The 144,179-nt window shown below is 47.0% G+C and overlaps 2 protein-coding genes and 1 non-coding gene across 3 annotated transcripts; 2 read left to right on the forward strand and 1 right to left on the reverse strand.

Annotated features, from left to right (window-relative positions):
* Positions 1-2,294: 2,294 nt before the first annotated feature.
* Positions 2,295-2,429, forward strand: LOC131921303 (small nucleolar RNA SNORA70). Its single transcript, XR_009381933.1, has one exon. It is a non-coding gene; the product is annotated as a small nucleolar RNA SNORA70 (small nucleolar RNA).
* A 26,863-nt stretch (positions 2,430-29,292) lies between these two features.
* On the forward strand, positions 29,293-30,277 carry Sod3 (superoxide dismutase 3). The gene has a single exon (XM_059275049.1). The coding sequence runs from the start codon at positions 29,306-29,308 to the stop codon at positions 30,050-30,052; it is 747 nt and encodes a 248-aa protein (XP_059131032.1). The 5' UTR covers positions 29,293-29,305; the 3' UTR covers positions 30,053-30,277.
* Positions 30,278-36,302: 6,025 nt separating this feature from the next.
* Ccdc149 (coiled-coil domain containing 149) lies at positions 36,303-98,149 on the reverse strand. Its single transcript, XM_059275051.1, has 11 exons — positions 97,991-98,149; positions 95,113-95,151; positions 80,601-80,708; positions 66,583-66,699; positions 65,568-65,740; positions 64,828-64,900; positions 63,461-63,545; positions 60,711-60,855; positions 54,225-54,301; positions 47,302-47,433; positions 36,303-38,142 (listed from the first exon to the last, which is right to left on the reverse strand). Exons 1-11 carry the CDS (start codon positions 98,048-98,050, stop codon positions 37,709-37,711), a joined length of 1,443 nt encoding a protein of 480 aa, XP_059131034.1. The 5' UTR covers positions 98,051-98,149; the 3' UTR covers positions 36,303-37,708.
* Positions 98,150-144,179: the final 46,030 nt, after the last annotated feature.

Raw genomic sequence — 144,179 nt, forward strand, 5'->3', positions numbered from 1 at the left:
CTAAAGAAGAGGGTAAACTTCACTGGCCAATGGGAAGACTGGCAAGGGAACGCAAGGCCTTTTCAAAAATTGCTTAGGTGGGGCTAGAGAGACAGCTTAGTCCTTAAGAGTACTTCCTACTCTTCTTAACCCAGCTCTAGGAGAACTAATGCCCTCTTCTGGTCTCTGTGGGGCACCTGCATGCATGTGCCCATGCTACATATATGTGTGTGTACATATACATATATGTGTATATACACATAATTAAAGCAAAAATATTGTAGTAATACCCTTGTACTTCTTACAAGTTTTAATTGAAAACAAAAGAACTTTTCCTTTTTCCTCTTTACTTATGTATTTGCAGCTCTCTTTCCTATTTTTTCAACTTTATTAGGTTTCTATTTTGTGTGTCTGTGTGTGTGTGTACACATTGTATGTTGTGCATGTGGAGGTCAGAGGACAACTCAAAGGAGTTAGTTCTCTACTTTGACCATGTGTATCCTACGGATCAAATTTAGGCCATCAGACTTGAAGGCAAGCATGTAGGTGAAGACCCACAACCATCTTGCTGGCCCGTCCTTTCTCCTTTTACTGTTGGCATCTTCCACATGCTGCCTGGATACTTCCTTTTAGGGGACTACAGAGTTCATTTGGTGCATTTTCTACTTCCCATACTGCAGGCAATACTTTTGTTGAGCTTTCTCCCACTATATAACAAAGATCTCCTTTGCCTACAATTCAATGTTTCTCTGGCTTTCCCAGAAGCGCTCATTGATAACCACCCTGACTGCTATCAGATTTCAGCTCTCTCAGCCTTTGCCTGCAGTCTGATCTCAAAGATGACGCCATGTGCTTTAATTTTTTTATTATTATTATAGCAACCCCTCATCTGCAGATACCAAAATTCACTTTGGTTATTATCACCATGTGAAAAATTTTCTCTAAGTGTACTGGCTTAAAACAACCATTTTGTTTTGCTGGTAATTTTGAGCTTCAGAAATTTGAAAAGGGCTCAGCTGAGCCTCTCTCCACTGAGGTCATTCATGCAGTAGAGGCAAGATGTCAGCTGGGGCTGCAAATACCAACTGAGTTGACGGGACAGGCAGTGTGAGATGGCCCACTCCCACAGTCAGGATTTGACCGTAGCTGTCAGCTACGAGCCTGGCTGTCCAGCACTCTGCTGGCATGCAGACTCTGTGGCTAGGCGGTCTCAGGATAGTCAGCCTTCCTCTGCAGTGCTCATATCCCCTGAAACTAAGGGCCCAAAAGAACAGACTGAGACTTGGTGGCATTTTCTGGTCTGCACTTGAAACGTAAACAGCGTCTCTTTGCTGTGTGGTATTGCTTCCAGAGTGGTCACAAAGTCATCCCAGCTTCGTGGGTACCACTTCTCAAGAATTTGTACAACCAAGGTTAAGGAGAGTAAGCAGAACAGAATCCCCTGTATCCTATGTTGAAATGATAGATACAGATAGGAGGATGGAGAACAATGAACGGAAGTGCAAAAAAAAAGTGTAATTATTCTGTTGTAGATGATTTTCTCTGCTTGTTTTATAATTTAAAAAAAAAAAGGAAAGATGGGAAAAAATGCATGTCTTAGAGATTCTATATTTCTATCACCCAGGCTCCATTTTCTGTGTTATCTTTACTGTGAGAATCCTTTCAAGCTGGCTTTGGGGATTCAGCATTGGGGTGCCATGAAACACTGAGAATTCAACTGTTGGGACACGGGGGGGCAGCTCTGGCCCTAGTGGAGGATGGGTTGCACTTTAGACTGCGGGCTATGACCCAACGCTTCAAGGATCCTCTCCTTCAGGGTCAGGAGGAAGCCTAAAGGTGAAATCTATGTCCGCGCAGGAGCAGGACCTCCTAAGTATTGTCACACTCCGCTGCCCTCCAGTCCAGTCTGCTCTATGAAACAGTTAACAGGAGAAATAGGTCAAACAATAGAAATGGACAGGGGGATCAACCTGTCTGAACAGAATGTGCTTACATTCAGCCCCCGAGGCAAGGAGTAGTCAAAGCCAACTATGTGTGTCATTATATATGCCAACCCTCACCTACTTTGCTCTCCATACTGTGACATCCACAGTGCTTTATTGACCTGGTTTTGCTCACATAGCAGGCCTTGGGCAGCAACACAGAACAAGGGCCTATCATGGGCTGCACCGTGGCCCCATATTCACATATTGAAACCCTCATCCTAATGTGACTTATTCGAAGATAATGTGTTTTCAGAGGTCATCCAGGTTAAGTGTGCTTCTATGCCTGGGACCTTATCTAATAACCCTGACGTTGTTATGAGATGAGGAAGACAGCAGACCCTTAGACCAGCCAGGTCCCTTCCTTACAGGAGCCCGGAGTGTGACAGCTGCAAACAGCAGCCTGCTCGGCAGTGTATCCACTCTGCTGCTTGAGCAGGCTGTCTCACGTGGACCTTGGAGACAGCCTTTCCCAGCGGCTGCTTCCATGTCTGATCTCACACTGTTCCTAATCTAAGCTCTGGCAGGTATGCGGGGTGCCTCTGGGAAGCCCCAGAGTGCAGTGGCCTCTGTTCCCGTCATCACATCCACCCACAGCAAGCCATAGAAGAAGGAGCGTGTGACTGAGGCTGCACATGGGGCCTGTATGGAGTTTCCACATCTCAAAGTGAGTTCTACCAAGGATGCATATGAAGGCAGGAGGTCTAAGTGGGCACAGTGGTAAACATCTGTAACCTCAGCACTTGGGAGGACAGGTGGACACAGTCTACACACCTGTAACCTCAGCACTTGGGAGGACAGGTGGACACAGTCTACACACCTGTAACCTCAGCACTTGGGAGGACAGGTGACTTCTGAGTCAGCCTGGAATGAACGATTAGATTCTGTCTCAAAATAGGCAAACAAACAAAGGACAGGGTGGCTGAAAAGCGGCTCTGGGATTTCTGTGTTTGTAATGTCACACTTACTCCGAAGAGTGGTGCCCTGGAAAGAGGTAGCCTTGAACTCCTGAGGGTCTCCACTGTGCTTCCCATTCCTGCCCTCCCCAATAATTCCCACTCCTTATATAAACAATTATAAAAAGAGACAGTGTACACACGGAAGAAAGGCCATGTGAGGACACTAGAAGGAAGCCATCTACAAGCTGAGGAGAGGGGCTGCAGGAGAAACCAACTCTGCTGACATCTTATTTGGATTTTCAGCCTCCATGTCTGTGACTAAATAAATCTCTTGGCCTCCTCTATCCCGTCTGTGTGTTTTGTCAGGGCGGCCTGAGCAGATGCCTATACAACCCTCTAAGCCTTTCCTACCGTCCCTTAGGCATGCCTTCAGCGGCTACTTAGCATTTTCTTTGCTTTCTAGCATAAGCCATTATGTGTCATTTAATTCTTTTTTGCCCATGGTAGGCAGACTGGTGATCCTCTCCGAAAAGCTAACTGCCTTGTAAACTTCCAAACCCGTGAGTGTGTTGACGGTATTCAATTCGTCCAGGAATGCCTTCCATGAGTATCAAGAAGAAAGTTTTTGAAAAGACACTTTTATGCTCTTGCCCATTGAAAGAAGCATTGAAAAGACTCATAATTGAAATTTGAGAAAATGAAGATTTGTTTCTAGGGTGAGGACGGTTTGCTTCTCTCTGTCTCTGCACAGCACAGATAAGCGGGAGTGGTCCAGCGTTGCCATGGATGGGCTTAAAGTGGACAGGAGAGGAACTCCTGGATGTCTGCAGTGAGGTACATGCAGGAGCTGAGGGGATGACGATGCTTACGGCACATTCTCTGATCTCTAAAGTCTGCCACAGGGACAGCTTCTCACCAATATGGAGGGCCAAAGAGATAATTTCGAATATGTAAAGGCATTTTTGTGGCGCTGGCAAATAAATCAGAGGACCGATTTATTGACTCAACTGGTAGTTAGATTTGTGTTTTAATTGATTCTTACCTGGATACATAAATGGATCCCTTTATGAATTTGTGTGTGCCATCTTAGGGGGAGGCCGTGCTGATGGTCTCTGTATTATTCTAGGTTAATATATATGTGCTACCAAAGGAACGTAAATGGTTAGTTTTAAAAGGAGGAAAGAAAAATGACCCAGAAAGGATGAATCTGATTTAACAAGGTCATCGGGGAAAATAATACTTACTCTAAATGGAAGAGATAAAATCCAAAAGGAAAAAGGCAGCGGGGAAGCTGGAAGTCTTGAGAAGCACACCGAGTGGTCTAGGGCCATCACATCTGTGCTTGCTGACCTTCCTTTCCACGTGTACACAATGTCAGCAGAAAGCTATGCTGGAGAGCTTGAACACACTGGTGCTGGGCCTGAAGCTGACGTTAGACACTGTAGACCAGACAGCAAGGTAACTGGGAGAGCATTGGACCAAGAGGACCTCCTCCAGGCTTCTTGCTGACTAACTTGTTTCCTATGTGTGCTGGTTGGCCTTGGCTGTCAACTCAGGCTTGGGTTCCAAGGTGTTTAGAGTGGTTGGACCTTACATGAGTGTTTGTGGGCACTGACATGTGTGATGGACTGAGAATGGCCCCCATAGGCTCATCTGTCTGAATACATGGTTCCCGGTTGGTGAAACTGTTTGGGAAAGATTAGAAGATGTGACCTCCTTGTTGGAGGAGATACGTCACTGGGGGTTGGCTTTGAGGTTTGTTCCATTCCCACTCTCTCTCTCTCCTCCTCTCTCCCTCCCCCATGCTTGTGCATTAAGATGCGAGCTCCCAGCTACTGTTCTAGTGCCGTGCCTGCCTGACTGGTACTACGGTCCCTGACATAATGGTCATGGAGTCTAACCCTCGGAAACCGTAAGCCCTAGATAAACTCTTCCTTCTGTAAGTTGCCTTGGTCATGGTGTCTTATCACAGCAATAGAAAAGTAACTAAGATCACACGTGAGCAAGGGGAGATATCGACCCTGAGCAAGGGTGGCACCATCCAATGGGCTAGAGAAGGAGAAGGCACTATGGGCACGTGTGCCAGTCCTCTTTCCTCCTGTGCATGCCTACAGCAGCTGGCATTGCCCACAGACTTTAGACTCCAGCTCCGTTGGCTTTTCAACATGGATTCAATACCAGGACCTCTCCAGAGAGCTTCCGAGGGTTTCAGCACTGCATTAGAACTGTTGAGGCAGATGGCTTCTTAGAGTGAGTAACTGCAGTGATGTCTGTGTCTCCAGCATACACGCTGTCACTGTTGGTCTATCCATCACCCTTTCATGTGAACCAGTCCAACAAATTCCATGTACTTTATTGGTCTATTCTTCTAAAGAACCCTGTCTAAGGCAACCTGAGAGCCACCAAGGCCCTTCCAGCTTAGATTTGTGCTTAACTCACAAGTTCCACGTGCCTTTTGCTCTTTTTCAATGTTTCACGATTGGGGTTTCTCAGAACATTCCAGAACCCCTGAGAACAGTGTTTTGTGTAATGGTTAACAGCTAGGGGTTTTATTTAGTTGTTTAGCTACAAGACTTTGAAACTTTGAAGCTATGTGTGCTGAGGTAAGCTATTACCTTTCTAGGGCTCAATGGGACTAACCACACCCCCTTGTGGTAAGTGGGGCTCAGGGACCATCTCCATTAAACCTGGATGATGCCAGGTCTGGGTCTCACTGAATTGATCTCCTGATTTCTGATCCCTTGTGAAAACAGGGAACACTGATGCACCTATGTTTTCAGATTAAATGGTTATAAGGAGACCAGCACTCCTTTCTTGGAGCTCAGACAGATTTCGGGAGTCAATCCATAGAAGAACGCCACAGCTTGCAGACAGCAAGGTGAATAGGTCCGAGTGCCACAACCTGAGCCTTTGAGAGATGTCAGGCACAGGATAGAAACAGCTGGGAATGCTGGCTGTCCTGACGAAGGGCGGGAATGTCGTCCCTCTGTGACTGTTTAACTTGATGGAACACACGTGCAAGGATCACTATGTGATGGCTCAGAGCCCATCCAAAATGGTGTAGCTGGCTCTGGTGCTGAAGCCGAATCCCTTTGTGGATGACCTGGGAGATCTCCGCAGTCCTTTCATAATGGAGAGAAGCAAAAGGTGGCTGTCCATCATTTTCCCAGCACACTATGGATTCTATCAAACTCTTTTTTGCCACCAATCTTTCCGAATTCTGAGTCTTACAGCTGAGGCTTAGTCAAGGCAACAGAGAGAATCATTTTGTATGACCTACCGTGCCGGGAATTAACGTTTTAGCTTCTGGATCCTGGGAAAGTCTGTGAAGTTCCCAAGGGAGATAAAGAGCTGGGGACAGCAAGCTAGGCTTATGTCAATGAGTGTTTACCAAGCAGTATGGAAACAGGCCAATGTCTTCCCAAGCCAAGTACCTGGGTGCATGCCGGTCCTCCCTGCACATACCACACCTGCAGTCTGCACAGGTGGCCTCCCTTGTCACTCATTCAAAAAGAGATCTGTAGCTGGGATGAGGATCGAAGAGTGGCCTGTCTCCTCCATGCCGGGACAGCTTGACCGGCATCCCTCCTGCACCAACAGAGAAGCCAAGGGAAGAGACCCCCACATGCTTGGCCCTTCTCCTTGCATCTGCAAACGAGACAAGTCTCCACACCGTGCTCCCTGTCTTAACGACACCATCTGCCTTACCTAAAAATCAAAGATTAGCTGATCTTTAACTGCAGCCCTCCTGCTTCCGGGCCAGTCTGAATGTGAGTTGATTCATTAGCTGGCGAAATGAAACTATTTTCATAAACGCGGTCCCCCATTACAGTCCCCACAAACTCACCCCACAGCTCCCCATTGCAAACTGAAGCTGACTCTGCCTCCCTCTGATTCTCAGCAGCCCCAGATTCTGCCGACAGCTGCTTCCACAGCGTCAGAGTGGCTTTGACAGAACCCAAGAATGCTGAGAACCAGAATGTCACATATGGTCACAGTGAGGTTCAGTGGGACTCCTCAGACCTCCCACGCTGTCGCTAGGACCTGGGTCTGTTTACTGGGCTAAGAACTTCAAGCGCACACCTCGATGGTATCATGGTGATTCCTGCTCATCAACTTGATGTGGTTTAGAATCACCATGGAAGCAATCTTCTAGACATGTCTGTGAGGACGTTTCTGGATTGGGGTGGGGTGGAAAGACCCCGACTATCTGTGAGTGAGCTGAGCACTAGCATTCGCTTCTCTCTGCTTCCTGAATGTGGGCACAACATGACCAGCTGCCCCACTCTCCTGCACCGTGGCTCCCCTGCCATGGTGGATACCATCCTCGAAAGTCTTCCATCCCTAAGCTGTTTTGTGTCAGGCATCTTACCACAGCAATCAGAAAAGTGACTAATAGAGATGCTCTCCAATTCTTCTCCTGTGGTTTGAGATTCAGCTCTGCAGGAAATGCAGTCAATGTGATAGACCATAGCATAGAGCGGGTGGATTCTAAAGCCAACTTGCATTATCTAGTGAAGGAAGTAGATCCCATTGCTAGGAACGTGGACTTCACAGAAGTCACTGCCAGTGGAGAGAAGAGGTGAGGCTGCTCTCAGTGTTTTCAATAGTGCAGAGATGCTTTTCAAGAAAGGCCAGGAAGACGCTTACTGCCAATCTCTTTGAGGTCTGAATTTGGACCCTGGAGTTCTTCAAGAGGATGAATGGAATTAGATTTTCCTTTATTTCATTAAAAATTTATTACATTTATTCATTCATTCATTCATTCATTCATTCATCTCTTTATTTAGTATGTGTATGCCTGTGTACCATGGTTCATGTATGGTGACCAGAGGACAGTATGAGGGAGCAAACACTCTTCTTATACCTTGTGGGGATCAAACTTCTGTCTTCAGGCTTGGCGCCAGGTCCTTTTCTCTGCTAAGCCATCTTGCAGGCCCAAATTTTCTTAAAGGAATACAGTCACAATTTAAGATCAACCTTCTATTTGTCCTAGCGAATCTTCCTGTACAATCAAAGGTCTCTGCTGCTGACCGAAAAGAGTTGATAATCTTCTAATAAAAGCATCTACTTCAGGGGCGATGGAAATTAAAAGAAACGAACAAACAAAACCAACAACAACCTTATCTTCTCATAGTCCTCAGTTGTAATGAAGTCTGTGGGATACAGACACACGTCAATGGCTGCTCCTGAGGGAGCAGCTGAGACATTTTGGAGAGAGTCTGCTTGTAACCAAACAAGAAAAGCAAACCCAAGGACCATGCAACCAAACCATCTTTACTCCAGGAAGATGAAGCTGGATTCTCCCAAAGAGTTGCTAAGTTGTGATAATTGATGCCACGTGTTCAGTTGGCTGACCCACGGTACTCAGATGCTTGGCCAGACGTTACTCTGGGTGACGCTGAAAGAGAGAGAGACAGAGGCACAGGGGTATGCATGCAGAGTTTCTCATGCTTATTGTCCCAGTAATCCTCCTGTTTCCTCCCCTCCCGTAGGCCTGGAATTACAGCTGAGAGTGGCCAAGCCTGGTTTTTTATGCAGGTGCCAGAGACCTGAACTCGGGTCCCCGCGCTTGCATAGCAAGTGTTCTAACCCACCCACGGAGCCATCTCCCTAACCCTGACAGATAGATGGCTTTTTTATTTGGACTGCAGCACTGATTCTCACTAGCCCTCTAGCCTGCGGAGGCCCTACTCTGCAAAACGGATTTAGCAGTATCTAATTCCTTAAAATCAATCTCTTTTTATTTCTACGCACACATTCCCTTGGCTCTGTTGCCCCAGTTGACCCTGACAGATGCGTTTCCCACTCTGAGGCCTTCCTTGTAATCTTTTCTCAGCCTTGCCTGGACAGTGGACTCTCCACAGCTCTCTGAAACGCAGATGCCTGGGCATCTGCTTCTAGATAGCTTGGCTGGGTGAATTGTAGCTGTGGGCTAGGGAATTAAGATTTTAAAGGCTTCCTAGATCATTCTCAAGTAAAAGCACCATTGAGAAATAGTGTCTAGAATTTTCAAATCTGCACAAGAACAGAGCTAAAACACATTAGCCTATTTCCTAATTAGCCAGTCTTTCTGCGGTTGGGTCTTGCCTTGATGTGTCTCTACAGCAGGGCCACAATGTGTCAAGTATGTATTTTTTCCACTGTTGAACTAGAAAAGCTCTTTAGTTCATACTGTGTGAACGATGGTACTTTATACTGACACTAATTCTTATCTTCCAGAAGAAAAGCATGCTTTTCTATTTCGTTTCGAAGTTTGATGACAATCCTTTGATGTTGGCAAGTGGCTAGTTAATGTACATCAGCTTTACTCACAAGGAAAGTGGGACAGAAACAGTGGCTGCTCCACACAGCATTCTCTCTAAGAGCCAGAATGTCCAAGGAAGGAATAAATCGCCTTTTAAGAATGTCTTCCCCGGTGACTTTTAAGGTGTCATGAAGCCTGGTCTACCGCCGTATTTGCACATGAGCAAAATGATACACATATGAGGTGATCCATTAAAGCCTAGTTTGCGGAAGAAAAGAGTGGAAGCCAGCTAAATGTCTGCCATCAGGGACAGGTTAAAGAATTATAGTACATCCTAAAGTGGTGTGCTATGCACTCATAAAAATGAATGAGGCAGTTCCTCCTGCTCAGATATGGAAAGATCTAGCAGTTCACCACAGCCAGCTTGGATCCATTCACAAAGATATTTTACTAGTGTCTCTTCTTAATGTTGCAATCAGTGGTCTTGCATGGCTTGACGCCAGCCACACTGGGAGTTATCCCAGGGGAATTTGCACCTCACAAAAGTAGGTTGTTAAGCATTTACTAGCACACCACTGGAAAGAACTCTAAACCCCACTGTCAGGTGAGTAAAACAAAGTGTAGTGTGCCTACAGATGTGTAAGACGGAGAAATTTATGTGCTGAGGAACATGCGAGGACTTGGGATGTCACTCGGTGGTGGAGCATTCTCTTAGTGTTCATGAGGCCCTGGGTTTGACTCCTAGCACTGCAAAAACAAACACACATACACACCCAACACCGACTTCTCAATATTGAAACATAAATTAGCAAATAACCTAGAAATTCCATTCACAGATATATAATCATGAGAATCACAAGCTTGTAATCACACAGAAAATTGTACACAAGTGCTTATAGGAGCATTATCCATAACAGCAACAGGATGGAAATGTCCATCAGTGGATGAAGGAGTAAATAGATTGTGATACATACGCCTAGTAGAATATCAATCATCCCTATAAAGAAATGAAGTGTCAGATGAACAAGCCAGACATGGAAAGACAAATACTGCATGCTTTCACTTATATGTAGAAGCCAAAGTTTATCTTGAAGACACAGAGACTAGAGCAGTGTTTACCAGAGTCGTGGAAGGGTTTGGAGGAGGCAGGGATGGCGACAGGTGGGCCCAGTTTAATAGAGGAATAGCACCCAATATTCCTTTGCACAGGAGGATGGCTACGGTTGACAGCAGTCAATTAAATATTGCAAAAGAGATAATAAGGATTTTGAATGTTCTCAACACAAAGCAATGGCATGTGTCTGAGGTGATACGTATGCTAATTGTCCTCATCTGATTGTTACACATTGTAGCTATGTCTTGAAATGTCACATTGTACTGCATAAAAATGCATAATTACTACATGTTAATTAGAATATATTAATAAAAATGAGTGAGGGATTGATGAATGCTCCAACTTGAGTGACCCTCAAAAACATGTTGAGAACTGGGTTTGGTGCGTGCCCATTTATAATCCCAGGTTGAGGTCATCCAACTGCAAATTCAAAGGCTGCCTGGGCTGCATAGTGAGTCTGTATCTTGGTAGTTTTGTTTGTTTGTTTGTTTGTTTGTGTTGTTTAATTGTTGAGAAAGAATCTGGTCATGTAACTCTGGCTGGCTTGGACCTCACTATGTAGACCAAGCTTGCCTCCAAGAGATCCACCTGCCTCTGCCTCACTAGTGCTGGCCAGCATGACCAGTAAGAATTTACTTTAAACAAACTAAAATAAAACCAAAAAAATCATCAGCAACACACACACACACACACACACACACACACACACACACACACTCAAACAAACAACAACAAGTTAACCAAGAAGCATTCCACTCCAAGGAAAACATGGAATGAAGGAATTTAGACACCAAAGGCCACTCATCATAGTTCTCCTTGCATACAATGAACCCATAGTAGGCAGGCCCATGAAGAAAGCAAGCAAGGACGGGCAGAAGTGAGGAGGAGGGAGGAACAGGGAGTCGTTACTCAACGGGCAATTTTGGGTTCTGTAGTTTCATTTCCAGGATGATAAAAATGTTTTGATACTAAGAGGGGGGGTGGGGCAGTGTTATGCAAGCACCAAAGGCCACTGAACTGTATACTTTAGAATGGGGAACTGCGTGTTGCATAAACTTTATCTCAATTAACAAAGCAAACCCCCAAACCTCCGGCAGGCTGTGAATAGAAACTGATAAAGTGTCTCTGGAGAATAGTAGGTACCTAAAAGATGAGGCAAGGGCAGCTTTTTATATATAACGTTTTATTTATTCAAATCTTTAGCCATGCATATAAAAGGGGATATAAAGGTTTATTAAGACCAGACATTTCTTCTATAAAGCCCAAGACAAACGAGTAAAGAATAAGTTAATTGGGTTGGATAGATGGGTCCGTGGGTAGAGTGCTTACTGCCCAAGCATAAGGACCGGAGGCACTGAAGAGGAACTTCTGCAACCCCAGTGCTGGGGACTGGCAGATCCCAGGGGTTTGCTGGTCAGTCTGTCTAGCCTATTCATGGGATCCAGGATTAGTAAGAATCTCTGGCTCAAAATATAGTATGGAGAGGTAGTTGAGGAAGACATCTTAATATCAACCTCTGGACACCATAGGTACGCACATAGGTAAATGCATCTGTACACCACTGTGCACACACGTGGTGCACACTCAGGAATGAGTTGAAGGCAACTCGCAATTCACTCAGAATCTATAAACGGAGCCTCTGCTCCACAGACTCTCACTGGCTGGCCCACCTACTCAGTAAGGTGGGAGCATCTTTAGGAGGCTGACATGACCCTGTGAGCAGTGGATGCCACAAAATTTCAAGGATGATTTGGTGGCAGATCCAATTGGGTTGATCCAGGAGACACCCAAATGTCCTTGGGTAGGCCCGGGCCTTCTCTCTGAACCGGTTTTCCTCTGTAAGATTGGGGGATGGTCAGACCTACTTCTGAAACTCGTTTGACAACAGATGGGGATAGCATATACATGTGTCCATCACTTGGCAGCCACTTAGCAATGTGAAGATCCTATCCAGGACAGAGGTGGGGTGGGGAGCTGCGAGACTCTGCCTGAGTGGGAGGTGCTGCCCAGTGACATAGGGAGGTTCGTTTGGCTGACCGAGTGCTAACGAATGCGCTGCAGCTGGATGGTCCTTATGGTCCTTCCACTTCTTCTGCTTTTACAAACCCTGACTGTGCCATTGAAGTGGAGAGTGAATAAAAAAAGAAAAAGAATTAGACTCTTAGGGGTCACTAAAGCTGTGATTTATTGAGTGCTTATCATGGGCCTCATATTTTAAAGGCATTATTTCCAACTCTTGCAATAGCTCTGGAAGCAATATATCCCGGTGGTCATTTATGGGTGCTCAGAGAGTTGATGCCAGCTACTCAGGGTTTGGGGACTACTGGTAAGTGCTGAAGCAGGGATTTGAACCCAGTGCTGCCTAATATTCTGCTGTATCACATTCTGTCTAGTGAATCACCCAAGTCGAGACTGTTGTTTACATGGACTTAGAACATCCAGAGGATCCAGATGACAGCTGGCAAAGGCACACACATACACACAAGACTGACTCTACCCTCACCTGTAAGGATCCCCCACTTCTGTGTCCCTGCCACTATGACAGCGAGCTCACCACCTCCTGTGACAGCCCATTCCATTTTTAGATGACTCTAATTACTAAGGAGACTCATAATGTGCTGTTTGCCAATCACGTTCACCTGCTATGTTCATTACCACTTCATAGTTCCCGATGAGGCCATCATTAGGAACCCCACTACCTCCAGGACAGGCAATAAGGCCTCTAACACCATCACCAAGCCAAGTCTCAAGCACTGGCAGTGCAGACACAGCCAGGAAGGGGCTGTTCATGGCACCTTCACATGAGTCTACGGCAGGTGATTATCTCTTCTGAGGGAAGATCATTCTGGATGGGGTGTATTGTCACTCGGGGCAGAGGTATAGAATAGATAGCAGAAGTTTAAAATAATCAGAGTCATGCACGTCTGCAGCACAATTCCTTGGTTAATTGAAATGCTGAGGGAAAGCAGCGGAGGTTGATTTCAGCCTCCTTCTGGTTTTCAGCCTCTCTGGCAGTTTTCTGTGAAGGACAGTCAGTCCTAAAACGATCCAGCATGAGCTCATGTCGCCAGCTTCCTGCGCAGTGAACTTTCTGTCAGATCTAACAACTAATAACGGAGATTAAAAATGGAAAGGGCTGCGAAAGGGGGAACCCAAGGTCTCCCGAATGCTGATTCTCCTCTGGGGAATGGAACCCTGTCTCCGTGATTGCGTGAACCGCAGGGAACTGAAGGAGGCCGGGTCAGAGGAGTGACGGGGCTCTCCCGGGATTTCAGGTGGCAAATAGGATTGAGAATCTTAGCTTTAATGAAGACAACAGAAATCACATAATTAACACGCACTGTTAACACCTCATTAGTCTCCCGGGGCTTAAGTTATGCTAAAAATAATCAACACATTTTGTTTAAATAAGGCTCTGCTACAGGTGGCCATGAAGTCCTCCTTGGCCACAGCAGATCAAGAACATTCCCCTAAATTTACTTCAAAATGCTCCCAGAAGGCTTTGCCTTCAGTCCAAGGACAGGATTATTAAAAACGGATGTGGAAGCATGGAGAGGAAATGGGTGAGTTATCTTGAAGTCTTTGTGGCTCTGAGTTTGACTCTGAAGTCTTACGCAGCCAGGTTTCACACCCCACGTGTATGAAAGTGGAACTGCCTCTTCAGTGGTTCTGCTGGAGTTTTGATGCGGGTTTTGAGCGAAGCTGGAAAGAGGAGGTTTTGTCCCATGCATTCTCGTCTTTTCTGGGTGCAATTCTCAGCACTGGATCCCATAGCTTTTGTTTCTACATTCCCTTCCTCCTCATCTGAGTTTGGCCTCTGATCAAGAGGATTGTAAGGAAACGGAATGATGCTTCTAGATTTTGAGGTTTGGGTTTTAGAGGGCCTGACACCTTTGGAGAACTTGGAACCACTAAGGGAGCCATATTTCCTGTTGGCCAGACCAGTTCTCAGGAGAGGCCTTGGAGGATGAGGGGGGACATGAGAGAGAGCCATGGCCTCTATTTGTCTGAGGCCAAAGCCTCTAGCCTATAGATACAAGACCAAAGCTACATAAGACCAAGGAGATCCCTGCTAGCCAGAATCTTGAAGCATGAGAAAAAGATGGCTAAGCTTGGGGTGACTGTGGTAAAAGAAAATTAACCAAGGCACCTCTCCTCTGGCTAGTCCTTCTCTTTGCCCCTTTCACTCACACATGGCCATCTCTTAGGTGCAGAAGGCTTGGTTCACCCCTCCCGTAGCTCCTATGTTGAAGCCCTAACTCCCAACTGAAGGGATTTGCTGGTGAAGGCTGTGAAAAGTTAGCCCTCCCCACCACGGTGGGATGTACACCCTTGGAACAAAAGGAAGACAAGTCAGAACTCCCTCTGTCTGTCATTCAATGACTCAGAAAATGGTACCTGTGTGCCAGAAGGGCCTGTAGTGACACTTCCATCTTGGACGCAGGCTTCCAGAACTTTGAGAAATGAGCATCTAATGCTTACACGGTGTGGTCTGTGGCCTTGTCCTGTAATGGAGTGACCTAAGACGTCACCTCGGTGCACACTTCCAAGTCTGCCAACAGTTTTGGGAAAATTGTGTCTAGGTGTCCGCACATTATGATGGAAAGCCTCTTGCATTTCTTAGAAAAGTAAGGAAATTGCTGGGAGTGTTGAATGACAGTCCGGACTTCTGGGTCTGAGCTAAGAGAGAAATGCAATGTAGCTGTTTTGTTTTGTTTTTTTGTTTTGTTTTTTTTTTTTAATTTTTTCTTGTTCTTGCTTTTTCTCTGCATGAAAATAGAGACACCGACTACTCCCACGGGGCTCAGCTGAAAAACCCTGTGCTTCGAGGCTGACCGTGCTGGTCAAGGGAAAGATAGTCCCAGCTTAACTGTGTGTCTATGGCCATCACACGATCCTACAAAGTCACGCCTAGCTCTGAAGAGAATTTCCCAAGTAACCCTCAACCGAAAAGCATTGTGTTCATGTCCAAACCACAGCTGATACAGAATGCTTCCACTCTTGAGCTGAGAATTGCAGCTTGTTCAGAACAGAGAAACTGGCCATATGCCTCGATGGAAGAAAAGGAAAAGGGATCCTTTTGCAGGCACACTGGAGGAGGTTTACATAGACCCGAGCAATAGCCTAGCAAAGGTAAAGGTATTGTTGGTGAGACTCTTCTTGGAATTCGGAAAACAGGGACTGAGTGAATAAATGTGTGTATGTGGGGGTGGGATGGGTGAATGGATGGGTGGGCAGATAGATGGATCAATGTGATGAGCAGAGAGAATACAATGAGCCCGTGTGTTTTGTATATGGCTGAGAACAGGAGGAAGTCTGTAAATGCTGAAGAAGCAGGATGACAAGGGATGAGAAGGTCCAGACAGAAACATTTCCTCTAGCTGCGCCTTGCTAAGACTTTCCTCAATTCGTCTAGATCAGAAACACACACACAACTTGACTTCACCGTTGCTGGTGGCAGTGGTCGGAGTTTGGAACCTTTCTGTTCTTGGGTAATTGTGAGCATGTTAATTCTGTGGGATAAGCTTGCCTATCCCAACGAATCTCACTGTCTTTATACACTCCCAAATTAGAGGACTCTCAGAGTACATTGAAGTCCTACAGGTAAACCTCAGAACCAGTGTGGCAGCCCACGCTCGCCGCCTACCTGACACTCTCCCTCCTTCATTCTTAGCAAAGGAAGCTCCATTTTGTTCTGAGAGCAAAGGAGGCTTGTCCGGCCAGACTCGTGTTTGTATTGATGCCCTGTGATTAATTCCTGGCCACAAGGCATCAAACCATCTGGGGGACAGGATGTTCCCCTTCCTTTATCCTCTCAGAAATGGACCGCCACATCTGGGTGTGTAAAAGATTGTCCCCCTGAAATTACAAGGCTACCTGAGAGAGGCCAAAAGTCTATGGGCTGCCAACGTGAGCCCTGCCGGCACAACAGGGCCCTCCTACTGGCTCCAGACTTTTTTTTTTTTTAAATGTGACATTCATCAAGTGTCTCAGAAACTTCTTGTCATAGTTTCCATTATTTTCAGCCAAAAGCATTCCTGGCAGACATTCTTGGGTTGATCCTATTGTAAACTACAGTCTGGGATCTGGTGCCCAGAGTGGGTAAAAGAAAAAGCCTTCTTTATTGAATATTGCCTTTACAAAGGCCGATTCCTCCCAAGGGTAAGAAAAATTGTATTCTTTTGGGCTGCAAATCCTGGCTGGAACCAAGTTTTTTAATCAAACCACACAGTAGGAAGTCCAGAGTTTTTTGGGTTTTTTTGTTTTGTTTTGTTTTTTAAGCAAAAATATGCAGAAACATCTGGGCTTCAAATATCTTCTTCCTTCCCTTCCTCTACCCAGCCATCCTGGGCTACTGCCTTGTGCCAATTGAACTAGACTCCCCAGGAACTTTCCTTAGGGGTTTCCTCTGTCCCAAGCCCTGTTGTAAAATATGGAGGCCTGAATGAAATGTTAGGAAGGAAAGCAAAGAACTGTTCTGCACCTCGCCCATGTTATATAAATAATCTCCCAAGTGTAAAACGTCTCCAAACGCGATGATGATGATGGCCATGGTAAGAGCGGAAGCCGGGGACACTTTCTGGCTGCTGTTTGTGAGAAAACAAGGCTTCATTTCTTTTCCAGTCAGCTAGCATTTAAGTTTCCAAGTGAATGGTTGAATTTATTCATCCTCCCCCACCCGGCTCCTGGTCTCATAACAGGAAGCAATTAAAGTGCTTGGCGTGACTCAACAACCCGTGTGAAGAAATGAAACACATTAACAAATCCTTCCCCGCTGCCCTTTGAGCCCACGAAGCTACCTTCAGTGTGCCTAAGGGCAGTGCTGAGGGAATCCCAAACTTTCACCAAGCGGGAAGAAAGAGACTCGGATCCATGGACTAACAAGACTCAGTCGTGGACTGCCATCATGAACAGCTGCCTTTTCAGTGTGGGACTGATGTTCTTAGAGTTTTCAGAGCTGGTGCCTCGCTGAGAACAGACGTAAAAATGGAGGACAGGATCATGCAATCATCAGAGCCTCAGATAAACTAGTTGCAGCACATCTCAATAAGACAACGCAAGAGTCCCGCAGGCGCTTGAGGACCTGCTGATTTGGGTTCACTCTCAGGAGTGAATGCACCGGGGATGTGCATCTGCTGGCTCACAAGCCAATGTGGGATTCCATGTCGGATGCATAGAGGACTTGGTCTGCAGGTTAAAGCCACGTGTCAGTCATCTAGAAGACAGAGCAGAGCAGACTCTGCCTCTTTCTTTGTTGGGGGGCATCGCCATTCCGCTATCCCTGTGTGATGCTTGTGAAACTGGCCCCACCCACTCCTGGTCACACAGCAAGATTCCCTCCTCAACAATACAAACAGCTTCCAGGAGACTTGGCCTAGGGTTGTCAAAAATGGTGGAAGGCCTAGAGCTATTTAAATAGACGATCCTGGAGTTTTCAATTGTGTGAACCAATGACATCTCCCTTTCTGCTGAAGCTGGCGTTGAGTTTAGTGTTCTGTCCCTTACCACTTCAGCAGAGCCAGCTAACACAAGAACAAAGGTTTGGGTCCTGAAAAGGGGAAGCAGACATCTATATAGAAATTCACCTGTAGGTTGGGGATGGCTCAGCGGGTAACTGAGCTTGCCGGGTAAGTTTGAGGACCTCAGTTTGGGCTCCCCAAAACCCAAACATCTGGGCATGGCTGTGCACACTATTATCCCAGCACTGGGCTTCTCATTTGTTCAGAATTCTAGGAGGATTGTTGCGGATTGCTGGCTGCTAGCCTAGCTCCATATTCAGTGAGATAGCATGTCTCAAGGGAATAAGGAGGAGAGGGACAGAGCAGGTCCCCAGCGTCCCCCTGGCCTCCAGGTGTGGGTACTTGCATTCACCAGTTTCTACATCACAGCCTGAGAGCTCTCTTTTCACCAGCCCAATTTACAAAACGAATTATCGTAAAAGAAAACAGATACTGAAATCACACAATGTGGTGGTTGCTATGTGCTAAGTGCTTCCTTTCCTTACGTACATTAGCTCATTTAATTATGAAATTCTCTCATTATGTGGGTTAATTCGATTACAATCCAGTGGTGGGTTTTTGGTTTTTGTTTTTTCTTTTTAAATCTGTGGGAACAATGTGGCTTGGAGTACATATATGAATGCTGTGTAAGAACTGCCAAGTTGGTTCCCTGAGGTCAGGAGGAACTCACAGACTTGCTTCAATGAGATGTCCCCAATAAGTCTCTGGCATTTGAAGATTTGGTCCCCAGATGGTGGCTGTTTGGGAAGGATTAAAAGTGAGGTGTTGCCTTTTGGGAAGATACATGCCTACTGCCGTGCTCCCTAACACTATGGGGATGGACTCTTACCCCCTTACCCCGGAACAGTAAGCCCCAGTAAACCCTTCCTTCTAGAACCTGCCTTGGTCATGATGTTTTGTCAGAGAACAGAAAGGTAACTAAGACACTGTGTGTTAATGTATGTGTGTGTTCATGCATGTGTGGGTGTGCCTATGTGTTTGGTGTGTATATTATAGGTACACAGATATGGGGACCAGTGGTTAACCTTAGGTATCATTCCTTAGAATGCTCCCCGGCTTGTGTTTTTGAAACTGGAACTTTCTCTGGGACCTAGGGCTCACTGATTTTCTTAGGGCTGACTGGCCAGCAAGTGCTAGGCATCTAACTGTCCCTGCTTCCCCAAAGCAGGGATTTTAAGCAAGCACTATTCCATGTTGGCCTTTTTATGTGGGCTCTGGGAATCAAACTCAGATCCCCATGCTTATATTGCAAGCACCTGAACGACTGAGCTGTCTCCCCAGCTCCTGATCCCAGACTTTTGAGATCTCCACCAGAGACCTCTGAAGTGTGAGTCCAGCTGATGCCCTTGGGAACTGGTTAGGGACTCTGCAAGACAGCCATCCCACCAATAAATAAGAAGGCGTTGTTCAGCCTGGAAAGATGCTTCCTCATTGGAAGTCTGATCTCAAACTCTGCAAGACTGAATTTTAAGGACCAATGGCACATAAAACAGAATTCCATTTGAATAACTTGCCTGGAAAGGATTTGAACTTGAGGTCATCTTCATACCAATGAGGCCAGCCCAACCTCTGCCTATCTTCCTGTTTGGCTCATGTTTACAAGATGTCCTGCTTTTCAGATTTTTTGAGATATAATTTATAAGCAGTGACACACATGATCTTTGATGCGTAAACATTCAAAATGTGGGATGGCTCCATATTTCTCTCTCTCTCTCTCCCTCTCTCTCTCCATACCCATCCAAAGAAGCCATTACTCTGGTTTTACCAGCAGTTAGCGAGGGTCCTTATCCTCGACCATGATATAAGTGAGAAAGAACTAAGCGTTCTTAACTGCAAAGCCATCCCGCAACCCCCTACTAACCCTTTTAATAGTTTTAGTATATAAAATAATATGCTTATAATATGCCTTCGAGGATGGAGGGATGGCTCAGCAGTTAAGAGAACTGACTGCTCTTCCAGAGGACCTGGGTTCAATTCCTAGCACCCACATGGCAGCTCATAACTGTCTGTAACTCCAGTGCCAGGGCATCTGACACCTTCACACCAATGTACCTAAAATAAATTTAAATAAATTATTAAAAAAATAATAATATGCTTTCTTTCTCATCTCATATCAGCCATTTTGATTTCTTTCTCTTCCTTTAATTAGGCTTATTTGACTTTTTAGCAGTTTTATCAGCCTTTAAAAATCATCTACCGTGGGCTTTTAAAAATATCTATCATTATTTTCTGTTTGGTTTACGTTTTATGTTTCTGTTTGGCTTATTGGTTTATGTGATGTTTGCACCTATGTATATATTCATTTGCTGTTCCTTAACATCTAAGTTTTCCTACTTTTTAAATATAGGCATATGTATTAAAGTCATGTATCTCCCTTTAAGAACTGTTTTGGGTCCACCTTGCAGGTTTTGATGTGTTGCTTTCATTATTTTCATGTAGGACTACTTTCTTGTTTCCCTCTGGCTCCTTCTGTTGGAAGGACATGGTTTGGTTTCCATGTATTTGGGGATTTCTAGACAGCTCACTGATTTCTATCTCAGTCTCTTTGCAATCAGGTGACACCTCTTAGGCCTTAGTGAAGCTAATGTTTTGGCCTAGCATAGAATCTGGTGTGATGAGCACACCGTAACCTTGAGAACTCCTTATCTCATAAATATTGGGAATATACCCAGTTGTGTGGATGGATAGCTTATTCAGTTCATCTATATTCAGGTTGTTTTTTATATGAACTACTAAAAGCTTTTTCTTTCTTTAATGTTCTATTCTGATTTTGGATTTTGTCCTGTCTTTAGTTTTATGGGTTTTCACTTAATATATTCCAAGCTTTATTACTGCATATCTAAAATGTTGAGCGTTCCAATGCCTTTCTAGTGACGGTACCTTTTTATCTCTGTGCAATGTTGGGTTGTGACTACAGCAGTGTTCTGGCACTTATTTTGACTGATACTAACCTGTTAATAGACACCGCCTCCTTACACACTAAAATTTCCTTTCATTCCTTCACTGTCTTTATATTTGATGTTTCTCTCCAAAAAGCAGCCAAGAGCTGGGTCTTGCATTGTTTTCCAAACTGAGAATGGGTCACCTGACCACTGTCAGTTGAAAGGGGTTCTGGGAAAGGAAGTCTCAGCTTTTCAGTTTGAGAGAAGGAGGCAGCAAGAAGATGGATAAATATAGCTGCTGGGTCCAGCAGATGTTTATTAAATAAATATGAAACTTGTAAGCCGAAGACTGTTTCTCTTCTCCCAAGTGGAGTGTTCCGTGCAATTATTTTGAAGAAACAGGCACAGACTTAGATATGCGCACATACTTTCGCTCCCCATTCTGTTCTATTGTTTACAACTGGCAGCACACAAAGAAATAGAGCGCTCGCTCGCTCTCTCTCTCTCTCTCTCTCTCTCTCTCTCTCTCTCTCTCTCTCTCTCTCAGGCTGCTCAGAACACACCAGGAACTTAACTTGGAGGGATTTTGACCTCGTGTTCCCTGGAGGAATATTCTACACCCACTGTCCTTCTGGTCAAGAAAAGCCTTTCATTTCTGTTCTCCTATGCATGAGTGTTTCTCCTCGATGGCCACTGTTGGAGGGACAGGTAACGTTTCCTTCACAGTGTAAAGGGAACTTGCCAGGATATCACATGCACCAGAGTGCAAGCCACTCTTGACCCACAGGCAGTGCCTTTAAGGTGACCATCAAGTGTTCCTTAGCCAGCGCCCGGCACACAAAGGGTGGCTAATAAATGTTAGTCATTATTTTACCTCTAGTCGGAAGAATGGGGCTTGTTCCCTTCCTGTCGACCTTGGCAGCGAGGGGCCTCTTTCCCCTCGATGATCCAAATGTGGGTAGACCAAACGACTGATTGCAGAGTGTCTGTTCAGCGTCTGTTCCTCAGCGGGGGTCCCGGGCAAACTCCAGGCAGGCAGGGATCCCTTGGAGTTTTCTCCGGAGTGTCTCAAGTGCTCAGGTTGGGTAAACTGTCACTGCATACCACCTGCGCTTGGAGGGAGGTGATCGGAGCTCCCTGGCTTCCAAGGTTACTGAAACACCACCTGCTGATGGAACTTAGCTCCTAGAGAGGTCCTTCACAGCTGCCATTCCAGCGTCCAAGTCCTGAGCACAAAGGTCCTGAGCTGAGCCCTCTTCTCCAGGGGTGGGAAGGGCGCTTCCTGACGTTTCTAATTCTGAGCCTTACAACTTGCACGGGACCTGTCCTGTTACACATTAACAGTTTGAGGGGTCAGAAGTGGTTCGGTGTCAGCTCTGCAAAGCTTACTTACCACTTCTCTGTACCTTTTCTCCCATCTCTGCACCAGGCTGGTGGTAACCAATGTAATGATTAAGAGGCCAGGCTTAGGAACCAGGCCAGATCTTGGATTAGGGTTTTTTGTTTGTTTGTTTTATTTTTTTCTATCTACAAAATGACTATTTTTGATTTTGTAGGGCTGGGACTTGAACCCAGAGCAAGCTAGGCAAGCATGCTTTCTTTCTCTGTTCTACCTCCCAACCCTTAAGAAAATCGCTTTTTGAGATCTGTGTAACCCAGACTGGCCTAGGATTGCAATTCATCTGTCTCAGTTTCCTGAGTGACTGGGATCACAGGTGTGTGTCACCGGGCCTATTTTATAAATTTAAATCCTGACTTGGCCATTTTCTAGCCTTGTATCTTGAACCCATAGTTTTTCCTTTTCTGAACCACAAGTCCTTATCTATAGAGTAGATAGATTAATATCTACACTACAAAATGATTGCAAGCATTAGCCATGATACGTTCTCATACTATGAGAAGGTTCACGTAACGAAAGCAGAGCTTCAGGTACGGCTAGAAGCTGGGTTCCATCAAGTCCCTGTTTCACTGTACTTTCATTTTATTTCCTTATGCATGGGCCTTGGCCTCAGACAGCCCCTCCCTTGGTGGAGTACAGTGACCATGGTTTCTTTCCGGTTTCAAGTCAGGAAAGAGAAGATATATCTCTTTTAAGAGTCCCAATCAAAGCCAGAACTCTGGAGGCAGAGGCAGGCGGATCTCTGTGAGTTCTAGGCCAGCCTCATCTACAAAGACCGTTATACAGGGAAACTCTGTCTCAGGGAGGGGTTGGGGGAGTCTAAATCCCAATCAAGTATCTTGGAGTCTCATTGTCCCAGAATGCATCGTGTCTTGACCATGACAAGTGGTGCCCAAGCCAAATGCTTAGCTTTGCATCTGGGAGTAAAGTTGGCTTTTAAGAAAGAAATGAGATCATGATATCCAAGGAACGGGGATGAATGTTGCAAGGATGGAGTAAGAAAAGGCAATTTTCTCTTAGAGGGCATAAAAAAGAACGTGAATCGGGGCTTTACACTAATCCTAGAATCCCAGAATGAAGGAATGCGTCTTGAGTCTTGAAAGAAATAGAATGAGGCTCATTGAAGACAGTGCCACTTGAAACAGTAGCTGGGAGCTTATGCAAGAATTACTTCAAGGACTGAATGAAAATAAGGACTTAACAAAATGAATGAAAAAGCCATGAAAAGAAGCCAGAATCTGGAAGGGTGGCTATGTGTGGTGGGTGGTTGTGGGTGACTCTGGGTGGTGAGTGGCTGAGGGTGACTGATGGCTATGGGTGGGTGGTGGGTGGCATCTCGTACTCTGTAAGATCGTTGGTGGAGACCAGCTACTCTCAACAGCAGATGCAGAGCTCAAGACTGAGCTGCTCTTTCCAGAGGTGTCTGCCCTCAAAAGTAGACGAGGTCAGATAGGCCAGAGTCCTCAGGTCCCGAGAAGCCCCCTTCTCATCTTTTAGAGTAGCTCCCCCTGGACACAGGCCTTTCCTGTGGGTCTTTCAGCAGAGCAGTGGTCTCAAAACACAGTTGCCCAGCAGAACCATCTGTATTTAATTAAACACAGGCTTCTAGGAGCCTCCACCTGAAGTAGATTCATTAAGCTCTGGGTAGAGCCCAGAGGACAGGTTACTGAACAACTTTCTGTCTGTCAGGCCCGGCCACTGGAGGTGTCAGGCGGGATCCTGTCCCTCTGTCTATAGCTGTACCATTGGCACCTCTGTTTTCTAGGACAGGGACTTGGGCAGCTCAAGTATCCGGTGTGCGACCTGGTGCCTGGTAAGGGGCAGGCACCCACTAACCGTTTGTTGAAGGAATTCGGGGAGACAGACAGGCAGCAGCAAGCTGACTTTTCCCATGGTGGGGTTGGGGAGCTTTTCAGGGAAAGAGAAACTAGTGCTCATGGAAAGAGCATCTGTGGTGGAGAAGAGTTCCTGATAACAGAAGAAACAATGACCCTGGAGTAAAGGCTCCTGACATATCCATTCCACGTACCGTTTTTAAAGGGACTTCTTGGGCTGGGGCTCAGTTGGCAGAGTGTTTGCCTGGCATGTGTGAAGGCCTGTGTTTGGTCCCCAGCAACACATAAACATGGTGGTACAGTTCTGCAATCCCAGCATTTGGGAGCTTAAGGCAGGAAGATTAAGAGTTCAAGGTCACTCTCCATTACATAGCAAATTAAGGCTAGACTGGGACACATGCAACCCTGTTTCAAAAACAAACCGTCCTCCTCGGTCACTTTAATACAACAGTGACACCAGTCATGTCACTGTTCTGGTCATTATTGACTCACTAATGTCATTATGAGAGCTAGACACCGGGTTTACTCTTTTGATTCTCATGGGAATGGGAGCTATCCATCTCCAGGGCCTATTTCACAGATGCTGAAAGGGAGGTAAAGGGAGCACACGGGGAGCAAATGGCAAGGCTGTGAAGGCACACTCCCATGCCTGCCCCACACCCTGTGTGGTAGCACAGTTCTGGAGAGAGTGTCACACTCAGCTGCCAAGTGCCCATGTCTGTCTTAAACACATACCAGCATCCAGCAGCAGAAGTCAACAGCTGAGGGAGTCGGGGGACGAGAAAAGGCCCTTCCATAAAGAGACCATTGTACACCTCTCCAAACAAGCAATTTTCCTTCTCCTTTCTGCTCCCCTGCTGCGTTCTGAAGGTCACTGACTGCGTCTGCACAAGCCAGGGAAGTCACGAAAGGCGTACTTGGCAAGGGGAAGCAGCATTGGGAAAGGATCTGGGAGGTGGGGACAAGAAGAAGAAGTGGAGGAGGAGGGGGAAGCAGGAGGAAGAGGAACAGGAGAAGGAAGAGGAGGAGGAGGAGGAAGGAAGAAGAGGAAGAAAAGGAGAAGGAGGAGGAAAAACATGACGAGGAAGAGGAGGAGGAGGCGGCAGCAATTTTACCACAAGGGACAGCCAGGCTGGATTTTCTTGTCTCAGCCAGCCCAATGACCTTCTTCCCTTTTGCTGACCACTCCCCGGGGCTGGCCTCCCTGCTGCTCACAAACAGCCAGCCAGACAGCTCTGGGGAGGCAGCCCACAGGCTCTTCCTCAGGCCCCTAACTCGGTACTGCTCCCCACTTCGCCAGAGGGAAAGCGCTCTTGGAGAGCTTGACAGGTGCGTGCCAAACTGAGCTTAATTTCATTCTTTGAGGAGCGTGCCTCTTAAGAGCTGGAAACTGGGCTGGGGCAGCCCGCACTTGTTGGAAAAGGTTCAGTCATGTTCTTGGGAAAGAAACCCAGTTTAGTGATAGGCCTGGCTGCTCTGGGGTCATGGGAAGAGGGAGAGGAAGTGAATGGGAAGAAAGCTTTCTCCTTTGGCCTGCAGTGGCTGGTCCAAGAGGCCTTTAATGCTATAAATGTCATGTAATGAAGGCTGTCTTTGGTCACTACGTGGCTTGGGTGTTGGAGTTATGGAGGGTGGGGATGAGCAGGTACCCTCAAGAGTCACTTGCTTTGGAAAGTCCTAAGTCCCAGGGTTTTGTCGGCTCCGGCTGCCAGCAAAGGCTCCTTCTAAAGAGCAGCTGACGGGTGAAAATACTCAAGGAGAGGAGACCTCACGAACAAGGAGTCCGGGTTTACCTAGGGGTAAGGAAGCATGTTCTTTATAAAAAGAAAATGTCTTTTTAAAAAAAACGTTCACTCTGAGAAAAGCCCACAAACACACTCCGGTTGGATTTTGCTCTGGGCTTTGAAGGGAGAATTCCTGAAGCGAAGCGTAAGCACAGAACATGCCTGAGTGATAGGCTGCCTCAGAAGAGGATCCCTGTCCGGGGAGAGCTTAAGGCCAGATGCACAAGGCTGCTCCCGTACTTCTCTACCCACTCCCCAAAGCTTCCAAAGGAGGGCCACACTAGGCCACATCAAAAGGGGGAGAGTCTCTAGATGTCACTTTTTCAGGGTTCCCTGAGACCTACCTGGCTTACTCCTTCTCAAGCCTTTTCTGGTTCCCTCCTCCTTCCTTGGCCTCCACAGCATCTCTCAGCTGATGGTCCTCACAGCTCCAGCAGCAGCCTCTCCCTGGCAGCCACGTGCTGCCCTTTGCCGAGAACTTGCTCTGTACGAGAGCCCTATTTGAAAACTGGGCAGTGTGGTTCTGAAGGGGGGCCTGAGGGACAACCATTCACTTCCAGATCTTGCCCTGAGCTCTTCAGTAAATGCGTAGCCTGGGGAGATAGGGTCAACTCCGTGCCTCTGCTTTCTGCCCATTGTATCCATCTCATAGAGTGCCTGCCAGGATTCAAACCCGGGGACTGGGGAGACGGCTCAGTCAGCAAAGTATGAGGACCTGAGTTCGATCCCCAGCATGCACGAAAAAGCTGGGCACAATGGTGGTGGACTGGGGAGCTTGCTGGCCTATCAATCTAACTCAATCAATGATCTACACACACACACACACACACACACACACACACACACACACACACAGGCATGCGTGCATTGATGTGCACACATACATATATATGTCTACAAGTCACGTATGCCAAAGGCTTTTCACAGTGCCTGGCTCAAGGATTCAACTGGTGTTGGCGATTTCAGTCTTCTTTTTGAAGCCTGGTAGGCAGCGAGCTCCCCAGAGGTAGGTATGCCTACGCCTACTTGCAGATGAGAAATGGGCTCAGAGAGGAAGCAGGCCCATGGACAGTTTGCAGCTCAGCACACCGCTCCCGAGCATAGAAACAGCAGTAGCAGATAACCTCAGAGCGTAAGTGGTAGTCAAGTTTTAGATTCATGGGGCGAGTTCCCGAATCCATTCTTATAATCACCGTACTAAATTGTCCTTCCGTAACAGCTATAGAAAGAACCCACAGTCCATTCATTTTAAATGGCACCTATTCAGGGGTTGTAGAAGGGCTCGGAAAGCACAGATGACCTTCAACTAGCCCCTTGGAGGGATCATTAATCCCTTAGGGCAGGTTTTAAAATGTGCAAGTATCCCCTTTATAAATATCTGCCTTGACCCTCACCATGGCCTTCTGTAGCAGAACTGGCCTTATTTTACAGGTAAGGAGCCGAGGCTATGGACTGTAGCCCTGCAAAGTCACAGTACAGTCACCCTCCATGTCCTTGGGTTGTATACCTCAGACAACCTCGGACAGAAATTACAAAACCTAAACAGATAAAAAAAAAAAAAGCCCACCTGTACTGAACATACGCAGGCCTTTCTCCATGGAACGGCTCTTTACACAGCCTTGACCCCGGTGACTGCAGTAAAGCATCCAGGAATGTTTTAAAGTGCACAGGACCATCTGAGCTGCTTCTGTGCACACATCTTGCTCTCTTACGCAAGGGACTTGGACATCCATGGATTTTGGAATCCATGAGGCATTTTGAAATCCATCACCCACATATCGAGTGAATTGGCTGTGTTGTAACTGAGGATGAATTCTGTGCCTTTTCATTATTTGGGGGCACCAGAATATTTAAACTTAAAAAAAAAAAAGAGAGATCAGTTAAGCCCTTCTGAATTAGAATCTCTTGGGTGGGGGATGGTTGGGCTTCTTGGTTTTAGAAACCAGAATCCAGGCTGGGGATACGGCCCAGGGTAAAGCAAAGATGGGAAGTTTGGATCCCCGGAAACTACGTAAAAAGCTGGATGGGTGTGGTGGTCCACCTCCATCTCCGTGACAGGGAGGAGGAGATAGGGAATCCCCATCTGGTTAGCCAGACTAGCCAGAAGGACAACAGCAAGCCTCGGGCTCAGTGAGAGACTCTGTCTCAAGATATAAGGTGGAGAGAAATTGAGAAAGATGCCTGATGTCAACCTTGGGCCCCTGCACACACACACACACACACACACACACACACACACACACACACACACACGCTCACACACACTCACACTCACACACACTCACACACACACTCACACACACAGACACACACACAGAGAACCTGATGTGCGCTCAACACTAACCCAATCTCCTGGCCTTTTCCAAGTACCAGACCTGAGCTCGCAAACATCTGTCCAGCCCCTGGATGGGGATGTTCCCACCACTGCACACACCCTAGCCCACTTCCTCTTGGGCCTGTTACCCACATGCACCCACAGGTTCTCCTCTTGGGGACACCTCAGCCTCTGGAAACTACTATTCCTCTTCCTCCCTCTTGCCATGGCTACCACACCTATGCATTCTCTGTTTGCCAATTCCACTTAGTAACAGCTTCCATCGTTTCTGCCTTGGCTTCCTCCAATGGCCACCTAACTAGTCCTAAGGCTGTGTCTCTCTGGGCCTGGGTCCATCTCTGTCCCTAGACTGTCCCCATTGCCTTTCCCCAGTCCTCAGTGTCCAAAGCCCAGCCCTCATCCTTCCTTATGTTAGATTAGAACTTTAACTTTTTGAAACATACGTACATATTTATGGGATGGATGTGATGTTTTAGATCTGTACACTGCCCCCACCCAAACCCCCACTGGGAGTGGACATGGCTTCTTCAGTGTCCCCAGCACGAGGCTCCAACTTCCACCTTAGCATTGTGCTGGAACAGCTTGAGGACACGCCTGTCTTTACCCTCGTCTTCATTTAACAACTAGGCATCCTGCTGCCTGGTATGGACCTAGGAGATGGACAGGACTAGAAAGGCTGTGGGCACAGTCCAGGGGCAGACAGAAACGCACAGACTCAGAGACAGACACAGGCCGAGGACCACCAGTTAGGAGACTACGGCAGGAACTTCAGGGAAAAACTGTGAAGAAAACGGAATTGCCACCACCCTAGGCTCTAAGTCAGCGGAGTGGTGGGGATCAGGGTGCAAACACTTCAGAGAGAGGGTTCAGTACCAGCAAGAACCAAGATGGCAGGGGCAGTCTCACGCCTGCCTGCCGGAAGAACCCGGGAAGAGCCTGCCAGGAGATCAGGCAGGGAGGTGAGAAGAGCTAGATCTGGAAGGGCAGACAAGGTCCCTAAGACTCCTAACAGCTATTGGCTGTGGAGACAGGACTTGGGAGGATTGTCAATTTTGTGTGACTCAGATCTCTGTGAGTTTCTGAACGTAGGGGTTGGGTACATCTGCAAATATAGCCCATAACCTTGTGCCTGGCACCTAGCAAGCCCTGGAGACACGTTTGTAAAAATAAATAAATAATCATGGGAGAAGGCCCAGGCAGTCCCTTGTGGGGTCTGTGGGCTTAGGATGTGAGAATGGGGTCCGTGAGACTGGACATTTCAAGTGACTAAGGCTTGCTTTCCCCTTACGTGTATGGGGATGTCTGAACCGCAGGTGCAGAACCTCAGCCATGCTGGCCTTCCTGTTCTGTGGCTTGCTTCTGGCGGCCTGTGGCTCTGTCACCTGGACCTTGCCGGATCCTGAGGAGTCCAGCTTCGACTTAGCAGAGATCAAGCCAGACCTGGCTGAGAAGATAAGCGACACCCATGCCAAAGTGCAGGAGATCTGGTTGGAGCTGGGACGACGGCGGGAGGTGGATGCCGCAGAGATGTACGCAGTCTGCCAGGTGCAGCCGTCAGCCTCGCTGGCGACCGATCAGCCGCGGGTCACCGGCCTGGTCCTCTTCCGGCAGCTGTCGCCCGGCGCCAGGCTCGAGGCCTTCTTCGATCTGGAGGGCTTCCCTGCCGAGCCGAACGTCTCCAGCCGCGCCATCCACGTGCATCAGTTCGGGGACCTGAGCCAGGGCTGCGAGTCCACCGGGCCGCACTACAACCCGATGGCCGTGCAGCACCCACAGCACCCGGGCGACTTCGGCAACTTCGTGGTGCGCGACGGCCGCCTCTGGAAGTACCGCACCGGCCTGGCCGCGTCGCTGGCCGGCCCGCACTCGATCTTGGGCCGCGCGGTGGTGGTCCACGCGGGCGAGGATGACCTGGGCCGCGGCAGCAACCAGGCCAGCGTGGAGAACGGCAATGCCGGTCGCCGGCTCGCCTGCTGCGTGGTGGGCGTCAGTACCTCCGCGGCCTGGGCTCGCCAGACACAGGAGCACGCGGAGCGCAAGAAGCGGCGGCGGGAGAGCGAGTGCAAGGCCGCTTAAGGGTCACCCCGGTCGCCCAGCCCAGCCGCCGCGCATAGATGCCTCCGCGCGCTTCAGTCGCCTTGATGCATCCCAGACAGATGCCTTCCAGACATCTCAGGCGCCTCTGAGAGTCTCACACGCTTCCACGCACCCCAGACACCTCTGCATGGCCCCAGATGCCTTCACGAGCCACCCCCCCAGTCACCTCTACGCTCCCCAGATGCCCGCCCCACCCCAACCCAACCCAACCCAACCCACCCCCGCGGCCCAGACACCTAATCCAGGAATCCTTTCATGCCCTAGACACTTCCACAGACCCGGAACTCCTTTGTGCTCCCAGATACCTCCATATGATGGAGGTTCCCCTCCATGCTGGACACTCCACCTTAAGGGCCCCTATGTGTCCAGACAATCACAGATGTTCCTAGAATCCCCTTTGAAACAGTCTTTGATTCTGTTTGCTCCCAGAGAATCCCCCCTCCCACCCCCTCCGAGATCTCACGAGCTCACTCTCTTTCTGCTCTGGGGACCTCCCAGTCAGCACCTTTGAGAACACTACCCCAGGTGCACCGAAATACCCCCACCCCCACCCCACTTCCTCTCGTCCGTCTTTTCTTTCCTATCCTCTAGCACAAGAGACTCCTCTCTTCCCTAGGGACCTCCTCTTTCCTCCTTTTGTTCCTCCTAGGTGCTCTGAGACCACCCTGCCTCACACACACCTAGGGTTCCACGTCTCAGCTCACCTCCTGGGGTGCCCCTGGTTCTGTTTTCAGCTAGTCCCCATATGGTGCCTGCACCCCATGGAGAGCAGTTCCTACGAGGGTATTTGGCAACCTGTGTGTTGCACATTAAAGCACAGCAATTCAGTCCTGCATTGGCCTTGGGTACTTTTTTTTTGAGACTTCTTGGCTCAGTTCTCCTTCCCCAAAAATATCCCTGAGTCTTTGCAGGTCTTCTCCCGTCTTCCCAGTCCTGTAGGGAGAAGGTTCTATCATCAATTGCTATGCCTTTTGGAGGACTGAGGCTTAACAGCCGTTCAAGGACATTTAAATGTGCATGTGTGCGGCTTCTTTACAAAAAAGATATCGACACAACCCAGAGCCAGAGAATAGAGAGGGAAGGGAGAAAAAAGAAAAACCAACAAAACAAAACAAAACAAAAAACCTCCTGTGCTGTGAAATGAGTCCCAGGCTGGAGCCCCTAGCCCGATGAGAGTCGGGTAAGTATTGAGGTGCCCAGGTATGCAGCTCCCCAGGTGTTAGAGAACTGCCTGTGTATGTCTTCTTCCTCTACAAACCCGATCTGAGTACCTGTGTTAGCCCATCTCCCAGCAGAGGCTTCCCAACCTGGTGCTGCAAAGCAGCCTCATCTCCCAGACCTCGGCTGTGAGACAAACTGAACCACAGCCAGAAGCCCTTCTCCTGTGCGGAGCTTTACCCCGTCGTCTCCACAGTGGGAAGTTGTGCAAGTGAGATGCCAGGGACCTGGGAAGCCATGCTGGAGAGGCATGAAGTCCATCTCCAACCACAGCCTCTCCTTTGCTGCCATGTGATGGCCAACTCAGAACCCTGGGGGAAGCTAGGCTTGGGATCAGCCGGTGCTTCTCACGGCTCGTCTTCTCTTCTTCTTGGGTCCCCGAACACCCTAGCAGACCCAGCCTGTATTTGTTCTGTCCCTTCATGGAGTTAGCAACTCTCCCGAGAGCTAAGAAACACCACGAAAATACCAAAAGAGCAAACTGCAGGCCACCGAAAGAGCCAAGCATGGCAGCTGGCAGTTTGGGCTCACATAGAAAGACCCCATTGAACCCCAGCTCTGCCACATGCTTCCAAGCTGTATGACCTGAACGAATCACTGAAACCACGTGAAAACCTGGTCATCGTGCAGGGTTGTTTTGAAGCCTAAATCGGGTGTTGTTCATGAGAGGTGCTTAGCAGAACGTGCATAATTAATACAGATCCAGTTAGTCTATTAACAGCTGCCGATAAAGCCAGACAAAGCTATACCTAACAGTGGATCCAGACACCTTGTGAGGTAGCGAGTGTCATGCAGCTAGAAGGATTTTCAGGATTTTTAGTAAATGAGAGGTAGCCACCTGAGGTTTCTAAGAAGCGTTTCTACAGCCAACCAACCAGAGGCCATGGGAGTGAGCTCTGCCTTTTCAGCTTTGGCGAGGAGGGGACTGAAGAAGAGAAGATTGGGAGCCATGAGGCGGACATCTGGTTCTTGGCACAAAACCCTGTGTGCCACCAAGACCGCCCACTGGACTCTACTTGATCCCTGGCTTCTATTTTTACTCCCCTCATCTTACAGATCTGGCTTATGGATCTCTTTATGTTTGCTGTTTTGACTTCCTGGCCGGCTTGCTAATCAGTTTGCCGGTTTGACTCACAGGGTTTGCGTTCATTGCTGGGACTTAAACCCACACTTGTTTTGATTTCTTTCTGTAAAATTAGAAGCATTTGATGTAATGGCTGCACCTACCCACAGCTGGTAAAGCAAGAATAATGCTCGATCCCGCATAGCTTACACACAATGTAGACAATAATTAGGGATGCTATCTTTAGATGTTAGGATAAGCTGTTTTTCAGAATGGCAGGGATGTTTTTAATTTTTTTCCCCCCGAGTGGGGCTTATTAGTGCATATACACAAAAATATTAAAAAACTTAAGAAAATAGAGCAAATCAGTGAGTGCTTTAGCCAACTTAAAAGCCTGCAGGAAATAAACCAACTGAGTTTAGATCTGCTGTTTGGACAAAATGCATAAAATCTTTACATCCTTGGTAGTTTTCACTACTGCCATATGATCAAAGAATTTGAGGTGACAGATTGCAAGGGGTAAGTTGCTACAGAATGCTGGAAGCAAAGCCCAGCCTGGGCTTGGCCTCGGGGAGGGTTGGGGGAAGGTTGGGGGAGGGTTGGGGGAAGGGTGGTACAGATAACCGCAGACCATTAATCCCCCAGTCAGCAAGGATAACCCTGAAAAAGCATTCATTGTGTGTATGTGCACGATATGGGGATGAGGGTATGCACTTGCCATTGATGCAGGTGATGTGTGGAGCTCAGAGAACAACTCTGAGGAATCCATTACCCAGGTTCTGGGCATTGAAGTCTGGTTGCCAGGCTTGCACAGCAGGCACCTTTGCCCACTGAGCCATAGAGCCCACCCTCCACTTCTTCCTTTTACGCACATGGTGTGTGTGTGTGTGTGTGTGTGTGTGTGTGTGTGTGTGTGTGTGTGTTCCAGACTCTCAAATGTACTGACTCTGGAGCTCACTGTTTTGGCTAATATAGCAATCTGGCTCCTCGAGTCTGTCTGTCCCTCCCAAAGGCTTGTACGGCAGGAGACTGCCACACCCATGCAGACTTTACATGGATACTGGGCATCCAAACTCCAATCACTACAGCTACACAGCCAGCTCACAACCAGCACCGAACCATCTCCCCAGCCTCCAGGCTTCTTTATTTCAGGTAACCGTGGCACAAGTTCTAGTTAAATATGGTACATGATGATGGAGGAACCCAGTTCGCTGTGCAAACAAGTTACTCTTTCATTAAACGAAACTACAAAATAGCAAGTAATTTTAAAAAACAGTACCACGTACTTAAGGTGATTTAATGTTGTATGTGCATGTCCATGCAAATGTGTGGAGGTCAGAAGACAATCCAAGATGTTACTCCTTGGGCACAGTCCATTATTTTTATTGTTTTGAGACAGGGCTTTGAAACCCTGGAATCCACCAAACAACTAATTGGGTTGCCCAGTGAGCTCCAGGGACCCACCCATGTCCATCTTGTCTCAATACACTGGGCTTACAAGTGTGGGCCAAAACACCTGGATTCTTGTGTTTTTGTTTTGTTTTGTTTTTCTCACTTCCCTGCTGGGGCTCAAACTCAACTCCTGCCTAACAGGCAAGCCCTGTTCTAAAGGAGTGGTCCTGGCCTCAGCTCAGATTCCCTCCCCACACATTCCCAAACTCACACAAGACTGGCCAAAGTGAAACTTCTCAGTATTGTATGCACCTGCCCTCCACACAGCCAAAAGAAAACATTGTCATTTAGTGAGAGGTGTAAATTGCCCCCGTGCTGTGTCTTGGTGTTTTGTTTTTGTGCAACCGTACTCTAGAGAGCCTAGCTCTTCTTGCTTTTCTTGCTTTTCCCTCTAATTAGACCCTCTCCTGCCCCCCTGTTGGCTCTCTCTGATCTTACACTGCTCTATGTTCAGTTGCCTAGGGGAAAGACTGCATTCAAGTGTGATTTTGTGGCCACCCTTTGACTTTCGGACAGCCTACCTGCTGCCTCCGGAGGGAGTGCTCAGAATCAGGAAGGAAGGATGCTTCCAAACACACCTTCCAGAACAGTCCAGCAGAGACCTCCAAAGAGGAGGGTGGTACCCAGGCATTCACAGGGCTACACAATGAAGCCAGGAAAGCACCTGGATTTGAGCGGCGGTGGCGGGGGGTTGGGAGAGGGTATAAAAAAAAAACCAAGAAGGACAAAAACAAGTTAACATTGTAAAGTGACAGACTTATATTAATGCGCAAGTAAAAATGACCTTTTCCTGCCAGAAAGTGAAGCTGGTGCAGGTCTTCTCAGGCAGGACTGTAGTGAGAAGCCACTGTGTGGAATGCCACCAAGAGGGCCCTCACTAAAACCTGGCATTGTGATGGATGATGGGAGGGTGTTAGGAAGCCAAGAAGGAACCTTAAACTAAATTAGTTGGCTTAGGTTAACTGTGGGGAGGAGGCTCTAGCTGGGACCTCCTGGCTAGCGGGGCTCAGAGGGATGCTTAAGATGGTGACATGGAGGGGCAGCCAAAGAGGGACAGGCAGGGCTTGGGAAGGGAGGAAGTAAGGATGAGAATGTCTGGTTTCTCAAACACCAATTCGTCTAGACAAACACCCTGAGGACTATCCACACCTGAGGGCTCACAGCACAAAACACACAGAGTGCACACACGCTCTCTTTAAGGACTATCAACTCGGCCTCACCTCTCTAGACTGCTCTCTGCACCTCAACTAATGAAGGTGGAAAACTAACAGGACAGAGACACCTATGGAGGAAAAAAGGCTAGGAAACACAGCAGACCGTAATCAGGGAGGAGATGAGAGGACATGGTCTTTCCCTAACAAATAACAGTTGCTCTCTAGCTCCATGAAAAAGATATGCAGGAGTCAAGTCTACTTAATTGCTCAGGGCTGCCTAAGACTGTGATTTTGTTTTGTCAATTTCTCTCTTAGTGTCTTCCTACTTAGGGAGAACCCAGAGGGTATGCCTCGATGAGTCTTTACCCATCACAACAATAATAATACGTCCCAGCTAGGTGTTTAGATATAGGCATGGGATATTGTGTGACTGGTAAAGTATGACGGAAACCCGTTTTCCTTCTCCTTTGCCACTTAAAACATGTTTATACATATGTGGGAGAAATATCCTTGTGCCTGAACACAATGTGGTACTAAGTGGTGTCTGGAGCTGTCGCAACCGTGAATGTAAAACAAAACAAGAAAAAAAATGAGAGATGGATACCCAGATCCCTGGAAAATTCTTGAATGAAGTAGTTCCAAGATGCTCGGCATCCGAAGTCTTGGCCACACAATAGAGTTCATTACCCTATAGTTTAAGTTCGTCTGAGTATGAGCTGTTGCTGGGAATATCATGATGGACGCAGGATGGTGGGGTTGGGGAGAGAATGCCACAGCTAACTCTTTTAAAAAGACCAAAGGAAACCATAATTAGTGGCTAGAACTTTCTTTATTGTCTAGAGGAGAAGAATCCTGTTGGGTGGGCACAGCAGAGGTGGCGATGTGCGTTGTCGTGGTTGCACATGTAACAACATCAGCTTATTCGCTCTGATTCCATCTAATAACAGGGGTCCCTCCCAAGCGGCCTGCATACAATGGGCTCAAGTTATGGACCCCTATCATCCTGGCTCCCTAAAGCAGAGACCCTGGGGCTCACTGCAGTTTCTTGCCCTACTAGACTGTGTCAGAGTTTAACCCCTCTCTCCTGAAAGTGATGAATGGCCCCGATGATGTGTACCTGTTGGATGTGCGTCCAAGCCAGAGCTTCTGGGAGGTGCGAGTGTTTATTTTCTTTTACTGAGTCACATCTGGCTGCGTTTCCCCTGGCAGCCCTGGTGTGCTATGCAGCAATACTGACCATGTATAGCCAAACACATACCGTCACCCAAGGCCCCTATCCAGCAAAAAAAAAAAAAAAAGGCACCTTCAGGACTGTGTTCTGTGTTGAACTTACAGCCCCAGGGCTTCCTCCTCCACGTGGCTGGCCTTCATGGGGAAGGGACAAACTGAAATACAGAGGGATAAATAGAACATTGGAACCCTGTCTGAAGGTGTCTCCTTGTCCCTGGGAGTCCCAGGGCACAGACGGGTTTTAGGATGAATGGGAACATGCGCCATCTCTGAGCTTCCCTTTCTAGCTGGAGTTTCCGAGATCCGGCTCTCAGAGGTGGTGTGAGCTTGGGGATCTCAGCCACCTCACATACCCAGGGAGAGGAACTGAGCCCAGCTCAAAGGGCAGTCTGGGCTTAATGGCCCTGCAAATTTCTGTAGCTCCTCTGCACTCTGTGAGGAAGCAGCGGCCAGAGTGGGCTACTTCCTCCTCCCCCGTTGGACATTATGCTTGGTGTACAGTGGTCAAGGCTGTAGTAAACTCATCTTTGCTCCTTCCCTATTAGGCTACAAGTTCAGAGTCCTGTGTTTAAAATCCGAGTACCTGGAGGCCCAGATGCAACCTTCTGTTGATGGAGTGAGTGGTTCAGGGTTTCAAGTGGTACGGGGAAATGGGATGAAGCTAAGCAGTGAGCTTCTCCCAGAACCCAAATATCCACATCATCCTGTGCAGCTTGGGCTGGATAAAGACAGCTAGTGTTTCTAATATCGTGTAAGTAACAATAATAACAACAACAGCAAATCAGAATGCCACTAGGAAGTCCCCTACCCCTGGCAGCTCCTTGTTAACCCATCCCTTCTGGCCATCGAAAGCTCCAGACCTAGGCTAGAACCCTTAGATCTGTACTAGTCAACAAACAGCCTCTCCAACCTGTAGCCTGACTTTCCCAGCCTGCTCTGGTCCCTCCCACCTCCCACTGTAAAACATTGGGTGCCAAGAACATCTACTTCTGGGGGATCCTCAGAGACCCCATCCATGACAAAGTGCAGCCATGGCCCCATGAACACATTTCATTCAATTACATCTTTCTTCCAGCCACCCAGTTATTCCCAAGACCGAGACCCAGGGAAAAAAAAAAACAAAAAAACCTTTCTTTCCCAGCTTGTCCCATCACTTTGATGGACAACATTAAATGCTAATAGAAAAACATCTTCTCTCTAATAAAACAAATGCTGACAGGAAGGGATGTGGAAAGGCAGCCATATGGCAACTACGATTCTTGTGCCCGGCCGTGTTCACAGCGGCACGTCTTCGGCAGACAGAGGTGACACCAAGTAGCTCACAGACCAGCATTTAATAAATCAGACAGAGCTGGCACCATCGGGTGCTTCCAGCTTGTAGCCGGATCAGAGCGCTTTCTCGTTTGCAGACAGGAAGGTGTTTTAGGCGAGAGTGGTTGGACGTCTGTTCCGGGCCTTCAGCCTTTCCTCGCTGTCCCTGGGGCCATCCATGTGTCACCCCGTCAGTCTCTGTTTCCCTCATGTTTGCACAGTGCTTCTTGTGTCTCTGCCCTCTGAGAGCCCTCCATCACCGTCCACACTAGACGCTTTGGCCTCCGGCTGCGTGGAAGGCAAGGGGTCCTGCTGGAGAGCTGTGGTGCACTTTCCCTGGGAGGCCAGGCTGGGTGGGGACAGGCCGGGCTCACTCCTCTGTTCTTCCGTGGGAGCCTCCCTTGTGACCTCCTCCAGGTCTGCAGCCTCCGGTCCATCAGTCAGTTGAATGGCCTCCTTTCCCACCATGTTTACGTCCTCTGAAGGTGTCTGGGGTAACGGGGGATGAGGAGAGCATGAGCTCTGGTTCCTGTTGCTCGGCTGTGTTGGGGAGCTGACAGCAGACTTCCCAGCATCCTCAGGCACTGCCAATGCCTCAGCAGCTGCACAGCTTTCACCCCACTCCTGCTTCTGAACCTCCCCTGCAAACAGACAGAGGACAGCATTAACCCTCTGGCGGCAGCAGGTTAGACTCACCTTTCTCTCTGTCAGCTCCCACCCAGCCACCTGCGCGTGGCCTTTAACGACCAATAGCCTGTTACTCTTCCCTCTTCCAGGCAGGGCACTGGAGCCCAGGGGGATGAAGGACCTGTGTGTAGAAGCCAAGCAAGCACCTTCTTGAACCTCTGCCTTATTGCCAAGGGATCTCATCTGTCCATGGAGGACTAAGTCTGAGGACCAAGGCTGTCTTTTGGAAGCTGAGGGAATACCTAGGCCCTTTAGTGACAGAGATTCCAGCTGCCTTCAGGGCAGGAGGATAGCTTGGGGAGATTTGGTGTCATCCCCATCCTCATTCTCCATCAGCACCTCTCACTCTGAGGGGAATACACCATGTATGCCCGGCTTCAAAGGAAAGACTATGTGCAAACAGCTTCAGGCTCCCTCCCTCAGCACCAGACTCCTTGGCCTTAAACACCTCTACCAATCAGAAATTCTAGAGGAGCAGCAAGCAGGAGGCAGAACACAAGGGATGAGCACTGGGTGCTGTTACCTTGTCCCCGTCTCCCTACTCACTTGCTTTGTGATCACAGCTTGTCTGGCCTCAGTTTCTCAGATAAGTGAAAGGGAGGACTGCAATGTCCCTCCTTGACCTAATGAGTAATGGTGGCATTAGGTCACCATCAGGGAAGAGGAAACAGCTCTTAGTACCAGGACATGGGTATTTAATACTAGGCTGTGGGTTTTCCATAAGCTAGCGTGTGCTGGGACCTCAGGAACAGCAGTGATGAAGGACATGGAAGACGCAAAGCTGGGTGAGTCTAGCATGACTTGGTGCAAACACAAAGGCCCCGGGAATACTTCCTGGTACTCCTGACTGGAAATGTAGGGATAGTAGAACAACCAACACTATAGTTAGGCCTGCCGTTGGACACATACAGGGATGCTCTCGGGCTGACAGCCGGTTGGTGGAAGACTGGCAAGAGGCAGAACATATATTCCTTCCATCTTCCCATGTCACACCTGTTGAGGGAGCCTTGCTGATTCCAGGTTAGCTTCAACACCGTTCACTTTCTTTGCAAGGTCCTACTGGTCAGCTCCTGATGACCTGCTGCTTCAGTTTCCAAGGTTGGCTCACCCACATGTGTCCTTCCAGCCATGTAACATAACTGTAATAGGTTTATTGTCAACTTGTCTGGCTGAAGAGGTATCTAGGACTTAGGAGATACATCTGTGTGTTTGTGGGGTCTTTTTCAGAGAGCACTGATGTGTGGGATAGTGACCGGAAAGGAAAGACCTGGCCGGAATGTAAGGGGCACCTTCCAGCTGGCAGCCCAGATAATAAACAGAGTCCGAGGAAGGCAGCATAGTGGGAGTGCAGCTTAGATCAGCTGATATCAGGCTTTCCAGCATAGAATCAATACCAGCAACTCTCTAGAAGCTTCCAAGCATTATAGCTCCAGCCTGGGACTGCTGAGGCATCCTGCTTTCTGCAATGAGAACCTGGTTCTCTGCCTGTCTGCTGTTGGACGACCAGTTCCTGTAGTCTAGAGTAAAGCCTATCCAATAATCCCGTTATCATTTATATATGGACCTTTTCTTGGTTTTGCTCCTCCAGAAAGCCCTGACTAACACAATACCCCTTAGGTCTCTGCACAAACCATTCCATTTCCTCTAGCTCTAAAGTTCTGGCCAGCTAGGACCTACTGGGTGCCCCTTTCTGCTAGGAGCTGCTCAACACACATGGCATGCTTTATCTTATTGTCAAATTTTGGTCCATGGAATAGGAAGCCTCCACTGACTTGTCCACAGTGTCTGAACATCATCTGAACATTCAAGAATATTTTCAAATCAGAACTTAACTTTTAATTTTGAGTAGAAACATAACATATGTGGGGAGAACTGGAGAGGCCTGCCATTACTGTGACAAACACTAAGATAATCACCTTACAAAAAGAGAGAGGCTTTGCATGTGCTGGGGTTGGGGGTGTTAGTGGGGATTGAACCTAGGGCCTTGCACAAGCTAGGCGATCTCTCTACCACCGGGCCACATCCCTAACCCTCGGATTTGGGCTCCCAGTTTTAGGGGTGCTAGCCCATAATAAGCTGTCTGTTGCTTTGTGCCAGGCAGCTTGTTGCCATGGAAGCATAAGGTAAAGCAAACTCACCTGGGACCAGGAAGGAAAAGAGGAAACAGTGGGGGGATTGGGTCCCACTAGCCTCTTCAGGGGTGTGCCCAAACTCCTGACGGCCTTGCTCTAGGCCCCACTTCATAATCATTCCACTGCTTTCCATTCCCAATTTTGATTAATGTCTTGGGTCTGTCTCCAACCCCTCCCTTGTGAGGTCTGTAGCGCTCAGGTCCTAACTTCTCCGTTCAGTCCCCCTCTGTCTCCTCTGTGGCATGTGTTTCCACCAGCCACAGCCTCTTCCCCGGCTGGCTCTGCCTGCGGTTTCTGCAATAGCAGTTTTCTTCTGGTTCCAGTCCACTTCTGGGTGCACACAGATTACTGTCTTGTTTTGTGGTTTGTAACAAATGCACCAACTTCGTGGCTTTAAAACACACATCTATTTCCTTACAGCTCTGGGGGTCAGAAGTCCTCTGTTGATCCCCTGGATCTGACCCCCAGAGCTGTAAGGAAATCGATCAGGAGCACAGACCCTGGGTGACTCTAGGGCACAATGCATTCGCCACTTTCCCCAGAGTTTGGTGGTTTCTTGGTTTGCGGCAGAATTCTTCCAATGGCCATCTCCACAGCCACATCATCTGGCTTATCTATGTGGGCCATGCCTTTCTCTTGCCTCTGACTTGTAAGATGATCCATTTAGGACTCAGCTGTACAATCCAGGATCATCTTCTCACCTCACTACCCACAGATGAATTCCGTCTGCCAAGTGCTTTCATCATGGGGGATAACGCTAATTGGTTCCATTGGAAACCCCAGAGAACATCCTTCAGCCCTCAACATACATATCCCCTCCTCCTCGTTTCCTTTGTTGACCTGCTGTCTGCTTTAGTTCTCTGAGTATACCTTTCTATGTATCTGTCCTGGTTCCTCTTCCTTCATTCCATCCAGTTATTGGCAATCTAACTCCTACCCATGAGGACATCCCTCGTGCCTGCTCATTACATTTCCCATAGTTGGATCCACCCCCACTCCACCCCTACCACCTCCTAGAGAATCTGCTGATACATCCTAGAAATGGCTTCCCCACCACCACCACCCCACACACACACACACACATCTCCCCACATTGGCTGTCTCAGCACTGCCTTGTGATCACATGGACTTCAGGACTTCAGACTTCAAAGCCACATAAGTAAGTGTCCTTCCTTATCTTTTCCACCATTTGTGAAATGTAAAGTCCCAGCTCCGTCCTTCTGCACTGCAGATGGAACACTGTGTCTCTCCAGATTCGTGGGTGGAAGCCCCCTTCCACATCCCCAGTTCAAAAGGGGGCGTTTGGAGGTGAGACTTCGGGAGAGGTTTAGATGCATCATGAATACGGGTCATTCACCATGGCTGCAGTACCCTCATAAGAAGAGGAGGCCAGAGCCTTCTCTTTCTCCAGCATGTGAGCCCACAGCCTAGAGGGAAGAGTGCCCTCACCAGACAGAGTGAACTGACACCTTGGCCCTCCAAGCCTTCAAAACTATACGCACTACAGAATGCAGCCAGACTGCTCGGCTCTGTTCTACAAACCTATGATGCTTGAGACTCAGAGAAATGCTTCTGGCAGGCAGCTCTCACTCTCACCCTTCCATGGTATTTATTACTCCGATGATCCATTTTAACACGATGCGTGAAAGTATTGATGAGTATGAGTGGTAGGGGGTAGGGGTTTTGAATATGTCTATTTAATTAAATAAATATTCACTGGGGGAGCACTTAGCTACCTAGTATGCATTTAAAGGTTTAAGAAACTTTGAAATAGCTTTAAGGTTGATGGAATCTATCTGTAGATTTCAAAACAGTTGGTAGAGAGGCTTTTGAATGGCCCTGCCACCTGCAGTATGGCAAGTATCTGAGGTGGTGAATGTACCAACTGCTCTGATTCAGTCTTCATGCATTATGTCCATGTGTGACATGTCACATGGCATCCCATAAGTCATAACTAAGTACAGTCACTATATGTCAGTTTAACATATTCTTAAAATGCCTGAACTTTGTTAAAGCAGAACTGAAGAACCCCAGAAGAAACTAAACTGAATCAGAAGCTCTACAAGGCTTAAGTGATACCGCCAAGGTGAAGAGGGTGACTCGCACAGAAGGAAGTGATGCTGTGGGTGGGAAACACTAGAGCCACTGGGAGGAGATGACGGGCTTCACCTGAACAAGGCAAGTCTTGCCTCTTGTCCCCAAACCTCTTCCATCTAGTTCTCCTGATACAAATTCGACTTCTCACATTTTAAAGGAGCCATCTCATTTTTCCACAGCCTTGTGGATAACCATAGAGGAACCCTAGGGACAGACTCTTCACCAATTTTGTTTTTTTTTCTCTCATTTTTCAAGTCTGTATTCAGTCATGGACACCTTGTGTCACTCTTTTCCACAGGTCTTATCCTGGAAAACGAACCCAGCACTTGTCTTTACAATGAAACACATGAACACATACATGAGTAAAGCAAGCCTTCAAATGGGAAAAAAAAATTTGCCTGTTGTGATCCTGTTCAGCCAAGATAACAGTGTGTGCAGTTCCCAGTAGGGTCATGCTCTAATCTACACTGCCAAGCCAGGGGCCTCCCTACGGCTTTGCCATTCTGATTGGGTCTATGGACTTGCACCTGGGAGCTTGTTAGAGCTACAGGGTCTCAGGCTCCACCCCTCATCGACTGGATTCAGAATGCACATTTTCTTAAGGTCCCAGGTGATGGAGGTTCCCATTACAGTGTGAGAAGCACTGTGACCTTGACACACAAGTCTCACTGTGTCTTCCTCCGTGTGGAAAACCTTCAAAGGCTGCAGATTCTGGGGAACAAAGGCTGAGCTTGTCACCTAGTGCTCTTGCGTTTATGATCCAACACCCACTTCTCTGTGTCTGACATCCCAACTCCTCTCCTTGTATCCATCCAGCCAGTCACATGGGTGCCTTTTGTTGCGGCATCTCTCCCATGGCCATCGTTGATTCCCTTTCTCCCTGGAGCTCTCATTCCCTTCTCCATTCCAAAGGGAGCCTTTGGGGGGCAGCCCAGCCCCCACCTCCTCCATGAAGATTAAATCTGGCCACAAGCCCTGTTCCTTGTGACAGGTGTCTCACGAGGCGGTCTGGACCTCCTGAAACTTAAGAGCTTTTTTAATTTTTTTCACCTCACTTATATTGAGCTACCTTAAGTACGAAGTCTTGCCTGATTAATTTTTTAACTTTGCCAATGTTCTATGGCAGAGACTCAATAAATATCTTACTAAGTGCTTGAATATATGGACTTATACATGTATTCATGAAAAAGTGAATCTATTAGCATACATCCTAAATACCATGCATCACTTTATGAAAGCAACTTAAATTTATAGTATTCATTTTAGGGTATATTCAGGTAACTACCCCCAAAACTTCTCAAAATGGTGCTTTCTGCAAAGAGATAGAGATGTCTAACTCCTACAAATATTTAGCTACATCCGAGGCAGCTCAGGGAAGTAATCCCATCAATTTCAAAGCAACAAATGAAAATCCTTTCAGTGGTTGTGGAGGGGCATGAGAAACACTGAGTCAAAGCCGATCGCGCTCTCAACGGAGTGGGGAAGTGTTATATTCAAAAGGAGCGAATTATGGTGTTTCCTGCAGCTACATTTTTCACCAGTGTGAGATGAATAAACTCCTTCTGGAAATTACTCTCATGAAATTACTTCTCCTGAGACAGTTAATAGTATATTCTGGTGCCCCTGAAAAATTAATTAACCTTCCTCAGAACAGTCTCACCCCTAAACCACTGGCAGTGTGTTTTTACAGTGGGTCAGCCGAGACCTTTGCCACCCTCATTTACATCTAAGGGGAGCTGGTCTAAATTATGCCAGGGCCTTTTGGTTGCTGGTGCTTCGCCGTGTGCTTTTTCCTTATGTGATATTCCAGTCCTGTCTAGATGTGTGAATCTTGTCACCATCTATCTTCCTTCCCCACCCCACCCCTTCTCCTCCTCTCCTTCCTTCTTCTTCTTCTTCTTCTCTACCCCCTCCTTTTTTAATGAAAAGCCTTTGAGGTTACCAGGGACACATTTTTAGTTTAGACTTTTGTTCAGGGGATGAGGAAGATAGTCCCTCTGTCAGCACCATAGGCTACAGTGCGGCCACAGGAAAGGGATAATGGACACCCAAAGAGGATGACAAACACCAGAAGGAGATGGTGACTCCTGAGGAGGATGACAGACACCAGCTGTGGATCTGTTGTCTGCCCCTGTTTACTTGGCTTTTCCCGAGAGACGCTAGATAGCACATCTTGGGATCAGAACAATACACATTCTGGAAATTGGGATTGTGGGTATAGCAGGGTTTACCAACCCTCTTCCTCCTTGTGTTTCTCTAGAAGGCCGCCAGACAGCGTGCTTAAGTCAATTATCAGTACACACAGAAAACTTCTTAAACATGTGACAGTCATCATGCCTTCACTAGAACCTCTGATCCTTTGCTATGGGAACCAAAGCTCTTTGAATGCTAAGATTCTGGGGCGTTGATTCAAGCCATCCATGGGAAGCTTCACTTTTACTTATAGACTCACAGCGCTGACATCTCCATAAAAGACTTATGAATTAGCTAAAAGTTGGAAAATATTATTGCAAATAATAGTAATTATTCTGGGTTGCTGTCACAAACAATTAATTATCATTAATACTTATTAGTCACAATACACACATCAATACGGATGAGGCCAATTCTTCATGACAGAGTAGAAAGAAAAATATTTTTTTTTTCTCTAAAAGATGAAGAAGAAATAGTGTCATAGAAAAGATTGTTAGTCCCCTAAAAATATGTCCCCCGCTCATAGGCCCAAAGGGGACATTTGTCATCTTTTGTTGGCTGGCTGGCTGGGCTTTGTTGTCCTCCTGAATTGTGGCAGCTTTCAGGAGGAATTAATCAGGCCACAGCAGTGATGAGGCCATTGGGACACTGACAGCCTCTCAGAGAACGTGTCCTTGTTCCCACCCAGAGCTGGCTCAGGACAGGCAGGAACAATGCACGCTGATGATGGGACTCTGGAAGCTATCATTTTGAATCAGTCCCTCTCTCAGGCTGCCCTTGTGAAGATCAAGACAGCTAGAGCTCATTTCAGTACGGCAGGCTCAGGCCACCCAGAACAGTCAGAGGCTTTGGTGCTCCACGAGGACACAAGCTGAGAGCATGCCATGACCACTAGCCACAATACGAGGCCACAGTACACTGGAGGCCAGTATTACAAGCAGCACTTGCTACAGGCTGCAGTGACCCAGTTCTGCCTCCTGGCCAGTGTGGATTCACCAGGGTAAGGGGCTGTATCCAGTGATTCTCCCATGGGTACTTGAGAATGTTACTTTTGAAAACCTAGTAATGTCTTCTACATTTACTGCTCTCACCCTGTGATGGGCGATCTTAACAGTTAGAAGATGCTGGGTGAACCTTGCTGGCCCCAGCTCTGGTGGACAGAACCACCTGTCTATACATTGAGAATTACATTGGTCCACTAATGCTCTAAGTTCTAAGCTGTGAGGTGGGTGGTTTCACAGGATGAACTAAATGATAGAGCTGGTCAGCCTGTCTTGCTAAAAGCCTGGTGACAGGGAGCCAAGACCATACTCTAAGAGTCTTCCGACTGGAGGATTCGTGTTGCCTTTTTACCCTGCAGGGCCACTCGGGGGCAATCACAACTGTGTACATTGATCAGACCATGGTACTGGCCAGCGGAGGACAAGATGGAGCCATCTGCCTGTGGGATGTACTAACAGGTAGCCGGGTCAGCCATACATTTGCTCATCGTGGAGATGTCACCTCCCTCACCTGTACCACCTCCTGGGTCATTAGTAGTGGCTTGGATGACCTTATCAATATCTGGGACCACAGCACAGGCATCAAGCTTTACTCCATTCAGCAGGACCTGGGCTGAGGTGCAAGCTTAGGTGTCATCTCAGATAACCTTCTGGTGACCGGCGGCCAGGGCTGTGTCTCCTTTTGGGACCTAAACTACGGGGACCTGTTACAGACAGTCTACTTGGGCAAGAACAGTGAGGCCCAGCCTGCCCAGCAGATTCTGGTGCTGGACAATGCTGCCATTGTCTGCAACTTTGGCAGTGAGCTCAGCCTAGTGTATGTGCCCTCTGTGCTGGAGAAACTGGACTGAGGGCAGGCGGACTACACAACTCCCTTGCCCCCACCCAAAGTGGGGCACTGGGGGCAGCAACTCTTTGGACCTAGAATGGAGGCAAGAGCTAGGCATCTTCTTTGCAGCTGACTGAACTGTTGTCTTCTGATTGTAACATTAAACGTTTTTAAAAACAAAAAAAAATTGCTAAAAGGTCATCCAATCATCAGGGGAGGAGGTTGGGTCCATCACACCGTGGAGCTGAGAGTTTGTCAAGACAGCTAAGTGTAACTTGGAAACTCTGAGCAGGGTGAAAACAGGACGGCAAGGTATCACCATGGGTTGATCCTACAGCAGACAGATGAACTCAGCAAGGACAGATTGGAAGGTGGGGAGTTCTGGAGAGGAGCTTCCAATGACACAGTGAGTGCCCAGACTGGGCCACAAGTGGGAGGCCCAAGAAACCCTGCAGAAAGACTTTGACCACAGGTTGGATGTGGATGGGGAAGAGATACTGATAGGAGTCAATGACTATATGGTTTCAAGCCTGAGTAACCAAAAAAAAAAAAGAGGAAGCAGGAAGAGTTGGTGATGTCACATCAAAGAAGCCCACAGACTGCTGGGAAAGTTCAGGCTCTGAGAAACAGGAGATTATAGGTACAGATAGAAGTGCATCTCTCTCTCTCTCTCTCTCTCTCTCTCTCTCTCTCTCTCTCTCTCTCTCTCTCTGTGTGTGTGTGTGTGTGTGTGTGTGTGTGTGTGTTTAGGTATAGGGTGAGAATGTCTTCATGGAGTCCCACAGTGGCTGTAGGAGGAGGGTGCTGCTGGGCACTGGCATGTGCTCTGTAGAGGGTACAGTCCAGGAAGAAAGAGCAAACCTGAGAGACACTTAACATCCCTGGGGCTCTCCTTGTTCTCAGTGGGCTGTTCCACAAACTTCAACAGTGGGGACCTTGACCTCTGTGTGGTGGGAAGAGTCTGGTCACTGAACAGTATAGTGTCCTTGCCCCCTGTGAGGAAGACGGGAAAGTTGACTTGTCATGTCACTGGTTTAGCTGAGTAACATTTACAACCCGTCACAGTTTTCACTGTTAACTTGAGACACTGTAGAATCGCCTGGGAAGAGAGTCTCAGTGAGGGGCTACCTTGATCAGGTTGGCCTCGGGCATTATTTTGACTACACTGATTGAAGTGGGAACACCAGCTCACTGTGGGTGGCACCATTCCCTAGTCAGGGGATTGGGGGCTGTCTAAAAGAAAATGAGCTGAGCATAAGCATGCACACAGTCTCTCTCTGCCCTAACTGGGGATGTGACTAGATGCTTCAAGTTCCTGCCATCTCGGCTTCCTACAATCTAGAATGGTATGCTGAATGCACCCTTTCTCACCTAAGTCGTTTTTGTCAGGGTGTTTTTATCATAGCCACAGAAATGAAACTAAGATGCCCCCACACAATGAGCTAGCTATTTGGCTAGGAAACTCCTTCAGCTGTGGGCAGTACAAGTAACGTAGCCAGTAGGCCGTTTCCTAGTGTGTGGATAGAGCATGGCAGTTTCCGTGATGGAAGACCTTGAATCATTCCCCAGCGGCTGCTTGGGAACAGCTGCCCACAAGTGCTCCCAGTAAAGGGAAGCTTGTATGGCTGTGAAGGAGCGAGCAGTTCGGTGGGACGTTAGCAGTAGCAGGAGCTTGGGAGGGACACTGTACTAGCTGTGCTCTGGACAGAATCACCTGCTCCCTGGGTGACAGCAAGGGCGTCAATTTCCCTCTCTAACCCTCATGTTTCTCTTGTGAAGACAAAACGAAACGGCCAGGAAAAGGCCTTGGGTATTTAGAGAGCATTTAGCAAATGTCACCTGCTGAAGTCATCAGCACAGACTCCCCGACACCTGATATCTGTCCTAATTGCATCTGGTCATGTCAACTACGGACTGTCACAAGGCAGGGGGGATCGAGTCCTCCACATCATCCTAGCTGTATTCCCGCTTGGAACGTGCGGTCAGCTTAACCTTACTGCTTGTTAGTGTGAGTTTCCCAAAGATGGTAGAGAGGTTTGGAGTGGATGAGAGGCCAAGGTGAAAGGCACCGCATTTCCATTGTAGGAGGCAGAGCAGGTCACACAGATGAGCAGCAGGGAGGAACACCTTTGAACATGAGCATGACTAACAGACACACTGGCACCAAATGCATGGATGAACCGTGGTGTCATCGGGAGGTCGAGAGAGCCGTAGGCACGCTATGATGGCAAGTCTTGGCTTGAAAGGCTTAAGGATTCTCTGGTTGGAAACTGTTGGGCCCAAAACAAGTTCCCCAGGTTGTGAGTCCAGCTTGGGCTCCAGTCTGGCCTAGAGGAAGATTTTTCACTGAAGCTCCATGATTTTACTCGTTCTCCCATTCATCAGAGCTCAGAAGGCCACTCGGGTAAAAATAGATGTCTACACGTCCTTTGGAGCATCAGATGAAGCCAAGCACATTTCCTCACTGTGCTCCTCAGTCCCTCTGCTTTTTTGAAAACTGTCTTATTAACTTGATTAACTTGTGTTAGAGAGTTCTCCATACAGTAGGCACTTAGTAAATGTCTGATAAGGTCTGTGTCACTGACTGAAGTGTCCGGTGGATGCTGGCACCCGGCATGCTTGGCACTGGCTCTTGTCTTGGCCAAATGGCAAGCGATTGGTTCAATGGCCTTTGGGTTCTCTGTCTCCTGAGTGTCAGGGCAGCTGAGAAACTGCTTGGAGCTGACCCTGAGGGGCTGCCAGGCACTTCCACTGTCTCTAGTGGAATAAATCTGGAAATTGTGGTGCTACCATCTGGAAAGGTTTCCCAAAGAGCACTGTGGATTTATGGTTCAGGGTGACGTGGGAAGCCCTCAGAATGACATCCACAGCTAGTCCCCTTCTAGAGTGCAATCTAGACATGCCTTCCTGGAGTTTTGGTTATTGACTTTAGGAACTATAACAGGCTTCATGGTAGACTTCTTTCCCTATCTCCATCACAGAAACAAAGTGTGTCCACAAGTCAAGGTCAGGACTGCATTTCATACCCATCTGTCTCTAGCAGGTAAACTGTCAGCTTGCTAGCCTTTTAGGGAGGCTCCATCCCCTCTGCATCAAATCAGTCTTCAACCCTCCACCCTGGTGGCCAGAGAATCAGAAGTAGAGATAGGAGTCAGAACCAGCAGTGATCAAGGCAGCATGGAGGTTCCTCTCAAGGGAATTCTTTAGGATGGAATGTCTCCTTGCCCCCCAAAAACCTAGGACATCTTCTATCCTACAGTGGCTCCTCACAAAAACAAGAGACGTCTGCAAAAATCTGAGTGAAGGGCATGTAGAGAAGGTGAACAAGCCAGCCTTCATCTATGCCAGTCACAGTGGGGTGAGAAGAAGACACACCTCCCCAAACTCTTGCCTGGAGATGGTACGCCCATATTATCAACATGCCAAGATCTGGTCACTCTTGCCATGCTTTAAAAAAATCCAAATCCTTCTTAGAAGGCACCTGGTTCAGTTGCTCGTTGAAGGTTTGGAGCCAACTGTGGCCACTGAACTACGCTCTGATGGATAGTCTGGTTGCCTCAGCTCTCATCCAGCTTCCACTTAGAGGAGAGGGTGTGTCAGGGAGGAAATTCTGCACACTAGGTCAAAGGACCAATAATGCAGAAGGCCACATAGGCTTCTCATTCGGCTGGCCCTTGAGTGGCTGCAAGCTCTGCTGATTCCATATGGCCCCAAAGTTCTCATTCCTGCCTCTCAAAATGAACCAAGTACTTTCAACCCCCAGATTTTCCTCCTCAGGCTGATGCCTTGGAGTGCAGACAAACTGAAAATGAAAAGCTCAAATAGCTAGATTATAGCCTCTAGCCAGATCGTTTTCTGGCTTTTAGTATTTCTGTGGATTGTGTCTGTGTGCCCTCATCTCTCTTTCTCTCTCTCTCTCTCTCTCTCTCTCTCTCTCTCTCTCTCTCTCTCTCTCTCTCTCTCTCTCTCTGTATGAGAGAGGGAGAGAGGGGTCAAAGCTCTTAGATGGGAATCAGGACAATCTTGGATGTTGGTCCTTGTCTACTACCTCACTTGAGACTGGATCACTTGGGCATTTGTTGTGTACACCAGGCTACCTGGCCCATGAGCTTCCAGAGATTCTGTCTCCCCATCTCATCTGGCCATCAGAGCACTGGGATTACAGATGTGTGCTAAAATGCCTGGCTTTATGTGGGTTCAGGGATTCAAACTCAGGTCCTCCTGCTTGCACTTTACCCAAGAGCCACCTTCCAGCACATGGTGTTTCTTTGTAGAATGTGAACACAGCGCTCCTCAGAGCTACCTATATGGACTTAAGAAGACCCGAGGGAAGGATGGCAGCCGGTAGGAGTAAAGGGATCAATCCTGGCTAGGGAGCGTGGCCTGTAACACCTACCATCTGGCTTCTTTACAGCAGTCCCTTAGCTTTGTTGCTATCAAAGGACAGCCTAAATGGCTTGGAATAGTCTCAGCTATCTAGATGACTTCTCTCTACAGCCTGACATTTGTCAAATACATTTACTCTCCAGCAAGATCAAATTGACTCCAAGTCTAGCAACCACCATCAAGATCTCTAGGATGGGGCTGGGGGATCTAACTTATTGGTAGCAAGCTTATCTAGCATGCATTTGTTCCTGGGTTCAGTCCACAGCACTAATGAACACAGCATGATAGTGAATTCCTGTGACGCTAATGCTTGGGAGGTAGGAGGAGGAGGATCTGGAGTTCAAAGTCATCCACAGCTACTGCAGCAAGTTCAAGTCCAGACTGGGCTCCATGAGACTGTCTCATAAAATAAAACTAGATGGTGTTGGTCGGGAGAGTGAAGAGGGGGGAAGAGGAGACTCACAAAGCCTCTGCCTTGTGGATTCTTTTCCACAGCCCAATAGAGTCTCAGAAGAGGTTTTTCTGCCTTCCAGATTCCTCCTCCCTGGTCCAGAAACCAGTCTCTGCTTACATCATTTGCCCATGTATCTTAGCTCAGAACCATGTTCCTTCAGCATCCATAAAAGATGGCATGAAACGTGAAACACACAAATGCCATCTGCTATGACCTATGTGTCACCTAACTTCCTTCCTGTGTCCTGTTCTAATATGAGTATAGCAGACAGCTTAGGGAAGGGGAAAGTGTTCTTCCTCACGTCAGCTCTGACCGGAAGTTGGCCAGTATGGAAGACCGCTGCTACATCAGCAGAGAAAAAACGCTGTGATAGATTAGCAATGTCTGTCACTGGTGTGAGAATGGTGTACAAAACACACACCAAGTATTCGTCACCCTGAACCTTCTTGTTCTTAACTGTTCTTCAGAGAGGGCCATCAGACGCCTCTACCCATCATCTCTCTACTGCTTCTGTGTTGGTCACTCATTCAACACTAAGCCCTTAATACTTTGTTATCTCCACCACTGCTTGATGGGGATTCATCTTACTTCCTGAGGTAGACTACAGGTTCACTGGGGGTGGGGGAAGGCTGCCTGGCATGGTTGGTGCTGTATTCATAAAGCCGAAGCTCAAAATAGGTACCAGCCCATAGATGAGCTGACTGATTGGAGGAGACTTTGCTCATCCCCTTTCAGATGCTGGTAAATAAGACAGTTCTCTGAAGCCAATGGCACTCGGCACATTCCACTGTGATGTAGCTGAAAGGATGAGAAAGAAGAGGAAATGGAGGGAAAGGATGATGTAGGGAAAGGATGAGAAAGAAGAGGAAATGGAGGAGGTAGAGGAGGTGTGAGGGGGAGAGAACACGTTGCTTCTTGCTTGGCCTACAGTAGGTTAAATGGAGACACGTAAAATGGAGACACATAGGGGAATTGATGTGATCCACACAGGAGGTCACCCCACTCCCTGATCCTTCTCTCCATGACTGCAAACACCCCCAAACAAGGCTACACCCACAGATCCTTCACTCGTGCCCCCAAGCAAGTCTGTTGCAATGACAAAGACTATATCCAAAGGGGAAAGTGCCACCCCGCCCCCGTCCTGTGCCCCCATTTGAAGCTGTGTGGTGACCAGAGACTAGAACCCCCATGCCCACAGCATAAAACCCACTGAGGCTGGTCGCTCAAGCTAACTGTGCTCACAAATGCTTGCTTTGTGCTAATTTAATTCTCTATTTCAATTAAGTTATTCTATCTAGAAAGTTCACAGAGAGGTGGACAGCAAATTTCTCCTGTTCATCCACATGGATGATAGAATGTGTCCCTGATTTAGCCCCCCTAAAAACCCAAGTATTTCAAAATGAACATACTCCCAAATCCGACTGAAACATTGTAGCTCAGGCCTTCGGCAGCAAAAAGAAGGGAAAAACAGTCATTATTGTAGAACAGCCATTTGAAGCCCCACCTGACCAAACAAACAGCAGCCACAGGAAATTCCCGGCATTGATTCACCCATTCAACTTCCATCTTTCTACATAATTCACACAAATGAAACAGTGAGAAAATTCACCAAGTCATTCTGAGAGGGGGAAAAAAAAAAACCAAAGCTTCGGTACATGCACAAAAACAGCAATTTGACTGCACAAATAAATGACAAATTTGTCTGTCTGTGTTGAAATTCAATGCAGTGAAAGAAAGGCCTTCACAGAAGATGAGGCTCCAACATCATCAAAAGCGGCTGGTACAGAAAGCGCCATTCAAATCCCCGGGACGGCACTCGCCACTAATTAGTTCTGTGAGGTCTTTTGACATCCAGTTCAAGGAATCTCTGCGAAAAATTCCAATTTATGAAACACACTCGCAGGCAACCTAAGGCGGCTATTCAGATTTCCACCAAGGAAAACGTGATGTTGTCCACCTCCTCTCCGGTGGCAATTTTCATTTCTCATCCGTACAGCAACACAGCCCACGGGAGCCGAGGGAAGAGACCGCTCTGCACTGAAAGGGTAAGGCACTAAAAATACCCGGACAATGTTCCTTCCAGGGAACCAGGAGGCGGCAGAAAATGATAAATATAAGTTTCCAAACAGCGTAAAGACAAGGCGAAGAACTGATGGGGTCTCCTGAGAGGGGTATTTTACCGGGATAAACGGGATAAGTATAGCTCATTAGAGAGAATCACCACGGCCTCTCACACGTTGGACAACTGTGGGGAGAAAAATCTCCTCGGGAAATTTTTGTTTTCGAGCTACATAAAACTGTTGGGAGGGGGAAGGCAGGAGAAGGTGGCTGTGAAGTACATCTGGGTTGGAGAAATTGTTGGCGCTTCATTTTTAGTACTGGTGATTAAACTGAACAAATCTTTGCGTGGTTTTTACATTCCATTTTAGGGCTGATGATTAAATTGCACAAATCTTTGTAAGATCTGATATTCGGTTTTTAGGACTGGTGATTACATTGAACAAATCTTTGTATATTCTCCCATTCGTTTTAAGAGGGAGGGTTACATGGAACAAATCTTGATGATTACCGATAAGAAATGAAACAACTCATGGGCTTTCACATAGGTTAGCACATGCGCGTGCGCATACACACACACACACACACACACACACACACACACACAGAGTGGACAGCTTGAGAAGTTAGGCTACGTAAACTTCAGTGCGCCACATGAGATTCCTAAAATTCATTGTATATTTTGGAGTTTGTCCCTTCCATGGACCTGCCATCCGATGGTTTCTCAATTTGAAACATTTGTGAGACGTTTCTCAATAGCCTTCACATCAAAGGGCCTCAAACAGGCAGAATCTTCTTGCAAATTGTGCCAGACATTTCTTCTTAAAAGTGAACAGAATCCTAAAGAAGGAGAAAGCCACACCACCGTTCACAAGTTCCTGCTTACCTGGAAGACTCCACAAACCAGAAACTTCCAGAGTTCTTAGTTTCTTCTCCAGCTCTGCCACGCGATTCCCTAGGATTCTAGAAACGGCAGGAAAATATTAAGAAGAGACTGAGTCACATGTCATGGCTTAGGCCTAGGTGGTAGTGAATGGGGAGGTCGACACATTTAAGAACAGTGCTAAAAACAGAACAAGTATGCACATGTGTACATGATACACAGTCTATTGAAAGTTCATGTGGAACTTGAAAATAAATAGAACATAAAGTCTCTCTCTCCCTCCCCCTCTCTCTCCCTCTTCCTCTCTCTCCCTCTTCCTATTCCTCTCTCTCTCTCTCTCTCTCTCTCTCTCACACACACACACACACACACACACACACACACACACACACACACGCTATTCTATTGAGTTCTGTTCCACAAGGCAATTCCCTGGAGGCTGAACAAATATTTCCTCACTGTCCAAAACATTGCAAGGAATTTCCATATGAGAATTGTTCATTGCTAAAGATGACAACTGATTTTTAATGCCCTTTAGTAACAGTGGACCCTCATTCTGTGAGAGTAGGTAACATAGAGGGCCACACTTGGAAATGTTTCTTCTGAGGCAATAAAGTAATAAGATCAGCTTTCAAAGACCCACACTAGGTCTTACTGATGCCCATGCCCTAGATATCAAGAACAATGTCTGATACCATGTAGGTGGCCAATAAATGTGTGTAATTAAACACAGGCTTTTTCTTTGTTCATAATCTGCAATCATCTATGGTAAAGGTGAATAACAAGAATTTCAAAAGAGTTTTCAGTGGGACTATGTGATGGCTCTGCAGGTAAAGGCATCTGTTGGCAAGCTTGACAATCCAAGTTCTATTCCCAGGACCCACACAGTGGAAGGAGAGAACCTATTCCTGCCAGTTTTTCTGTGACCTCCACACACTAGACATGGCACATGTGCACCTTGCCCCCAACATACATAAATAAATGAATCTTAAAAAGAATTTTAAAAATAATTTTCAGTGGTTTGGGTATCACTAGGATAACAAGGTTGCTTTCCAAATGGCCGTTTGGACTCACTGGGATATCTAAGTTCTGAAATGTGCACTAGAGAAGATCAGATTGTAAGCTTGGAGGGCAGGCTTTGTGTGCATAAAAGGTAAACATCTGTTCATTCGCTCCAGACATTAAACATAGCTGAGACATGACTGACAAGTCATCTAAAACCTTGCTTTCCAGTGGTCTAGAATTGGAAACCAGTCTTTATTTTTATTTGGGGGATTTTCTTGGCACTGCTGTGCTGAAATGACATGAAAATCTCCTTAATAGCAAATTCTCGATTCCTTTCAGTGGGGAAAAATTAGAGCAGCAGAATTATTCTCCTACGTCTCTTTCTATTCCAGAGATAGCTGCACACACCCACATACATTCAGCGCCATGAATATGCATTTAGCTGTACATATATACAGCTCGGTACATCCTGATTTTACCTGAATCGACCTGCGGCATCTTAATCTTCCCTTGGAGTTCACAGGGAAAGTGGCATTGCTCTACCTGGTTTCCTTCCTCTAGTGACCGCAGCCCATGTTCCTCTCTTTTCCTCAAGTCTTGCACTCTGCAGCGTGCTCATCAACTACTTCCAGTTTTGCATCATCTGTTGGGTCTGTTTTGCTTTCACACCCTTGACCCTTCCGTGGACACCGTTGTTCCTAACCTGCCTTTCAGTATTTTGCATGGAGCTTCTGATCCCACCTTCCTTCCTCACAGTTGATGGGTCTGGCATGCAATCACAACAGTGCTCCTGCTTGTTTCTTAATGAGATAAGATCGCATGTCTGCAGCTGCCTCTTAGGACAAAAGCTAAGGCTTCACTACTCCTCAGTGATGCTGAGGCGTGCCCCGAGCTGGGTGTATAGGTAGAGCACAGGCTTTGCTCATTGCTGTTTCTGGATAAGCCAGCCATTTCTCCCAGAAATAGGATGAGTGGAGTGACCGGTACCTCCCCCCCCCCCCCCACACACACACATTCTACTTCCAGGGATCCCGCTCGAGTTTGTCAGTGGTAGCACCTGGACTGTAGGGCTGGGGGTAATAAAGGATCTGGGGAGAAGTTGTGGGTATGGCAACAGCAGCCACAGAACCATCAGTAATAGTGACCGCAACTCCTTAAAAATCTGTGCTCATAGAACTATGGATATAGCCACAGGTGATGTACAAAATCCAACCCAAGATGCTTTGCGTGACTGGAAGGGATCTCCTGTCTGGCCTCACACAGCGACTCAGGCGGGGGTTATGGGAGCTGGTGTAAGAGGCTGTGAGAGCCACAGTGGCTGGCAGGTCTCAGGATGCAGAGAAGGGTAAGAACAAATGTAGCTCAGGAAGTCTGACCAATCCGAAACCAGCTCCTGGGATCCACCTTTGTGCTACAGGCTGGAGGGGAAGCTGAAAGGAGAGGTCCCTACCCCTATTCCTGGAGACCAATAGTCTGTTGGTAGATACACATGCACAACGTGTTAGGGAACCTAAGGATAGCTGATATGTATCCAGCTTTTGTTCCAAGCCAGGTGTTATGCCCTTGAACATATATACACTGCCCTGTTTGGGGTTTTTTGTTGTTGTTGTTTTCTGTTTTTTGTTTTTCTTCAACGTCTGGCTAGGTGGTCCTTGATTTACAGATGAGAAACTTGAAACTCACACAGCTGGTAATCAGAGGGACTAGATAAAAACTAAGCCTGAAAACACGCAAATCTAATAAAAGCTGAGAGCAAAATTGAGGAGCTATGAGGAAGGGAGAACCAGAGAGGCTGGTAGGGCCTCTGAGGGAGAAGGAGCCTGTAGCTGTGCTGAGAACACTCAGACTTCTAATCTCAAGTTCTGGGGAGCTACTGAGGTCTTCTAAGCAGCTGAGAGAAGTTTAGGAAGTGGTCCTCATATGATGTGGAGCACAGATAAGGATTAGGAGTAGAGGCAGAAATTCCACTTGGTCAGAAATCGTCCAGGAAGGTGAAGATGTGACCAACAACCAGTGGGGATGCAGGGAAGCCAAGGAACAGGGCCAGAGGAGGAAGGGGAGGAGCTGAGGCCACATTAAAGATGCATGACCACAGGGCAACTCATGGAATAGGCAACCGTCTGAGCCTGGGGCCAGGAAGGAGATCTACTCTTGCCAGTGGAGTGAGGCAAGAACCAGAGGCTGGCAAGAAAGGGCTGTGACAAGGAAAGGAACAGGGACAAGCCAGAGCCTGGAAGCCACTGGGAGAAAAGTGCTAATGGGAAGAGTCTGCTCCTTCCAAGAAGTGCATGAAAGATGTGACCTAACCTGCAGGGTGGGGGGCTGGGGGAGATGGTGTCAGGAGGATGAAGGGAACCCCGGTTCCCCAATGAGAAGCTAAGACAGATAAGCAGACAGGAAGGGAGATGGGTGTGCCGGAAGACAGATGCAGCCAGGGTAGGAGCTGGAGGCACACTCAGGCTTGGGAGAGGAGGGTTTTAGTATGGGTGGGATGGGAGAGTTTGTTTTGTTTTATTTTTAAGGTAGTTACAGGTCATTTTAAGATATAGTAAAGATTTTGGTATACACTCCCCCCTACTTCCTTCCCCTTAGTTTAAGAAAATCCTGTGGATGTCAGGCCCCCATACTGACTTTGCAACATGGCTTCCAATAACATTCCTGGGGGTAAGGTTAGAAATCAGCAAAGAGAACCCAGGAGCTGGCCGGTCTGGTAGAATTCCCAGGGGAGGGTCCAGACAAAGGCCCCGTCCTGAAGGGGAAGCTGTGGCTTTCTGCAGCACTACCTGGCATGACCCACCTGAGGCCCTTAGAAATTCTGCTGTGATCCAGGACCTCACTGTTACATGAGATTTAGACACCTTCCCAGCTCATTTACCATCAGCTAGGGAAGCAGGAAAGGAAGGTGTGTTACTGAATTTGCTGCTTGGCAAGGACAGGCGGTACTTTAACAACCATCTCCTCTGCTTGTGGCATCAGCCTGTTAAGGAAGGGAACCTCCTCCTGTCTTTAGTGCTAACCAGGTAACAGCTAATGCATCATCACGAAGCAGAGCCAACAAATGGCCAAGCCATTAAGCGTCGCTTGAACATAAAGTCCCCTGGTACTTAGCAGTCATCAAGATGGTTCCCACAGGGCCCTCTGCCTGAAGGGGGCCATTGTCAAAGAGTAGAAAAAAAAGCCAGTAGCCAGAGCATGAGCTTCCAGAACGGGAGGTCGTTAGTCCTGAGGTACTACCTCACCTTAATAAAGCTTTTTGGTTTTTGTTTTAGTTTTTGTTTCTGTTTTTGTTTTGTTATAAGGCTAAATCATGAGGGGTACCAGGGAGCTGAGCAAACTCTCATTCTGTTCTCAGCCCTTCATTTATAGGACAGTTTACTTCTTTATACACCTCCAGGAACTATGAAACTGAAGGCCTTCAAAGTACCAAAAATGGCAAGTGAACACTCCTTTGTGTACCAATATGATGCTACCTCCACGACCTACTGGGGGAAAGGCAAGCTAAGGAATAAAGGCACCAAGGGTGTTCCTCCCTTTTCTATGAGAAAGAATAGCTGCTTTTTTGTTTTAAAAAAATCCATAAATATATGAATACTTAGGTGCGTTTTCATATATGGTGCCTTTGTTTGCATGATTCGAAGGCCACATGGAACACAAGAAAAGGTGACTTCTCCCAAGGAGGGGGTTTGGACAGCTAAGACGTGTGGAGACCCACGGTTGTTTAACCATGGCTCAAAAAACTATTTTAAAATGAGTAAACGTGCAAAGGAGTGCTCAAAAACCAAACAAAATAACAACAACCAAAAAAAACCCATGAGGAATGGAAATGTCAGCCTCCACACAGGGAGAAAGTGGTTTGCCTCTGGGGCCTATGCTTATCACAGTGGGGTTCAAAGGAGCCCAGAGCCCCTGGATGGGTGTCTCTCAGGAGTGAGAAGCAGGCTCACTTCAGGCTTCGGGGGATCCCCGAAGACCGCCCTCCCCCATCAGATTCCCACCCGTGCTTCCTGAGAAGTAGCTGCAGTTCAGCATGGCTGTTTCATTTTGCAAGGCTGTTGCAAACATCTCCTGTCAATAAATTACCCTGTCATCCGGGGAGATTGCCGGCCTCCCTTTGATGCTCTTGCTTTCTCCCACATACATCTTCATCTCTGGTACGGTCCTCTCCGCACTCCATCATTTCCCTTTTCTCTTGTGTTTTTATAACACGTTCAATCATTTTCCCGTGCCCTCTTCCCTGCCTGTGTCCCCGCCTTGGGCGGCCCCAACTCTCAGGTCCCTCCCCTCTAACATCTGTTCTTGCTCCGTTCTTCTGCAGTGCCACTGTGGCTCTGAGTGTGAGTCTTAGCAGCAGGACCACCTACAATTTTCAGGGTTCTGTGCAAGAGAAAAGTGTGACCTCCCCCACACCACCACCCCCTCCCCATGAAAAAAATCATCATGAACTTCAGGATGGCGGTAGCAGTATCTGGCCAAATGGCAAATCCTTCTCTGTGTAGATCACAGGCCACAAAACTGGCCCTGCTGTGACTGAAATGTGCTCTCGTGTTAGGAGTTAAATTTCCAAGCTCATTAATGCTAATCGCCTTTAGGAGGTGGTTAGGATGAGATGATGTCAGGAGGCTGAGGGCCCCACCCTAGCATCAGTGGGTTTATGAGAAGGCTATCCAGGTAAGCATGCTTGCCATATCTGACCATGTGGTACCTGGGTCATGTTCAGATGTGGCATAAAGGCCATCACCAGACACAGTGGCATGCTCTTGAACTGGGCCTCCTGACATGTGAGAAGGGAACTCCTTATTTTTAAAAATATTCATAAATTACCTAGTCTTGGGTACTCAGTTACTGGAACAGAAAATGGACTGATGTGTGCAATATTTATTGCTTTGATTTACTGTTCTTACCATTCTCAGGACATTTTCAGCTTGACTCTGTTGTTTCTGACCACTGTTTTAAACCACCTCAACTTGCTCAATTTGACACAACACAATCAACACTCATTAAAATAAACAGGGTGCTCCATCTTATTGACCTTTCCTTTTCAACATCTTTCCTCCATTATCCAACAGAGTGACAGGAAGTTCCCCCACAGGGACAGCAGCCCATAGCAGCTGACAATGGTTTTCCTGGTCATCAGAGACCCTCAGAGTCAAGTTATGGAGTTGAAGGGACACTGAGGCAGTTCCCACCTCAAAAGGAGAGCTAAGGAAGAGGCAAGAGATCTGGCCTTCTCCTGTGGTGTTAATAGGGGACAGCTCAGAGGACATGCTCACCAAGAAATCAAGATTCCTGCTTCATTGACTCTGGTGGATAACCTGGATGCCAATGCAAAGTATAAGCATAGTTCTGGTTTCATGGGGTTTACCCCCCCAAACCCCAGATTTCAGGGTTCAGGGATGTTACCTTCTTCCCAGAGTGCTTGTGGTTTACCTCTGGGAGCCTCATTCCCACTCTCCTACCCCCCAAGTCTAAGGACCCACTGCATACCTGTTGGTTTGTCTCTGGTGCTGAATGACCATGTTTTTCTCATGGATTGTCTCCAGCAGGGCCGTGGCCAGAGACTTCAGGTCTGCAATGGACTGTGGAGTAGCTGGGAGGCTGCACCCATGATCTTCAGAGAGCAGATCCTGGACTAGGGAGGACACCGAGTTGACAGCTCAGTCATGGATTCTGAAACATGGGGCTGCAAACTCATGCCAGTTCTTCCCAGATAACGGGGATCCCGAGCTCGGACATGATATCGTGTTTTACCGAGAGTCTATCCGAACTACCACAAGGAGAATGACATAAAACTCAGTGTGGGGGCTAAGTGGGAAAGCCTCAAGGAAGTTCGACCCCCTTTCAAAAAGTTTCTTCTTTCCGTCAAGCCAGGATGGAACCCCAGGCTGTCCTGCTACGCAGGTGCTCGCTCACTGAACCACACTCACATCCAGCCATCTGCAGCCTGTTCAGAGATTAACAACATTTTCACTTGCCAGTGTGTGTAGACATTTTTATACTAATTCACTGAGACTCTGAACTGGGGGGGGGAGACCCCAAACCCAGCAAGTGTTATTTATTTCCATTGTGTTAACAATAAAGCAAGTCTCAGATGGGTTAAAAACACTTGTTCAAGGTCATACTGCCCTGCAAATGACAATACTTCCCTGCCCTTCAGGTGCTCTGATTATGGCAAAAGTAATATGCCACTTTAAAGGGGTAAATCAATGGGGAGAAAATACAAGTGCCCACCACCCTGGTACTCCTCCTGACCATGAAAAAAACACTGTGCTCTCTCGAATATTACTTCCTATGTAACTATATGTATGTATCCAGATTCATTCAATATTCTTCTAAAATGGGAAAAATATTACTTTTTCACCTAACAACATTCCATCCCAATAATCTCCCCTAGAACATAAATGTGAACCCCCACTTTAATACTCTATCTAGGTTTGTAAAAATTTCTTTAGCTATTGCTAGATATTTATGTCATTTCCAGTTGAATGTATGAAGAAATTTCTTAGGGCAAAAAGTTCATATGTGTCTGATTTATTTCTTGCTAGTTCTTGCTAGGGCATCTGTTTAGGTTTTTCCTAGTGGATTGCCATTCTCCTACCTTTTGATTACTAATCCCATAGATCACGTTAGTAAGCTTCTCTAGGTTTTTCTAGAAGACTTGAGTTAGTGGGTAACTCTGCCTGTGGTGTTTGAGCACAGATGGCACTTGAGACAGAAGAGGCGGGACCTGGGTCCAGACTCTAAGCTGGTTTCAAGGTATGGTATCCAGGACTAACCATGCATGGGGTTCTCTCTCTCTATTTCTCTGTCTCTCTGTCTCTGTCTCTCTCTGTCTCTCTGTCTCTGTCTCTCTGTCTTTCTCTCTCTGTGTCTCTGTCTCTCTTTGTCTCTCTCTGTCTCTCTGTCTCTCTGTCTCTGTCTCTGTCTCTCTCTCGCTCGCTCGCTGTATATATTTATGCATGTCCACATGTTCATGTGTGTGCATGCATGTGCGTGTTTATGTGGAGGCTGTATGTTGACATCAGTGTTTTCCTTAATCTCTCTCTACTTTTTATTTTTGACTCAAGGTCTCATTATGCAGCCCTAGCTAGCCTAGAACTTGATATGTAGACCAGGATGGCCTCCAGTTCCTAGAGATATCTGCCTGCCTCTGCCTCCAGAGTGCTGAGGTAAAAGACACTATGCCTGCACAACTTTATTTTTTTGAGACAAGGTCTCTCTCTGATCCTGGATCTCACCGATTAGGCTATGAGGGGGGCTGGGCAGAAAGCACCAATGATCCCCTTACCTCGTTCTCGCCAGTGCTAGGATTACTAGTGTGCACCACCACAACCAGTTTTTTACGTGGGTGCTGGGGATCTGAACTCAGGTCCTCATACTTACATGGCAGACAATTCACCTGCTGAGCCACAGAGATGGGCTTTTCCACATTTTTATAGGGTGCTATAGCTTTCCATTCAAAAACACTTCTAGGATGTTCATTTCTAGTTGAGTGGGGGCAAAGAAGTTGCTTGGGAAAGAACCTTGATTGTTGACTCCACTGCAGACGCTATGCATTTTAAAGCCAGTTCTGATTAAGACTGGGCCATGATAGCTGCTGGTCCACACTGTCAGCAGCTGAGAAGCCAGCCAGTGCAACCTAGGCTTAAGTCGAGAACTGACTGCAGAATATGAAGCACCAGACTCAAGCTTCCTGCTATTTCCTCCCCCAGACTGCTCCCGGAAGATCATTATTTTTCATTGGAATCGACAGGAAGGGGGAACAAAGCTGCAATCAATAAAAGCTTCTTTGGAAACGGCATGCGTTCCCATGATCCATCATGCAATGATCTATGCAGCAGGGGGCTTTTCCGTTCTGTCTGCAGAGGCCAGGAGAAATACACTTCAGGAGGCTGGGCATCTAGAGGCTCTCAGGTGATGATGAGGAAGGAAAAACATTTTCAAGAGGGTCCAGTCATTGAAGAAGCTCAGAGGTGATCGTTCTTAAAGTGGAGTCCCCCACTACAGCAGCATGGCCTGGGAACCCTGCAGATGTAGATCCTCAGGTCCCACCCCCAACACCTGTCAAACCAGAAACCTGGGTAGGGGTTAATCTGGTTTGGAAGGACTCAGGCAATCCTGCTGCAAGTGGCAGCTGGGTACCACTGTTTTCTGCCCCACAAACCCAGAGGCTGGCGTGGGACATGGACTACAGCTCTCCTCTCAGAAATTGGTCCAACCTGGACATTAACTCCTACCTTGCTTTGCAGACAGGACCCCAGTCAGAGCGCTACTGCTGGACTTGCCTTGGCTCTTGGAGTTTTTCCGTCTCTCGAGAGCATTCTGCAACAGCAATAGAAAAACCCAAAACCTTGTCAGGAAAGACAGCAATGGAAAAATTCTTTGTTAAGGGGATACACCCCATGTACTCACAAGATCACTGGCAGACTCCAAATGTAGCCTAAAACACAGAACTCTCAATCCTTGGGATTTTAGAAGACTCCATATAGAGAGCTTGATTGGTTTTTAAGTTACTGCAAAGGAGAAAGGCAGTAACCGTAGTTCCTTATCTAACATGTAGAGAGTTTGTTATGGAAATCATTTTAGAACAGACATGAGATGAAGACTACATTTGCTTTTATGTACCCATGGTGGTATCTGGAAAGATATGACATTTGGATTGGAAAAGGATCATGGTCAATTAGTGATGTCTGCCTTGGACACAGGATTAAGTACACATGTTGCTATGGTCATTCTTAGAATGGACTGTTGTCTTCACACTGATGTATAGTAGTCAGGCATTGTTTCGAATATGAACATGATATATGACACAGGAAAGGATGCATATGGTTGTAAATGCATATACTAAAAAGCACATACTTCCTTCTTCATGTTTATGTACAGATTGATGTAAACGAGAGTGTGGCTCCCGCCAAATGGAAAGCCATGGTGATCTCTGAGGACAAAGCCAATGTCAACAACCAAGACAATGAGCCAGCTCTCCCTATCATTCAGTTGGCTATAAAACTTCTGCACCAGGAAGAGCCATCAATCTATTTTCAAAGCAGAGAGACCCAGGAGAGTTTTCCAATTATAACACTTACAACCAACACTGCAGAAATAGATATTATCCAACCAATGGAGCTGGAATTGGACTAAACGACAGTGAGGCAAATTCAAACACTCTACCCTCTCCGTGTGCCTCGAACATTAGCATTTGGGTTGTGATGCTTCGTCCTTGCTTCTTCTCCCACAGAAACCATTTTCTTGGGGATAATTATGAGATAAACAGCATCTGACAACTATACATTTCATAGAGGAAGTAGAGAGGACCCCTGAGGTCAAAGGGCTGAGGCTCCAAGGTGGAAGCACATAGGTTTTGGAGTTCCCAGAATGCCCTGTTCAGACTGTAGACATAGAAGCAGATACTGGGGGGGGGGGATGGCGTTGGGAGTTGACTGTTTTGTGGTTGGTTTCACTGGCTATTCCGATTAGGGGTCTTATTGGACTCCATTTGGGAGGACAGGAAAGGGGTGGAATGCCTTTGAAACATAAGAGAGAGTGAAAACAGGCTGACAGGCAGATGCTGAGTGAAGAATCACAGACTTGATATTGATTGTGCTACCTTGTATTTGGCAATGTTTGACTTCAGAAGGCTGACCTCCTCATGGAGTTGTTTCAATCTCTCTTGGAGATATCTAGAAAAAAAAAAACCACAACAAAATTCACATAACCAGGATGGGCATGGGGGAGGAATGAAGCCCACTGAATGATAAGAGCAAAACATGAAGCCCAGGTGTCATTTGCATGTAACGACTTCTTTCTCATCCTGGAGGGCAGGGGCAGGGAAATGTGACCTTTTATGAAACGGATTCGATCAAGGTCAGACATGCCCGAAGCACAGACACCCCATTTTAAAAACAGCCCTCTCGGAGATCCCCTAAGGGACAACAACATCCTTTTCATATAATTCTCATTAAGATGATTCCACCAGGGAGCAAACCAGGAAGAGAAGACGCCAGCCATAACACGAGTCAGACACATCCACGCGCTGAAATGTGCCTGGGGGGAAAGACACAGCTAAGGGAATTTCTCAATTTATTTTCTTATTCTTTCTCCTCTCCTTGACAGCAATCACAAACAACTCTTCCTGGCTCTTCACCCTTGTGGCCCAATCAGAGAAGGTGTGGGAAGCAAGGGAGGCTGGATAAGTGGGCGTCTCTCCCTTCTCTTCTTACTTTTGTAGCCAGTCCAGGCCATTGCCAATATTTGGGGGCTGTGACTTGCTTTTTATTCCCAATGCAGCTGTCTCAAGTGCAGGCAGGGCTGCAGGAACCCCCGACTGCCTCCCTCAGCTGCACTCACCTGTTCTCCATGCACAGAGCATCCACATCAATGATACGGTTCTCGTGACCACCCAGGATGTGGTTGAGCTCCTGGTTCAGCCTGTCCACTTTGTCCTGGTAGGAAGCCCTTTCTTCCTTAACATCCTGGAGTTCATCCACCGAGGCCTGCAGGTCATGTTCCAAGGACTCGATCTGAAATCCAAAGAGTGTCACAGTGGTCCTCAAACGTGGGCTTTTGGGTCAGGGGTTAGCTTCCACTAGACTGGCTGACTTGGTGAGCTTATGGATACTGATCACGTGCTAGAGTTACCCACACTGCATTGCAGGCTGGGTAAGGGCTGGGGCTAGGGGACACTTTCCCCCCAGACACTTAACATGGGTGGGACAGATGAGCCTGATCTCCAACCCCTGCACATTGCTCCCATTCATAGGCATGAAAAGAGCAGGCTGACTCTAGAGTCTTACAAATTCTTGCTGTTCCAAGCCAATAAAACCTGGGTGTCCTGTGCTCAGTTAGCACGAGAAGAGAAAAGGGAGTCCTTGCTCCTGTAGCTGCTTCCCAAGCAGGACTCTGTACCTTCTGAAATCCCACCCACAAAGCATCACTCAGCATCTTAGTGGGAACTCGCAAGTTAAAGGGCAGTTTGTCACTTTTCCTGCCCACTGCCTATGTGGGTGGATGGCGGCAAGTCTCTTGGTGTGCTCAGAACCGAGGAAGTCAAGCCCTCTTGGCATCCCCTGGCCTTCTCTTGGACAGGGACACAGAAGCATATGTTCCCTGCTTCCTGTTGGGAGGGGCTGTGGGAGCATGTGTGTCCTACTTCCTGTTGGGAGGGGCCATGGGAGCATGTGTGTCCTACTTCCTGTTGTGAGGGGCCGTGGGAGCATGTGTGTCCTACTTCCTGTTGTGAGGGGCCGTGGGAGCATGTGTGTCCTACTTCCTGTTGGGAGGGGCCATGGGAGCATGTGTGTCCTGCTTCCTCTAGTGAGGCCATGTGCAGGCCTCCCCACCCACAACAGAGCTCAGCAGTCACCTGTTCCTTAGCTCGCTCCAGCTGCTCCACCAAATCCTCTCGCTCGTGGGCTGCGAAATGCCTCATGCCAATTTCTTCATCTCCTAGTCTTTGTTTAGCGATTGTCATCCTCAACAGCTGCATTTCCCATTATCAGAACAGAAAGGCAAAGGAAGAGAGGAAGAATATGAATGAGTACATCTCCCCAGACCTCAAGGACCTATATAGAAATTTCTGGAAGAATAAAACTCTTGCAGGAACTACTGGAAGAAAGTATAGGACAAACGACTTGCCAATATTATGAAGGTTTAAGAAAGAGAAATTTTCTGTAATAATTTGTGCTTGTTAATACACATGTGCACACATCCAGTGTAACGCTGGGGTGCCCAGGCTCGACCCTGGAAGGTGGATGTGCTATGGGCACTGCCACAGTGAGGAAGAACATCTTGAGCCTCATTTAGACTTAGCAAAAATCCAGAATTACTCCCTAGGACTGGTTAGGATCGGCCAAGATGGACACACCCCACATTGAACCCCTAGGCCATGCTATCAAGAACTTTAAAAATGCTATTCAATGTCTAGTAAATGCTTCTGTCAATGTGGTCTGTGAATGATCCCAGATATGGACTAGCTTCTCGAGAAGATAAGTAGAGTGCACTGAAGAACACAAGTCTTGCCCTCACTATGACCAAGTACGTGCTAAGAACTTATGTGTAAGAAAATGCATAAAGAGACCAAATACATAAAGTACTCAGATAGGTGTGTTTGGGGATACGGATACTGTGCATACTGTCTTCCTAGCTCCCACCTCCCAGGTAAGGCCACAGCAGGAATTATGGGAGAGGTCCCAGGATGAACCCAGAGTATCAGAACATCTATGCCTGCCCATCACAATGCGCTTATCCTAAAAAGGTTCATCATGCATTGACTTCTCCCTCTGGATGTATGTGGATGGGCTCACATAGGCATGAAGCCCTAGAAACATGTTGCTCCTATCATGTGGGTATGACAGCCCAGCGTAGCTCACTGTGAGCATGCTCTTTCTTGTTCCTGCTTGAGCCTTAGAATGGTGACCGGTACAAGGGCTTAAACTTCAGCATTTCTGAAGGATTTGGGTCAGGTGATCGATAGAAAGTTAATTTAAGCCAAGGCAGAATTACCTAATTGAAGTTATAATAGCAATGAACTTGAAAAGAAATGAATACTGTAGAAATGCAGACAGGATGCAATGACCATTCGCCGCTCCATTGAATCTCACAATGTCTGTTGGGTGCCATGGGCCACAGCCTGGCAGAGGGTAAAGGATACTCACACACAGAACTCCATTCTTAATGGAATCTGCTAAGTCTATCCTTGGAGTTCACAGCTCGTGGATTTGTGGATTTCCCTACTCCATACAACTTACTTGTTTTCACCCCCAAATCCATATTCAAAATTTTCCAGTATCATTGTTGAATATTCACAGAGAGAGAAAAATGTGAAGGCCAGACGTTCAGCCCACCTTCTGCCTCCCTGCCTCACACCATGGATGGCCTGTCCATGGCCTGCTTGGTGCTGAGTGCTCACATTTTTATTTTTCTTTGATGATTTTGGTGGTTTTATAAAAGTCACATACTTGTGGGACTCAGTGTGTTGCCTACATGCATGTATACGCTGTATGATGGTCATGGCAGGGTAGTTAATACAGACTTCCACATTGATCATTTATCATGGAACTCTTTGGAATCTAACTGTTCTACAATACACAGTGCATGGTGCTAATTAACCATAGTCACCTACTGTGCAATAAAGTGTGGCACTTAATCCTTCCAAAGTGTGACTGTGTCAGGATGCTGACACCTATGCTCTCCCATGCCACCAGTCTCAGAGAAACACTGTTCTCTATTCTACTCGGTCCTGTTCGCTTTTCTGTTTCTGTGATAAAACACTCTGGCCAAAAGCGACTTGGGGAGGGAAAGGTTGGTTTCGGCTTCCCCTTCTAGGCCACAGCCCATCACTGAGGGAAACTGGGTCAGAAACTCAAGCAAGAACTGCAGGAAGCAAAACCGGAGCTACTGACTGCCTTGCTCCTGGCTCATGCTGAGCTAGTTATCTTAGGCAGCCCAGATCCAACTGCCCAGGGATGGTGCTCCCTCCCACCCCCACCCCAGTGGGCTGAGCCCTCCCACATCAATCAAGATAATCTCTCACAGACATGGCCACTAGCCAATCTGATGGAGGCAATTCTTCAGGTGAGGGTCTCTCTTTCCAGGTGATTAAAGGTTGTGTCAAGTTGACAATAAAAACTAGCTAGTGCAACATCTCTGTGAAAACCCCTTTTAAGAGTCTGGATATGAATGTGATCGTGTGGTAATTGTCTTTCTATGCTTTCTTCCTTCCTTCCTTCCTTCCTTTCTTTCTTTCTTTCTTTCTTTCTTTCTTTCTTTCTTTCTTTCTTTCACTAGCACGATGTCTTCTGTATTTCATCCATTATGAAGACAGAATGGTATCCCACTGGGTACATCTACCATATCTTCTTTATCCAGTCCATTGATAGACACTTAGGTTGACATCATACTATAGTTAGCCTGAGTAGCATATCAAGGACCATGGGCATGCAGCCATCTTTTCAATATACTGATTTTATTCCTTTGAATCCATACCCAGCAGTGCAACTACTATAGTTTGATGTACATACATAACGTTTTATTTATTTGTAATTTGAAGTGCTACAGAATTTCCTCCCATGGCTCTACTAATCTACACTCCCACTGGCAGTGTGTAAAAGGTCTCCTGACAATGGATTCCTGCATGCTGCTGGGATGCTGTCTAGTGTCTCTGAGTGCAAGAAGGAAGGCTGTGATGTGCCTCATCGGGAAAATTTGTGAGTTAAGGCAGCTTCCTCTGAGTCTAAGTTAAAGAATGGGTAAGTTTTTTAGTTTAGTGCTGATAAACATCTCTGTTAAATAAGTTCACGTTAAATGGAAGCATACAGAAAACATAGTTGTGTTGAGCGATGGCACAGTAGCTGTGGCAGAGGCCGGCAGGAGCCTCCCCACTTTTCCAGGGACCAGAGGGCCAGTTCTCTCACACGCAGCGTCGAAGTGGCCTCGTGGAACACATGGACAGCAGAAGTGGTTGATTCAAGCAAGAGCTTGAATGTGAAACATCTTTCCTGTCACCTGGTCGTTGGCTCGGGACAACAGGATTCTGAAAAGCACATCCCCAAAGATACACAGCGAAGCTGAGAAGCAGCGTTTGTCAAACCCCAGAGGCTGGATCACAAGCACACAGGCTTTTGGCAGGAGACCACAGGAGACTCAGGCTGTGTCTTGAAAACTCGAGCCTTCCTCTGACATGTAACATGTTGGACAGACAGCCTGAGCTAGATGTAAAGAAACCTCAATTTCCAGTCACAACTGGCCTCACTTCACATTTCACTGAAGAGTCATATGATTATGTTTGTTCAATGCCAATTAATTACTACACATGCCTAGTGAGGCCCAGCCCCACACAACAGAGCCATCTTCACACTGGATGCTAGTTAAATGTCAATCAACACGTTAGCTATCATTTGGTGTTTAATGTGCAGATAATATTGCTCCCACACTGCAGGGCTGAGCTAGTTGAAACACTTTTAAACGGAAGCTCAAGTTGGGTCTGAAATTTAAATTCAGTCAACAGAAGGGCCCTGATGAGCCTATCACTGTAGCTACATAGAGGCCAGGGCATCAAGCCTGCCTTCTACAAGGACAGCTCATAGGCTCTGGGGTCACCTGCCTAGGGCTTCCCACACTCACTCCCCAAGAATGAGCTTGCAATTCTCCAGGCCTCTGTATCTCTCTGCTAAGAGCACAGTGTGAAATGAGAGAGAGCCTGGAGGCAAGTCGTTAGAGGTCACTTAGGTGAAAAGGAATGTGGGATGCAGAAGAAGAGAAGTCATTCTAAAAATGGAGAGCGATTGCATTTATGTGTTCAATGTACATATACTTCATTTTTCCAGCTATATATGCAAAGTCGTAGTGTTTACATTCACCAATCACACTACAGTTTGGAAGCATGCACACGACTGTTTGCCCTGGACTGCATGTGAGGTTTAAGGACCATCCAGGTAGTCTGAGCTTGCCCCATGATGATGACAACAATGGCCATGAAGAACGGAAGGTGTTCTTCTCTACGACATTAGCTTACTCCAGGAGCAGAGAAAGTATGTGACTAACTAACATCAGCTGCTTGCGGGATGGTTATCCTCATCACCATCACCTTCATTACCGTCATTGCCATTATGATCGTTGCTGTTGTCATTCACCATCACCACCGCCACCACCACCATCACATCATCATCATCATCATCATCATCATCATCATCATCATCATCATAATCATCATCCATTCAAGAGCTCCTAACAACCACCCGGTGAAATTTGCTGTCTTCAGAGATGGCTGAAGCTGAGCTCCAGACCCAGGCTTACAAGAAATCATGAGGGGGTGGCTGTCTACCATGGGAAGGGACAATAAGCATTGCTCCCCGACTCTTGCTATCCTCAAACAGGGCATCACAAAGATACAGCTAGTCTCCCAGTGCCAAGAGGACTAGTGTTCTGTCAGCAACAGACACCACCACTTGCTGATTTAGAGAGAAATAAATGTTTATGAATGAATTATGGACATGAGTCCTTGGCTGGTGTGCAAGGCCCAGCTGCAGCTCAGATGTTGCCGAGGGACGGGGAACAAAACAACGTAGTAGGAAGGGCTCCAGGTTCTTTTCCAGCTATCCAGGCCCCACCAGGTTTAACCTAGTCCTTGAGTCAGAGAGGCTGAATCCTTCTTGGACCTCTTCCCAGGTTTCCTCTGTCATGGCCTTTAACATCCTCTAACTTTCATATTGTTTCCATTTTCTGGAATCCATTTTGTCCAATGGGCATTGGGAGGCAGCCAGGGTCAGAATCACTATGATCTGAGTGTTACCTATGTTCAGATTCTTCTGTTAATCCTAGCTATGTGCCCAGACAAAGTCACCTAACCTTGCCACACCACATATGATTTGTGAATTTAAAAAACAAAGGTAAGCATGATCTTATATTTACATCAGTGTCTATGCAAAAGAGTTTGTCCGTCGGGCATGGTGGTGCATGCCTTTAATCCAAGCACTCAAGAGGCAGAAGCAAAGCAGGTGGAGTCTGAGTTTGAGGCCAGCCTGGTCTGTAGAGTATGTTCCAGGACAGCCAGAGCCGCACAGAGAAACTGTATCTCAAAAAAACTAAAAAGAAATAAAAAGTTTGTCACTTATAACAAGATAATGGCCTGTGCTCCACTCTTGGGTCTCAAGAAACTGTCATCCACATACTAGGATGTGTATCAGCTAATGAGCTCCCTACTTGGGCCAAAGAAGCAGTGTGCTCAGAGCTTCCTGCCCACAACCAACACTTGAAGTGGCTTACTTCTGCACTGAGATGAGTGCAGAGTCCTTGCTAAGACTGAGAGGCCCACATGACCCTCCTTACCTGCCCCAGTGCCATCTCCTGCTACCTTGTGTCTGCACTTCAGCCACCCTGCCTGCCTCCTGGTACCCATCCCAGCTCCCAGGCATTTGTATATCCTCTGCCCTTAGCACAGCCAGTCATAGAACTTCCCAGTCATTCCTGTCATCCTAGTCAAGGCTCAGATTAGAGACTTCCCTAGACATTTCATCTCAGCTAAAGCCATTCCCTCTCTGGTCCCCTGCTTTCCAATGCCTGCCTCTCTGCGCATCTGCGTGTGGCACCCGCCATCAGCTCCACGGTCCCTCCTGAGAACTTCAGAGTCCACAATCCAGTGTCAGGCTCCCTGTGGGGAGCTCCAAATGTTTCTCAGATCAAAGCTGTCCCTCTGCATTGCCCCACACTGCCCAGAGGCAGATCCTGATGTCTCCTCCTTACAAAGAGGCAGGATCAGTTTGGGTTCTGGTCTCCTTGACCCCTGTTCCCGCATTGGTGCTGTCCAGGGTGCTGAAACATGTTCAACCAGGAGAAGATCCACTTTGTATTCAGCCCATAATGATGGTGCCCAGTTGGGTGAGGGCACAGACCAAGAGAGGCAAGGTCACTGGTTTAAGTCACAAGTCCTAGGAATGGCTGAAGTGGGGTTGGTTCTGGCTGTCAAGGGCTTGTCCTCTGCTGTGCTACTGTTCTGCACCACCCCTGCTCAGACAAAGCACACGCACTTCCGCAGAGCCTGTGCTGAGCGCTAGCATGGGTTATTACTTCCCTGTGCAATTCCCAAAAACACCCTAGCTCAGTCCTGCCTCGGGACGTTTGTACTTCATCCTCTAGATAGCTGTCCTCCTTCTTCCAGGTCTCTGTGCCTGGGCATATGAGGGCAGTACTTCCCAAGTACCCATACCATTAGCCAGCTAGCCTCATGTTCTGCCTAGTGCCTGGCATTGCTGACATATCCAGACAGTGTCCTATCGAATACACCTTCAACTCTCTGACCCTTAGTATGGATCACAGATCATAGCCACACTATCCTACTGATATGGCAGAGGTACAATGGTGAAACTCCACTTCCCAGAATCTAGAAAGGGGACTTGTTTGTTCAGTTGTGGCTCTGCCAAAACTGAAGTCCCATGAAAGGAGGGACCTACTGTTTCTTGTGCCATCTCCAGAGCGTATGAGTTAAATGAACTGAACCCATGAGCTACGTGAGACCCTACCTCAAAACAAAACAAAATGTCTGCTACGCTCTGGAGAGAGCGTCTCATTAGGGTGCCCCCTTCTGGAGATTAGTCCAACAGAACCCCTCTGTGAAGCGCCCAGGAACAGCTTGCTCGGACACAGCTTTCCTAGCTTTCATCCAAGACCACGACAAACAACCACAGCTAAACATGCCTTCCTTTTTTTTTTTTTTAAATAAACAAAGTATACTTTAATTGGTCACCTGCTTGCTCATTGGCCTGTCTTTATTGGCTGATGGCTTAGACTTCACTGCTCTGCAGATTTATCCAACCACCCTCCACGACCGGCAGTCACAGAAGGGCTCTGTGGTTTTACGGGGCCAACACCAGACCAAACAGAGGTACTTAGGGCTGCCAGTTGGTGAAATATAAAGCTTATTATTAAAGGCAAAGCCTGCATTTCTCCAATGTCACAGAGACAGCTGAAAACGCAAGCTTTCCTGCCTCTGCCCATGCCATGCTGATTAGGCGTCTGCTACCAGCCAAGGACTATGATCTCTAACATGAAGCAAAATGAAAAGCACATAAGACCCACCACTACTGTCACTGTCCCAGAGGGTCTGGGGGTGGCTGCTGTGGGTACATCTTCCAGGTGCTCCTTTAATAGGGTACACAGCACATGAAGAGCTTCCAGAAGCCCTGTATAAAAAGGATGCTTGCTGCTAGCCACACCTGGGTGGTGATGAGGGGGCTGAGCTGGGAGGTCCAGCTGCCACATGGCAGACTTTTCACTTGGATCATGATCCCTCCTGGGGCACATATTAGGGGCCCTGGAAATAGTGGGACCACAGGCGGGAAGTTTGTGACTGCTGATGATACTCTGGTATGAGGGGATTTTCAAGCAACACTGGCCTGTGACGTGTTAAAGCTAACAGTACCCTCCCATTCAGAGAGCTTGCTGCACAGTGAGCAGGATGGAGCACATATTCCCTCATTAAATCTCGCCACCCTACTTTCTCATCTTCTCACACTAGACACTGTCTGATGACTTTATGTGTTTTGTTCTGTCTGTCTCCCCAATCAGCCTTTACGTTCCCTAGTGGGGAGCTTTGTGTTTCTCAGCCTCTTATGCAACGTTAGCTGCTAGGATACAGGAAGTCACCAGGTGTGTGGGGGTGAACACAGAAAGAAGCCTGGCCACCACTGATGGGCATTTTACAAATGAGCAGACAGAGACCCCAGAAAATGACTGAATTTCTTTGGACCACTCACACGCTGGCACACACTTGGGTCTAAGCATGCCCAAAGATGGAGACTCCTGGGTTGTCTCCACTGCTGATCTTCAGCCAGATCCTTCTGGGAAGCGAATCATTCCAAGATCATAGGCATCAGTTTGGTGGTATGCTGGTTAGCTTTATGTCAACTTGATATAAGCTACAGTCATGCAAAAGGAGGGAACTTTGATTGAGAAAATGCCTCCATAAGACCAGGCTGTAGGCAAGCCTGTAGAACATTTTCTTAACTAATGATTGATGGTGGGAGGGCCCACCACCATTGTGTGTGGTGCCACCCCCGGTCTGGTGGCCCTGGGTTCTATAGGAAAGGCTTCGCAAACCATGAGCAAGCCAGTAAGTAGCAATCCTCCATGGCCTCTGCTACAGCTCCTGCCTCCAAGTTCCTGCCCTGTTTGAGTTCTTGTCCTGACTTCCTTCAGTGATGAACTGTGATGTGATGTACAAGCTGAATAAACCCTTTCCTCCCCTAGTTGCTTTGGTCATAGTGTTCATCACAGCAATAGTAACCCTGACTAAAACAGATGCCTGATGTTTGCTGTGACGTCAGTCCTTATGCCAAGAAAGCTGGCTGTGTTCCAGAAGCTGGGCTGTCTCTGCCAGAGAGCTGGTGCCAGCTCCCCTCTTAAGACTCAGATAGCCTCTACAAGCTTGCTGTTGAACTTTTAGATCCACAGAGATTCCTGCTTTTGCCACGTTTCATCCCCTTACCCTTCTCTCTATTCCATGTCTAGAAGAAAAGGCAGGCAAAGACCAGGGGTGTTAAGGCCATTCAGAGAAGACTCAGTACAGATGGGGGGGTGTCCTTCCCACATAACTGGTTCTTTCCTCCCACAGATGAACACAAGGACCCTGCATCACCCTCAGAATTTCCCCAAAGTAATGAGTGGAGCCTGGAGACTTTCTTCCCCAGAGTGCTCATTGACTTTTAAACACTGAAATTTCTAATCCTGATGTTGAGGAGGTGGAGACAGGGGGATATCCCTGAGCCTTGCTGGCTAGCAAGTTCCACATTCAGAAAGAGACCCTGTCTCAAAAAAAATACAAGGAAAGGGATTGAGGAAAACACCTGAGATTAATCCCTAGCCTCCACATGTATGCACAAACATGTACAAGCACATACATGTGCTTGCAATCACCCACACATGTGCAAACACATCCATACCAAAACCAAACCAAAACAACAACAACAAAAACCCTGAAATTCTGAGGAAGGAGCAGCTGCAGGTGGGTTTTCAGCTGTCACATCTCTCATCTGGTTTGGATTGGGAGTTTGTATTTATCTGGGTGCATTCTTGCTCCTCTCCCCAATTCTTGGGCACCACTCAGAGGGAGGTCAGGTAGTGATGAGTTCTGAGTGCTCCTGGACATGTCACAAGACACCCGACTCTCCCCAGCTTATGCAAATACTAAGTGGTCCTAGCTGCTGTCGTTGCAAACCCTCCAGAAGCCATTTGGAAGTGCTTTATGAAGTGTAGGGCACCAAGGCTCTAGCTGAACAAATAGAAAAATCAGTCTCTCTGAAATATCCAAGGCAGGCCATTTCCTGTCACCTCGGTGCTCACGTGTGCTTAATACCTACAGCCTGCCTTCTTACAGCATGGCGAAGGGTCACTGTTAAAATGGCCATTTGGAGACACTTCCCACAGGTGCAGGTTTCCAGCAAACACTGCCCTTGGTCCCTGCTTGGTCTGCAAGCAGCAAATACCCGGGCTTTAGGTAGGCTGCGTGGAATGGGGCCGACCATGAGCAGGATTGGCATGGGTATCCTATGGTTGCCAGAATTGGTCCTCTGCCCTTGCACCTATCAGGTCTGCCCAAGGGCTCCCAGCTGGAGTTGCTGTTTGTCCCTTGCTGGGACATTTTGCGTTTCTAGAACTTGTGTTTCCGTTTCTGAGTTCCTCACACTAAGCAGTGTGGTGATGTGGAGTGGGGGATCTGTGCTCTCCTCTCGTCTTCTCTCTTCCTTGAACTCCTTTGTCCTACTCTCATCTTGGCTGGCCTTGATCCTAAGATCCTCCTGCCTCTGACTCCCAAGCACTGAGATTACTCATGAGTCGCCATGCCAGTCCTTTTGCCCTGCCTTTGGTCCCCTGTATCTCTTCACAGCACTGCTCACCCAGACAATGCATTCTGCCCCTTCCCGGGAGGTTTACTAAGAAGGGTCCTAGACTGAAGCATGGGCCCAGCACTCATCTTCAGAGCATCCCCCCCCCCGGGGGGGGGGATGGGGCTACAAGGCCACACAAGTGTCAGTTGGAGAAGCAGAGCCAAGCAGTGAGGACATGTAGGGCTGACAACTGAGAGCTGGCTAAGATGACATTTAATCCACGATCTGACTGGAAAGGGAGTGGATGGGAAGAGGAGTCGAGGAGAAGGCCCCAGAGTACATAATAGATGCAAAGATCCTACCACACAAGGCAGCATGGCAGATTGGCTGAAATCTGCATGAAGAAGATGGTATCAGCCAGATTGTGGCTGGAGAAACCCGCAGTGCACAGACCACGGATGCCTGGCACACCGTGACAAGGACGTGGTCTGCATCTGGGAGATGAAAGAAGAGTGGGAGCCCCACATGGCATCATGGATCAAAACAACACAAATAAACAACCATCAAAACCACCACCACAACAACACACACACACACACAAAGACCTCAAAGGCTTAACCAATTCTCTCCCTATCACACAGCCCCCAGCTACCTTTGAACAGGGCCTTTAGTTTCAAGAAGTCTAGTACCACTGTGGCATGAGCAATCTTATCAAGGCCTGGAGGTGGGTGGCCATGAGCCTCGAAACTGCAGATGCAAAGAACAGAGGGGTGACTCTGGGGCTTGCTGCTGTGTCCTTGTTTTTTTTGAGAGGAGGAACCAGATCCTGAGCAGGGGTTTGCTGAACAAGACAACAGCCTCCAGGTACCTTTCAGCAGACAGATTACTCCATAGGCCACAAATGAGTCACTAAATCCAAAACCTTGGATACAAGCTGACATATGTACAAATTACAGCATTCAGACAACAACTAGGGGGAAGAAGCCCAGGCTTGGGCACGCTTGCACGCTCGCTCGGTCGCTCACATGCACACACGCACGCATGCACACACCACAGCCACCTTTGCTTCCCTTGAAATATCAACTGCCATCAATACTTCCTCAAATTTCTTATGCTTAAAAGGCAAAAGAAGGCTGGGGAAATGGCTCAGTGGTTGAAGTCCTTGCTGTACAAGCAGGAGGACTCCAAAGCCACAAAAATGCCAGGAGAGTATAGTGGCTTCCCTATGATTCCAAGTTCAAAATGTGGAGACGGGCCATCCCTAGAGCAAGTGAGCTAGCGAGATCAGACACATCAGGAAACTCTGGGTTTGATTGAGAGACCCTACCTCAAAGGACAAGGTGAAGAGCTGTGGAGAAAGATTTCGGAGAGCAACCTCTGCACACGCACACACACACACACACACACACACACACAAACACACGCGGGGGATTAGGGGGGTGGGGAGGCAAAAGATCAAGATGTAACCAACTGGCAAAGCAGAAAGGTAATTAGAAAAGTTAAAATCAGGGGTAGCTCAGAATAACAAGAGGAAACAGGGAAATAATACACTAACAAATATCAGAAATAATCACACTTTCAAACTGTTTCAGTGGGTTTATGGTGCCTTCAAAATCTGCTTTGTATTTTTATGAGCTTAAAGAAAACGACTGCACATTTCATTAGGAAGACCGTGCTCTCTTGTTACTGCTACAGAAAGGAACTGCCAGAGCTGACCTTTGATCTCTGACCTATGCGATGCATCTGCCACAGAGGAACCTGCTGAGCCTCTGGGGTGCTAATGAGAACCTTTTTCTGGGCACTCTTCCTCACCCCTATTTCACAAGCAGGAATAACAGAGCCTAATTTTTCAAATTTATGTTAACTACAGAGGTTTATTTATTTATCTATTTTATAGCAGGTAGATGGGGAAGAGTGGAAGTATGCCCCTTTAATCCCAGCAGAGGCAGGTGGATCTCTGTGAGGCCAAGGTTAGTATAATCTACGTACGAATTCCAGGTCAGCCTGAACTCTAGGTGAAACCCTGTCTCAGAAATAGATAAATGAAGACTTTAGTGCATTTAAAAATATTTTTATTTATCTACTTAATTCATTTAATATAACACTATATGTCCTGGAACTGTGAGCTAAAATAAAATGTCGATGTGCACTGCTCTCAGAGAATAAAAGAGGGCCTTGGGTGTTCTCTGTCATGCTCCATGGATTCCTTTTGACATACGATCTCTCCGTGAACCTGGGGCTCTAGTTTTCTTCACTAGGCTGGAAGCCATCAAGCCCAGAGAACCTCCTGTCTCTGCCCCAACTCAGAACTGGAGTGACAGACACATTCAGGACATCTGGCTTGTCAAACAGATGCCAAAATCTAAACTCTGGTTTCCAAACGCTGGTCACAAGTACTCTTAACTGCTGAGTCGTTTCTTCAACCTCATCTTCCATTACGATAACAAAACACCGATGGCTGGGTACGTTATAAAGAAGTTTTCTTGGCTCACGTCTTTAGAGGACTCCTAGTCCTCATGGCTGCAGTATGGTGGATACAGAAGGTGTCAGCAGGACAGGGAGGAAGTGAGGGAGCAGAGAAGGGTCAGCTGCTCCCATGACACTGACTCTTGTAAGCAACTAGAAACCTGATTTGCTCCAGTAAACTGTCAGTAAGTCGTCCCCATGTGAGCGCACTCATGACCCAACCTACTAGACCCCACTTCTGAAGGTCCTAGCTCCTTTCAGAACTGTGACTAGAGACTGTGGTGGGTAGTCGTGATTGACAGCTAGACATGACTTGAATCACCACAGAAACAAATGACCGAGCACGGCTGTGAGGAACTTCCTGGGTTAGTTTAAATGAAGTGGGAAGACTCACTCTAAGCATAGGCTATGAGTGCCTACCGGCTGGAATCCGGAACTAAATAAGAGGAGAAAACTTAGCCAGTACCATCTCTTCCTGCTTCCACTTCCTGTTCCGGCTACCATACCTTCCTCCATGATGCTTCCTCAAGTTGTTTTTATCCTATGCCAAATTTCCAGTGCACATACAGGGGTGGGGTGGGGTGACACCATATCCAAACCATCCGAGCTTCCCACCTAGCAGTCAGCACTGGCCTTTCTGATCTTTTCTTGTGGTAGAGTCCCCTCTAGGCAACTGTCTCCCAAAGGGTACTAAACATGTTTTTTTGTTTGTTTGTTTTTTTTAAAAGTGAACATCTTTCAAAATGGTGCTTTCTGATAACCAACAACTCCCCACAGAAGAGAAAACTATCTTCATTTGTCAAGGAATTTGATAACATCTAGTAAATGTCTCCCCAAGAAAGCACCCCTGAACACACAGAGACACAATACAGCATTTCCGAGTCGAAATCCAACGCCCTTTCTGTTGTAAACACTGCCTCTGGCGAAGGGCTGAAAATGAATCTGTCCATGCCGGGCAAAACGGAAAATTATTTGGGGGAACAGGATTTAACTTGGATAGTTTTTCTTCTGTTTTTCAATTGTACTTTTGTTGGTAGCTTCAACTGGGAGTGAGCGAGTGCACACATTTAGTTTGGAGTTTATGAGTTCATATTTTATAATTAACGTTGCCAACAGGGGAGTTTGATTAATGCCGAGCAGTGGATTTTGAGCAATGTTCCATACAAATTGCCAAATTTAGCAATAAAGTAAATTGGTGATGTGAACATCATTAGTAGAATGACTACTTAAAATTCAAATCATCGGAGCCACAAATCCATTATTTGTATAGAAGGGAGGAAGTATCACATTTGGTTTTATTTTCGCCTTCAACCACATGTTGTCTACCACTAAGCTGAATATAATGAAAGTTCTAGAATGGGTTGGAACAATATTTTAGGGCAGCTCAGAAACACACACATGCGCACGCACGTGTGCACACACAAAGGGGCCGCGATAAAGGCAAACACTAAATTGTGAATTTTCATTATTGCAAATATAAAAATCTATAACAGTCTTTTCAACCAATGCCACAGTGCATTTCCTGATGTGCTACATACACAGAAACTTCCAGGGCACGCTCACACAGTGAGCCTTTCCCTGTCAACAGTCACGGTACCTTATTGTCACCCTGGACCTCGCCAAGCCTCTGCCGAAGTTCTTTAATTTCTTCTCCCAGATGTTTATTCCTGTCCTGAGAGTCTCTCAACAGCTGTGCAAGATTAGCCTGGAAATATGAACACAGCACAAGAGCAGTCAGGATGGAGGTATGAACAAATGTGGGTGTCTCCAGAATGGCTCACAAAAATGGACTGGTTACAGAGGAATCAGTCGTATTTGACTATTTCAAAACTTGCCTAAGAGCTTGTCACTAGGATGTCTATCTTGTGTGTGGGGGGGGCTTGCTATGCAAGCATGAGGACCTGAGTTGAAATCCCCAACCCTGACATAAAAAGTCAGGTGTGACTGTGTGCACAGATATAACCCTGGTGCTGTTGGGGAGGAGACAGGAAGACGTCTGGGGCTTGCTGGCTGCTAGCCTAGCTCAAAGCTCCGTGAGAGACCCTGTCTGGAGGAAATAGGGTGAAGAGTGATAGCGCAGGACCCCTAATGTCCTCCTCTGGCCTCTGCACCCTCACAAGCACATGCTTGTGTGTATATACCCCCTCCACATACACAGAGAGAGGTAATAAAATGTCCACTTTCAAATTGATAGCGTTCAGCCCTCTGATTAGGGCCAGGAATGTAAGAAAGCCTTCATTGTCCCATTTAGATCATTTCTTCTCCTCTTTCAAATGGGTCTTGTTAAATGAGCTCTTCTTTGCTACTTCAGTGCCCAGAATTAGTGTGTATGTTTGTATGTGCATGTGTGTACACATGTGTGTTCACACATGTGGAGGACAGAGGTTGACATCCAATGTCTTCCTCAATTGCTCACCACCTTATGTATTTGAGACAGTCTCTCACTGAACCTGGAGCCCACCAATTCCATAGGCTATCTGGCCAGTGACTCCTAAGGATCCCCCTTGTCTCTGTCTCCCCATCAGTGGGATTGCACTTGTGGGCTGCTGTGCCTACCTTTTGCATGTGTGCTGGTGATCAGACTCAGTCCCCATGCTTTTGCAGCAAGCATATTACCCATGATGCCACCTCCTCAGGCTGAATGCCCAGAACCTCGGTTGTCATTCTAAAAAGCAGCTGTTTCCAACATCGGGGTCCAGTTGTGATTCCATAGTCTCCCGGACTGTCTCCCATCTCATTGTTTCCTGATGGTGGTTCCCATGGTGCCCAAGAGCCCAGGCTACTGCTTTCCACCTCGGTCTTCAGAACACCCCTACCCCCACCCCCACCAGCTTCTCCCCTCACAAGCTTCCTCTAACTTCTACCTAGACCTGGGGTACCGACCCTGTTGGGGGGGCTCACCTAGCCAGCCAGCTCCATTCCTTCCCCCAGAGCAGCCCTGCTGGCACCGTCTGACACACACTCATTTCCTCTTGGGGCTCCCCTGAACTCTTGACACCCCCTACACAGCTTCATGCTTCCTTCCACTCAGTCTTCAGCTTGCCCTTGTTTCCCATTCTGCAGAATCCTGCCCTTATTTTACAAACCATAGCTTGTTCTGACTCTCATCCGACTGATCGTGTCCTCACCGCCTTTGGCAAAGACCACCACCGAGCAAGGCAGCCAGACACACGGGGCTTGTGTGTGTGTGTGTGCATGCGTGCGTGCGTGCGTGTGTGTCTAAAGCCTCGGGATGAAAGGATGAAGAGAGGAGAAAGCTGGTGCCTCACAGCAGTCACTCAAAGGGGTGCACACGGAGATAAGTCCCCAGATTCCGGCATGCTGAAGTTGAGGAAACCCAAATCCAGAGGCATAGATGGACAACCCACCTCTAGGGGCCACATCGCCAAGGCCTTCAATGCTACACTTCAGGGAATAATTATGATGGGTAGAAAGAGGCAGCAAGGGAAAGAATATAAAGATGAAATTTTCACCCTTCTTAACTCCCCCTCCCATCGGGCCTCCACAGCCCACTGGTTGGGACTGCCTTCTGTCCATTCCTCCTAGATACCTGACCTCCATCCATTCTCACTCCTTCTTTCTCCACACCAGGTCTGATTCCATCTTGGTGCCCAAACCCTCTGTCAACTCCTTCGGGCTTTTGCATAGAGGTCACCGGTCCCCACAGGACCCCCCCTGGACCATTGGATTTAACACGGCCACCCTCCCCTTTGCTCCTGTGCCTTTTGTCTGAGGCGCGTGCCATCCCCTAACATACCATATAATTTACTTCATGGTTTATTGCTCGCTGTTTATTTCCTGACTCCCTGTCCCTGCTAAAGCGTAAGTTCCATGAAGGGCGAGGAACTTGGTTCTCTCTCCCCCCCTCTTCCCTAACACAGCTAAAAGGGGAGATGAGACGTTGAGCTGGAGGTTCCAGCCTTGGCAACGGGAGTAAAAGCACCGAATACTGAAACCAGTGCCTAGCATGCAGCCCTGCCTGGGACAAATCCTCAGCCCCTTGGGTTCGGGGCTCCTTTCCCTAACACAATCTGCACTCCATAGTACAATCTAAATCTTCAGCCCCATATTTGCATGGCTCATAGCTTACAATATCTTGCTTCCCACTTTCCCAGAGTTCTGCTCTCATGAGGTAGAAAGTTGATGGTGGGAGGAAAGTTAGACTCCCTTTTGCAGGCAGAGAAACAAGGAACCATTGCTCCCAACTGACTGTGGGGAGTTCCCCGGTGGGGAATCAAAAACGGCTTCCCAGTTTGGCCACTAGCTGCCCCCGGGGGGGGGGGGGCGGGGGGGCATGGGATGATTTTTCTCCATCTGCAGAAGGGAACTAACACTGAACTTTCTGTGTGGTGACCTGGAAGGTACACAGTAAACACAGAATACTGAACCCGAGGCTGGGCACCCAGGGGGTGCTGCTTAAAGCCCCTCCCCCATGGCTGTAACTCAAATACCCTGAAGACAGAGTTGTGGGGATACAGCAGGTCCCTCTTTGGCCACAGCTGGTTCTTTATGATTCTGTACCTATATTGCTCATTGTTTACTCATTTATTTACACAAATGACTATTGGGCATTTGCTTTGTGCTGGGCACTGTCTTAGGTCTAGGGATGCAGCAATGACCAAAACAGACAAAACTCTCGTGAACTCACATGAGGCTGATTACATGTTGTATGATGGGGTACAGAAGGAGAGCGGCTCACTAGGTCAGGTCTTAAGCTTCTGGGGAAAATGAAGTACAGGAAACAGAGTGTGCAGAGGAGGTGGCATTGAAAAGGAGGTGGTAGGTCTTGTGGGTACCCTGGGGGCAAGGATCTGGGCAGGAAAGGAGCATTCCTCACCTCACATCTCAGAGTTCTTTTGGGGGAGGGGGAGAGGGAGCAGTTCAAAGACACAGGACAGGCTGGGTCCAGGTAGGGAAGGTAAAAGATGTTCTTGATTGGCATTTCCTGGTTCCTTCCCTGTGCCTTGCTCCCACTGAACTTCAGAAAGTTCCCTGACGTTAGCTAGTTCATGGTTCTTAGGGAGCTAGCAGCAAGCATCCTCCCAGATGGAAGGACAGGTACCAGGCAGGAAGGACGGTCCAGGGGAGGAGCCATGGCCGCCTGCACCTTTCCATGAGCAGCAATCAAAATTTACAAGAAAACCAAAGCACCAAGATGGCCACACACTCAGACTTCCCTTTTCAATCAACAATGGCTTGATCCCCGGGTGGGGAGGGGAGACCCTGAGATTCAAGGACCATTGCCACTGAATTAGCAAAGCCAGAGTAACTCATCTCATGCAGCAAGAGAGCAGCATTCCTCAGTCCATCCCTGATCAATGAGTGCTTTTGTGAGATGCAGCCAACATGAATTATTAGGAAAATAAATTTAAGAAAACCCTGTGTTTCAAAGCCATGCCCATAAGACGGCTCTAAAATACCTCTGAAAGCCTGCTCCCAATTTCCCTGTCTATCTTGTCACGAACCAGGAACAATTAGGATGCATCATGGCTCCAGACCTAGGGCCTCACTCTAATAAGTGCTGACCCTGGTGCTCCTGGACATTTGGACATAGAGCAGGACGGAAACCCAGGATAAACACCCATGACCCCCTAGAACACTGGGGTAGAGGCTTGGGCTGCAACAGGGAAGGCATTCAGAGACCCAGAGCCATGGCCATCAAACCTTATTTAGTCTGTAGCCCAGCTGAGAAGAATGCACCACAATAGCCTGGCATCCCACCATCACCCACAATGCCATGGTGGTGGTCCGTTGGAACCACAATACTTCTGGGACTGTGAGTTCGCAGTACATCTACCCCAGCCTTGAACCTGACTTCAGGGGTAGCAGTAGAAGGGAGGGGCATCCTTGCCTTAGAGCAAGTGACTATAATTTTCTTCTATACTTATCAGGTGGGGTTGTCAGCACACAATCCTTCTCTATTCAAGCCTTCCACCTTCTCAACTCTGAAACACTAACTAAAAACCCCAAAATGACTATTCTACTAGGGTGCCCAATTCCTCGAGAAACACCTTAAAGCAGAGAGGTGGGGGGAAGGGGTGGTACATTTTCAAGAGCTTGGAATAGAGGAGCAAAGTTCACACAATTCTCCTGACCAAAAATAACACCCATGACTCACTCACTCGCTCTAACAATCCATCAAGCGAGCAGGTGGTGCCTGCTTATAATTTATCCGCTATGCAGAGTGCTTTGTCTTCCTGCTATTGAGAAGGACTCCGTGACCATCAGTTTGGAATAGCACTTCGTGAAGGAAATGTCAGGGAGAATGTGGCAACGAGCTAGGGTTTCCAAAGGAAGGGAGACAGGCCCGGGAGAGAGCTTCTTTCCAGCTCCAGGGCAGGTGGTGGCCCAGCAGAAAAGCTCAAAATCAAAAGGTACACAAAGAAGCCTCTTTTTAATATTCAGATCCAGCTAGAAAAGGCTGGCATATTCTCCTTGATAACAGGAATGCATGCTGAATGCAGTGGGCAAAGTATAGACTACTACCCTTAAGTCACTCTAGCGGTCTAGGAGTTTGTCTACTAACGTTGTGAGTGCGGACCAGTGAGCTGGCTCAGCCAGTGAAAGTGCCTGCTGAGACTGACATGTGAGTTCGATCCCTGGGACCCACATGGTGGAAGGAGAGAACTAACTCGCTAAAACCATCCTTTGACCTCATGTGCACACACAGAGATAAATAAATAAGGTGTAATGAAAAATTATAATTTGGTGGAGACGGGGGAAAAAAAGAGTTGACGGAATAAAACAGGGACAGAGGGTGATGAGATGGCCTCTTGATGAAGAGCACTTGCTGCTCTTCCAGAGATCCAGAGCTTTCAACTACTCATAACACCAGCTCCAGGGGCTCAGACATACTTTTCTTATTCCACGAACACCCTTACACACCTGCCCGTTCGCACGTAGACCCAAACATACACATAACATATAACCTTAGCAACAAGTAGGGAGAGGTGAGGCTCAAAGGCTACTGGCACACTCTATTCTGGAGACCCTTTCCTTTAACAAGGGCAAGCTCAGGGACCAGCGCAGGACGGATGGACAAGGCATGGATGACGCACACTATACTGGCTAATTTTTAATGCCAACCTGACACAAGCTAGGGTCATCTGGGAAGAACGAATCTTAGTTGAGAAAAAAAAAATGCCTCTTTAGGATTGGTCTGTGGGCAAGTCTAGGGTGCATTTTCTTGAATGATGGTTGATGTAGGAGGGCCCAGTTCATTGTGGGCAGTACCATCCCTGGGCTGGTAGTCCTGGCTATAAGAAGGCAAACATGAGCTAAGCCAGCAAGGAAGTAGCTCTCCTCCATGGCCTCTGCATCAGTTACTACCTCCAGGTTCCTGCCTTGAGTCCCTACCCTGACTTCCCTTGATGATGAACTTACACGCTGTAAGGAGAAGTAAACCCTTTCCCTCAAAGTAGCTTTTGGCCATGGTGTTTTATCACAGCAATAGAAACCCCAACTAAGACAACTGTGTACCTGAGCATCTCCCCAAGCCTCATGTGAGAACAGTGTGCCCTGGGAATGTTCTGCACAGAGCAATTGTCACACTTCTTGATGGCTAATATGAACATATCAGGGAGCCAGCACCTCCCACCCAAACCTTGTGGCCACCTTTTGGTAGGAATTCTCACTGGGGAAGCTTAGTCTCCCTTCTGCAAGCCCTCTGGAATCTGTTAGATACACATCGTCTTAGTCATCAAGCCATGGAAAGGTTAGTCGACATCGTAATATAAAATGATAGGGGTTGGGCTGGAAAGATCACTCAATCTTAGCCTCAGTTTTAGCAGTTATGACTGTGTATTGTCCTTCCGGAGGACCTGAGTTTAATTCCCAGTACCTTTATCAAGGAACTCATAACTGCCTGCAACACCAGCTTCAGAAGGAATCAACACCTCTGGCCTCCTCAGGTACCCACACTCACACACGCGCGCACACAATACATAAATAACTGATGTATACTAGGAAGTCTTATAACATACCTCTCAGTTTACAGACTTATCAGAAGAGGAAGTAAAAAACAAAGCGAAAATAAGGTGGGACAGAAAGAGAAGCAAATCCTTGACTTTCTCAAAAAAGGAGAGAAAGAAATGGAGCCCAGACTCAGAGAATACTGAGTTGCACTGCACTGAGAAGTGTAAATCCTGGGCCTCTGGGATACACAGCTTCTGTGGGGCATAGTACAAGATAAAGCAAAAATACATTTAAAAATATATACCCTATACTTGATGACACATCAGTGTTCTTAAGGTCTATAATGGATGGCAAACTTAATTGCAGTGTTCACGATGCTGTCTTGGTCCAGCAGTAGCTCCTATGCTCGCAGTAATTGAGCGAAACTTGCTTAGCAAAGGACCCTACTAATAGAGACTGCCAGAGCAATAACTTCCACCACATGGGCAGCACCCTTACTTACAAACACCAGCTACAGAGAGTGTGCACGTACTGTTCAGAGTTTGGGGCAGCGCAGCAGCCTCCCCCTACCTCAGTCTCCACCACCCTCACAGATGAATTTCTTTCCAGGCAAACCTGTTGAGTGACTTCAGGGAAGGCACAGCTTAACTAAATATTTGCCTGATCCAGGACATTATGATTTTGCTTCTGCTTGCTAATGGCTCCCAGAATAACTCCCAAGTGCTTTAGAGTGAGCCTATGAATCAGGGGCACACCCACACTCCATGTCAAGTCGTTAGGAGAATTTGCAGAGTGTGATATCCAGGATGGAGCCGCGGTCCTGATGGGGACGGCTGGGAGAAGCTGGACCTGGCTGGGTTGCCTCCCAGCATCCCTAGTGCGACAGTGAAGTCACTCCTTTCAAAGTGTTCAGAAAGCACACCTCAAAGCACTTGAAGTCTTTGAAGGAAGTTTTAGGTTCCGTGCATCAAACCAGGATTCGCGTACAAAGTCATTCTGATTTGCGGGCCCTGGGGACTAAAATAAGCTTGACCAAGAAGACTTTGCTGAAATAAAAGCCCCCCTCCTTTCCTGCACAGGGCCACACTACACTCCGTTTTCTCCAGAGCTGTCATCTTGCACATGTCACTGTATAAATAAGCCATTCCTTTTTAGAGGCAAGAAAGCAAAGGCTCCCTGGTGGGCCAGGGGAGATGCCTCCCAGGGTACTTGTGCTGAAATCAAACAACCAAAGACAAAGATATTAAAGATGTGTTTGACTGCCTGTTCAAGGAGGAGTTTGGGGAGGAGGAGTGTGACCCAAAAGAAATCCCATCACCTAAGAAGATTAACCCAAGATCGTCTCAATTCCCCTTTGTCTCCTTCACGGGAAGTGCTTGTTTAGCAAAAGAAAAATATTTAAAGGGTCGTTTGAGATCTTCCCGTGATCTCTCTGCACAGTGCAAAGGGGCGCGCTGTGTACAGTTCTGCCTGGAGTAATGCAAAGACGTTTTCATTTCACTATCCCACGAGAAGCTATTAGTGCAATCGCTGTTGTCTTGGTTTCTTCACAGCTTTAACGGGTGATTTGCCACTGGAAATTGAGTTGTTTGAAAAAGAATTCCAAGGTCCAAAAGGAAGGCGTGACAACTATATTCCTAGAATTAACAAGCATGAAGTTTAAGTCTGTGTTTTAAGGAGATTAAGAAAGAAGGGGGGAAAAAGGACAGACAAAATTATGGTCAGTGGCTGGTGGCCACCAGAAAGAAGACTAGCTTATGTAACAGGTTCCCAAACCTTGGCACAACTGACGCCATGATGGAAGTACCATCAGTCCATAAAACTTAGCATGTAGGCAGTACCACTTGCCAAAACAAAAACAAAGACCTAATCCATCAAAGTCCATAGCTCTGGGAAAGTCTCTAAATGTACTAACATTGCTTTGCAGTTCTGTTTTGTCTCCTGTAGTTCTGTTTCTAGCTAACTGTTCTTACTACCTGAAGCCAGTCAACCCAGGATGTTGTTTTTGTGCTTCAAAGTTCATTGTAAAAAAGGCTTGGGACTGAGATTCCCAAACACCCAGTATCATCTCCAGTCAGATACTACAGACTTTCTATTGACTTAAACCCATGTCCGAGCATTCTCTAGCGGATTCTTCACGACAGCTTAGTGTAAAAACCCTACCTCCATTTCTGGTTCTCCACCACTGCTTGGCAGAGGGCTCTGAACAGGACTTCCAAAATGGGCCAGCCTAATGGTGCTGACTTGCTCAAGCAGTCTACAAATCAAAGGTAGAACCAAAACCCTGAACCAAATCATCACCACATACAGAGTCTTCTAGAATCTAGTCTTGCTCTGTGATTCTGCTGTATGGCCTTGGATAATCCCAAGAAAATTATACAAGACCCGGCATTCACCAAGCAATCACCAACTATTAGGCAAAGCACATCGAGTGGCTATTCTTGGTTGTCAACTTGACTGCATCTGGAACTGACTAAACCTCAAGTGGCTAGGAAAACCCATAAGGGATTTTTCTTAATTCTATCATTTGACGTAAGAAGACCCACCTTTACTGAGGATTACTTGAGATGGGAAGGTCCACCTCTTATCTGGGCCACACCCACTGCTGGCAGCCTGTATAAAAGACTTGGAAGAAGGAAGCGCTAGCTCTTTGCTTGTCTTTGCTCTTGCTGGCAAGTTATTTCCTTCACTAGCATTAGAGCCTACTTTGGGATTCCAGCATACACTGAAGACCAGCTGAGACATCCAGCCTCGTGGATTCTTGGATTTTCCGTTGGTAGACAGCCATTGTTGGACTAGCTGGACCACAGCCTGTAAGCCACTCTAATAAATCCCATATATATATTTGCCTGATCTGGGACATTGTGATTTTTGTTTCTGCTTGGTAGTGGCTCCCAGAATAACTCCCAAGTATTTTGATTATAAATTATTAATATATAGATTCATTCGATGTATTCTGTTCCTCTGGAGAACCCTGACTAATACAACACATTAGAAGCCTTCCTACAGAAGTTGCTCAAAAAACTTCATGAATGTGTCTCATTAGTATCTCCATTTTGATGAGGATGCAATGGAGGCTCAGAGAGGTTATTCAGCTTGCCTAGGGTAAGCCAACCAGTGAGCAAAAGATTATACTTGAATTCATTGGACTGGGAATATCACGACATCTCCTTTATGAAAGATGCACCCCACCAACATGACCTCAGGTCATAGCAGGACTTACACATATCGACATGAACATCTCTATGGTCTCTTAGAAAGCACACAGCACTACAACAACTAAGGATGTATTACTACTTTCTATCAAATTATGAGAAGAACCCTCAATACACTTACAACTCCTAACATGCAGCCTGTGGAATGCCAAGGACCCACAGGTAGGCTGCAGAGGATCTATGACTCTGTGAAATGGTAGGCAAGTTTTGGTGATAAGCACATGGGCTTCTTCTAGAATGAGGGCCCATGGCTTTGGACATGTTTGTAGATCTCTGACTCCCAAAAGGATGAGAAGGTATGACAAGGTATAGTCACAGCATCTCTCTTCCAAGAAATGAATAGGCAGGAGCTTAGTGAGGTCTTTCCAAGTGAGAGATGGCTGTCACAGACACAAGGACGATGGGATAGCAAGAACCAAAGTGGGCATCTTCTTTTGCAGTGTGCACATCTTGTGACCTCCATGTTGCCTGTTAACTGGGCAGTTGGGTCTGGTTCAGTGCCATCTGTTCATGCCAGGTGCTTTCACTTTGCAGCTGGAGGGGTAAACACTACATCTTCTGGCTCACATCTGGGATCAATATGCAACATAGGCTAGATGGCACCAGGTCAGGGGTGTGCCCCCCACTTCCTATTCATAAAGCAGTTAAGAAAATGAGCGTGCCTCCCCTTACAAACACATGGACTGTCTGTTTTGGGCTAAATGGAAAATCTCCTTGGAACCAGGGTCTAAAAAGCAACTGCATGTTCTTCCCCATTCTGAATAGTTTGATATAGGGCACTTAAAAAAAAAAAACCAGTCAAAACCATTCACTGGTCTAAGAATAGGAACTAAATTTTAAAATATGGGGACAGAGACTTCTTCCTAATGCCAAGACTGTTCCCCCAATTTACTCATCCAGAACACACCTTTCGGCCATAGTTTCCTCTCCTTTGCACAATTGTTGTCTACCATCCTATATTCGATGACTTTGTTTACCGGCTTATTCACAGTATCACCATTAGAATTAATAATGACTGCACTGTTGGTCATTCATACCAAGATACCTTGGGAAGTGAGGGGCTGATGCCAGGACAAGAGGTGAGATTAAGGAGTGGTGGCTTTGACAGCACCAAGTTCAACAAACTCAAGGACTTAGCTCTGGCTCTTTCACCCCAAATCCTTCCTGTCAAAAGAAGCACTGGGCACATGCAAAGTGCTCACTAAGGTCTTCCTGAGACCCAGCAGTCAGCACCGGCAGCTGGAATGCATAGTAGAGCTCAAGCTTTACTTCCTTACCAGCAAGTCACATGACTTCTTCATCCCATGTATGTGTAACTTCCTGAACCTCCATAAGCTTCCAGTTCTACCCTAATCAGACATCACTGACTATAACCATAGCCTGCCTCACTTAACTGGGCAGGAATTAAATGAGGTCACCCACAGGGCCTGAAACAACAAGAACGGGTAAACAGTAAGGTTGACTATGCTTAGTATATGTTACTCCTAGATCATTTCAATAAGGTACATAAAGCAGGTGACCATGACACTGTATACCAACACCCATCTCATGGGCTCAGTGGGAGCCACCTCACCTCTGTAGAAAGCCTAACCCAGTCTGTCTAACCCTGAAATCCTGGCCTATGCTCTTCCCTGAGACCCAGGAAACTGCCTTTTTCTCAAGGCTAAAGAGATGGGACCCATAATTCCAATGTCATTAGTGGCCACATTTCCTGCTCTGAGGAGAAAGCAGGGCCACTAAGAGAAAGGATGATAAACAAGAGAGTTGACCTGGAGGACAAACCTAGGGCCACTCAAGCTGGCCTCCCTAGTCTCCAGGCCAGCTGTATTTTTGTCTCCCATGAGGACTGGACAAACAATTCTGATGAGGATCCTGTAAGCCAGGAACTGTTTCTTCAGCCAAGCAACTTTAAACTTCAAGTGCAATCAAAAGTCTCCCAAGAAGGACATCATGTCCTATGGAGAGCTAGGAGCCATGGACAGGTAGCATCCTAGGAGAGAATGACTTTTATTTAAAGAGAGGAGGAAGAGAGAAAAACAAAAGAGGTACAGAGGAAAAAGAGGAGGAGGGAGAGGAGAAGAAAAAGCAGAAAGAGGGAGAGGAGGGGAAGGAGAAGGGGAAAGAAGAAGAGGAGGAGGAGGAAAAACAGAGGAAGGAGAAGAGACCTTCACTAAAGCTCACCTGTGCCAGGCTGAGATGAGCACTCTGCTTGCACCGTATCATCTGTCCCGCTGTGGACTCTCCACACAGTGGGCATCATATTTATCCTATCTTATGGAGGAGAATGATGAGGTACCTAGAGGTGTCTTCATGAGTCAACACATTCTGGAATACAACATTGCTGACTGCTAACGGCCCTTCCATCCCAGATGACCAACCTAAGCCAAGATCGTAATAACCCTCAGGGGTTAGACCAAGAATGGGAATATAGCCTCCATGGGCCAACCTAGAGGACAGAGCTTGACCTTTGGGCACCCTGTCCCTCCTGCTCAGGGGATACAGCCATAGACGGAAGCTGACCACAAGAGGACGTGGCCTTGACAGTTGCCACAAAAATGGAGTTCTCAGGTAAGCTGAGTTTGAACTTCAGGTAAACGATGACTTACACTTTGGTATGTGCGTCCCCAACATTGCGCGGCATGGATTTTTATCCTCAGAAAGTATTCACTGGCTGTCTGACTTCAGGTTTACCTGGGTACCCTGCATTTGTATTTGCCAAAGGTGCCTCAGAGGAGAGAAAAGGCACAACCACCTCAGGAGACTGATGACCACATCCTTGACCAGGGCACAGTTCAGAATTCTCTTACCTGCACCCCATCCTGTATCTCCTGGGGCTAGTCAGTGACTTCCAAGCCAGGCAGGAAGGATGCTCAGCCCAAGCTTCAGCATCATGTTAATTCCCAAAGGGTTGGGAACTGAGCACCGTATTAAAAGCTACCGGGCTCGCGTTTGGCACCTTGAACTTGTATTTTTAGAACGGTAAGGATGCGGCTCGACAGACTTACTGGAATTCATCGGATTCTCTTCAGTCAATGTAAATGTGTCATTATAAAGTCACAGAATTCGAACGCACTTAAAACTGGAAGCCTCCTTCATGAATACTAACAAACTCTGAAATCACAGGGAAGACGACTGCCGACAGCTACCGAAAACACCCAGCAAGCCAAGATTGAGGATTTCAGTTTTTAAACAGTAATGATAAACTCCCATGTAATTTTGTTTAGAAAAAAACACCAATTAGCCACACAGAAAAATTAGACTTTAGATCAAACACGGAGCATTATAAGCTAGTCACATAGAGCGGGAAGGAGTGTGCGAGCGAGCGAGCGCCTGGACAGGTGGATGTGGACTGCAGTGCTATTTAAAGATAAGTGTGTGTGTGTGTGTGTGTGTGTGTGTGTGTGTGTGTGTGTGCTTGACACTGTTCACCAGCATCAGATAGCTCAAGATAATGAACCTATACATTCTATATGCAATACCTTGTACATTAACAATCAACTGTGTTCACCGACACCCGTCAGCTCTGAACACGGACGTTGGGGTACCTCTTACAACTGAGGACAGATAGTTGCCCTATCTTGGTCTATACCCACCAGTCTGAAGTCCTGCTCTAGTGAAGGGGTCTGCCATAACAGAATGTACCCCCATTAACATCACCCCCATCGGGGCACATAAAACCTCTAACACACAGTATGAGGCAAATCGGAAAAATTGCAAAGTGAAGGGAAGTCTAAGAAAACTGTCATGGGAGAAAGATCACTGTTTTTCACACACGCGTAGGAGCGAGTTCAAATTAATCCATAAATTAAGAGATTTAATCAATTTACTGTTAAACAGCATTTTAAAAAGAATTTTAAAAGAAATTAAATTGAGATACCCTCTCTTGCCATCTAGCAAATTTAGACGCTCACTTTCAGCAGTTTAATGAAACAATTTTCACAAATTTCCAATAGGATCTGTGTGAGGAGAACAAGAAGACTTGATAGAACATTTCTCAGTTTTATCTAAAAAAGAAAGAAAGAAAGAAAGAAAGAAAGAAAGAAAGAAAGAAAGAAAGAAAGAAAGAAAGAAAGAAAGAAAGAAAGAAAGAAGGAAGGAAAGAAGGAAGGAAGGAAGGAAGGAAGGAAAGAAAGAAAGAAAGAAAGAAAGAAAGAAAGAAAGAAAGAAAGGAAAGAAAGAAAGAAAGAAAATGTAAAATGGGAGCAGAAGGAACTCAGGCAAAAGGATGGACCAACAGACATGAAAAACGCAGCCAAACAATTAGAATCGGGTAGGACAGCCGCAAGCCTGTACTGGAAGCAACATGGAGCAAAGCAGGATGTTTGGGAACAGTCACGTGATACACGAGGAAGTAAGAAAGGGGGCTGACCACTAAACAGGATTGGCTGCCGTACAGAGAAAACTAAGAAGACAGCTTGGGAGCTTTGATGGAAGACGTGTTTAAAACTCTGAGGGGAAGATCTCAACAGCTGAGCAGCAGCCTCCTCCACTGAGCACCCAGGTCCCAGCTTCCCAAGGGAAGTTTCCCAGAGGCCCTGGGGTTCAGTCAGCTGGTGACTCCCACACCTTGTTGGGCAGTGCTCAGTGTCCCTCTGTGCTCAGTATCCCTCTGTGCTCAGTGTCCCTCCGTGCTCAGTATCCCTCTGTGCTCAGTACCCCTCTCTGCTCAGTGTCCCTCCGTGCTCAGTATCCCTCTGTGCTCAGTACCCCTCTGTGCTCAGTATCCCTCTGTGCTCAGTATCCCTCTCTGCTCAGTACCCCTCTCTACTCAGTACCCCTCTGTGCTCAGTATCCCTCTCTGCTCAGTACCCCTCTGTGCTCAGTGTCCCTCTGCCTCTCCTGGACCCTCTTAGAGCCACATCCCCCAAGCATCTTAAAAGATTCCAGGAAGTTTTCTCTAGACAGTTGGGCATTCCCAATTCTTAGAACTGTGTCAAGGTAACAGTCACCCCGATGTGAGTTGCTGAGAAGAAACCTTACCTGCTTCCTCTTTTCAGGGGGAAGAGATGGATCTCCGTCCTGCGAGGAAACAAATATGAAATTTCACTTCCTAAGAATAAACCCAGACTCACCACAGAATCAACCCTCAGTTGGACCAAACCGTGACTCTAAATTCAGACCAATCCCCATCAGCCATGCAGCTAGTAAGGTGAGGAGGCAAGCTCGGCAACTCTTTAAAAATAACTACCACTTGATAGGGGACCCCAGAGAATCGGCTCCAATCAAGACCAAACATGTATTTTCCAAAATGATGTTTCTAAAAGAGAAATCTAGATGGGTCAAAATTACTTTTGAGCAGAACATAAACTGAAATAGTGTTTCATTTGGTTGAAGTTCTTTGAAATTGAATAAAAAGAATAGTGACTGACATGAACACAGATAAACACATGCACACTCATGCACATGCGCACACACATGTATACACACATAAACATGCATTCATAGGTACATATACAGGCATTCATACATACATATACACGCACATACATGTACAAATACACATGTACACACATGCAAATGCATACATATACACACAGGCATACACACATAAACATGTTTCATATGCACACACATGTGCACATGTACACACACACATACACACAAACACACATATACACATAAACATACACACATATACACACAGGCACACACATGACAACACACATACATACATTTACACACACATACACACTCATAAATGCACACATGCACATACATAAACACACACATATGCACATATGCACATACACCTGCATATTACTTATGGGCAGAATAATCAAGGGAGGGAAATCTGACTTGCTCAGATAAATAATACTGAGGATTTTTAGTTCTACTGGGAATTTTGACTTATAAAAGTTGAGTCCTTCTCCCATTTTTTGCCTTTGGGAACATAACTATCTCAAGAGAATGAACAAATGCTCACCAAATGAGCACCCTATTATTACTATTATTATTATTGTTATTGTTATTATTATAGTTTTAACAAGACAGCATCTCTCTGTGTAGCCCAGGTTGGCCCCAAACTTCCCATTCTCCCACTTCAGCCTTCCAAGTGCTGGGCTTACAGGTATGTACCACCACACCAGCTAAGTGAGTTCTCTTACAAAGACACCACTCACATACCTACCCAAGTTATCTGAACTTGAAGAATATTTCTGTTTCTACTCTAGGACAGTTCAACGATCCCAGGCAAATGATGAAATGTTAACAACAGAGCCTACACTTAGTAGACACTGGGCGCACACCTGTGATCCCAGCACTTGGGAAGTGAACACAAAAAGTCCACAGGTGGAAGGCCAGTGTGAACCACATGATGAGTTCTACACCAGTCTGGGACACATGCAACAGCAAGAGGGACCACATTGACAGAGGAAGGAAGCCAGGGTGTGAAGACATACTGCTCCTCTACTTCTAGTTCACATCCTTCAAAAAATCCATAAGAACCCCAAAGAAAACTGAATCACCCAGAACGAGGGGAGGGTCATCACTATAACGGATGTGTCCCTACCATGAGGACTATGCCAAGGCTCCAGAGGTGATGTGATGGCTGTTCTTGTTGTCAACCTGACTACATCTGGAAGTAACTAAAACCCATTGGCTAGGCACACAGGGGAGGGACTTTTTTTCCTTTTAAAATTATTTGACATGAGAAGAGCCACTCCTTATCCAGATCTTTGAGGAGAGAAGATCCACCTTCAATCTGGACTGCACCTTCTGCTGGCAGCCTAAATAAAGGACTTGGATGGAGGAAGCTCGCTCTCTCTTTGCCTGCTTGCTTGTGTTCTCACTCTCACTGCCAAGTCCACTCCTTCAGTGGCATTGGAGCCTGCTTCTTTGGGATTCTGAGACATCCAGCTGTGTGGACTGAACAACTACTGGATTCATGGACATTCGCTTGGTAGACAGCCATTGTTGGACTAGCTGGACCACAGCCTGTAAGCCATTCTAATGAACTCACTCTCTCTCTCTCTCTCTCTCTCTCTCTCTCTCTCTCTCTCTCTCTCTCTCTCTCTCTCTCTCTCTCTCTCAATATGTGTGTGAGTATGTGTATGTATATGTGTATTCATTCTATAAGTTCTGTTCCTCTGGAGAACCCTGACTAACATAGGTGACTTCAGCCTGGGTATAAGGTCTAGGAAGCCTTCACTGCAAAGTGCTGGATAAAGACAGCATATTTTAGACAGCATTGGCACATGCTGTCCAGCAGAACTCCATGCCGAGGCAGAAAAGAACAGCAGCCACCATGGGAGCTCTCAGCCCTCATCATACAGCGGCCATCAGCCACTTGTGGGGTTTGAGCCCATGGAATGTGACAGGGCCATGGGGAACTGAGTTTCTCATTTTCTTTAATGCCAATTAATTTAGTTAAGTTGGACAGGCATATGCAGCTGGCAGCCTCTCTGTATTAGCACAGATTTAAGATAATAACACTCTTTAAAATCTCAAGGAAAGTTCACATCAACGAACTAATAGGGAAACAGCCACAGTAAACACATGTGGACATGAGCATCTTCACATGTGTTAGATCCAGCAGCCTGGAAGTGCATACATGTGGAGTAGGTTGTAGAGGAAATTTGTGGTGTGCACATTTCTACTTATAAACTTTGGTTTGGTTTGATTTGGGTTTTTCGTTTGCTTGCTTGTGACAAGTTATCAAGCCTCTAACCCACTATATAGCCAAGGAAGGCCTCCAATTCCTGATCCCCCTGCCTCCACATCCCAAGCTAGGGTTACAGGAATATGCCTGGCTACCTGGTGAACTGTTGGGAAGGGGTCACTTTTGAAGAGAGCACATCGTCACATCCCTTTTCCCCATCTCTAGAGAGGGGACCAGCTGCCTCTCCAGTGTCAGACTTACAATCAGCTCTCGGTACTTCTTCTTCAGAGACTGGTGTCGCTCTCGCAGCTGATTGGCCATGAGTTTGTACTGGTCCCTCTCCTGCTGGCAGGTGTCCAGCTCCTTGGAGAGGATCAGCAGGGCCTCCTTCTTGCTCTCCAGCTTCCGTTTACATACCAGGTACTGTAGAACAAATGACCACTGGTCAGAAACGGCAGGTGGGCTTCTACAACCCCAGTGCACTGTGCTCCGCATTCTCTCCTTCTCCGTGGTTAGGAATCACACACTTTTAGACACTTACCAATAGCATATGGACAGAAAGGCTGCCACATTGCCTGGCATGTGGTTTTCTCAAGACAGAGCCAAACCTTAGCTGTCTGTGAACTTTCACACACTGGGGCAGATATAATAATTTATCTGCAAATAAGTTAAAAGGTAGAACTATAAGCCAGCAAGATGGCTTAGGGGGTCAAAGTACTTGCCATCAAATGCTGATGGCCTAAATCTGATCACCTGAGCCCAGAATGCAAGGAGAGAACCAATTCTCATCTTCATCCTCTGACCTCTACACGTGTGCTGTGGCACACACACACCATACACATGCATATAATAATAATAAAGTAGGACTATTTTTAAAATTACATATAAGGATAAATAGATGTCTGAATCCCAGATTTATCTAATATGGCATATATATGTATATATATACATATAATATTACATACAATTTTATTAAAATTTCACAAAGTGATATACATAAAGATATATAATGAAAAATTTATAAATATTGATAGGAATCATCTCTTGCTAGTAATTCCCCCTCCCCTCCCGCCCCGGAGCTGAGGATCGAACCCAGGGCCTTGTGCTTGCTAGGCAAGTGCTCTACCACTGAGCTAAATCCCCAACCGCTAGTAATTTCTTTTCCTCAAGTTTTAAAACTTTTCCTTATGCTCTTCTGTGTTTTCTAAATTTTTGAGGGTAAGTCCATATGCTGTTGATCATAAAAATAACCCCAAATATTGTGAGAACTGTTTCTTTGAACCTCGATCATTCCCACCCAGGAAACGAAGCAGCCATTTTCCCCTGGAGAATTTGTTCACTGATTTGGCTCTGATGGGTAAACCCTCTTCTAGGATCAAACACAGGCACCCATCCATCACCAGAGAGTAAGTATTTTGGCCACACTCTGAATTCTCCCAACCGCCAGGCCACTGGCCAGGACTCCTGCCATCAAGCAATAGCATTTTGTATCTCTGCGTCTCCCTCCTGCCCTGGCCCAGGAAGGAAGCTCAGCCAACAACAGTCCCACCACAGCGGCCCGGGGGAGCCTGGAGAAGCTTCTACTTTGACTGGATATATTACACTGCCTGGCGTTATTCACATATGTGAAATGTGGCACTAAATACCTTTTGAATTTTCCCCATAAAAGACCAAATTCAGAGCATTCATGAAAACAATTTATAGTTTCATTATACACCCTGACACGAGCGCTTTGTCATTGTGGGCGCTCGCACAAAGCAGAGCAAGAACCGGCACTCCCCTACCATTTGAGCCAATGCTCTTTACGGACAAAAAGCATTACTCATATATAGTGCTTGCTCAGAACCGACTTTGTTAAGTTCAATTTCAAATAAGTGAAAGGGGGGAAAAAAGAGAGAGTCTTGCGCATTAGCACATTTTTTTTCCCTTTTAAAAAAAAAAGTATTTGCTTAGTTTCAAAAACAAAGGGGAAAGAAAAGGCGTTCTGAGGCAGATTTGAGTTCTGAGAAAGGACACTTCACCTTGGTGGGATTTTATTCCCCACAGTAATGAGGTTGGAATCCTGCCTTAAAACGCTCTAGGTTCTGAGACTCTGACATTGTCTGCGTGACGCAAAGTGGTCCTGTTGCCACAGTGATTTCTCAAGAGTCAAGTCCCCAACAAGTAAATACCAGAGGTGAGTGGCTTGTAACCCTGAACTGCGGTGTCCTGAGGGAGGTATCGAGATTTCACAGGGGAAAGCATCATTCTGCCACTTAACCCATCCGCCCTTGTCCTTGTCTTTCCCCAGTCAGCCGCCCCAGTTGCTGGGGCTTTGGGTGTCAGTGGTACCAAGACTCCATTTACAGGATTCATACCTGAGGCCCCAAAGATGTCCAGTGTCTTTGACTTCAGGGAAGAGGATCTCAGTTGTATCAAGACATTTCAGCAGGTAAGCTTGCCTAGCACACCCATCTCATGAAGGGGACAGCAAAGGCTACCTCGTCCTGAGAGAGCAGAAATTCAGGTTCCCCACCCTTGAGTGATCCAAGAGGAAAAGCATCTCTCTCCCAAGGCACAGTCCAAGTTGGAAGCTGTAAGAGGCAGTAGAAAAACTCCAGCTTCTGGCTCTGTGGAACCTGGTAGAAGCCAGACATGGAGGCCTTGATAAACCAGGGTGGCCCAGAGCTTGAGACGCTGAGTTCTGCAGGTTCATCCCGAAGCACATGGCAGAGGTGACAGTTAAAGCTTCGTCCTGAAGCAAGGCTCAGGAAAAGTCACCGCACAGGGAGCAGAAAGAGCAGGATGATGGGGAGGAGCAGGAGCGCCAGGAAAGGCTGGCCTGACTGCTGCACTCATGAGCTCAGCATAGCTAAGGCTAGCCGCACAGGAGCTAGCCCAACAGCTCCATAAACACTCCACAAGGTAGTGCTAACTGGACACAGTGGTATACCAAAGAGAAAAAAGAGGACATGAAGGCATGAACGTGAGAAGGGGACATGTTGGGGAGGGTCTGGGGCTGACAGAAGAGTTGGGGTAGATGGGATTTTTATTACAAAAAGTGTATACATATATATAGTATACATATGCACCATACACATATCCATACATACACACATATATATTCAAAGAAAGCAGAAGCCACACTGAGAAAAGGGTGGTCCCAGAAAGTGATCGCTCAGCCGTACTTTCTTCTGCTGGCTGTAATCTAGAGAACTAGTTGTCAAAAACTTTAGCCCATCACTATCTGTTTTTATCAGCAGGATAAACCTTAGGCTGAAGCCTCACTTACAAAACGGCCCAAAGTGGATGAGTGCAGAGCTAACAGAGTGAAGATTTGTCTTAGACAGCCACCTGCTTCCACAAGCAGCATCGAGCATCCAGGAACGAAATGTCAGCGCTTCTAAGATGCCAAGGTTTAATTGGTATGGGAAGACCCAAGGGACCCTGGAGTATTTCAGTGGACAGCAGAGGCTGAACAGAAGCAGAGACACATTCATTGTCCTCTTTTTCAGACTGCAGAAGCTCCTCCTGCCTTGATTTCCCCAGCATGATGGACTATGCCTGGAACTGCAATCTAGAATTGACACTTCCTCCCCTAAGCTGCTTCTATGAGAGTATTTCATCACAGCAACGGAGAAGCTAAGCCAGTGAGTGGCCTTGTCTGACTTTCCTGTCCTTTCTGTGTTATGACTTGGTCTAGAGCTGTGCTTAGTCTTAGAGAGTGGTTACTTTCAGCATCTCCTCTGTGACAGTAGAGACTTCATCTTATTCTTTCCAGATTCCCAGTGCTGAGAAAAATACATGGTACACATCAGGTGATCAATATATGTGCATGTACATATACATGTATAAGGTATAACACTGTCAATGATATAATGTATGAATTTTCTCCTTTATCCTACTATATGCACATATAACACATATAGCATGAATAAGAGATAATAATGTATGTACATAGACGTATTCATGTTGATGGATGAGGACCCTTCACATGTTATCTAGAACTTCATCAGACCTTGTGGCATATGCAGTTATGCCCCCATTCTACAGATTTCCTGACTCTGAATCACCTAGACCAGGCTCCTTAGTGTACAGATGAGGAAACAGACTCAGCATGGTGAAGTGACTTATCCAAAGCTGGCTAGTCAAAGCTAGTCAAACTGGGTATTTGTCTCACTCCAAGTTCAAGGCTCTTTCTGGATAGCAAATGACTTCAAGTTCTTGACAAGTAAGGGGAAAAAAAGAAAGAAAGACCATGACTTCAGAATAATGCCTGAAGGTTTTGTTATGATAACAGCGGGCATGTAATGATGATGATGATGTGAGAATATATTACTAACTACTAGTTACTCACTACTGTACCCTGGACATTACTAAAGGAGATAAAAACTTCCCTCCAAGGGACCACACAGGATACAGTCATGGTAGAAGTCTCGGCAGAAGGAGCCAGCACATCTGAGCTCCAGTCTTAGCGTTACTACTTCCTAGCTCTGTGATCAGCCAGTTAACCACTCTGCGCCCCAGCCTCCCTGCTCTTCAAATAAAGACGGAGACAGCACCTTCCCGGGGTTGGCATTTTAAAAGTTAGCATTTGTGAAACATCTAACGCATTAACTGTAATCGCAATGACTTCCACTCAGATGGCTTGGGGTGAGACAAGTGGGGAAATCTTGGAAGTGAAGGTGTTCACTGGAGGAGGGGGGTGACATGTGATGTGGAGCCTGCAGGTCAGGGAGAGGGGGTCAGAGGTTTCTGCGGGGTCAGAGGTTACTGTGACAGGCAACAGGAAGCAAACAGAGCTCTAGCAGGAAAGCAAAGGTGTGGGGCCTCCTAAAGACACTGGAGTTGCACCGTGAGCGGCAAGGGTGGGATTGGCTAGGAGGCTATTTGGGGTGAAGGTAGAGAGGCAGATGAGGTCTAAGGGTGCAGATTTGGCTGAGCAGTTCAGACTCCTTTCTCCCAGGAATGAGGAACCTGGGGTCTCTAACTAGAGGAAGATCATTCAGAATCTTTTCATGGGGAAAAATTCTATCCTGTCTTCTGAGGGGGTAAATCATATTGGCCTGCACAGCATGGGCACAATTTGCCATGCAGCCCACAGTGGGAGGAAAAGACATTGGGGCTCAGGACATCAACATCGTTGCACTCTGCAGTGTGATCTGCCCCAGCAGGCCTCCAGAGAACACTCTGACTCGGCTGTTTCTTAATGTGGTCCTTCTTCGCCTTGTCTAATACAACATGGTTAGACAGGGTGTTCTCCAGACAACCAGACACACGAGGAATTGGCCTCAGCCACAGAACCTGATATAGGGATCATACTGGTGGGCCATTGAGTCACATGACTGCCACCACCACATTACAAAGGCTGTGAGCAGAACAAACCCAGGAAAATGCTCCACTCTCTAGCCCTTTGGGTGGGGCCAGGGGATTCGCCTTTATTCTCCTTATTCCTTTGCTATTGCTCTCTAGTCAAGTAATAACTCTGTTGGCCAAGTTCATAGATGGAATAGGAAGGGTGGATTTTTCACCCTCTTTCCAATTTCGAGACAGGAGACAATTTATTTTCAAGAAAGGAGCAGGAGCAAAGACATTGATTGTTGAATGTTTTCCATGTGTCCAGCATTTCTAGAAGCAATAAGGACTTTTTTTGATTGCAATAGTAACAGTAGCCACCACTATGGCAAGCTCACCGTTTTCCATTCTATGCTGAGTGCTGTATTTGTTCCTCTGTAACAGGCAGTGAGATTAACCCCTTTTTTGGAATGGAAGATTCCGAGCCCACAGAGGTCAATCATCTAATGATTGCAAAGGTAAGAGGTGGCAGGATTGCACTGTTACCTGCACTCAGAAATTAGGATGCTCTGGTGGGGGGTGACAGTGACAGACACTCTAACGTAGGAATGTACTAGAAGAATATTGGCACTTGTAGACTTGGCTAGTGAAGAGAGACTTAGATTATGGGGAGGGGAGGTGTCGAGGGAACTGTAGACACTGAGGGCAAGGCCCAGAGCACCCACCACCAGGTATCACTACAGCAGAGTTTGGGTCAGAAATTGCCAAAAGGGTGAGCTGAGCTCCAAGTATTCGAATCTCTTCTGTCTGCAGGGCTCTTGTCCACAGTCCTGTGGTAGACAGACTGGCCAATGACAATAGTCTCCCAGTAAAGGAGCTCTGAGAAAGAGACATGAATACTGGGAATTGAGAAAATGGCCAACTCAGGGAAGATCTATTTTACTGACCATTTCTGAACCTTGCTAAGGCTCTGGAACTTTCTCACGGCTCATGATTAAAGGCTGAAAAATAAATGATGGCTATTTTCCAGCAATCTCCTTTTCTTTTCATTGACCTCTGAGCTGCTATTGATCAGGTGCGGAAACATGTGTCACCCGATGACAGTTGTGGGCTGTTGGGACTCCTCCAGCTGCAGGTGGGCACATACCTACCAGCTGGAGAGAGGAAAATGCCATCCACCAAGTAGACCAGGCAATCCAGGAAAAGCGAATGGAATGAACTCTGTAAAATATGCCCCGTTTCTGGCATGTATACTAGATATCGTGAAATATTTTTATTATCCACTCAAAAATAGATTTCTTTTGAATTGCATTTCAATTACTTTTTTGAAGCTGAACTCGTAACTCATGTGTGATGTTAATTCACGCCCACAAGTGAAGGTAGTCGTACTCGTCACCTTAAGAACCCAATCCCACAGTTTGGGCTATTGAGTGGCTTTTATCTACCCATTCCCTGCTATCTGCAATAAAGCAAATCATAATTGCTACAAGGAAGACCATAATAATTAAACGACTATCTGACATACTACATTAGGATTTGGACAGCTTTATGACTGGCTAACTGCGGCCGAGAGAGGAGGTAGCTCAGTGTCAGGGAAGGATGCCTGCCAAGTGACCCTTTCCACCAAGGAGTGACTCTTGGTCCTTATGATTTTCAGTGAAGGAATCCAGCTGGTTTTCCTCCACCCTGCACGGGCATGCCTGCTACCCCAAGAAAGCCTCACAGACAGAGGATAGCACCCAGAGCTGAGGGTCAAGAGCAGGGATAGTCCCCAAATTTGTTACCTGAAAACTCACTCTGCTTGGAGGTACTTTGTCCCCTAGAGCGGAAGTTTGGATCTTAAATGTCCCCCCAAGGACCCATGTGCTTCCTTTCTGGCTTAGCAATATTAGAAGGCTGTGGATCCTCTTAGAGGCAGGGCCTCGTGGGAGGTCTTGGGTCATGGGAACATACAGTTTGAAGTGACGGTGTAGAGCAAGATGCTCTTCTGAGTCCTGGCCATGAGGTGAGCAGCTTTGTTCCAACCTCCTCCCCACTATCATCATCCTAGAGCTGAAAAGCAATGCTGGCAACTGGCCATGGATGCAGTCTTCAAAATGCCAAGACCCTTCTCTCTTGATAAGATATTTACTCTCTTGTTTATCTCTCTCTTGATAAGTATTTACCACAGTTACGGGAAGCTGACCGCACCAGGTCACCCTCCCCTTTCCATTCTGTTGTTAGTGCCCTCTTCCCCCCCCCCCCCCGGCCCCATCCCCCTTCATGCCCCTCCTTCCTACCCAACAAGAAGCACTGGGTAAACAGCACTCAACAATCAACACACCTTCTCCAACTCCAAAAGGCCGCCTCTTTGATCTGAAACTTCTGTGTGCCTCTGCCCTGTGATGTCTGGGCAGACTCTTACCACAGCCTCTTCTGCATTCCCTACCTGCCCAGTCCACGTTCTTGGAAAAGCATAAATCAGGCCCTGCCACTCTTTGTTTTTTAATTAATCATTCACTCATTCATCTATTTAGAGAGAGAGATTGCGCGCACACATCAGAGGACAATGTTCGGCTGCCTCCTTCTACCATGTAGGACCCAGGGATCGAGCTAGATCATCAGTCTTTACAGCGAGCAACTTTACCCACAAAGCCATCTTGATGGCCCTCCTACCATTCCAAAAAAAAAAAAAAAAAAGAAAAGAAAAGAAAAAGAAAAAAGAAAAGGAAAAGAAAGAAAAAAGAGAAAAGAAGAAAAAACACTAAAAAATAAAACAAAACTCTGAATGTTAAAGCGACTGTTACGCCAAAGCCCCTCAGTATTTGGCTATAGCCTGCCTCTAACGTGACTGCAGCTGCTCTTTCACGTGCTTGATTTGCTAAAGCCTCCTGCCATTCCCCACCCCACCCAACTCTCTCTGTCTCTGTCTCTCTCTTTCTCTCTCTCTCTCTCTCTCTTTCTCTCTCTCTCTCTCTCTCCCTCTCCTTCTCCCTCTCCCTCTCCCTCTCCCTCTCTCTCTCTCTCTCTCTGTCTCTCTCTGTCACTGTCTCTCTCTCTGTCTCTGTCTGTCTCTCTGTCTCTCTATGTCTCTCTGTCTCTGTCTCTCTCTGTCTCTGTCTCTCTCTCTGTCTCTCTCTCTGTCTCTGTCTCTCTCTGTCTCTGTCTCTGTCTGTCTCTCTCTCTGTGTCTCTGTGTCTCTGTCTCTGTCTCTGTCTCTGTCTCTGTCTCTGTCTCTCTCTCTCTCTCTCTCAGTTTATCCAGTGCTGGGGAAAGTGTCCTGTCCCGAGAGCCTCCAAGTACAGGAAGAGTGGCCCCTGGTGGCTGCACAGAACTCTGACTGCACCTCGATGAGAGATGAAGTGGGAACGGATGGGGCGTGTGCAAGCATGCTCACGTCACACACGCACATGCTGCAACACAGTGCCTGCCCAGTTGCCTATTCTAGGCCTCTGGCCTCTGCTACCAGGCCTTTCACATACCATATTGAATCCCTAAAGACAAGCACAGGCTCTAGCCTACAGTGAGAGCCCAAACATACTAAAAAATCGATGTGTAACTTCAGTCCCCAGTAAGTGAATACACACATACATTGATATGTAGATATATACATTTAGTGTTAATTTACATATTTTAGTGAGACAGTCATCGATTTGATATTCTGCCTAAATCTCTAGCAGCTGTGTCCAACCCATGGTCCAAACACGGCTACAAATGCTGCCCAACACAAAACACAAACTAGGGATTTTATAGGAATTATTTTATAAGAATGTTTTGTGATTTTTTTTTCTTGTAACACCATTGTTCTATTCTGGAAGGTGAACTTTGTAGATGACAGTTTCACACTACAAGGTCAAGAGACTACGTACTCGTGAAGATTTTCATGTTCCAGGGGGAAATGTACAGTTCTACAAGCAACAGTATATCCATGGAGAGAATGTGGGCGAATTCCTACAGTCATCAAAACGGGATTAGCGTTTTGACCTTTTGGCACTTAACACAGTCCCTTCCCTGCACATTTGCCAAACGGGCACCCAGGACTGCCCCTTAGAGAGACACATACATGTCCTTAACTTCTTAAAGATATGAGTTGGACATCCAGAGTAAAACACCATGCGGGGCAGTCACAGTATCCTGCCTTTTACTGAAGTCTCTGCCTGTAGAATCCCAGACTCCCACATGCCTCCCTCAAGCCTGAGGTCCAAGCCTGTCTTGCCCACCTAAGCCCATCCTCCATGGGCGCATCTCCCAGTGCGTGGGCCCTTTGCTAAGTTGGTGTTCGCCTCTGTAACTTCTAGCTAATGACCCAGCAATCCTAAGCCAGTGGCTTAAGGATTCTAATGCCATCCTGGAAGATGATTGTTTTTATGATCCATCTTCTTCAGACTCACCATCACATCCCTCCCCCCCCCCCCCCCGCCTCCCTGGGATACTTTCAACAGGCAAACTTTGATGATCTGAATGCCCCCAGGGGATGTGCTGGAATTTAAGTTAAGTGAGATTTCAGGTAATTGGAAAAGTTTATAACATGAACCGCAATAGCTGGGAGGTATGTGAAATTCTCTGACAGTCTTGGTTAACTGAAGTGGTGAATAACGAGGTGTGCCTGCAGATCTGTCTCAATCCTTCTCTCCTTACCGCTTCTCTTCCCTCCCACCATCTCACCTCCACTCCTGCCCCCTCCTCCTCCTTCCTTCGGGCCTGTAAGGGATGAGGAAGAATGCCAGGGAAGGAGACTGCCTATCCTTCTGCTGGCCACAGTGAGCCAGGGCATCCCTCTTCCTTTGCTGAAGACAGCACATTTTTGTCAAACTCACTGCCTCCCCAGAGTGATGCTGCTGTCACCAGTGTGAGGATAATCCGACCTTGCCTGGAGCCAAGATGCTGCCTGCCAGTGGAGTGTGAGACTCCAGTTGGTTAGAGAGATCAAATGTTCAGGAGGCGGCACTGCCGTCACCCAGGCAGCTGCAGAGGCTCTCCCAGTCCCATCCAGGTTGCTGAGTGAGTGGGCTCCTCCAGCACACTGGATTCAAGGACAGCCTGTGCATAGACCCTCATGGATCCATTTACATACTCTTATGCAACAGTCACACACAGACTAGAAGAGGGAATTTTCTGGCCATCTCCACACGGGAGAAAGATTCAATTCAGCTCTTCAGGGTTGAGTGGCAGAACCCTTGGCACATGTTAGTCAGGCTGACTTCAAAAGCTGGGAACCGACCGTGGCTCAGCTTCCCCTGGAATGGGAAAGAAATCATAAAAAGCCCCTAGGCCAGGGATATCGGTGCATGCCTGTAGTGAGAGCACTCAGAAAGCTGAGCAGAATAGGATTTTGAGTAAGAGGCCAACTTGGGTCACAGAGAAAGACTGTACTTTTCCAGAAAGGGTGGGAGGTCTGGGTTGTAGCTCAGCGGTAGAGTATATGCCTCGCAAGTGAATAAACAAACAAACAAACAAATACAGAAATTGTTATGAAGGCCCTACACTTCCACTGGCAGGACTAAAGTACCCCCTTTGAAAAATACCAGCTCCTAATTTCTCAGACCTTCTCCCAACAGAACAAGCCAAAGAGGACCCAGAAAGCTGGGTCCTCAGAAAGCTGAAACACGGCCTCCTCAGGACTCACTCTGCCTCCCAGGCAGCTGCTGACAAAGAGAACCCAGGAGGAACCAACATCAAGGCATCATCTGTGGCTGCCAAGTTGGATTTGGCGGTTTGGGGAACACCGTGTGGATTTCATGGCCATCACCCACCCAGGAAACACAAGGAGCTGCTCTCCAACCCAGTACTTGGAGGTTTTTCCCTCCTACACATAATACATGTGGTCGTCATCACTCGGGAGCCTGGTGCCCACATATGACACAGTTCTTTGCATCCATCATTGATCAACATCTCCATCCCAAAGGAGATTGGACTACTATCCCCTCTACAGAGGAAGGGGCGGGGGGAAGGTCTGCAAGGGGTTTGTTTGCTCTTAAGGAACCCAAAACACCAGCAAATCATTACAGCTTGTCCAAAGCAAAAGTGGGATTTGAATGCAGGCCTGGCCCGTGGCTCTTGGGCCACACTACCCAACCTCGCTCACAGGAGGGTGGCAAGGATTCTATATAACAGTTCACCTACACGGAAACTCTAACGCCACCAACCACTTTCCTTTGATAGTGCTGGGGATCCAGCTGCCGACTTCCACGTGCTAACCAGGCAAAGGGTACTTCAGCACCTGAGTCACATCCACGACTCGCAATGATACATATTCTATCATCACAGTAACCAAGAGAATTGTGTCTGGACCACCAAAAGAAAGAAAACAGCAGGGCTTCACCTTTCTGCATCTCCTGCTGGGCTGATCAGTCCCACAAGTGGACCAGAGAGCTGGAGACAGAGCCTGCGTGGGAACAGCCTCTGCCCCCATCCGCTCATACTGGCACCAGGTGCATATCCTCTAAAGCAAGGAGGTGCTCCATCCCAGTCCGCCCCACACACGGGCATCCGCAGCCTCAAGATCCTTCAAATCAACCATGCAAATCCTTACCGCTTTAATTACCCAAGTAAGTAGAGCTCTTTCCACCATCTGCCAGGATTCCAACCAATCGTGATCATTACAGTCGTTTTCTCTGGATGAGAACCTCATAGACATCCCTAAAGGGCCACTTGGGCCCTGAATTTCCGCCTGCAGGATGAAGGTGTCCCCAGCCGCAGCCTGAGGCGGGGAGCTGTTTGTTCCCTCACTCTGCTCCCCGCTCATCTCTTCCAGAGCATTGCTAATTTGCTCTCCCGCTTCATCTTCGCCGTGCTTATTTTCCTTCCACCATCTCCAGGCATGACTGATTAGGGAGAAATTTTCCTCAACAAGAGCTGTCAGTTCAGAACCAGCCCACAGCAAAAATTCAGGTGGAGACTCATTCCGGGATGCCGGGAGGGGGGTTCAAACCACTGGAGTTTTCTGAGAGCAAGCTGAAGTGTAAAGACTTGTTAAGGAGGGTTCTTCACCACCCAGATCTATTTCTCTGCCTGCCGACCATGCACATGGGTTGGTAATATGAACAAAGGGTCCCCGTCGGTGGCCTGAGACTATGACTTTTCAGAGAGATGGAAAATCTTCACTGGCTACAGATCTCCACTGGCTACAACAGTGGAACTCAAACCAACACTGGGCACAGTTTTGTTTCCCTCCACAGTCTGTTTGTCCCCCCCCCCCACCATCACCTCCTCGGTCACTGCCATTAATCAAAATAGCATGTAAATGTCAATAAGATGCGCTGTTTTTAACTGCAAGGATAGTCTGGAGGCCTGACGCTTACCAAAAGCATTCCTGACGTCACCCTCAGATGGCACAGAGGCAGGTAACATCAACGTTTACATATTTCTCTATCAATAAAGGAATTCAACGTCATCAGGATCAGCACACGTAGAAATACCAAATGGACTGCTGATTCAATGGCCAGCCTGACCATTTATTTCTAAAGGAGATTAAATGCAGAGATGGGGAGACCCCAGTGGACGCAGCTGTGGTAAATGTAACAAGCAAGGCCCTGGGTTTGGTGGTCAGACACCCCTGGATACCAACCCCTACCCCTCCACCCTAGCTGAGGGATCTCAGCAAGATCTGTCTCTTGCTGATCCTAAGGCCTTCCATCTATAAAATCGGGGCCATGATTGCAGCAGCTTCATACAGCTGTGAGAGGTTAGAGACCATGGAAGCGGCTGTTCAGCCTGGTACTCTCACATCTGGCCACTCACTAAGAGGCGGTCTTCTCCTTCCCTCCTCCTGTCTCTCTGCTGTCCTCCTCTTTCTATTCCAAAGGACGTATTTCATTTTTATTTGTGTTTATATGTATTGTGTCTGCCTGTTTCTATGTGTATGCAGGCGCCCTCAGAGACCAGAAGAGGGTGGGTCCTCCGGAGCTGGAGTTACAGGCGGTTTGTGAGCCACCAGTGTGGGTGCTGAGAACTGAACCCCAGTCCTCAGGAAGAGCAGCAAGTGCTCTTAACCTTTGCAAGCCCAACAGTGGCTCATTATCAGTCCTGGTCTCTGTCCGCATTGTGGCAAGGTACAAAGACTAAATTATTTCAAACGAGTGCTTGGCCTCAAACTGTTGCGGCCCTAGCAGACAGGACTCCGGGAGCCGTACTCACCCGCACTCATGTGGCCCTCACAATGAGGCCCTATGAAGTAGATACTGTTACGGCCCTGGCAGACAGGACTCCGGGACTTGTACTCACAGGCACTCATGTGGCCCTCACAATGAGGCCCTATGAAGTAGATACTGTGATTGGCTCTTAAACGTGCAAAGTAGCAGATTAACGAGATGGAAGCAGAACTGTTCTCTAGAATTTCCTGGACAATTCTTAAAGGGAGTGGAACTCCTCTTCATCTCCTCCTCCTCCCTGCAGCACACTGGCCCACCGAATGGACAGCCTGCGAGCCATCACACTACTGCTAACCTGTCCTTAAGGGACAAAGGCAGTATTCCTTACTTACGCAGCGCCACAGCATGCCCAGGTGACTGACATCGAAGAGATCTGGCACCCTGGGTGGGAGCATACATAATGTGTGTAATCTAGTTCCTGCTAAGACTCTGTGTCACCACTGACAGCTGACACTCACAAAAGCGTGTGAGTCCTCTAGTGAAGTGTTCAAAGGGTTTAGATGCAAGATCATTCCCCTCCCAGTGTCATAATGCAAAAGGCGAAGGGCTTGCTGCTCTTCCAGAAGACTCAGGTTTAGTTCCCAGCACCCACACTGGACAGCTCACAACCATCTGCAACTCCAGCTCCAGAGGATTTGACACCCTCTTCTGGCCTCTGCAAACGCAAGAGACATACACAGAGAGACACTCAAACGTACCCATAAAGAAAAATAAAATAAATTAAAAGCATCCTTTCTAAACTCAAGAACTCAGCACAGTCGGGTGGCTGGCTCACTGGCTCATTTTCATTGGTGTATTTATTCACACGTTTCCTGAGGCTCTGGCAGAGTGGGAAACACAAGCTTCAGAATCAAAAAGCCTGGGGGGTTCAAATCCCGGCTCCTGCATTGATGCACACATTCTCTTCTGTCCACTCACCTCTCAGTTATTGACAATGTTGATGACAGTCACATGCAGACGGTCACTGCAGCTATCTTGAATGACAACCATGAGGAATGAGTGACAGTCCGTAGGAGATGCACATGTCATCACGGATGCCTCTTCTCTTTCAGAAATGTGTTTCACGTTTTAAAAGAACTTGTATCTGCTTGTTCATTTTAAAATTATTTTATGTGTAAAAATGTTTAGCCTACTTTTATGTCTGTGCACTTGTATGCCTGGTGCTCATGGGGGCCAGAAAAAGCCACTGGATCCCCCAGAACTAGAGTTAAAGATGGTTGTGAATCACCATACATGCCTTGAAAATTGAGCCCAGATCCTCTGGAAAAGCAGCAAGTACTCTTAACTCCTGAGCTATCTTTTCAGCTCCTTCTGGAAATTTCTAAGAAAAAAGTTATAAATTGGATGAGCAAGCATCCTAGACTTTGCTGTGTCCTGTCAACACCAACATGTGATCACTGTGCTAGGGTATCAGATGCCCTTTCACACATAGGCAAGGACTGGCACCAGAATGTTCCACAGAACCCAGGGGTGCTTAAGGAATGATCCATGGAAGCCAAAGGCCAATGCCCTGCTTCTCCCCAAACCCCTAAAAAAAAAAATCACACAGAGAGATCGCACCTCACTGCCCCTGAAGCCTGTTCCAGAGCTCCTGATGACAAATGCCTGACCTCTCTGACAGTGAGAAACAATGCAATATTTCTAAAACATATGCCTAACATCTAACAAGTGTATGGTTTTATCAATACCATAGAATCCTGTCCTACCATTGTGAGTGCTGGGGCTGATGAGTGATGGGTGAGTGACATGGAATGATCTGATAGTTAGCACTGAGTAGGAAAAAGGAGAAATAAAAATACCATATGGTAACAAAAAGCAGAACAATAGTGAGCTCGGGGAGGTGTGGAGGAGAAGAATATGTTGAGTAAGAAGCGCATACAGAACCTGTTGGAGAGCTTGGAATATTCTGGATTTTTATCTAAGCATGGCTGCTGGAACACAGTCCAAGAATGGAGTCAGTGAGCATTCTGAGTGCTTGTGAGACAACTCCAAGAAAACAAGACAAGAGTCCCATGATCTCAGTTTCCTCAAAACACAAAACTGTCCTTGGAATGTGTTTTCATGCTCCTCCCAGGTGGAGTCAATAGGAGTGAGTTTACTTCAGGTGTTGTTATTCATATGCCTTATGGGAAAACATATTTATGCCAATGTGGCTTGTCTTTGTGACTGTATAATTTACTCAGGTGACTCTTCTTAGCCCTCAGAGTATAAATTGTCTGATGCTCTGAATGAAGTTGGATGATGCATGAATCTTTAGTCTGCCTCATTTTTAGGCCCCGCTCTCCCAGGTTCACATTGCCAACTAGAACAGTAAACATGTGGCCACGTGGATGCATACTTATGTAAAAAAAATTCATTGATCTTTCCACATACAATGTGTGCTTTCACTCCCTGCATGTTAGTCTCTATATAGATACAAAGATAAAACAGCATGTACTACAAGCTCATTTTGTAGAAATAATAACATGAAAAATGAGAGATCACACTTATATGTTAACAGCAGTTAGGCCTGGGTAGATTATAGATATTTTTCTCTCCTTAAACACATCCATATTTTTGTAAATTTGAAGCTTACAGAGAATTTATATTACTCAATATTAAAGTCAAAACCCATCATTACCTAAGATATTTATCATGCCTATATAATAGCTTTAGCCATTTACTTTTCTTCCCAAATCCTTCCTGATTGGAAAATCTAGGCCACCATGGCCAAGCCTTCTCTGTTGCCTGAGGACACTCTACATGGCCAAGGAGAGGCAAGCCCAGGGTAGGGAAGTAAACCCTGAGAATTATTAGGTCATCTGGTATACCTGCTTCCAGCCCGCACCAGTAGAGAAGGTGTTCTGATACCCCCTTTAGGATGCAGTCACAACTACAGGGCTCTGAGCCCATTGTTGCTGTTGCTGGCCTGTGTGGAGCCCAGGTTTGAGTCAAACCCCAGAGTCTTGCTTTTTAATTCAATGTTTGGGATGTTGGCTAAGTGAGATGGGAGCCAACATGAGGAAAGATATTTTCCAGAGGTCTGAAAGTAAGGATAGAGGAGCCTTCCAGCTTCCAGCACAAAACCCCTTGTTTCATGGGAAAACATGTGATTTGAAATGAATATAAAGCTCCCTACTCTTCGTTCTTGCTGAGTAACCACAAATAGGGGCTCTGAACTTCTAGGTACTTCATAAACACTTGGAATTCCCATTTCTTTCTCTGTAAAGCACTACCTGCCCAGTCTAACCATCAATGTGGTGGTGGGGAGAATGTTTTTTTGGATTGTGCACTCCAATTTTTGGCAAAGTACCTAGGACACCATTAACACCTTGAGGCGTGAAGAATTATTTTATTACCATTTTTCATTATGAGAAGATGACTACAGTGACCAAAGACATTGTGTGACTGGGGCTAAAGAGACATCTCAAGAGTTAGGAGCACTTGCTGTTCTTCTAGAGGATCCGAGTTCAATCCCCAGCATTCATATCAGGTGACTCATAACCATCTGCAACTCCAGCTCCAGGGAGGGGATCTGACACCCTCTTCTAGCCACCACAGGCTTGTGTGTTGTGTGTATGTGTGTGTGTGTGTGTGTGTGTGTGTGTGCGCGCGTGCGTGCGTGTGCGTGCGTGCATGCGTGCGAGCACTCAAATGGAAGACAAAAATAAAATAAATCTTTTTTAAAAAAGAAATTGTGGAACTTCATTGCAGAAGAAGAAGAAGAAGAACTTCATTCAAGCCTAGGTGGCAAGTGATCTTTGGAGCAAGCTAATTCCAGGCAAGAGCAGAAGAAAAGCCTGGTGAGCACACAGGGGCAGCTCAGATCCCATTATAGAAATAGCTCTTTATAACCAAATGATTTCCCACCCACAGCCTCTGCCTGCCTTTTCCTAGCAATATCTCCGATACAGGAAAATTCCAGCATGGAAAGAATGAGGGGAAAGAAATGGGGAGGAGGCAAGTGAGTTACAGTAAACTCATAAATCCTGGGAGCTTATCAAAAGGTGCCTTGACTTGCCACCTCTGAGAGATCACGATCTGTACTTTGAAAGTCAGAAGCTCTGTGGGATGAAAATTGATAGAAAGAGACTTTGAGGGAAAAAACAGATGATCATGTTGTTCTCATAAAAAAAATATATGATACCCTTATTTTGATTCAGTAGTCTTTCAATTCAAATGTTAACGACAAACCATTGAGATTGCCATCTCTTCTGAACTTGCTCACTGCTGGGGGTGGGGAGGAGTGCACTTCGGGAGGCCCAGTAGAGATTCGATGATGAATCAGCCTTGTCTTGCCTGCAGCAACTCCAGAATGAAGACAAGGCAAGAACAACCCCAGCCCAGGCCGCCACAGGGATATTTGACCAGAGTGAGTTTGGCTATACGGATGCTGTGAGATGTCAGGCAGGAAGACAGCGTTAGCGGTGGCCAAAGGCACTGGTGGCTGAGCCCTGAAATGCGAGTAAGGGAAAGGAGGTGTGCAAGAGTTCTGGGCAGAAGGCAGAGCCTATGGAAAGGTCGGGTGTGCGGAACCAGTCTTCACATAGAACCGTTGTGCTTGCCAGGAGTGCTAGACGTATGGAAAGAGAAACACAATATAGAGTTGGTCCATTTGGTCGAGATGAAAGTAGAAATGTCTTAACTGACAGCAAAGTCTGGGCCCAAGTGAGAGCCAATAGGCGCTGCGGAGGCCCTTCGAGCAAGGAAAAGTTATGCTCAGACTCCTAATTCTGGCACTTGAGCTGGCAGTCAGGGCTGGGATAGAAAGGTGGCAGATACTGGGGTGCAGGAAGGGTGATAGCATGTCTAACACAATCCTGGAAGAGGTTATGGTTAGTCCTCTGTGAGCACGTGCTGTGTCTTTTTCCTAAGCACTAAACTTGACTTTACTCAGCAAAGCCGGAAATCAGAGCGGTCGGCAGATGTTCTCAAGACCAGATGGGGTTTGGAGTGGAGAGGGGCAGAACAGTGTGGGCTTGAGATGAGATGATGCTCAGGGACAATGAAGGGGGTGCAGAGCTGGAAGTTGGGGGGGTTATCAGACAAGGTTATAAGCTAGAAGTTGCCTAGAATATCCAGAGTAGCCAGCAAGCACATCTGCAAGGTCTAGAAAAGCTGTGAAGGGAAAGGTGACAGGCTGACCCCAGCATACACATCAGGCTAGAACCAATTAGAAAGCAAATTGGAACAAGCTACAGAAAGGGAGTCCCCCACCCCACCCAACCGCCTCCAATATTGCCTTCACCGTGGATTTACAGATGGCAGAGCAAGCAGGCCAGTCAATCTGTGCCCCATCAGCATGAATTTTCAATGGCACCGTGTTGACAGCTGCAGCTGACACATCACCTCCATTTGCAGAGACATCTCTAATGCCCCGGGGAAGGGTTTTCCTACAGCCTGACAAAGATGAGCACTCTCTACGGGAGTGGGGCCTGGAAGCATACTTCTATACATCTTTTCACTTCCTCTTCTTTTCTGAGAGACACCAGGCAGGTACTGTTCCTCTTTATAAAAATCCAGAGGAAATAAGGTGTCCACGACACGAGGAGATTTACCCAAGTCCAGGTAGCACCACGCAGCAGCCCTTGATGACTTAGATGGGCTTGGCAATCTGAGCTAGGAAATGGGCCAGGACCAGCGGGTGTGCACTAGGACCGTTTGGACCGAGAAGGAGTGGAAGACAAACTCAAGTGGACTGAAAGTACGTGTGAGCAAGGCTCGGGCACAGGAACAGATGGGCTCCTGCGTCTGCCTAGCCCTTGTCCCTGTCAGCCTTTGACCCCACCAGCCATGCCTGACAGACCAGTCATCCCCTAAAGCAGCTTCTTCTGCCCAAATGACAGATCACACCATCATTCACCTCCAGAGTGAAAGCCACACTCATGACCCTGCTACCTTCTCTACTACTGCGAGGGCACTCAAAGTCGGAGTGTCCCCACCTGAAGCCAGATGAGCTGAGATCTTGCCAAGGGAGCCTGTATTCTGCTAACTCTACACTTTCTCTGTGTCCGTTTCCCTCTGCCCAAAACACCCTTCCTCTTCCTCACGTGATGGTTAGTACTATCAACTTGACAGGGTCTAGAATCACCTAAATGACAAACAGGAAGGGTTGTTTAGCATAGGTTAGCCTCTGGGCGTGCCTTTGAGGGATGATCTAGACTGTTAATTGAGGTACGAAGACCCACCCACAAGGAAGACAGCACCATTCCTAGACTGCATTAGGAGGGGAAGCTAGTGGCTGAGGATGATTCATCTGCTTCTGTGGGTGCAGTGTGAGCAGCTGCTTTAAGCTCCTGGTACCTTGACATCCCCACATGATGGACTATATCCTGGAACTGTGAGCCAAAAGAGACCTATCCCTTTCTTCTTTCCTTCCTCCCTCTCTTCCTTCCTTTCTTCCTTCTCTCCCTTCCTTCCTTTCTTCCTTCCCTCCCTCCCTCTCTTCCTTCCTTTCTTCCCTCCCTCCCTCCCTCCCTCCCTCCTTCCCTCCCTCTCTCCCTTCCTTCCCTCCTTCCTTCCCTCCTTCCCTCCCTTCTTTCCTTCCTTCCTTCCTTCCTTCCTTCTTTCCTTCCTTTTTTAAGTTCCTTCTGTCAGGGTATTCTATACAGCAACAGAAAAACAACCGAAAACCCCACATGCTGAAATTCTGCCCATCCTTCCTGCCCCAGGAGCCACCTCCACCCAGAACTTTGCTCCTTCCCCTCCTTAACTGCCCCACTACCGCCAAAGCACTTGTCCTAATGCATCTAATGGTCAGAACCTCATGCTTGGTCACCGTGGACACCCAACAGCAGCTATGCCACAGAAGAAGCTTTGCACCAGAGTATGACCTGAAGGATGACCTTTCCCTGTGACCCAGCCTGTCCCACAAACACTGTGTGGGTGGACCTCCATTCTTTTGCACCAACCATTCCTACCAGGATCAACTGGGAGATGAATCCCAACATTGCTGAGCCCTATCTGTGTAGATCCAACTAATCAAACTATGGGTCGACGGGCAGGGGCATCCATGTTTCATTTTCCATATATGAGGATGTGAAACAAATGGTTCAAAATGGGTCAGTCCTGTCAGAGTCCTGCCTCAGCCTGTGCTCCCAAGCAGTCACCTCAAGAAAAGCTTCAGCATTTTGAAACTATTTCCTGGCTCTCCATAAGCAGTCGTGTCCCATCTCTGAAGAGCTCACTAACCTCACAAAAGCTCACTCATGTATACACAGAAGTTCCATTCTCTCTCAGGCTGCAGGCGAGTGCTGACGGAATAGTCTTTTCAGATAAGACTCATGAAGAAGGAGAAGTGCCAGCTTCCAGCTCAATGATCATGATGATCTCAGGAAGCATCTTAGTCAGTGTTCTACTGCTGTGAAGAGACACCATGACCATGGCAACTCTTATAAAAGAAAGCATTTAATTGGGGGCTTGCCTACAGTTTCAGAGGCTTAGTCCGTTATTATCATGGCAGGGAGCATGGCAGCCTGCAGGCTGGAGCAGTAACTGAGAGCTACATCCTGGTGCATAGGCAGAGAGAGAGAGACTGACTCTGGGTTTGGCTTAGGCTTTTGAAACCTCAGAGCCCACCCCCAGAGACACACTTCCTCCCACAAAATGCCTGATATAAACAACTTGAAAGGAAGAACGGTTCTTGGTTTCAAGGTAAGGTTGGCTGGGTCCCCCTGCGTTCAGGCCTGTGTCAAGGCAGAAGCATCATGCAGGAACAGCATGGGAGAGTGCAACAGCTCACCTCATAGCATCCAGGAAGTAGAAGAGGAAGAGGAAGACTCTGGGGCCATTCATATCCTTTCTCAAGTGGCCTACTTCCTCCAAGAGAGCCCCTCCTCCTAGTTCTCTTCACTTCTGAATAGCACCATTAAAGTACGAATCTATCCACAGATTCATTCATGGATGGGGTCAGAGCCTTCATGATCCGCCTCCTCTCAATGATGAATTAAACGTTTGATACATGAACTTTGTGTGAGGAATACTTCTTATCCAAACCATAATAATTTGTGTTCCCTAGGAACCAGTTAATCCCAGCATGTGGTGCCATTTTGTCTGAAGCCCCCAGGATAGGAGCAGACCCTTCGCTAAGCCCAGTTCTTGCAATGAGACAGCCAAAGCCAGCATCGCGTAGCAATATCTTCTGATTGGAAACGTTCCTTCCTGGAGGGTAGCAGGAAGCCGAGGAAAAGTCACAAGGCTGGGGGAAGCTCAGAAAGTCACCAAGGCCTAAGATCTCAGAAAATCACAAGACCCAAGAGGCCCCTCTCTGCAGTGATGTAAGCAGTGAGCTATCGCCAGGGAAGGGGACACTCTTCAGGGGAGCTATCTGCAAGAGGGACAGAGAGCTCCATGGATACGGTTTTCATGAATTGTCATCATTCTGGGGCAGGTTTTGGGGGTGAAACAGCTGCTTCTGAGTCACCCATGCTCCTGTAAATGACTCCCAGGAAACTTGCTGTATCACCAAGCTAGAATGGAATCTTTTCTTTGGTCTGTCAACCGTGCCCGATGTGGGTAAACAGACAACGGCTCAAGCCTCCCCAGAAAAAAGTCAGGCAACAGCCCCAGTTTAGGGTGATTGATGGGAAAGAGGCTCTGTGTGTGTGTGTGTGTGTGTGTGTGTGTAAGAAATATCATTTACTCTGGTCATTTTCATTGAGAGACTAGCCACAACCCTCTTCCAGTCTTCAGCCAATGTGTTTTATTCAATGTAAAACTCAGTTAATTTTTCAACATAAGAGTAGAAATTGTCAAATTTAGAAGTACATATGTGAATTTCTCTGCATAGGAGAGAACATGAATCCTATTAGTTAAAAATAGCACTTGTGCTCAATCCCCCCCCACATGCTAATTTTAATAAACTTACTCTGAAATTAGCCTGCCACTACAAAGATAGCTACTCATCAGAAGCATTCCCAGTGAGCACTCAGCTCTCCTCACAAGAGTTCAAGGACTCCCAGCAAGCTGAACAATGCAGAGTTCAAAATAGAACATGTACCCTCCTTACCAAGCTCCGTGGCCCCCCACCTCCTGTCATTCCCAGTACCCTGATGCTCGATACCCATCGATTCAATGTGAAACTCAGTTCATTTTGGCCATCACTGCACCCCATCTGCCCCATCCAGCTTGCTGTGAATCCTGCATGGGTCTCCTTTCGAAATGTTTCCCATTGTCATTGTGTTCAATGTCCACTAATTCTGCATTTCCTTATCTCTCATTCTTTCAAACATTGACCCTGTATTATAGTCTACACCTATGACTAGGCTCCTCTGCAATGGACAAGTCTGGTTCTAAGTGCTAGGGTTACAAATTGAAAGCTTAGAGTTCCTTATTCTCAAGACGTTCAATGCTTTGGGGTCCAGTAGAGAGAGAGAGACAACCACAGAATAACTAGGATTCATTGATGTCATGTACATTCTATTGGTCAATTGTTGTTTGCTGTTCAAGCTTACTGAGAAGCTGAGTCTAGAAAGGGAGTACACACACACACACACACACACTTTAGACCCAAGCACATTTATGTCAAGTGTCTTCTGGAACCCTCTGTCCTGGGTCAGACTTGCCCAGACCTCTCTATCGTAGAGAAGGGGAAACAGCAAGAAGCTAAGACATCATGTGCTTGAGAACAGCTAGAAAGTAAACTGCTTTCAACTGCGGTTACTCCTGTTTATCCCATGGAACAAAACAGCCTGCTCTTCAGCTGTGGAAAGCTCATGTACGGGGAGGCCAGATCTGATGGGATCTCCTTCATTTGTTCTCTCAATTGTGCTCCTCCAGTCCAGTCTGCTAAATGTTGTAAACCCCAGGCTTAATATTTTATTCTATCTGCACTTCTCTCTATCTGCTAATTTTTATTTGTTCTTTTTTACTGACTGTATACTTAATAAACTCATTTATTGAAAATCCGAAGTCTGGCTATCATAGACCTTTCTCCAGACCACACAAAACAGCTGAGAATGTTGATGTTGGCAGAAAAGATGAGATCAGTGGTAGCTCACCCTCACCTGTCCCTCTCCAATTCCATTCTCACTGCCTGGCACCATGCCCTGCAGATGATTGAAGTTCTGTGACAAGTGAGTTCAATGGAAACAAACCGACCCCAAGCACTTTCATCCACTTGGACTTTAGCTGAACAAGCATTCGGTGCCTTTCTGTTCTAGCTACATCAGAGCACACTCTGCTGTCTGGACTCTGAATCCCTTTGTTACCTGATCTACCCTGGCGATCTCACCGCGATGCATTCTATTCCCCCAACCAAGTAGTTCTGCCCCTTCTTGGAATGTTTCCTCTCAGAGCAAACACCAGCTCAGGCTCACGCCCATCTCTGCTCATGATATTCTTTGCCCTGTTTAACTAAAGGGAAGAGACTGTTCACATTCTACTTCCTCTAAGTCTGCTCCTCTGGCCAGCTCAAATACTATTGCACATAGTCCTTTTATTAAATAAAAATATTATCGAATGGGAGTGAATGCTTCAGAACATTAACAGGATAGGCCTGTCTTCCCACCTCACCTCCATTTCCTACGGTCACTGCCATTTCTCTCTGTGTGTGCCTGTCTTTTTTTTTTTTTTTGGTTTTTCGAGACAGGGTTTCACTGTGTAGCTTTGCGCCTTTCTTGGATCTTGCTCTGTAGACCAGGCTGGCCTCGAACTCATAGAGATCTGCCTGCCTCTGCCTCCCTAGTGCTGGGATTAAAGGCGTGCGCCACCACCACCCGGTGCCTGTCTCTTTTCGAGAGGCCGGACATTCTGCCTTTCCGTCCCAGTGAAGGAGAATCCAGCAAAAACCCAGCAAAACCCAGGTAACAAAATGATGGTCTTTTCCATTTTAAATGCTTTGCCCTTGTCATGTCAAGGCATAAATGGCTCCCCAGTAGCTCCCTCCACCAAGATCTCCCAAAGATAAGAAGGCATATTCTACATCAAGGGCAGAGCAGAGTCAGAGTGTGAAGGAGGACTTGTTCTTTGGTGTCTCAGAAGGAAAGCTGAGCCTTACCTGATGAGTGTTGGAGGAGAGAGAGGGCTGGGGCTGGAATGTGCATGGCTAATTTAGATACAAACTGGTCAGGTTGAAGAATTACAGAGACACAGAGTAAGGCTGTCAATAGCAATGGCTGTCTTCAGTATCCACTGCCTCCTCTTCAAAAGAAAATATATTTACCGTCGTATTTATATGTCATTTACAAAAGGAAAATCACCTTTGTAAAGTTTGAAGTTCTATAAACTTTAATAAACTTATAGTTATCCCCATAATCAGGACATAGGATAGGTCCATCAAACATGTTCCTCTTTCACATCATTACAAGGCTCTGGCAAACCACAAGGGTTTTCTATCCCTTTACTTTTGACTTTTCAAAGATTTCTTTATTCTTTGGTCTCAGCATTAACCATCATCAGGTGGACACTATGGCCCAACCATCAACTGCACACACTGAAGAAGTGTGGTGTTTTAGGTGTGTAAAGGTGTGTTTAGAAGACATACAATGGGCTGGAGATATGGCTCAGTGGATGAGAGCACTTGCTGTGCATGCATGAGGACCCAGTTCAAATCCTCAGTACCCACATAAATAGGCAGCTGTTGCCATGGCACATGCCTGTAACCCCAGCACTAACCCCAGCAAATGCGGAGAGGGAGGAGCCAGGAAGATCTCTGGGGCTCACTGGCTGCCAGTCTAGCTCTAGGGTCAATAAGAGACGCTGTCTCAGGGGAATGTGGCAGAGAGTGATAGAGAAGAACATAGGATATCCTCCACTGGCCTCTGTGCACACACACACACACACACACACACACACACACACACACTGACACACACACATAGACACACACACACAGACACAGGCATACACACACACACACTGACACACACACACATACACATAGACACACAGACACGCAGACACAGGCATATACACACACACACACACACACACACACACACACACACTAACACACAGACACACCATAGACACACAGACAAACAGACACAGATACACAGACACACAGACACGCACACACACACACACACACACACACACACACACACACTTTCAGAAGTGACTACCACGGTCTGTTCCTTCCGGCACTGGAGACTTCAGTGGCTCTGCACCCTGTCAGTTCTTTATTAGTTTGTTTGCTGATTTTCCATTCTAATAGGAGTGTTGTGGTTTCTCCCTGTGGTTCCAATTTCCATTTCCCTAGTGACTGATGATGCTGAACATCTGTGCAGGTGCTTACTCGCCATCCTTATCTCGTCTGCAGAACAGCGTGTATTTAACTTTGCCCGTTTGGAAAATTAGATTGCTTATTTTCTTATTTAGTTATAAGAATTGTTTATATAATCTAGATATGAGATGTATATTCTGCACATACCTTCTCCCAACCTATGGCTTGTTTTGCATTTATCATGCAAGTTTCTCAGAGGCAAATAACTTTTAATTTTGATAAAATTCAATTTATCTACCACTTTTGTTGATGGCTTTCCTTACCATGTCTGTAGACACTCTCTTCCTTTTACTCCAGTCTTCCCAAATACAAGTTGGGTATATCTAGATAAAGATTATATTTTCTTTCTATCCTTTCAGTCAATAGTGGCCATGTAACAATGCTCAAACCAACGGTTTATGACCAGAAGTAATGCAAAAAGCTCTCCATCCATCCCTCAATAAAGAAAAGCCCCATGCTCTGGACTCCCCCTGCCCTCTCCCTCTCTCCCCTTCCCATGGGCTGGGATATGAAGGTAGCAGCATCTGGGTTCAACTACCCACTGATGACCATGCCTCAAATCATGGTAGAGCAACAAGATGGAAGGAGCCTGGGTTCCAAACTGACTCACAGAGCAGAGTGTAGGCCCACCTGGGCTGAGGCCCTATAACATGGGAGACACATTGATGTCTATCTTATTTAAAATACCACACTTAGAGAGTAGGTATCTTGAATTTTTAACAGATATATCCATTTTTCTGAGAATGTGCAGTTACTTAGACCCAAGTTTTGTGTTCACCAAAATTGGAGTCCTAGAGTTTATGCTCATTTTTCTAAATTTACTTGCCAAGAACAAGGTCAGCACAAGTAGGCATTAGTAGGTTTTATCTTCACAACACTTAAGGGAGTCAAGCATGGTGGTGCATGCTTTAATCTCAGCACTCAGGAGGCAAAGGCAAGTGGATCTCTGTGAGTTTAAGGTCAACCTTGTGTAAATAGAGAGTTCCAGGATAGCCTCAAAAAAATGAGTATTTTATTGTCATCTTAAGGGTGAGAGAAAGAAAACAAGGAGTTCACAGGAGTTGCATGGTAACTCTTCCCTTCTTTGGACAGTTCCCCAGTTCCACTTGGGGATCTTTTTGGCCCCTATTCTCAGTCTACGGAGCCTTAATACACCTAAGTGCACAAATGCAGGCCTAAAACCATCAGATCACTACATTGCTGAGCAATCCCTACATGACAAGAGGGTGACCTGTAGAGGGGTTTGAAGGCCAGGCATGATGGCTCATGTCTATAATCCCAACATGGAGAGGGGGGTGTGAGGCAAGACGATTACCATGAGGTCAAGGCCAGCCTGAGCCACATAGTGACCCCCAAGGACAACCTATGCTGCAGACTAGGATGTTGTCTAAAAAATAAAATGAAATGAAATGAAATGAAATGAAATGAAATAAAATAGAATAAAGGAGTTTGGAGTGTCCTGGGGTTTTATGGGACATTAGATTACTGCTTTGACATCCTCTCTAGACTTGAACTTGAGAGGATGGGAGGCTGACTAAATCTAGGAAACAAGTAGGCCTAAATATGGAGGGGAAAAAAATCCTTTGTGTGCCAAATCAGCAACACAAAAAATCCTACCCTATCACAGTTACTAGACACATTAGGTAGAGCTTACTATAACACTGCCACATATCAAGTAGGGCACACCAACAGAAATCAACGTTCTCAATGTCCTAGATGATAGAAATCCACATCAAGGTGTCATCAGGTCTGTGTTTCTGAATATATCTCTAAGGGAAGGTTTATTGTTGTCTTGACTAGCTTTCAGTGGCAGTGGCAAGAATTAGTGTTCCTTCACTTGACACTAACTTCAAATTCTGCTTAGGTCACCAGCTAGCCATCTTTCTCCTGTGTCTTCACTATGTCCTACTTCTAGGTACCTCTGTGTCCAAATGTCCCTCTTCTTATAAGGACACTACTCATGGATTAGTGTCCAAGTAGCAGGACCACATCCTGACTTTGTTGCATCTGTATAGACCCTACTTCAGAATAAAGTCACGTTCATAGGCATAGAGAGGCTCAGTTGGACATATATTTTGGGAGACACAATTTAATCCACAGCATTGGCCAAGAAAATTCATTCTGAGTTTAGCCATTTTAGCTCAAGATTTTGATCATTTGTACCAAGCAAGAGGCAGAGCCAAGACTTGTCCCTAAGTATCTTAATTTCTTCAGAGTCTAAGTCAACACTAAAACTAAAAGCTGGGTCTTCTGCTTCATTGGCCATAGGCCTGAACTTTAGTGGCTTGGAGCTGAGATGGAGAGCTCACTGTCTTTTGTCTGCCTCACAGCCACTGGATACCACATGCCCAAATTAACCAACAAAATTTCGAGCAGTGATTAGGCTAAGAGATGATGGTCAACTTGACTGTCTTTAGAATCGCTGAGAAGTGGTGGGGAGGGCACTGCTGCAGACACATTTCCAGGAAAGAAAGATGGAAGGGAGAAGACCCACCCTGAATCTGGGCAGAACCATCCCATACCAGGGGCCGGGACTGATAAAAGGGAAAGTGATGGAGAAAGCCAACAGGGGCTTGAATTCTCTTCCCTCTGTTTCTTAACCACCAGCATGCTCTGATTCGCCGATATTGCATCATTTACTGGAGGAACCTGCTTCTACCTGTGGTATGGCTTAGTCCTAGCACACACCTTTAATCCAAGGCTTTCTGCTTGAATAATGCAAACAGGATGAAATAAAATCAACTGCAGGTCGAGAGCAGAGCAAGCAACCAGTTGATAAGAGAAAGCATAAAGAGTTGGAGGAAGTAGGAGGATGGATAGAGAGACACACAAGAAGTAGAAGGAAGGGACATCTGGTTGGCTGAGTTTTTGTTTCAGACAATGTAGGAAAAAGCTCTCTTTCTGGGACAACAGCAAAGGAGGAAGCAGCTGGGTGACTTCTCTGCCTTTCTGAGCTGGCAGGTTTTCACCCCAGCATCTGGCTCTCAAGTCTTTACTGATAAAATAGATCCATAGAGATTTAGGTTAAAAACAATAGTCCAGGGCTCCAGGCAAGAAGGTAAATGGTATAGGGACCCAGATGGGACAGAAATTAGGACTTCTGCAGAAAGAGATGGTATCCCCTTACAAAGTCCATTTGGCCCTGGTCCCTAAATCTCTTGGTAATGCCACTAGCCATACTTTCTTGAATTCTAAATGACTAGGTACCGGGCCCAATCTAAAGGGAATCCTGCTGGTTAAATAAGTGGGCAGGTAGTTTCCTGGGCAGCTGAGATTTCAAGAAAGGCAGACTTGGGGCCACATCTCTCAACACACATTGCTCAGCACTTTGAAGCAGGAAGTGGATTTGTTTCCTGTGGCCAATGTGACAAATTGACACCAACTGGGAAATAAAACAACAAAACTTACTGTCCCAGTCAGGGAGGTCAGATGTCCAGAATCAGTGTGCCAGTGGGCATTCCTTGGCTTGTGGCTGCACCCACTCTGATCTCTGGAAGTTTTCATATGCTTTTTGTCTCTATGTCTGTCTTCCTAGAGCCTTCTCACCATGTCTCTGTGTCTTGTGAACCTCCTCTCTCACTCCTTTCTGAAAGTCATTAGACACTAGTCATTAGATTGAGTGCTCACCCTAAATGTAAGATGAGCTCATTGCAAGGTTCTCAACTTCACAATATCCACAAAGACTTGTTGTGGGATAATCTTTTTGTATGCTGTGAAGATGTGTCTCTGCTTAAGGCACCTTCTGATTGGTTTAATAAAGAGGTGAATGGCCAATAGCTAGGCAGGAGAGAACAGGCAGGACTTCCAGAAAGAGAGAGGAACTTGTGAAGAATCTGAGGCAGCAAGATGTGGAGGGAGTCAGATAATATAGCATGGAAGAGAGGTAATGATCCATGTAGATTAATATAAATGGGTTAATTTAAGTTCTAAGAGCTAGTTGGGAACAAGCCTAAGTTTTGGCCAAGCACTCATAATTAATAAGAAGTCTCCTTGTCATTATTTGGGAGCTGGCAGTACAAAGAGAGACTGACTACAGAGACTCTACTTCCAAATACAAACAGATGAGCAGCTACAGCTCAGACATACCTATGGTGTTTAGGAAGCACAACTCCATCCACTGAGGTAGATTGGAGACCCAGAAATTTGCACTTTCATGGGCATCCAAAAGGACTCTAATCTGTAGGCCTTACTTTGAGAAAGCTAGTCCATTTGTTGCAGATTTCAAAGATGGATTAGTTATGGTCCCCTGTCTTGGGAGACATACCATTTCATGAGAGATTACATAAAGCACTGCTTCATAATGCCAAGCAAGAACCCCAAGGCAAGCATACCAGAGTTTAAATTATGTTCCCTCTTGTTACAAGCAGTAAGACTTAGAGCATGTTCCTTGGCTTGCATGAGCCCTGATTTCCATTCTGTTTAAGAAGCGATTCCTACATATGTTGTTGTCAAATGAGGCTCAGACCGTGAAGGGAAATATGGCTTCCTGTACAATGACTGATGTGAAGGGCAGAGTCAAGAGACAGACATTAGTTCCTACCAAGGCAGAAGGCAAAGTCTGCTTACACTCACACTGCAGGTTTTTTAATATACATCTGTGCAAAGGAAATTCCATTATTCTACAGCATGTTGCTCGTGATATAAATATAGCCACAAAATTATGAACTTACTTAAAACATGAAAAGTTTTCACTTTTTTTTTTTTTTTGTAACTCACTTGCGTCTTTCTTGTATGCTATACTATCAACGAGGTGAAACTCATTTGGGATGGATGAGACAACTTTTTGAAGACTCATTCCAGAATCTGTGGGCTTATTCAGCAAGCATTTATCAATCACCTTCTGTATATGGAGCTCAAAATGTAGGCATTGGAGAGCCAATTAAAAAACACAGACCAGCCAGGTTACCACTGCCATGCAATGTGGTCAGCACAAAATAAGCAGCTGCCATTGGGAGGCACCCTCAAGGGACACCTGGTACAATTTAGCATTTGATTACACTTCCTTTCTTTGTTTATTGAGTGACTTTCTCCCCAGACTACACCAGTAAACCTCACATGTTCTTTGAAGGCAGGAGGTTCTGAGGTGTCTTCTGAATGGGTGGCCACTGAATTCTAAGCAGCGAATAGTGAATCTAACTTCTTGTTTGTTGTTTGTTTGGGGGAGGATAGGGTCTCGTGTAGAGCTTTGAACTCGCTATGTAGCAGAGGATGGCATTGGATGCCTGATCCTACTGCCTCTACCTCTACCAAGTATTAGGATCACAGGTGTGCACCCCCATTGCCAGCTAAGGTGTTTGACTTCTAATAAGCACTCTCAACACACATCTACTAGAACAGGGAATATTGTACTTTGAGTCAGAGCCCAGCACTGGATTTCCATGGAGAAGCCCCTCTAGCCTTCTTTACTGGTATGGATGATTCTTGGTGGGCCCAGGGACAGATTCCCAGTAGATCTATCCCTTGATGTAAAGCCTGACAGATGGAGAAGATAGAGATGGGCTGAGATATAACGAACGTATCATCCTACTGGAGGTTCGTCTTTTCCAATGCTAGACCAACACTAAATGAACTAAACTACGGCAGAGGCCCTAAGTGGTAGAGCTCGTTCTACACACACTGGGCGTTGAATGGCTAGATAACTGGAGGACGCATCCACACAGATGGTAGAAGTGAATGGTAGCTTGCTTGGAACAGGGAGACGTTACTATCCCTCTCACCTGAAGAAGCCAGGAGCCTGAGCCAGGCAAACAAACAACTCTGGGTGAATTAAAGAGGAGGCTGCCTAAGAGTCTGGAAGCTCACTCCTGGGACTGTTTCTGGCACACTCGCTGGGGAGGGTGTGGTGTTGTCTATTTCCACGGGTTAAATCACCTCTGAGCCGGGCCCCAACCATTCATTCCTTGGAGAAATGAATGACTCCACCACTTCACACACAGTAGGCGCAGGAAACAGGAGTTGAATGAATGGAGTAAGAATGCATGAACCAACCGTTGCAAGGACTCCAAACTCATCTACCCAAACCACAGTTCCAAGCCATGCCGCCTGGCCCAGTTGTTACCCAAGGGCCCGGATTGTCCCCCAGGCGTCACCTTTCCAGCACCAGGAATCATCCAATCGCTTGCCTTCAAAACAGTGGTGACTAGGCAGGCAGGTGGGGCTTGTCTTTCCCCTCCCGGATCCCAGGGCTGTTGAATCTCTCCAATCCTAGGCCAAACCCTGGCGGGCTAAAGGCCCCTCCCCAGAGCCTGGCACCAGATGGCGCGGGAGACCTCGGCGCCCCCGCAGGCCTGAAAGTGTGGGATGGACCGCGCACCTGCAGGTCTTGCGGGGGCCACCTGGTACCCGGCCTCTCGGGGGTTGCGGACCCGCTGCAGCCGCTCCGGAGGCCAGCCCGGAGCCCCGGCCTCACCTCGCTCACCAGCCCCTGCCAGTCGCTCTCGGTCCGATCGCCGTCCATGTCCCCTCCTGCGTGCGCCGGCCGGCTGCGCAGACGCCTCCCTTCTCCTCCTCCGGCTCCTGTCGCCGCCTCCACCCCGGCCCCGCGCGGCCGGGAGAGGGCCGGGCACCACCGAGCCTCCGCGCCGCCGCCGCCCGCGCGGCTGCCTCCACGTCAGCCTCCGCGGAGGAAGGGGAGGAGGAGCCGGGCCCCAACCACTGCCCTGCAGCAGCCCCGGGCCGGCGCCCGCCGCGGCGCCCCGAGGACCCCAGGCCACCAGCCGCTTCTCCTAGGGAAGGGAGCCGGCCTGGGAACCTGCACACAATCCCAGACCCCATCATTCCCAGGCCTGCGGTGAGGGAGGGAGGCTGGGGAACAGGTGGGTGTCACCCCAACTCTGAGAAGCCTAACTCCCCCATCCAGCCATCCGCTGCCAGGCCAGGCCTCCACCATTGGAATCGAAGCTCCTTCAAGGAAGAGCCTTCCTTTTCACAGAGGAAGGTTTGGAACAGTGTTTGCATGCAGCAGGTGCTCTCTATATTTTTTGTTAAGCACACAAATAAGCCCCCTCCATACTGTACACTATACTGATTTTTAAAGCGACCAACATTCGCCCTTTTTTTTTTTTAAGTATCAGATGCCATGTTTAGAACACAAATGCAAAAACTGAAAATAAAACTTCAAATTCTGAATAGGGCCAAAAAGCTCAGTGGTGGGACTTGGCACGAGTTCAAGACTGTGCCATCCAGGGTTCTATGTAGAAGAGATGGCAGAACAAGTCCAAGAGTCAGAGATGGTGGACAGCTTCAAGGAAACATCATTTTGTAAGCACAACAGGGCGGATGTACATATGATCTCTCAAAATCTACACAAGCTCAAGCCAGATAAGAAGAACAGTAGCCACAGAGTCCCACCCCTAACCAGGAAGCTATTTGCAATTGATAGCTGCTGGGAGAAGGGAAAATCGGTTTTCTTAAACAGAGTCACATTGCAACCACACTCCAGGGCAGGCCCCACGTACAGGAGTAGTTGGCCAATGCAAATAGAATGCCATGATTTTCCCCCATGCTTTTGTTTGTTTGTTTGTTTTTAAGAGTGAAAGAGAGCATGAAGTTGGGTGGAGGAAAGAAGGGATCTGGGAGGACTTGGGGAAGAGGAAGGAATATAATAATATTTTGTATGAAATTCTAAAAAAAATAAATAAAAACATCTTTATAAAGATAGTTCCATTGGACTTTCGTTAGAGGGCAGACTAGAAGAGAATTGCAGACAGAAGGGAACCTCAGGTGGGTGCTATGTGACCTCCTCATATTTGCCAACCAAACGCTTTCCATACTTGGGGAAACACACAATTTGTGCAAATGAGTAGGTGGTCTCAGAAGCTGTCAATCCATTTGACAACTGCTGAAGCCTCACATCCAAACACGTATTTACATGTTCAGTTCCTACTGATAGTGGACCTGTGATGTTACATCCCTTTTACCAGTTAAGAAAACTGAGTGCTGAAATGTGGAGAAAGGGCTTTGGGCCCCAGCCTGCTGATAACCTAAAGATGAAAAGTCATGCCTGAGAATGGGAGACACTGAGCTCTAGTCTTGGCTTTTTTCCTGGCATTGTAGACTGTTTCCAAGATGGCAGCCTTTCTGTTTCCAAGATGGCAGCCTTTCTGTCTCTTCCATTAGCTCTCATTCTGGGCTCAGTCATTTGACTGGCTTTACCCAAGCAATGTTTGCAAACGAATTATAATAATCAAGTCACTAAGCACCTTTGGGATGGGGCTTGGTTTTGCATAGTACTCCTGGGAGCCTAGGAGCACCTCCGTGAAAACAAGTCCAGAATGGCTTAGTGGTTATCACATGACTCTCTGGAATGGCCAACCACCAACCAACCAGTGCATGTGTGAGGTCTCCATCTGACACAGGTGCATGGGTGAGCCCTGCTACAGTGGCAGAGGAACCACCCATCTGAGCCTTGCCCAAGCTGACGACCCGCAGACTCATGCAGCAAATAAGCAGAGCTTAAGCCACGGTGTTTGGGGCTGATTTGCGGTGTATCTGCAGATAACTGGTATGGATGATGGTAGCACAATGGATGAAGCAGCCTGAATGGCTGAGCTCTCCCTATCAGACCTTAAAGGCCTATCTGTGCCTGACATCACAGCCTATTGAGTTCTCATCCACAAAAGCTTTTTACAACACACGGACAGGGAAGGGGCTATGAGAAGAAGCCTGCCTACCTGTGAGTTCTTTGGGTTTGTGCCTGAACTCATCCTGGAAAGGGTGAAAAGCCCTGAGTCCATGATCTCTGTCCTGGAGGTATGCAAATTAATGCTCTAGAGAACAAGACAAAAGAAAAGAAAAATAGAAAGAAAAAAAAAGGAAATGAACTAGTATACTGCTAAATCGTCTTGTCTTCTCTCCATTCCACGCCACCTAGCTCATTCCGTTTGCAATCCAAGCAGGTGGAAAGAGGTCATCCCTCAATAGAACCACTAGGGTTAATTAACTGGATGCCAAGCACTTACTCCTAACAGCCTGTCTCTTACCTGGAAAGCAAGGTACTGTCTGCCAATATATTGCCCTCTGGCAAACCATCTGCTTCTCTTCTGACCTGTCGATGAAATGGACTGTAGGGAGAGTGGGCAGATCTGGGGCCATCTGCCTTGCTCTCTGCTGGCCTTCAGGTGGGAAAGCCCCTTCTGGATCCCTGGTCTAGCCGAGTCTTCAAGCTCAGCTGCTGCATGGAGCCATCATGGATATTTTAGGCAGCAGGATGGGTGATCAATGAACTGCTATGAGCCAAGGAGCCTTCGTTTGGAAAGCATGGACCTTTAAGACGACTTCCTGTGATTTGCTTTTTTTTTTCCCCCATGCAATAATAGACATCGATCAAAGTATTTAAAGGGAAAATTGGGGAGGAAATCAAAATGTGTCAGGCCTCTCCCACACCCCCTGCCCCGGCAGGCTGAGAAACCTTCCACAAAGTTGAAAAACACCATCCCGAGCTGCTGGGGGTTTCCTGGAGATTTCATGTGCCAGCTCCCACCGGCTCAGCTGGTAAGATATGAAGGAATCACGGAGAGAGACAGCGGAGCTGCAAGCCATTCTTTTTTATCTCTTTTCATTTATGTAGCCTGACATTGAGTAATAATAATAATTAAATCCAGTTTAAGCTTTTAAGGCACCTAGACCAGAAGGCCTCTAGACACCTCATCAGCAGCAGCCCTGGCCAGTGAAAACAAAGCTAATTATATTGTGGTTAACTGTTCTCAAAGAAAAAATAAAAATAAAAATAAAACCACTTCCAAGTGTCTTCACCTCCGACAAAAGCAATCCATTAAATGTCCTACCCAGTGCCGGTGCACACAGGGCCAGTTTAAAACAGGTGACCTTCTGTTCAACTTACCACCCTGGCACAAAAGACAGAAAGACTGGCTTTAGTTCTTGTTTCACATCCCCTCAGCTTTCTGAAAAATCATCTCTCGAGACCCAATTTCTTCATAGGTATTCATAGCCCCAAGACCAATTTTATTGATTTATTTCTACACACCTAAGGTAGCTGGAGTGCTTAGATGCCTTTGAAGGATGCTTCTCACTTTTCAGAGTCTGAGAGGGGCTTAGATGCGGAAACTCCAAAATAGTTCAAGCTAAGAAATTAAACCAGTAAATACTAATGAAAACAAAAACAACCCCCCCCAAAAAAAAAAAATCCTGGGGGAGCCTGGGGAAGAAAAGACACGCGGAGCTGACTGTCAGAATGAGTTCTCTGCCGAGCAAGATCACCTGGCCCTGTCCCAACAGCTTCAGACATGTGGGCAAAACCCCAGAGCTTTGGATACTTCCACAGTATTGTCGGTATGGATTCTAGCTGCCCATGCGAAAAAATGTCAGAGTTCTCATCGAATGAAAGGAGGTTGTTCTCCTGGAGAGATGTTTGGGCTCTCCTCTTCTGAGCTGTCCAGGCACTAGTCAGGGCTAGTTCTCTCCCTTACCATTACCTTTCTTTTGCCTGAATTAAGAAAACCTGGGGGGGGGGGGATGATTCTTAATGATTGTGTTTTATGAGGGGTGGGGAATGCACGCGCCCATATGTTTAATTGGCTCTGCGGAACTTAAAGATTGCGGATCTCTCTTGTTCATAAAGAAAAGCTCATTTTGACCCGCCCTACCAGGAGCCTTCACGGGCTGGCTGCTCCTGATTTTAGCTTGAGACAGAGAACTAATAGGTCTTTATGTTCCTTGCAAGAGCTTCCTGAAGAGCCTTGAGACCTGAGGTCCCCTGGGCCACTGGCCTCAGTTCTGTAGAAAAACAAGGCTCTGTCTCTTCCACGGCTTAGGGACACGCTGTGAGGGACCTCATTCATCATTTCCCTGCAGAGGGCCAGGCAGCAGAGGGCTAGATGAGGGGATTCAGGCCGCTTCCTCATTCTCAGCATGCTGTGTGTGTTAGCCGGTGGAGTTCCTGGGGCCTCCCTGCCACCTCCTCTAAACCCTCCCTGCCCAGCGGCAATCATGCGCGCTCATGATCCGCCTCCAGCCCGGCTGGCTGCCAATCAGCCCGGCTACAGGGGGTGGAAGGAAGTTCCACTTCCCGCTGAACCGCGCAGAGGTGCTCCGAGCCACTGAGTGGGACTGATGACCGCCTGGCAGGCTCCAGGACGCAACTGTCACCCGGAGCAGTCGCATGCCTAGGCTGATTGGCTAGGGCGTTGCGGGAGGCAGTGGCAGGGAGAAGGGGAGGCAGAAGAAGGGAGGTTGAGAGAAGGGGGTTGAGATGCCAGGGTGAAAGGGGAAGAGCTGGGAAATGAGCTGGAGGGGGCGAGGGACCCAGGAAAAGGCAGGACCTGCGCGCCTGATGAGAGGCCAGGTAGGAAAGAACCTCAGGAGGAGAGCCGAAAACCTCGGGCGCCGGGGAAAACTCAACCTCAAGCCCTGTGGGAAATGGAGAGAGGCCCAGGCACAGAAGGAGTTAAACAGAAAAGTCAGACAAAGTCACTTGGCGCTCAGATCACTCAAATATGTTGTACTTATTGATAATGTGTTTCATCCATTCTGCGGGGGCTGGGGGCCGTGATTCAGCACAAATTTGATGTAAATTTATGGAAATAGAAATGCAGAGAAGCCGCAAGCTCCAAGCTGCTGGCGGGTTGGCTGCATGGCCCTCAGCGAGGGGAGGTGACTGCTCTCTGTACTTGGGGAGCTGAAAATAGAAACGTCTGACTTGGGGGCCACTGGCCTTTCCTGCAGGCCAGGAACAGGACTGACCCTGTCGCTCTGGAAAACTTAGGGGAAAAAAAAAAGTTTAAAAGCTGATGTCTGTCCAAAATAGGATCACCTCCATTGGCCTCCTGTCTCATTTCGGTCTGAGGATGGGGGAGCAATTTTCACCCAGTGGTTATGGACAGACGGGCTTATGTGACTAGGAAGGGGAGGGAAGGAAGAGAATTGTCATTCTCAAGAACCTACTATGTGTGGAGAATTAGCTGGTGAAGTGACAGGCATATTTTTCCTTCTGCACTGTGGGAGAATCATTTGACAGTGAGGGCGAAAGGTGGTATTCCATAGAATTGTCTGGAGCTGGTAAAAGGTTTACTGCCCATTAGGCTGTCCTTTATAACCGCAGATGGGAGATTTCTGTCCCCCACCCCTCATAGCAGGTCATGACATTTGTCTATTAATGTGGCTCTCCCAAGTCAATAGCAGTCTCTCTGGCCTGGCAGCGGCCAAACATTGCGGACAAGCTTTCACAGTCTAGGAATTGCTTCTCTGGGCCAGACAGACCTTGCTTTGTAGTTGGCAATTGAATTCAAATAGGAGAATCAACACACCAAGGGCAGGTAAATATCTCCGTGACAGAATGCTTACCCAGCATATATGAGCCTCAACTGTCATCCCCAGTACTGGAAAAAAAAAAAAGACACCAGGCCAAAGGGTGTCACTTTCCCTTCATTCCTTATTGTTTAAATACATATTTATTTTTATTTTATGTGTCTTAGTGTTTGCCTACATGTATGTAAGCGCATTGTGCAATGTCTTGTGCCTGTGGAGGCCAAAAAGGATGTTGCATCCTCCAGAACTGAAGTCAGTAAGCCATTATGTGGGTTGCTGGGAACCAAGTCCTGGCCCTGTACTCTTAACCTCTAAGCCAGTGGTTGTCAACCTGTGGGTGGTGGCCATTGGAAAACACATATTTCTGATGGTCTTAGGAACTGAAATATCCCTCAGGAGCAAATTTACAGTTATGAAGTAGCAAGGAAAATAATTTTATGGTTGGGGTCACCACAACATGAGGAACTGTATTCAAGGTCACACAGCATTAGGAAGGTTGAGAACCACTCTTCTAACCATCCCTCCAGCCCTCCCACATTCCAGCACTGACCCTGCCATCTGGCAAAACGACATTCCTTTTTGAATGTACAAGGAAGGCCTTCTGGGAGCTTGAGTTTCCAGGGTTGGTTTGGTCTGGATGTGGACAAAGAGGAGGTTATCTGAAGTCCAAGATCGGGGCTTGTAGGGATGGTGAGGCAGATGTTTAATAGGCTGAGTATGATCCCATCACGTATGATCCCAACACGTGTGAAGCAAAAATTGTCAGTTCTTGGTGACATTTCATATACAGCTTCAAGCTCATTGGGTCAAGAGTCCTTTGTTCTGTAGTAGAACAAAAAATGGCAAGCGTGATTTCTACATGGAGCACGCCAGCAAGGATGTCTGCCAGCTTGTAATTTTCCCTGACATTGCAGCAAATGTCTTATCTTAGGAAGGAAGTACACGGATGAACTTTCTGTACCTTCACATGGCACACTGGTTGCCACTTATTAAGCCCCTTTCTTCTCACGGGATAGAAAAAAAAAAGACATTAAGACGATGTGCTGGCTAGTTTTTATGTCAACCTGACACAGGCTACAGTCATTTGGGGAAAAAGAACCTCAGTTGAGAAAATTCCCTCAAAAGATTGCCCTGTGGACCATTTTCTTGATTAATAATTGAAGTGAGTGAGCCTATCACACAGATAACTGTGCAACTCCTAGATGGTTGGCCCTAGATGGGATAAGAAAGCAGACTGAGCAAGCCATGAGTAGCAAGCCAGTAAACAGCACTGCTCCATGGCCTCTATATCAATTCCTGCCTTGAGGTCCTGCCCTGACTTCCCTGGATGATGGACCAAAAACCCTAAATAAACTCTTTCCTCTCCAAGTTACTTTTGGTCATGGTATTTATCACAGCAATAGAAAACTAATTAAGACAGCTGATACAAGAGCCTTGGTGGTGTCTCCTTTGACAAACAGTGTCATTAATTCATTCAACTGGGGTTTTTTGAGCACGTCTTAGGTACTAGGACCCAGTGCTGTAGCCTCAAACCTCTTGAAGGGTAACAAGTAGATCTCCAGCAGCGTAACACTGAGCACTGAGAACACTTGAAGACTGGATGCCAAAGATACATGACGTACAACCTGCCTCTCCAGCAAATCAATTTGATATACTTAAGGGTGAAAATGGGGGGTGAGGATGTTCAGTGAGTAAAGTGTTTGTCTTGTGAGCATGGGGACCGCAGTTCAATCTCCAGAACCAGTGTTAAAAAATACTTTTTAAATACATAATTTTCAAATGCTTGGGGGCCTACAGAGATGGCTCAGCAGTTAAGAGCACTTCCCTTTCTTCCATGGGATCGGAATTCAGTTCTCAGCGCTCCCACCAGGCAGCTGAAAACCACCTGTGACTCCATGTCCAGCAGATCCAACCCCATCTTCTGACCTCTGTAAGTATTTACGCACAAATAGCGCACACACAGACACACACACACACACACACACACAAATGAAATCTTTTTTTTTTTTTAAGTGTGTGTGATGATGCATATTTGTATCCCAGTTCTGAGGAGGAGATCCCTGGGGCTTGTTGGCAAGCCAGGCTAATCTGCTTGACAAGCACCCGAGCACTGAGAGACCCTGTCTTAGAAAAATAAAATGGGTGGCTCCTGAGGAACAACAGCTGAGATCATCCTCTGGCCTCCATGTGTGTGGACACACACGTGCACTTACACATGAGTACTCACACACATATTTTTAAAAGGGTAAATTTTATGCTTGTTGTATGTCTATGATTTTTTAGACTCTTTGGAGAAAAATATTTAAAAACAGAAAACCGGGTGTATTTCAAGATGAAGGGAAGACGGAAGACTGACAAGACACAGCAAGCATGAAGTAGGAAAATCTACGCAGCAAACCCTGGAACCTTTAAAGAAGAGAGCACTGATCCCTGTGAAAGATGTGAAGCAATGATAAGACAAAACATAAGAGAAACAAACAAACAAAAACCAGTCGGTTGGACAGTGAGAGGGGGAGCCTGGGCAGCGTAGACTTTCTGTGCTTGGTCTCCTCATCTCTACAATGGGTAGGTTGGACCAGATGATCTGAAAGTCTTAAGGCTCACTGGGACTCTGTATAAAGCCTAGTCAAGGTGCCGAAACTGTCCTCCAAAGGAAGAATCTAGAACCTCTACTGTCTTAGATATTTTTCTGTTGCTGTGATAAAAAGCCATGGCCAAGGTGTCTTGGTCACTGTTTTATTGCTGTGATGAGACACTATGACCATGGCAACTCTTACAAAGAAAGCATTTAAATGGAGGCTTGCTTATAGTTTTAGAGGGTTAATCTATTATCACCATTTTGGGAAGCAGACAGGCATGGCTCTGGAGCAGTAGCTGAGTGCTTTACATTCTGACCAACAAGCAGAGAAAAAAGAGTGACACCGAGCCTGGTGTGAGCTTTTGAAACCTCAAAACCCCAATGGCATACCTCCTCCGACAAGGTCACACTTCTTAATCTTTCCCAAACAGTCCCACCAACTGGGGACCAAGCATTCAAAGATCTGAACCTATGGAGGGGAGTGGCATTCCCCTTCAAACTACCCCAGCCACTTATATAAGGAAGAATTTATTTGGACTTATGGTTCCAGAGAGATAAGAGCCCATCACCATCGTGCTGGGGAAGCATGGAAGCCAGCAGGCATGGTGGATGGAGCAGCAGCTGAGAGCTCACATCTTAAACCACAAACATGAAGCAGAAAGACTGAACTGGAATGGTACATAACCTTGAAACCTCAAAGCTTGCCACCATGAGCTTTTACAAACACTTGGCAGGTGTCACCTCACTGAACCTTCATAAAACTATCTTATTATAGATAATGATCCCAGCCTCATATTCAGTGGGAATGTTAGCTGACATCCTAGTTCCTATGATCAGATATCTGAAACAATTTAAAGGAATAAAGATCTGCATTGGCTCAGAGTTTGAGAGGTTTCAGTCTATGGTCAGCTGACTTTACTGTTTCTAGACTGCGGTGAGGCAGATTATCCTGTCAGAAGGATAAGGCTCTTTATTCCAAAGTTGTCACCCATTTGTGGCAGGAAGCAAAGAGTCAGAGGGAGGGAAACGGAATGAGATATAATTCACAAGAACAACTCCTCCACCCAAAGCTTACTACCGCCAACTAGATCCCACCTCTGGATGTTTCCATCACTTTCCCAATAATGCCATCAAGTTATGAATCTACCCATGGATAAATCCATTGATGAAGACAGAAACATTGTGATCCAGTTACCTGTTCATGATTGGAATCACCAGCTGGGACCCAAGCTTTCAGGATATGAACCTGTGGGTGACACTTCCTTTCCAAAGTACGTGTCCAAAGTACGTGTCCTGGCTAGTTTTATGGCAACTTTACACAAGCTAGAGTCATCAGAGAAGAGGAAGCCTCTGTCGGAAAAATGTTTTCATAAGATCAGGCTATAGTCAAGCCTGTGGGTGTTTTCTTAATTAGTGATTGATGTGGGTGGGCTCAGCTAATTGTGGGTGGGTGGTCCTGGGTTCTATAAGAAAGCAGGTTGTGGAAGCCATGTGGAGCAAGCCAGAGGTTCCTACCCTGTTGAGTCCCTGCCTTGACTTCCTTCAGTGATGAACAGTGATATGGAAGTGTAAGCCAAATAAACCTTTTCCTCCCCAAGTTGTTCCATGGTGTTTCATCACAGCTATAGTAATCCTAGCTGAGACAGTATATTAAAGCCGGAAGGCTCTGTTGGCTGGAGAAATGTCCAAGCACTTCCATGGATGTTAGTAAATAACAATTGGTCCACTACCCTCCAAGAAGTCCCTCCCCTCACTCCTGTCTCCAGTGAGCATTTCTGCCCAGGGGAGACCCAAATGGGCACTATCCAGGACCTCCTCTCCTAAGAGCTCTCTATGGTTGCCCCTAAGTGCGCCCCTCCTTATGTGTCTCCATAGCCTGAGTTTCCAGGGCCCTGAAGAGGGAGAAAGGGCCCTGGTGCAGGTGGTGTTAGGACCTCAGCAAGTCAATGCTTGGCACCAGTCTTGCCACCCAGCACCCGTGCTGGGTCCTCAGGAGCTATTGTACCTGCTGCTGCTGGCCTGTGGCCCTATGGGGATAGCAGCTTCCACCAGGCACCTGTGGACTGTTGAAGACTTGGTATCCTATCAGTATTCAGAAGAAGAAAGCAAGGATTTTAAAGAGTTTTAGGCGACTTCACCAACAACACACAGCTAGTGAGAAGTGGATCTGCGCACCTCACTATTGTATTAAGCGAGGGTGTTAACTCACCAGGGATGGTGTGACCCTCAGCTGGGTGGTTTTAACAGACAATTTGGTTGTCCATTGGTTCTAGATGCATGAAGTTCAAAGTGTTGGCAGGGTCAGTTCGCTCAGAGGCCTCTTTCCATGGCCTGTTGTCCATCTCTACACTCTGTCTTTTCACATCATCCTGTTTCTAAATTTCCCCTTTTTATAGGGACCCAGGCCATAATGTATTGATGCCCACCCTACTCTAGTGTGACCTCATTTTAACTAATTACATCACCAATGGCCTTATTGCCAAAGAAGGTCCCTTTGGAGTACTAAGTGTCAGGACAATTCAACAAATGAATTAGGAAGGGTGACACAACCCAACACATAATACCTTCTACATTTTCAATGTGATCTCTCCCTGTCTCTCTATATCTATTGTGTTCTGATGAATGCTCAGCCATTCCCAAGGCTTCCCCTTGACCTCAGCCAGAAGGAGTTCCAGTGGATAACTGCACAGTATTTATTTGTTCTCACCCTATTCAACCTACTTACGTTTGTTCTACCAACCCATCTGACACCTGGTTGAAGGCTGTGAAATGGGCATTTTGGACTAGTTTGTTGTTGTTGTTGTTGTTGTTGTTGTTGTTGTTGTCGTTGTGTTTTTCATGCTTTTCTGATGTCCTCAAGCTCACTATTGGTCCTACAATCAGCACCTGGCCCATAAGTCAACCTTTGTCCCCGTAGTCATTTACTGAATGGAGGTTTGCAAGATCCTGAGTTGCCACTCACATCTGAAGATTCCTTTCCTAGCTCCAAGGAGTCACTTCAAAGACTTTCTCTGCCAAGTGCTGTGGGAGGACTCTACCTCCAGAACTTATCTTTCGCCAGGTCTCAGGCTCCACTCTGTGTCTGTGAGATAACTGTCTGCTTTCCTGAACACCTGTGAAACGCAGTCACCTTGGTCTTGGATGCAGCGTCCTCGGACTTGGAAACTCATTGGACCAAAAATGTCTACAACTTATTTTTTCCCCTTAGATTTTCTTTTTGTATTGATTTTCCATTTTTAGCACAAGATTGATCACCAGCAAAATACCAATTTACATACAGATTCTGCTAAACTCAGCACCCTACATACTTGGAACTTTTTCATCCATAAACCAATTTTTTAAAGAGAGAGCTTCTATTATCAGAAGCATCTCTGGGGGACACTCAGGTCTCTAGGGAACAGACCTAGGAGGAGCACAGCCAGGTGGGGAGAGCCCAGCTGACTTGTGTGCATGGTAAGTCGGGAGCCAGGGATGCATGTGACCAGGTTAAGATGTTACCTAGTTCAATGGGTAACATCATGAAACTGACAAACCTTGGTTGGCTATCTTAGAAGGTCATTCAGCAGAAAAGGTAGTGGTGCACGCCTTTAATCCCATCACTGGGGAAGCAGAGGCCGAGGGATCTCTATGAGTTCAAAGCCAGCCTGGTCTACAGAATGAGTTCCAGGATAGCCAGGGCTACACAAAGAAATGCTGTCTGGAGAAGACAAAGACAGGGAGAGAGAGGGGGAGGGGAAGAAGATCATTCGATGGCATCCAACAAACACTTTGTGGGTGTCTACTGTGAGATAGACATTGTTTATTTCCTGGGAATAGGGCAGGGCACAAGGACCCAGATCATGTCTGGGTGATAGCTACAGGACTGTGGGGTGGTGCATTTCAAACAACTATGCAAATCATTGCTTAACCATCCAAGTGTAAGTCTATCCAAAAAAGCATAGAGGGTTGTTATGACAGTGTATAATATAGAAAACTTAAGTCATTGACAGGAAGACCCAAGAATAAGTGAAGTTGGCTAGCAAGAAGCTGGGCTGAGGGGAGGCCAGACCAGGACAGAGAATGGGTGGGAATAAAGGGATAGAGTAAAAACACATGTGACCAGAGGACAGACAGTAGGGAAGGAAGTGGCAACAGACTGAGTGGGAGGGAGGACCAGGGCCTAAGCCAGGATGAGGATTTTGAGATCTACCATACAAGCCCCAAGCTTAGCCTATGAGCAGTGTATTGGGATTGAAACCAGACCCTAGTACAACGAGAACCACATACACCAAGAGAATTGAATCCATATGCAAGGCTGCTGTGTTTCAGGACAGCCATGTGAACAGGGCATAAGCAGAGCTCCGTTCAACAGATTTAGTCTTTGCGTGCTTGCAGACCTGGTGTCAAGCATGGGAAAGACAGAGCCTTCCAATGATGCCAGTTTCAGCCACCAAATCTTCCCACCTGTGTCTCCAAGGAACATGGAGCCAAGTATGCCCATCCTACTGTGCCCTCGATGGATTCTTGAGTGTAGAATGTATGGCTACAGTAAGGTGATCCACACCATGGGTTCTGAGATGTCTCATGCAGCAACAGAACTGGATCCCTGGATGTGCTTTTGACTTTAATGTTTGTCAGAGCAGAGTTTGGTCCAACAGGCTTCCTTCTTAACTACAAAGTCTCAGAAAGCTGATCTCATCACCTTAGGGCTCGAAAGCCTTTGGATCAGACAGAGGCACTTACCATCACTGCAAGTGGGTCTTCTTATTAGGGAGATGAGGTTGTCCTAGAGAGCATGTTTCCCAGGCTCCTTTGCAGTGGCTTAAAGCCATGTGACCAAGTTTACAAAGTGTCATGAAGGCTCGAGAATGACAATACTAATGAAACCGCAGAAACTGCATTACCTTGTGTGATGGCTATATCCCTGGAAGTCAGGTAGCTCCATTTCTACCACACTGGGGGAATTATGAAGCAGTCAAAAACTTGCCTTGACTCCAACTTTTGGTGAGAATAATGTTGAAGTGATGTCTCGGAGGAGCTTGGGGATGGAAAAGTTATTACAGTCATCTTAGCAGAATACATTCTGCTCAAGAGCCACACACACTGGCCACAATACCCACCACACATGCAAAATGAGTCCCTTTCTCTTCAAAAATACACAGTATCTCATCCTATAACCAGACCCTCATCCTTTAAACATTGTCCAAGCAGGGGTTGGGCTCCTTGGATACATTTTTAAGAAAGATTAACACCCTTAAGTATCATTCATCTTGCTCCTTCCATCCATAGCCGAGAGAGATATGTCTTGTCCCCTGTACAAGCATCACACACCAGAGGACAAGCTCTAGATAACTTCTGTCAACCCTCGTCAAACACAGGGACAAGAGAAGGAATCCATGGTATCTTGAATGGCACTCTGTCCTGTTCTCCAGGCATCTTTTTGTAGCTCTTGGTCCTGCCCTTTGAACTATCATTCTTTTCCCATAAAACATGGACTATGCACACACTGGGCTGGGTTGTTCGGTAAGTTTCTTGCCCTTCCAAGTCTGGGGGTGGGGTCAAAAAGCTTCTTTGGATATTGATTTTCATTTTTTCCCCTCTAAGTCAAAGCTGACATATTCCTTGTAAAAGTACTGGGGTTTTGTTTTGTTTTGTTTTACTATGTATCAGTATAATGTCAACTCTTCCAACCACATCTGCACATCATTTTGGGAAATTTCCACGTCTGTCCTGGGCCTTTGGTTAGACCATTGTAGGACAAGGCCCTCAAGACTCTGAAGAGCCATCACATAATGATGAAAATCAACAAGACACACTACAGATGTGCAAGGCTTTGGTTGTCCTGGAAGATAGAGGATGGAGCCCTGGATACTTCTGAGAGCCAAGCAAGGGATCATACAGCTTTTCCTGAATATTGTCCGGGACTTGTTTGTAAGCTCTGGAGCCTTTTCTGCCTTGGTACACTGTAGTGTAGTCTTGCTCTAGCCTCCAAAAGCCACTTGGAAACATAAAAATCATCCTTTA

The sequence above is a fragment of the Peromyscus eremicus genome, chromosome 10 (genome assembly GCF_949786415.1).
Source record: "Peromyscus eremicus chromosome 10, PerEre_H2_v1, whole genome shotgun sequence".
NCBI classification, from domain to species: Eukaryota; Metazoa; Chordata; class Mammalia; order Rodentia; family Cricetidae; genus Peromyscus; species Peromyscus eremicus.

What these genes read in the sequence shown, in the direction of transcription:
- Ccdc149 (XM_059275051.1), bottom strand. Translation starts at nt 98,050, where the DNA reads ATGGCCAATCAGCTGCGAGAGCGACACCAGTCTCTGAAGAAGAAGTAC. An exon ending in AGAAGTACCGAGAGCTGATT is followed by an intron (nt 95,152 to 97,990) that starts GTAAGTCTGACA and finishes GTTTCCTCGCAG; the next exon opens with GACGGAGATCCATCTCTTCC. An exon ending in CCCCTGAAAAGAGGAAGCAG is followed by an intron (nt 80,709 to 95,112) that starts GTAAGGTTTCTT and finishes TCATATTTCCAG; the next exon opens with GCTAATCTTGCACAGCTGTT.
- Sod3 (XM_059275049.1), top strand. Translation starts at nt 29,306, where the DNA reads ATGCTGGCCTTCCTGTTCTGTGGCTTGCTTCTGGCGGCCTGTGGCTCT.